At 44.7% G+C, this 144179-nt stretch overlaps 8 protein-coding genes across 10 annotated transcripts in view; 4 read left to right on the top strand and 4 right to left on the bottom strand.

Annotated features, from left to right (window-relative positions):
* Positions 1 to 1024, top strand: part of DNAJC19 (DnaJ heat shock protein family (Hsp40) member C19) — a 9810-nt gene extending 8786 nt beyond the window's left edge. The window contains exon 6 of the mRNA XM_066584915.1: positions 771 to 1024. Coding sequence (XP_066441012.1) covers positions 771 to 841 — 71 coding nt within the window. The 3' untranslated portion in view covers positions 842 to 1024. The remainder of the gene's footprint in view (positions 1 to 770) is intronic.
* Positions 1025 to 6173: 5149 nt separating this feature from the next.
* Positions 6174 to 10374, bottom strand: LOC136586708 (E3 ubiquitin/ISG15 ligase TRIM25-like). Its single transcript, XM_066584879.1, has one exon. It carries the CDS (start codon positions 10225 to 10227, stop codon positions 8638 to 8640), a length of 1590 nt encoding a protein of 529 aa, XP_066440976.1. The 5' UTR covers positions 10228 to 10374; the 3' UTR covers positions 6174 to 8637.
* Positions 10375 to 16999: 6625 nt separating this feature from the next.
* Positions 17000 to 31672, top strand: SELENON (selenoprotein N). Of its 2 annotated transcripts, none has more exons than XM_066585546.1 (3): positions 17000 to 17063; positions 23693 to 29521; positions 30666 to 31672. In XM_066585546.1, exon 2 carries the CDS (start codon positions 23695 to 23697, stop codon positions 25384 to 25386), a length of 1692 nt encoding a protein of 563 aa, XP_066441643.1. In that variant the 5' UTR covers positions 17000 to 17063; positions 23693 to 23694; the 3' UTR covers positions 25387 to 29521; positions 30666 to 31672. The 2 variants fall into 2 exon arrangements, with proteins under 2 accessions (XP_066441643.1, XP_066441644.1); XM_066585547.1 differs by lacking the exon at positions 17000 to 17063 and adding an exon at positions 20966 to 20986.
* Positions 31673 to 39459: 7787 nt separating this feature from the next.
* On the bottom strand, positions 39460 to 56499 carry LOC136586815 (myb-related transcription factor, partner of profilin-like). Its single transcript, XM_066585051.1, has 7 exons — positions 56348 to 56499; positions 50022 to 50119; positions 49701 to 49769; positions 48330 to 48437; positions 45805 to 46464; positions 44547 to 44612; positions 39460 to 40739 (listed from the first exon to the last, which is right to left on the bottom strand). The coding sequence occupies exons 2-7, from the start codon at positions 50104 to 50106 to the stop codon at positions 39985 to 39987; spliced, it is 1743 nt and encodes a 580-aa protein (XP_066441148.1). The 5' UTR covers positions 50107 to 50119; positions 56348 to 56499; the 3' UTR covers positions 39460 to 39984.
* Positions 56500 to 65673: 9174 nt separating this feature from the next.
* Positions 65674 to 77081, top strand: LOC136586474 (thiosulfate sulfurtransferase-like). The gene is made up of 2 exons (XM_066584571.1): positions 65674 to 66269; positions 76679 to 77081. The coding sequence occupies exons 1-2, from the start codon at positions 65693 to 65695 to the stop codon at positions 76972 to 76974; spliced, it is 873 nt and encodes a 290-aa protein (XP_066440668.1). The 5' UTR covers positions 65674 to 65692; the 3' UTR covers positions 76975 to 77081.
* A 6509-nt stretch (positions 77082 to 83590) lies between these two features.
* Positions 83591 to 92918, bottom strand: RPS10 (ribosomal protein S10). Its single transcript, XM_066585272.1, has 6 exons — positions 92777 to 92918; positions 90530 to 90679; positions 90227 to 90398; positions 84870 to 84947; positions 84704 to 84759; positions 83591 to 83682 (listed from the first exon to the last, which is right to left on the bottom strand). The coding sequence occupies exons 2-6, from the start codon at positions 90677 to 90679 to the stop codon at positions 83638 to 83640; spliced, it is 501 nt and encodes a 166-aa protein (XP_066441369.1). The 5' UTR covers positions 92777 to 92918; the 3' UTR covers positions 83591 to 83637.
* Positions 92905 to 126026, top strand: CCDC13 (coiled-coil domain containing 13). 2 transcript variants are annotated; one of them, XM_066585268.1, is made up of 15 exons: positions 92905 to 93014; positions 97667 to 97879; positions 100928 to 101076; positions 103660 to 103802; positions 104685 to 104756; positions 107066 to 107182; positions 107680 to 107784; positions 109085 to 109249; positions 109411 to 109587; positions 113817 to 114023; positions 117388 to 117515; positions 120213 to 120296; positions 123192 to 123457; positions 124371 to 124473; positions 125713 to 126026. In XM_066585268.1, exons 1-15 carry the CDS (start codon positions 92959 to 92961, stop codon positions 125876 to 125878), a joined length of 2151 nt encoding a protein of 716 aa, XP_066441365.1. In that variant the 5' UTR covers positions 92905 to 92958; the 3' UTR covers positions 125879 to 126026. The 2 variants fall into 2 exon arrangements, with proteins under 2 accessions (XP_066441365.1, XP_066441366.1); XM_066585269.1 differs by lacking the exon at positions 92905 to 93014 and adding an exon at positions 97233 to 97290.
* Positions 126027 to 135886: 9860 nt separating this feature from the next.
* On the bottom strand, positions 135887 to 139864 carry RPS23 (ribosomal protein S23). Its single transcript, XM_066584671.1, has 4 exons — positions 139740 to 139864; positions 137726 to 137885; positions 137396 to 137516; positions 135887 to 136076 (listed from the first exon to the last, which is right to left on the bottom strand). The coding sequence occupies exons 1-4, from the start codon at positions 139741 to 139743 to the stop codon at positions 135930 to 135932; spliced, it is 432 nt and encodes a 143-aa protein (XP_066440768.1). The 5' UTR covers positions 139744 to 139864; the 3' UTR covers positions 135887 to 135929.
* Between the last annotated feature and the right edge of the window lie 4315 nt (positions 139865 to 144179).

Genomic DNA, 144179 nt, shown 5'->3' with positions numbered 1-144179 from the left:
GTGAATGGCCTTAAGGTTCCTGTAGGTATAGAGAACTTTCAGGGAGACGTTATGTTAAGCCATTTAAAAGCCACTGTTCTCTTAATGTAACACAACAAAGCCATTGGAAAGTAATTGAAAGTGTAAATAAACTGGCACAGAAAGTTCCCAGAACTCGTTCCGTCATGTTAAACTCTGCTGCATCTGTAAGCCACAGTGAGAAAGGGAAACTGGGAATTATGCAGAATTCAGTGCTGACATCACAGACCTGAGGGCTACCATTCTTTTATTTTGGGATCCTATGGTAACACTTCTCGTCTGTGCTTTGGCCTTGTACAGCTTTGTCACAGGGACATTGTGTGGATCCAAAACATCGTTCACAGCAGTCGTGATGTAGATACTAACTTGGATCTTCACAATATCCTTCTGACAGGAAGAGTTGTCATGAGGATACCGAAGCAGATAATGTTCTGCTCTGTTGTTTATCCTTCATCGTTCCCTTGCGTGTCTCTATCATCATGGGTCAAGAGGGGTGCTGTCTCCCTCCTTCCTCCCCCCCCCCCCCCCCCCCTACTGCACACTGATGAGGGGAAACACCCTGAAACAGCTGTCTGTGTATGGATTCTGGCTTGGTTTCCTATTCCCAATCATTGTTTGACAGACTTGTTAAAAAGTCGTACATTGATTTGCAGGAATGCTGCATCCTATAGGTGGCGCTGCAGAGGTTCCATCTTCCTTATTTGCATTCTATCATCATGGTTATGGATGTATCTTTCCTCTCCTTTCTACAGGCGGTTCTCCGTACATCGCGGCCAAGATTAATGAAGCAAAAGATTTGCTGGACGGTCAAGTGAAGAAATAGACCTGAGCGACGAGACGACACTGGACTGTCTATAATTCACCCGAAAGGAAATCGTCCAACATTTCTGAGGACGTTATTGTCAATAAAGCTATAAATGGTGATCGGGGGAGGGGGGGCACAGATTTTCTGCCTCTTTTTTTTTTTTTTTGACTGATAACAGAGAATAAAGAGAGATTGTATACACCTGTCCTGCACTGGGTCTCCTCCAAGCCTCAGATGGCTGATCACAGGTACCAATAGTAGTCCTCTCCTAAGCTAAATGGCTGATAAAAGAGAACGATAGATTGTGAATTCGATTCTCCCTAGCCTAATATGGCTGATAACAGGGGATAATAGATGATATTTATCTGTCCTGCAGTCAGCCTTCCTCAATTCTCATTACAGGACACAGTAGACCTTTCTTGTTGGAACTAGCTGATAACAGAGAACAATAAACAGCATCTTCCTTGGTCATGCAGCCTCCCGAGATCCAATGGAAGCAGTATTGCCAGCCATGTCTTGTGTGTCCTCTGAAGTGTTGGCGAGAAGAAGGAAGATGTTCTTGAGGATTGAAGTGTGCTTGATGTGCGCCGAGCTGGGACTGCGCCATCGCATGAATTAAACATCTTGTCTGGAAGATATTGATTCTTACTCCGCTCACATCCTGCTGACCAAACACTTCTCTGCCCGGGGAGCGGCGGCGCAGTCAGGCGCCGTTATCCGTCACTAGAAATAAGCTGCTTGCCTTTGAAAGTTCCGGGAATTCCTGCGGGGTTTAGAGTCGAACACAGAGCCGAGCGTAATCCGCTTACAGCCAGCCTGACCCCATCAATCGCTGCTGAGGCCTTTACACGGAACGGTTAGCGCTAAAAAAAATGTTCAAACGAGCGACAATGAGTGATAATCGTTCGGTGTAAACGCAGCCAGCGACAAATCGGTCACTTTTCGTTCATTTCAGGCAAGCATAAAAATCACCGCTGGCTCGTTCACTAATCGTTCGGCTTAAACAGCGCTCCTTCAGTCGTTCTCAGTCGCGGATGGTATAGAAGAACGATTTCTCGTTTTACCGAGCCGATGGTGTATCTACCTGTATAAACAGCCGGCGGGAGCGAACTCTAACAGCGGTCGCTGATCAAACCATAAATCGTTAGGTGTAAACGAATCCGTAGACTCCAGTCGCATCCAGAGCTGCATTTACAGTTTTGCTAGCTTCCTGTAGGCTCTTGTGCTACATTGTCTTGCATCTGAATGCTGCCCCCTGCTGGCCCAGTGTCTGTAGAGCTTGACCTGCAGTCAACGAGGTGTTCTGTTTACAAATCGCCATTTTCAAGATCTGTTTGTTGTCAGTGAATGGACACCAGAGGCCGAAAACCTCTAGCAGCTGCACCCGATGAGGCATCACTAATACACTGACAGAAGTTGTGCACCTGTGTGAGAATTTCTCCAATCACATTCAAAGCACCAGTCACCGGTTTAGCTTACTGTTAACCCTTTCCAATCCTCTGTCTAACGTGTAAAGACATTATGATTTAAGGCTGTACAGCTCCGATGTTGGAAGACGCCCGTCGGGGTTCTCTTACTGTATATTGCCAGCCTCTCTGCTGTCGGAGCCTATCCTACGTGTCACATCATGCAGTACTGGCTTTAGCCAGCAGATAGTGCAGTTGTATAACGGCAGAAAAAGAGTAAGCTCCCTAGGAAAACCAGGATACAAATTGGATTGGAAAGGGTTAAGGCTGCTTTACAGATGCTGCCCTCTGCTGGTACTGAGGAGGTGTGCGCTTTCCACCAAGACCTAATACGGTATCAAACTGCATTTCCCAAGATGCAATGCTACTGTTTCCCTGAAACTAAGACCTAGCATGATTTTTGAGGATGCTTGAACTAGAAGCCCTACTCCAAAAATAGGCCCTAGTTACCGGTAATAAAAGAAAGTCAATGTAAATAGTGTCCAGGCAGCTATACATGTAAAAAGTAATATCTTTAGGAGCAAAAATTAATATACGACCCTGTCTTATTTTGTGGGGACCGGTGTAGCAGAGTTCCTAAAGTGTCATTCATTCTGCAAACTGCTGGAGTTGCATCTGGCAGCACAATGCTCAGATGTTCCTTGTGGCAGCTCTGGATGTGACTGGAGCAGAGGACCTGCTGTAACTTCCTTCTTTCAATTAACCCTTCCCTGTAAAGCTGTTAAGTGCCCAAGGATAAAGTTGATCACCCATGGATGTCAAGCGCATAAGCCCGCAGACTATCGCTCCTCTGCTTTCACACGGGGGTGATAAGTCGTTTTGTGAATGGAGGTGGATCACTGCGGCCGGCCACCTCCATTCACTGCATACAGGCAGCCATTCATAGATGAACCACGGCCGGTTTACACGGCTGACAGTCACTTGTGTTTTAGCTGAGCGGTGCCCGGTCGGCGGCTGCTTCTACGCAGGACAGCTGCTGCTCAAATTCGCTGTTTCCAGCCATTATGCGGGTGCTAATCTTCCTGTGTAAAAGTGTCCTTACTGACTGTTTCCAGGAAGGGCCCATTCACACGGTCATCAATTGGGCTTTTTTTTTCTTAATGCGTGAAAAACGCAGCAAATACGGATGCAGTGGGGAAGTGAAGAAAGGGAATGCGCTCCCAAGATGCTGTGCTCCCACGATGCTGCGCTCCCAAAATGCTGCGCTCCCAAGATGCTGCGCTCCCACGATGCTGCGCTCCCACGATGCTGCGCTCCCAAGATGCACATGCAGTCACCCACATAAGCGGTTTCCTCACAGCGGCGCTGCCCGTCCTATCGGGACGCATCACCCATTGTTTTCAATGGGACGGTCACACATATCGCACGCCTGACGATGAGAACAATGGTAAAACCATTGCCGATCCCCCGGCGTGCGTGAAACAAGTCGGATTTAGGTGTTCGGCTTTATATAAACGAGCTTCATTTTTTTTATTGTAGCATTTCCAGGAACGGACAAAAAATACAAGATCTGCAGCCTCCAGACTTCCATATTTACAGGGGAAATGTCACAAATGCAAAAACACTCAGCCGTAATAATGTACGTAAACGGCGCGGACGCCGAGAACAGCCCCGCTCCTTTATACGTCTATCATACAGAAATGGCGCATCATCATTCTGGTGGTAGAAGGCTGCGCGGTGCATCATCTTCATTAGCTCTTGCGGTTAAAGGGCTCCGCCAGTGTTAGATGAGACAATAAGTTAATGAAAACTTCTGCTACTTTCTACGGGCTCGCTGGCATCAGCGCTTTGATTTCCGTTTTGGACAGATCCGTTTTTTAAAAATGGAACGGATAACAAAACGGAATTTAAATGGCAACCACGAATACGGTAGAGAGATCGCTGAAAAAACAGACCGTTTCTATCAGTTTGTTTCCGCGTGCCTACACTTACGTCTGTTTTTAACGGATCCGTTTTTGGGGTGGGGGGGTTTGTCTCTCACCTTCTGCGCATGCTCATATAAAAAACCGGAGGCGGTAAATGAACAGAAGTTCGGTTCCGTCACCCATTGACTATAATGTGAAAAAAAAAGGTTCCTTTTTGATTTCCGTTTTTTAAACGGAAAGAATAGCGCAGACCGCTGCGCTGCTGTTTCCGCAAATAAGACGAAAATCAAACTGAATTGAACTGAGCAGAAGCTCAGAAAATCGCCCCCAGATCACTGCGACGTAGGGCAGGCTCACACGAGCGTAATTTAACAGCGTATTACGCCGGCAATGTCTCCGCACGTGATACGCAGTGAATGGAGTCAATGAAAGTCCATTGATTGTCATCAATCCATTCGCACTTACGTATAAGCACTGCGTATAATACGTGCGTGACAAAGAAAGCAGCGGGTTCTATTTTACCGCTTATTACGTGCGATAGATCCCCTATGGGCGTGTAATACGCAACGTCGCTAACTGACAGAAGGGGAAATTTAAAAAAAAAAAAGACCGCATGAGATACGCTGCCATGCGCAGTGAAAAATGGCTGCCATATGCAGCGATATAGCGGTAAATGCTGCGTTATACAAAACGCTCGTGTGAGCTGCGGCCTGAAAACGGATGTTTTTTTTTCCACTTTGCAGTTCCACTGAAGGAAATGCAAAACGGAAATACAAAACCGTAGATGTGAACGCGCCCCGATACATTTTACTATTTTCTAGATCTCTGCTTGCTGAAAGTGAGTGGATACATATAGACTAGTTTCACACAGGCGATCGCGATTCTACCGCAAGAAATCATGGCAAAATTGCATGTTCGTTCCCGCGTTTTTTAGGCGTCAGCAATGCTCTTTTTTTTTTAGAATAATCTCACCTGGCATTGCTACCGCCCGCGATACAACCGCGCAATAAAAACACGATTTTTTATCGCAAAAGTCAATGGGACTTTCTAATGTTAAAATCGCATCACGGATTTAAAATTTAAAAAAATCGCACATCGCAGAAAGATAGAGCACGCCGCGATTTTTTTTGTTCTCTCAACATCACATCAGTGAAAACATCGCAGATGAGAAGGAAACCATTGAAAATCATTGGCTTCATAATCTGCCTTTTTACTGACTCTCCCATCAGGCGAAAATCACACAATTTTCTCGCCTGCGTGAAACAACCTTGAGGGCGAGCACCCACTGGCGTTTTTTTACCTGCGTTTTGCGTTTTGCGTTTTTCCTGCACAGGCATAGAGATAACATGTGTTCCTGTCCACTGGCGTTTTTTTTGCGTTGCGTTTGCGTTTTTAACATAGGAACTGTCAGTTGCACATGTGTCCTTATTTTTCTCCTAATGCACCCATGAAAAAGCCGCGAAAACGCCGCGGGAAACGCGGCGAAAACACCAGTGGGTGCTCGCCCTAAGAGTGCGTTTACACGGGCAATTATCGCGCACAATTTTTGTGCGTCGTCAGATGCCCAGATATCGCATGGGTAAAGAACCCGTTATCTGCAATGATGCATTTACATGGGCAAAATTGCAGCATGTCCTATTTTTCATCAATTTTGTTCAAGAATCGCCCATTCTTCCCTGTGGGAGGAGGAATAAAATTGCGTCATACATGCAAGCATGATGCGGTAAGCATTTTCTCCCATAGGGAATAATGGGCAGTTTTCACGTGCAGCAATGCGAGTAATATGCAATATTCTCGCAAAACGCATTTCACTGGCATACAAATTGCGGGCTTCTTAATGCAATATTGGTCCGAGTTTCTTTGACCGACATCGCTCGTGTAAGCGCATCCTAACCTAAAGAAAATTCACAGACCGCAAAATCTAATCTGGCTTAGGCCAAATGCCCACGGACGGGTTATCACTGCGGACACCCGCCGCGAATTCCGCAGCGATAACCCGTCCGTGGGCATTTGGCCTAAATCAAGACGGGTTATCGCTGCGGAATTCGTGGTCAGACACCCACCGCGAATTCCGCAGCAATGTCCGTCCACAGACATGCTGTGGTAAACGATTTCCCCCCTGCCCACGAGTGGAAATCAACTGCGATTTTCCGCTCGCAGGGGAGAATCGCAGCACGTTCTATTTTGTGCGGAAAATCGCACGGACGACTTCCATTGCAGTTAATGGATGGAGTCCGTCCTCTGATAATTCTGCTGTGAGCACTGCAAACATATCGCGGGAATCCACATCACACCCCAGCCACGGCGTGTCATGCGCTGCTAAGACTCTCGCGGCTTTTCTGGACAGGCGAGTATTGGGTCCCTGTGTAGCGCCGAGTCTGATTCAGCTGCCATATTTCGCAGTCGGATTCTGACCCTGCCGTGGGCATGAGGCCTTAATCCTGCTGAAAGCTGAGGGTTTGTTACAATGTATCCTGTGTAGACAATCCTCCGTGAGATAAACAGCCTGAGCTCCAGACTGATCCACATTACCTGCACTGATACATTGTAACAAACTGTTGGGACAGGAGAGAGCTGTTAGGTGGAGGTTCCCACCAATATCACCCGTAGCACGTTGTAACGTTTCGACAGCAGTAGCCCCGCATTGCACCCCCCTCCACTCACTTCAATAGTATCGCCAAAGATGGCCGAGCTTGGTAACAGTAAGCAGAGATCTTGAAAATTGTGAGGCATAGAAACACAAAGTATATCAGAAAGTTGCAGAATGTTACAATTTAGGTTTTGTTTAGATTTCTGTTCTTCTATCTAGACCGTCATAGCAAATCAGAAACCCTGCATTAAACAGATCTGGCCTACGGCGGAACCAACTGGCGCTGGATGGATCCCATTCACTGGAATTGGGTCCTTCCAGCTTCTGCTATGCAGCCCAGCATTCTCCCAGACTAAATGTCACAACATGCTGCGCTTTCGTCTGGGGGTTTTGGACAGATCTGCATCGCAGGTCCCTAACGGAGCCTTTGATGCAGATGTGAATGCAGCCTTACAATGAAAATCCCATTTAAAGGGGTTTTGTCATTAAAAAAAAATCTATACTTACCTATTCCTCCCCAGGCAGCCTTCTCACTGCATCTTCACCTCACTGATCTTCTGGCTTCTCCAGTCCCCCAGGTCACGTCCCCTCCAGACTGGAGGAGCCAGGAGAAGATTGGTGAGGAGCAGATGTGGTGAGAAGACTGACAGGGGAGGAATAGGTAAGTATTGATTTTTTTTTCTAATGACAAAACCCCTTTAAACTTCAATTCAAGTATATAGCAACTTTAACATGATCTTAGAGGAGCAACATAGTATGTTAGACCGAAAAAAGACATCCAGTGGAGCCTGTTACCCCCCAATGTTGATCCAGAGGAAGACCAAAAAACCCTAATGAGGTAGAGCACAAACATAGGGGAAAAAGTCCTTCCCGACTCCAATCTGACAATCAAAATAATCCCTGGAAATTATTTGTGGTCGCCTTACAGACCACAACAATCTAAAATCTGGTCATTCCAGACCTCCATCAATAGGACCGCCTGCACACGGCCGGGTCAGATTCCGCATGTGGGATCCCGCAGCGGAATCTGACCCTTTGCCCGGCCAGCGACCCCACATACCTGTCCGCAGTCTTCATAATCAGCGCTGCAGATGTGCCAGCCTGCGCACATGCGCATACTGATTATGACGCGGATCACACGAATTTTCCGCAATGATGATTGTGCAAGGACCATGGAGCGGACGGCTTCCATTGTCTTCAATGGAAGCCGTCCACACGGAAACTGCACAGAATCACAGCATGTTGTGATTTCTCCTCCGTGAGCGTAAAATCGCAATTGATTTCCGCTCGTGTGGAGGAAATCACCTTTTGCTATAGCATGCTATGGGTGGTATTTGCTGTGGAATCCGGAGGCGGCCACTCGCTGCAGATATTCCAGTGTAAATCCACCCGTATGCAGGCTGCCATGCCAGAGAGAAGAACGCCTACAACTTTGATGAGCACCAAGGGAGATAGAGGCTGCTGTGCATTGCATGCTGGAAACACTGCCTCAACATCTGCCTCAATGCAACCCAGCAGAACTTCATCTTCATAGGCTCTAGCAGGTGGATAACAACTCTTCTCCCGAGTCCCCATGGTCATGCCAGATCTCCTTCACTAGGGGGGATCTATCACATAACCACAAATACAAAAGATCAATTATTCCAATAGCAAAAATGACCCCTCTGTGCGCAAAGAGGTCGACAATGTATCAATATGTCCAAGATAAAAAGATAGCTACAAAGCTGGAGCCCAAAACGCGTTGCCCCTCATTGTACAGCACCACATGCAAACACCACAGCTCAGACTGATACATGATCCCCGATATTTGCATCATCTACTAGACACAGGTGATACACGGAGACCCATCAGCTCTTAGTCAATAGTTCTATCAGGAGTGAAGGAGTTAATGTCTCAGCTTCTGATACGGACCCAGGAATTATTATACACGCAGAACGCGGCGTGAAGAGGTTCTGTGAAGAGCGCAATGAATGTGTGTAGGTGCCTGATGGAGTCAGACACCTGATAGAAGGACAGACGGCCCGCCTCGTAGTCCAGGTAGATGCCGAGTCTTTTCACCGCTGTGTCTGGGAACAAAGGGTTAATCTTTGAGTCGTGTATGGCCGAGTGTGTTTTATCCGACATTCGCAGACACCAAGATTTTTTATTGTAACCAGTCACGGCCCGGTCTCCTTTTCTCTCAATACTTGGGTAGGCCAATCCCACCATCCAGTAGCCGGATTCGCTGGTCTCCACCTCCCAGTAATTTTGTCCAGACGTGAATATCTTGGTGCTTAATATGTGGTAATTCACAAACCTTTCTGGGGTCTTGGGTCGGCACTGCTTAGTCTCTGACCAGGAAGCCGTTTTCAAGTCCCGGGAGACTGCTACGTAGTCTCCGGCTGTGTTGACATCCAATAGTATAGTTGAGGCCACCTTCATGTTGAAACCTCGTTTGGCTTTCAGACCGCTTACGATGTCCGTTAAAGTGGTATGAAGTATCACTGAGATCAGACCTTCATCCAGATCACACACGGCCTGGACTTTTTTGTCGTCTCTCTTCCTGTCCTCATGTTCTCCATCCTCAACAACGTAACAGCTGGCAGCATCCGACTCCCGTCCTTGCAAGACGGTCAACGGGTCACTGATGTTGCACAGTTCTTCGATGCACTGCATCTTCTTGGTCAACTCATCCTTCTCCATCTCCAGTTGTTGGATGAGATCGGTCACATGAAGAGATACCTGCTCCTCTTGACTGGTGACCTCATTCAAGACCTTCTTCTCCAAAACCTCCAACTCTTCCCGAATCTCCTTGAACAAGAGGGTGACCCTCTCGGTTATAGCGGTCGCCTTCTCGTTCACTTTTTGCCGATGCTCCTGTAAACTTTGTACTCTCTTTTCGGTCTCCTCTCTCTTCGAAGTCAGTTTCTCCATCACAAGCCTCAGTTTCTCCTTCTTTTTCTTGGAAGCTTCGTAGAGAAGAGCCACTTGATGACCCCGATGTTCTCCGAAGGCACAACAGGACACACAGATGCATGCAGCATCCTGGGAACAGTAGTACTCCAGTAATTTCTTATGGATGGAACATTTTCTGTTTTCCAAAGAGGTCGTTGGCTCGGTCAGTGTGTGCTCCACCAGCTTGCTGTGCGCTCGTAGGTGGATATCACACAGGGAAGTCTCACATTGCAGACATGTCTTAACTGCGGGCACAGGACAATGCACACAATAGGTACAAAAGATCCCCGCTTGCTCCTGCAGCGGCTTGGAGGACAAGAAGCATTCCACTATATTGCATAGTTTCAGGTTCTTCTGCACTGCGGGACGGCTTGGATATTCGGCTCTGCATTCCGGACAGCTGTAGATTCCTGCTTCTTCCTGGGTATCCAGGACACGGTTGATGCAAACCTGGCAGAAGTTGTGGCCACAGTTCAGCATAGCGGGATCTGTATAAATGCTCAGGCAGATGGAGCAGTTCAGCTCCTCTTTAAGCTCAGTAGAAGCCATGTTTTAGGAGTCGCTTCAAGATAGAAAGCAGATGGGACTTTGCAGGTCTCCTCTTGACACTGTGCAGACCCCTTTGAAAGCTAGGAGTCCTCCAATGCTCCCCCCGGGCACATGTAAGCTGTACTGCAGAACACAACTAGACCTCATCTGACCACACTCCAGCAGTCGTGAGCCCCCAATAGCAACGCCTCTCTCACACTACATTGCCAGAAAGTGCAAAGTGAGCTCTGATTGGCCGGTGTGTTGGTAAGCAGAAGAAAACTCTGAGACAAGAAGGAAACTTCACTTATCTGAGACATTGGGGGCTTAAAGGGCCACTAACCCTAAACTCTACAACTTATAGCAGTGTTATATGATATGAGGCACACATATGATAGAAATGTCTCTGCAAGGAGGATTGCTGACTCACTCCATTAACGAATGCTAGTCAGTCTAAAGTGGCTGATCACAGGGAATAATAGAATAATCAAGCATCCTACAGATCTGTGAAAACAGAGAACAAAACATTATATTCTTCTGTCCTAAAGCCAAGCTCTTCCCAGCTTGAAATGGCCAATCACGTTGAATAATAGACATTCGGGCTAAATTTATGAAACTATGTAAAAAAAAAACTGTTATTTTTGGCCCATAAATATCCAATCACAGCACAGATTTCATTTCTTAACCTGCTGTGGCAAAATGAAAGCTGCGCTGTGATTGGTTGCAATAGGCAAAAGCATAGTTTTTCTTTCACAATTTCATATATCTGCTCTATGGTTCACACATCCTACTTTCAGCCTCCCCCTGTCCGAAAAAGGCTGATAACAGATAACAGTAGGTTGGATGACATGGGATAACAATCATCAGGATAGTCGCTCAATGTAAGCGATATTTGTAAACTCGGCCACGAACAGGGTGACAAGCGAGAATTTTTTTTACTAATCGCTTTGTTTTGGCTTATCTAAAAGTAGTCGCTGGTTGATTAATTATCGTCTGGTGTAAACAGCCAATCGGTATCTTGCAATGGCTAGCCAATAACAACTTTGTAGGGAGGTGTGCTAAATTGGGGTGAGACTTTTTTTTTACTTTTTACCCTCCCATTTAATACTCTTTGGTTTAAGAAAACACGTAAATACATAACGCGGCCTCTCATAGTAGCGAGTGGTCGTGCGCACATATTTATGTGCGGTTAGTGGACTCGGCAAGTGCGTGTTGGGGAGGAGTTGAGATTGCAAATACCCGCCTGACAAAGAACCTCACGAACTGTAACTAGTTGGCGAACGGTATTACGGCCCATGTAAATGCTCACAACAATTCGCGAAGCGCGTGAACAACAACCGCTCTGTGTAGAAGCGTACTAACAACAGGCGTTTCTACACGTTAGCGACTATTCAGACGACAGTTGTCCTGTGTGTAATGCCACCACGATACAATCATACTCTATTTGCACGTGTTTGTGCTTACGCAAAATTTGCATGCGCAATATGCAGAGAAGCCATGGATATCAATGTGTTCGTTCACATACATGTATTTCCAGCGCATTTTGGTTCTGCGAAATAACGCAGAATGCTCTATTTTCCTGCACGCCAAAAGTCCCCATAGAAGTCAATGGGAATGCGGAAATACGCACAAAATATGCTAGGAGATGGTCGAAATGCGGCGTAATTGCGCATAAAAAAAGAACACATCTGGAAGTCGTTAGACAATCCATTTTAATCTGTATTTTTTGTGGCCTCATGCATTGAAAAATTATAGTAAAATACGCCGATGTGCGCACAAACAAGCATTGTTCCTTTCGCTAAAACGCAGTGCTCACACACACGCAAATACGTGTACACCTAACGGAGAACAATAAATGATATTCACCTGCCCTACAGGCAACTTCTTTCCAGTTTGAAATAGCTGATAAAAGGGAGCAGCAGAGTGTAACCGAATATCCTACTCTTAGGCTACTTTGACCCGAGCATGAATCACACGCCAGTGTTATGCGTTGCGAGATGCACAAAACTTCCATGAATGACGCATCGCTGTAAGGAAAAAAATTGTTTTGTGTCCTATTTCTTCGTGTTCCCCGGAACGCATCGCCCGTTTATTTCAATGGCACCTTAAATACATCACAAAGCTCTCGCACGCCGTGCGATGTGAAATTTTGCGCAAGGGAATGGAATTTCACGGAAGCGATTAGAGGCGTTTTTGCCTGAAGAACGCAATAGTGCGCCTGTGTGAAGCCAACCTTATTGATGGATGATACCAGAGTGAAAAGATTGCGCTCACCTGTCGCACAGCCTCTTGCCAGTATTGGATGATAACAGTGAACAATAGCTTGTACTACAGTAATCATCTCTCCAGCCTCCAATAGGGTCCTTTTACATGGAGCAATTCGCCAATTCCACCAATCAATGAATGGGAGTTCATCTGCCTGCCCTTTACACATTAACCCTTTCCAATCCACTGTCTGACGTCTGAAGACATTATGATTTAAGGCTGTACAGCTTCGATGTTGGAAGACGTCCGTCGGTGTTTTCTTACTGTATATTGCCAGCCTCTCTGCTGTCGGAGCCTATCCAATGTGTCACCTCATGCAGTACTGGCTTTAGCCAGCATATAGCGCCATTGTATAACAGCAAAAAAAGAGTAAGCCCCCCTAGGAAAACCAGAATACAAATTGGATTGGAAAGGGTTAAGGGGTAAATGGTCATTCATATGCTTGCTTGTCCCCAGAGAGTTTCATCATTGTCAACAGCGCCTCCTTAGTTAGCATAGAGGAATGTGCCGCAGACAACAATGAAACTGTGTTCCACATAAAGGGTTCTTTCACACGACCGCTGCGATTTTCGGCCGCCCGAAACACGGCCGAAAATCTCATGAACAAGAGGCAGCCACGACCAAGTCACAGTCGCATCTGTTTTCTCACCCATTTAAACGGCCTGGGTGTGGCGTGTATATGCCACAGCCTAGAATACCATCGGCTGGAGGGAGAGAGTTCAGCTCAGCTATACTCCCTCCCCCTCTCCGCTCCTAGCCGCCTGCTGGCAAAGGTAGGGGGAGGGAGCTTAGCAGAGCTAGTGTGCTAAACTTCCTCCCCTCCCCAGCCTATGGGAGCTGCCAGCAAGGGGAGTGGGAGGAATTTTAGCAACGCGAGCCGCTGCTAAACTCCCACCCCCTCCCCGACGGCTCTCATAGGAGTTTGTGGGAACGGCACGCGTATTCCCACAAAAGATAGGACAAGACCTACCTATATGCTCCGTATGCGCTATTTTTCCAGCCGGCTGATTTTATGTACTGTAAAATTGCCCATCTGAACTAATGATTGGAATCCGATGGTTGTGATTTTCAGACGGTGTTTAATTGCGGCAAAATCGCCACAATAAAACGCTTGTGTGAAATTAGCCAAAAGAGGTAATCACATGACGAGCGAGCATTTGCTTGTTCATTGGGTGATTGGAGGCACATTGATAGGTGGATTATTGGCCAATCATTTATGCCAGATAATTGACCCCCATAAAAGGTCCGATAAGGGTACATGCACACAGACGGTATTCCTGTTCGATTTTCAGACCAAAACTAGGACAGACATCGCACTTCTAAGTAACTAAATTGCTGCATGTCCTATTTTTGTCCAATTCTCAGACGAAAGTAGGCTGTCCATATATGGCGTCCGGTACATCGGACAGCACAGAACAGAGCTCTATCTTGCACAGGGTACAACTACTACCCTGTTTCCCTGAAAATAAGACATACCCTAAAAATAAGACATGGCATGATTTGCCTGAATTTTTGAGGATGCAAAATGATTTTTTAGGCTTTTTGAGGATGCTTGAAATATAAGCCCTACTCCAAAGTTAAGCCCTGCTAACAGTTAATTAAAAAAGTCAATTTAAATAGTGTCCAGGCAGGTATACATGTAAAAAAGTTAAACCTTTTTGAACAAAAATTAATATAAGACACTGTCTTATTTTCGGGGAAACACGGTAACAGAATAAACTACCCTGCGCGCTGAAGGACGACCAGGGCAAGATGGAAATTCTTTATTGAGATGCAGGCAACGCGTTTCTGTCCCGGACCGAACACTTAGGGCTTATTCACACAAATGCATTTACGCTGCACATTGTGTGAGCAAAATTTGCATGCGCCATATGCAGTGAATGGAACCCTTCGTGGATTTTGTGTGCGTATTTCATTCGGGGGAAAAATACGCAGCATGTTTTATGTTCGTGCATATTGCGTGCAACAATAGCACCCATTAAACGTAATTGCTGTTAGGTTTGTGGGTTCTGTGGGTTTCCCAGAGCACGCTGCTGCAGGTGGGGTTGATTTGGCTGGCTGATGGTGTGGCTTTCTCCAGCCAGCCAATCACCACTGGCCTGCTGCACTTAAATACCAGCCCCTCTCACTCAGAGCTCTTTCACATGGGCATTGCGATTTTTGGTCATCACATCGTGGCCAAAATTTGCATGAATAAGAGAAAGCCACAACCAAGTCGCAGCTAAATCTTGAGTTTTCTCGCCCATCACGCGGTTGGGAATTCCGTCGGCAGCGGGGAGAGAGTTTAGCAATGCTAAACTCTCTCCCCCTCCCTTTGCCGGCTGATCGTTGCAATAGAAGCTCCCATAGAAGGCTGTAGGAGCTGCCAGCAAAGGGAGGGGGAGGGAGTTTAGCAGCACGAGCCGCTACTAAAGTTCCTCCCACTCCCCCTGCCGGCAGCTCCCATAGGCTTCTATGTAAGCTGCCGGCTGATCGCCAAAAGACCTATCTTTTCTAGCTGTGCATAAAAGCGGACAGCTGGAATCCACAGCGTATGTGCTATCTTTTCTGGCCAGCCGATTCTACGTGCCGGAAAATCGCACATCTGAACGAATGCATTGGAATCCAATACTTCAGGTGGTCGCAATTTTCAGCCATCGTTCTATCGCGGCACAATGGCCACGATAAAATGTGAATAAGGCCTCAGTCTGAAGTGTTTCTCCCACCTTCCCTGAGGACGGTCTGGACACCTGCAGTCCCCATTTGCATGTTATGTGGACCACTTCTTCCCTTCCCTTTGACAGGTTCGGCCTCCAAATATCCGATGTCATGAGTGTGTCAGATGGGTGATTCCTGACACTGTTCCATTTTGGTCAGTTCGGTGTATGACTCTCTTTTCTCTTAGTGTGAGGACACTTGGGTTAGCTATTGCTAAATATCAGCATGCATAAGTTCTGAGTATCTGTTGAGTTAAGATGTCTTGTTAGAGTAGGAATCCGCAGACAACGAGGACCCTTGTCGTTGGCTCATGAGCTTAAGTATCTTAGCCAAAATGCCAATACCTCGTACATACTTTAGCTATCCCATCTGCTTATGCGTGTTGGTATTCTAGGTAAGTGTTTTGGTGGTTGCCAGTCGTTGGATGTCTGCTCACAAGTCCCATTTGCAGTTCTGTTAGTTGTGATGTTCATTCCCCTAGCCCAATCTTTTTCTAGCCAGCCCTTATTTAAGTTGTGCTCGGGTAGGCCATTTTCCCCACAGCCTGCCCGAATGCAACAATTACCCATTGAAAGCAATAGTAGCATGCTTGTGTGTTTTTTGGCAGATACACAGGGCACACACGTGCAAAAAATACTGTAAAATATGCTGTTTCATGTCAAAACTGCCTTGCATCACTTCGGGGAAAAAGCGATCCTGACAGCCGCGGCGGAGGATCGCAGAGTTTCTCCCACTGCTTTTAACGGAAGACCTCATGATGCTGCCGCCGGCCTCACTGAGAACAATGGGGCTGCGATGCAAGAGCACGCAGAAAGATAGAACATGCTGCAATTTGTTTGGCGCCATACAGGAAAACATTGCTCAACTCGCGCGCTTTTCATGCCAGTGTGAAGGCAGCCTAAGTGTTTTCTTCACTCTGTTGTATTAATGGCCAGAAAAGGTGTCGGGCCGGCACAGAAACACATTTCCTGCATCAAAATAAAGAATTGTTCTCCATCCTTTGCTGGTCCTACTTCAGCGCGCCTGGTTTTCTTCTAAAACAAAATTTTCCTTTGTTGCTCCTAGCAACCAATCACAGAGCAGCTTTCATTTTACCTCAGCAGTATAAGAAATGAAAGCTGCGCTGTGATTGGTTGCTATTTCTTATACTGCTGAGGTAAAATGAAAGCTGCGCTGTGATTGGTTGCTATGGGCAACAAAGGCAGATTTTGTTTTAGACTGTGTGGTGTCGGGGCACTTTTCCATGGCCCACCCTATGGCGTCACCCTAGTGCCCAAATAATACTGCCATACAGAACCTAAATAGTACTTTTACCAGAGTTCCCAAATCCTGCAGCACATAACACCCCCACACACACTGCCCAAATATCACCATAGCGACCAGCTTCGATAACAAAGCCCTGACGGTGCCCAGATAGCTCTGCCATATAATATCTAAATACTTAACACTAGAAATCCCCTCATTTACTCTATCCCACCATTCCAGTACAGAGCGAGTTAATAAAAATCTGCAGAGCCCCCTCCCCTTCCCACAGGATGGATTCGCCCCCTCTCAGCCTCTACTCAAATTACACCAGCCACGAAAGCGTTAACCTGTCGGGACCGGCCCGTATAACGCAATCACACTGCTTGCCCCCGACCGTACCACTCTGCAGCTGAATAGGGGTGGAGACATAATGAAGTAATTTGTTATTTTCGTCCATATGGAGCGTCTGGAAAAACTGAGACATTACTATCTAGTGAGACTCTTCTTGTAGATGTAGTCTGCGTCGGACAAAGGATTTGGGAAAGGAAAATACCCGTAGGAAGGTTTTGGGTTCCCCCATTCCTGGAAGGAATAGTGGCGCCCTGTGTGCAGGCAGCAGAGCCTCTTCATTCTGGCTGGGAGTGTGGGAGGTAAGCAGCTGCTTGTAAGATCATCATTATCTGGACGTATTAAGTCTATTGATTAGTATTATCATTATATTTATCATTCTAATACACTGTAGGGGGCGCTCTGCTGACTCTTCCTTGCAAGTAGCCTGCATGGTGACCGCTACTTTAAGCACAGTGTTGGAATCAGGCTTCCTTTTTCTAATTCCTGTACCAGGTGCTGCGTTTCGCATCATGCAACCATTTCTTTACACCCCCTCCCTTGTGTTCAGGACTATCCCGGGTGCATAGGATTGTCATTGACCCCGGTGGCGCTCTATCGATGCGTTATAATAATGCTGTTATAGAGCGTGATTGAACTTGACTTTATTGGCTACGAGAAAGTTTGACAATTCTCGTTGCACGACCCGAGCCATAAACAATTCTTGTACTACCAGAGCAGTAAACACTATCACTTTTTTTTTACTGTATCAACCTATTCTGTTACATCGCTACATATTGTTACATTTGTATCAGCATGTTGATGTTGTTTGTGTTGGGCGCTGGCAGCATCTACTATAGGAATCCTCATGGATGTGAGGTTGGGTGAAGAGTTGCTTGCTAGTGTGTGTCTCATCCTGACCTTGGCCGCTCGTCATCTGCGAGTTCTTCCAGCGGCACGCTTAGGCTGGCGTTACACGTAGCGTAGACGCTGTGGAATATTCATAGTGGAATTTGCTGTGGAAGTTCTGCAGCATTTGCACCACACGCCGTGCGGAGGCGACTTCTATCATCTTCACGCGCGGCGGAAAATTTCTGCAGCGGTTATGCCAAACCATAACGAATTCTAAATCCGCACTTGGCTATTTATGCAGCAGGTTTCATGCAAGGGTTAAAATCTACAGCAGATCCGCCGCCATATCTGCACCATGTAGGTGCACCTTTGGCCCCTCTGGTTTTCCTGCTACGGGTTTTCCCGTCTTGGAAAGCCCACTGCAGATACAATCTGCGTGTAGTCGGCCGTATTCACACAACCGTACATGCGCAGCTATTGTAGCTGCGTCCAAAACTCGTGACCATCTGAAGCATTGGCTTCCAATGTATTCATACAGATGAGCGACTCGTGGGCACATAGAAAAATCGTGCCGGAAAGCATCGGCCACCGATTTTATATGCAGCGTCAGAAAATAGGTCTTGCCCTATCTTTGGCCGAGATACACTGGAGGCTCCCATAGACTTCTATGGGAGCTGGGGGAAAAAGGGGAGGGAGTTTAGCTGCGACCAGCGCTGGGAAAAGATGACGACTGCCTCTATTTAAGCATTAGTAGTCATTCCGAGGATTTCTGACAACCGAGGGATTTTTTTTACCATCATGCTGCAGCCCGCGTGAATGGCCGATAATATGCTAATTAAGATTGGGACTTGATTGCGGCTATTCTTTATTCATGCTTTTTTTTTTTGCATGTTTATTACACAGCGAATAGAACATGTGTAAATATCCAGGAAGCCTGCGTATTTATGCATGAAATCAACAGTGTATTTCAGCCTATGAATACGCTGCGTATTCACCGACCGAAATACGCATACGCCCATATGAATGCACCCTACATTTCCTAAAGGGATACTCCACTATATCTTCCCTACCCCTAGGTAAGGTTACGCTCTAACCTAAACTAGTAATCCTCATTATATGATGTCCTCCTGTCATATGAGTCGGGCAGCCAACCTTTGCTTTGAGTTGGCTCTTGCATGACTACTGAAGGGTATCCAGACTGTCCTCTTCCCTGTAGTAGCCGTAGTCGCAGACCATGTTGCATTGCACTGTTTGTTTTTTTTTATTGCGCCCCCTGTAGTCCATTTCATGGTAAAACTGGCTCCAACCTATCATGGCTTGGAAAGCTCTTTAACTAAATTCTAGTCCTTCTAGGGCATGTATGGTGCTCATATTTGGTATGTTTTATACTTGCCCATCTCCCCGTTCCCGCGTTGTCAACCAGCTTCCATAGAGAATAGTGTGTGCACACGCACAGCCTGCAGAGATGAGTTTCTTACATTTTTGGGGGCCACTCTGTCTTAGACCCTTTGTATCTTCCAATAGGTTTTTCCAAAAAAGGACCTAAACAACTCTTCCTGAAGCCGAGTCGGTTACTTGCTCTGGTCACTAGATGATTCTTGTTGGAAACGAGCCCTACCAGCTGTATTATCCAACATTCGGGGAACGTTTGGTCATCTTTATTACACATCCCCGATGCTTACTACTTGCAGTTGACACTTTGATCTGCAGTAGAGCATTTTTCACGCCTGGTCATCCCGCCTCTGTGGGAGATATCTGTCAATGAGATCACCCAATAGTAGTATCTGACGTCTGGGGACTCTTGGTTGAATGCTTATGTTTGATCTTTTTGGACTTTCTTGGAGATATCTCCCCCTGCCGTACTGATGTAACTGTGTTAATTGGGTAATCGATGCAGAATGCTGGGCAGTGATTCGTCTATGGTTAATGTGGCCAGGGATATTTTGGAAGATCCAATAAGTTTTGGTGGCATCTGGTGATGACTGGTTGTACTATGGTGGGCCACAGGCCTTAAGTAGGTTCTTTACTAGAGATGAGCGAGCGTACTCGGAAAAGCACTACTCGCTCGAGTAATTTGCTTTATCCGAGTATCGCTGTGCTCGTCCCTGAAGATTCGGGTGCCGCTGCGGCTGACAGGTGAGTCGCAGGGGAGAGCGGGCGGGAGAGAGGGAGAGAAAGATCTCCCCTAGGTTCCTCCCCGCTCTCCCCTGCAGCTCCCCGCTCCGTGCCGCCACCCGAATCTTCAGGGACGAGCACAGCGATACTCGGATAAAGCAAATTACTCGAGCGAGTAGTGCTTTTCCGAGTACGCTCGCTCATCTCTATTCTTTACTTTGGACAACCCCTCGGACCCCCAGTGATCATCTGTGATCTGTCTAAAGTCTTGGCAGTAAGGGTGATTTTATGCAGGACGACTGTCGGAGAATCAGCACCCAAAGGCCATCGTGATCTTGGCCGAAACGTCGCTGTAGAATGCCAGTCTTTTAACAATAAAGATTGGGAGGTTATTTTAACCCGACTCTGTATGCTTTCTGGATGAAGGATCCCATTTACTTGCTGCCTCTCCTGGTGGATGTTTGGAGAATCAGCACCCAATGACTGTCCCAGCAGTAACCGGAGGCGGTAAGTGCCAAGATCTCTCCCAGCCACCCATCTCCATTCACAATAAACAGTCATTCATAGATGAACTACTGTTTGTTTAAACCGGCCGACAGTCACTCAATTTTAGGTGACCTGATAACCGAGCGATTAGGACAAGAGAGCGAGTCTTGCTTACTAGCACTGTGAGGTCTCAGGTCTCTTGACCAACTTCTTGGGCAGCTGTCAGCCAGTGTAAAAGTACTCCAAGGGCTCGTTCACACAGGCATATGTCATTGATTTGCATTGGGTAATTCAAAACACGCGTGTGTAAAAAAAAAAAAAAACACAGCATGTCCTATTTTGTCCCTATCGTAGACCAAAACCACCAATTAAAGTGTATGCGATTACGGAAGTTATGGAGTTACATGCACGTTCACTCATGTTGATAGACAGTGGTTAAAATAAAAACAGTGACATCAAATTTGACTTTTTGCGTTGGTTTTTGCCTTGTTTGCACGTGTGAAAAAAATGCAGTGAATACACATGCAAATATGTATAAGCGCATATATGCGTAATAAATACACTGCATAAATGAGCCCTAAGTATTCCATTTTCCTGCAGTGCCCCCGCAGGAGAAACGAAGCATTACAGTGTGTCTATTCATACCAATTGAGGGATATCCACATCAAATTCTGCAGCATCTCCGTGTCCAAAACGGTGTCAAAATCCGCACCATTGGCAGCCTGTAGAGAGTGGGGTGGTGCTGGTCAGGTGATGCCACTTCCACTGCACTGACAGCTCAAAGACTTCAGAGGTGAGGGGAGCGCCGTCAAATTAAAATTTTGACTCCCTTTTCGATGCGGAAATGCTACAAAATTTGCCACCACTTAGAATCCATGAAAAGTTGAGTGACGGCCTCTATCGGCGCAGTAATGGCAGCCAGTAGGGGATTCACCCAGATAACTCTGAAAGAGAATACAAGGCCCCCTCGTTCTCGGGGGCTATAAGACCTCATAACCCCCTTAAGGCTTCACACAATACGACTCCGTGGCTTTAAATCTGATTCTGTCCTCAGCGCAGAGGCGTCCTGCATCCAGGGCCAGCGGAATGGAAATAAATGACGTCCGTTAGGCCCTGGAGCCCGTTATTGGCATTGATCGAGGGGAACACCCACAGGCTAAACCTGCACTTAGTTTGATTTTCATGGTTTTTGTGAAAAGCTGCAAATCTATTTCATTCCTACAGTACATGGAGTGATACAATAGACAACAATGTGAACAGATGTAGTGGAGCTGAGGCTGTCATGTTACACAAATCATGGGGGTGGTGAGATGTGTTCTGTGCAGTCAACTGATTCTGTTCTGACAGCTACCACTGTGTACAAAAGGAACAGCTTGGTGACAAGTTCAGCTCTGCTACATCTGTGTATAGACTCTGGGCTTTGTATATACAGGTTGCATGCTATATGCTGCCATTGTATGCCGTAGAACATTTCTATTTGGTGTGATAGAGGACAATTATAGCCCCGAGACATGAAAACTGCTGCCTGGTTATTTCAGGATCAGCTCATTCCATATCCCTGACGCAAGTAACTGTGACCCAACACCAAATGTATTATACTGCCATATCTGTATAATGTATATGGTCACAATCCTGTTATTATGAAGAATTAATCTACATACGGTGCTAAGGAAGACAATCTTTAGATATTTTTATCCATCAGGGCAGTGGTCTAGCACTTATATTCTTGTACATAGGGAAGCAGTACTATAGTAGTTATATTCTTGTACATAAGGGGGCAGTATTATAGTAGTTATATTCTTGTACATAGGGGGCAGTATTATAGTAGTTATATTCTTGTACATAGGGGGGCAGTATTATAGTAGTTATATTCTTGTACATAGGGGGCAGTATTATTGTAGTTATATTCTTGTACATAGGAGACGGTATTATAGTAGTTATATTCTTGTACATAGGGGGCAGTATTATAGTAGTTATATTCTTGTACATAGGAGGCGGTATTATAGTAGTTATATTCTTGTACATAGGAGGCAGTATTATAGTAGTTATATTCTTGCACATAGGAGCAGTGTTATAGTAGTTATATTCTTGTACATAGGGGACAGTATTATAGTAGTTATATTCTTGTACATAGGAGGCAGTATTATAGTAGTTATATTCTTGTACATAGGGGCAGTTATTATAGCAGTTATATTCTTGTACATAAGGGGGCAGTATTATAGTAGTTATATTCTTGTACATAAGGGGGCAGTATTATAGTAGTTATATTCTTGTACATAGGAGACGGTATTATAGTAGTTATATTCTTGTACATAGGGGGCAGTATTATAGTAGTTATATTCTTGTACATAGGGGCGGTATTCTAGTAGTCATATTCTTGTACATAGGGGCGGTATTCTAGTAGTCATATTCTTGTACATAGGGGCGGTATTCTAGTAGTCATATTCTTGTACATAGGGGGCGGTATTCTAGTAGTCATATTCTTGTACATAGGGGGCGGTATTATAGTAGTCATATTCTTGTACATAGGGGGCAGTATTATAGTAGTTATATTCTTGTACATAGGAGGCGGTATTATAGTAGTTATATTCTTGTACATAGGAGGCGGTATTATAGTAGTGATATTCTTGTACATAGGAGGCGGTATTATAGTAGTTATATTCTTGTACATAGGAGGCAGTATTATAGTAGTTATATTCTTGCACATAGGAGCAGTGTTATAGTAGTTATATTCTTGTACATAGGGGACAGTATTATAGTAGTTATATTCTTGTACATAGGAGGCAGTATTATAGTAGTTATATTCTTGTACATAGGGGCAGTTATTATAGCAGTTATATTCTTGTACATAAGGGGGCAGTATTATAGTAGTTATATTCTTGTACATAAGGGGGCAGTATTATAGTAGTTATATTCTTGTACATAGGAGACGGTATTATAGTAGTTATATTCTTGTACATAGGGGGCAGTATTATAGTAGTTATATTCTTGTACATAGGGGCGGTATTCTAGTAGTCATATTCTTGTACATAGGGGCGGTATTCTAGTAGTCATATTCTTGTACATAGGGGGCGGTATTCTAGTAGTCATATTCTTGTACATAGGGGGCGGTATTATAGTAGTCATATTCTTGTACATAGGGGGCGGTATTATAGTAGTCATATTTTTGTACATAGGGGGCGGTATTTTAGTAGTTGTATTCTTGTTACATAGGGGGCAGTATGATAGCTGTTATGTTCTTGTACATAGGGGGCAGTATGATAGCTGTTATGTTCTTGTACATGGGGGGGCAGTCATATGGTGGCTATAGTCTTGTACGTGGCGCGGCAGCCATATGGTGGCTATGTATAGTTATGTAATCAGTAGGATTGTAGTAAATATATTTTTAGCAGTAATTTCTAGTAAATAACATGGGGAAGTGGTCAGTTTGCTGTCATGAATACTAATAATTCCTGCTTAGTGATGATGATCTATAATTAAAGTTTCTCTTTATCTTCAGATATGACAGCTGATCTTCGCAAAAGGAAAAAAGACACTGAATTAAAGAATGCTGCACACCAAGAAACTGTGGACAAAGAGAAAGTCAAGAAAGAAAAAAGTTATTTTTGCTTAAAGTGCTTTAGGTGGACAATGATCCTTGCATTGCTCATGGTCACAGTGATTGGAGTTCGGTTATACCGTGATAATGAACTGGTGAAGCGCCAGGAGGCAGCTCTGCGGACTCTGGGTATTGAGGGTCTCCTTCTCTTCTCTTCACTTGATGCTGACCACGATATGTACATTAGTCCTGAAGAGTTCAGACCTATTGCCGAAAAATTTACAGGGATTACCCCGGCATTTGACTATGAAGAAGAGGACAGCTTGGATCCCAACGGGGAGACGTTAACTGTCACTGCACGGCTTCAACCTATGCTTATGGAGACCATGACTAAGAGTAAAGATGGGTTCCTAGGAATCACCAATAGTGCTCTTTCGGGATTAAGAAACTGGACAACACCAGCAGTGCCCAATACTGTGTTTTTTGCCCGTCAGTTCAAAGCCTTCCTCCCACCAAAAAATAAAGTTGATCTTGGAGATACTTGGTGGATTATTCCCAGTGAACTCAATATCTTCACTGGTTACTTACCTAATAATAGACTTTACCCTCCACCTCCAAAAGGGAAAGAAGTCCTCATCCACAAACTTTTATCTATGTTTCACCCTCGTCCATTCGTTAAGACCAGGTTTGCACCACAAGGTTCGGTGGCTTGTATCCGAGCAGTCAGTAACTTCTACTATGATATTGCGTTTCGGATCCATGCAGAGTTCCAGCTTAATGAGCCACCTAATTTCCCTTTTTGGTTTTCTCCTGGTCAGTTCACCGGCCATATTGTCCTCTCCAAGGATACTTCCCACGTTAGATACTTCAAGCTGTTTGTCCCAAATAATCGGACTCTAAATGTTGACATGGAATGGTTGTATGGAGCAAGTGAAAGCAGCAACATGGAGGTGGACATTGGATACCTGCCCCAGATGGAATTGGAGTCATTAGGTCCGTCCATCCCTTCAGTAATCTATGATGAAAGTGGAAATGTCATTGATAGTCAGAATTCTGATGGAGAACCCTTAGAGTTTGTATTTGAGGAGATAACCTGGGAGTCTGAGATAAGCTGGGAAGAGGCTGTCAAAAAACTTGAAGTTACCATGTACCCTTTTAAGAAGGTTTCATATTTTCCTTTCACTGAAGCATTTGATAGAGCGTATGTTGAAAAGAAACTTGTGCACTCAGTCTTACTTTGGGGTGCATTGGATGATCAGTCCTGCTGAGGTTCGGGGCGAACTCTCCGGGAGACTGTCCTGGAGAGTTTGCCCGTTCTTGCTTTGCTCAACGAGAGCTTCATCAGTAGTTGGTCACTGGTGAAAGAACTTGAGGAGCTTCAAAGCAACAAAGAAAATAATTCATATGCAACTTATGCTTCCCTCCACCTGGAAAAATATAACTTCCCTGTGGAGATGATGATCTGTCTTCCAAATGGAACCATCGTGCACCATATTAATGCTAATTACTTTCTTGATATCACTTCCGTGAAGCCAGAAGAAGTGGACTCTAGTCTGTTTAGTTTCTCTGATGGTTTAGAAGATGTTTCCACCTCCACATATGTCAAATTTTTGAAAGAAGGTTTGGAGAAAGCAAGACCATATTTAGACTCCTAAGTGTACCCTCCCAATATGTGTTTTGTTTTTTTTTGTTTTTGTTTTTGCGTTTTTGTAATTATTTTTTGGTTACATTGTCTTTTATTGTTAGGTCACAACCAATATATCGGTTTGATATTGCACTGAGTCTTACATCCAATTATAGTATTATACAAATATGTTCTTCTATTTCATGGGTATTACTCTACAGATGCAAAATTTACAGCTCCACGGCCGCATGTGATGTTTTGTGTGGGCACTTATGCCTATTTAAGGCCTAAGGAGGTCATGCATAAGTACTGTAAGTCAAGTGGTCCATTACAGAGGTATTTCTCCATGAGACAATTATGGCATATCCCGTGGATATGCCATAAATGTCTCACCTGCACCATAACGAGTATGTGTGCAGCCAACTACAGTTCATTCCCTGCCCAGATGTAGAGGCTGGTGGCCATCTCACCAGATGGGACAGGGGTTAGATCACCCCCATTCCTGACATAGGTGAGAATTGCATCTATCATACCTGTATGGCTTATCCAATTTATGGTATATTCTGTAGATATGCCACTAAAGTGATCCTCCGGTTTTGGGACAAAATTTTATCCCAGGATCGGAGAGGGACAGTAGTATGTTACCTACGTTTGTTCATCTCTGCCATATGTCTGATTTACCAGTTTCAGGTCCCATTTGAGGCTCTCCAAGATGGCCAACGCAATCTTCAGACTTCCTAATGCCCATAGTGCTTTGGTATCTCGCCCATTTTTAAGTCTGCTAGGTGGTTATTGGCTCACGGGAAAGGGTATATATTTTTTACAGCTATCTGATGCTGGTAGTAAATACCAGTGATTATACCATAATATGGAGTTAATATCTAGTCTGTACATTTTTTTAAAGTCTTTTGGGGTTTTTTCAACCCTCTGTGAACTATGCATCAACGAAAACGTAATTTATCATTCTGCTTCTGTGTTTTGTATGTGCTGATGTTTTTGTATCATACAGCAGTGAAGAAAGATAATTTTTGACCTTGTACTGGACATGCTGTGCTACATGACGGTTTAACCCCAAATTTACTATAAATGGGTTAGGCTTGAATTTTATTTTGTGCAGCTCCCATTCAGGGAGAAGAAATGTTTCTGTCTCTCTTGCTGTTTTTTTTTCCTACAAATTCTACAACATTTTATATTTTTGTAAGTGATGCCTGGAGGTGGGACAAGTGTTGTCCCATTATATGGTCGTAGTATGTGAGGTCTTTTAGTGACTGTGGTACATGGGTTAGGCGATGACAGAACTTGGAGGTAACTTCACCTATATTATAATGAATTGTGCTGGAGGTGTTGTAGAAGGTGTAGCAAAACCACTAGAAATATTTAGTTTTAAGCCATGTTATGTCCCGCCCATGAGGAGTTCATACAGTTTGTTTAACAGTTCAGGGGTGCCGCTGAATTTGGGATTCAAAAATAAGTAGTTCACTAACTTCTCACATGGAACCCATTGATTTTGAAAGATGATAACCCAATGTGATGGAAGGGATCCCAAGTTCCTCCCATTGCTTCAACATAGGAGAAGAGGCAGTGTAAAAGAGACACTCCCATTAATGGTCACCTCCCAGTTCTGTAACCATGTATGAGCAAGTCACCTGTGACTCTGTTAACCCCGCCATCTATGTACCATCACATCTTAATGTTAATCACGTGTTACAAGTGCATTGTGCGAATATATGGATATGGTTACTAAGTATTGCTATGCAGAGAGAGGATCTGTCCCAATGATAGGATGGGTCCAGAATTTTTTTTACACATATATATTTAGACAGTTTCACTATTTTTCTATTTCTTTATGCCAATTGTAACTATGTGTTTTAGAATTTTATGATTTTAGAACTTTTCAAATACACTGCTAATCCAGAAGGTTTAGGGGGTGTTCACACATCGCAGATTTGTTGCATAATTTCAGCTGTGGAATGCATACTGAAATTATACAGCAAAAGTACAGTACAGTGTAAGTGAATGAGGTTTTAACAAATCCCATTCAATCACAGAGCTCCAAATCCGCAGCAGATTCAAGTCATGCTGTGGATTTTCAAATTCTCTGTAGCTGTCATAGAAAAGCAGCAGATTTTTGGCAACATATTCCATTCATTGCAAGGCATTGAGTGAAATCTGCAGGGAAAATCTGGACCGAAATCCACATCCAAGTCATGCGCTAATTTTATTGCTGGCTTTGGTGTGGATTTAGTAAGGGAAAACTTCTGCGATGTCTGCACATTCCTTTTAGGGTACACCTAATTTAGATTTAATTGTAACTAAGAGAACTGGGCAGAATATTAGGGGGTGCTGAAAAGTTTTTGGCCTTCACCACAAACAATTGACATATAGAACTATGACATTTCAGTTATTCTTCATTGTCACTTCAGACTGCTGAGTGTCAACTTCTTCAACCCATCCAGATAGAATTCACTTTGTTGCGTGGTAAACCAGGCATCAGCTGCTGCAATTGTGTTAGAAAAAGAAATTTAGACAAATTTGGTTTCCTTAAGGTGTTCCTTCGAGTTAGTAAAACAGATGATGATGATCTCAAAGCCCAAGTCAGCCAGTTTGCTCTAGGTGATGGCTACTGTGTTGGATGAGGCATTGTCATGCAAGAACATGACACCTCGGATCAACTTTCGAAGTCTTTAAGACTTCAGTACTTCCTTCAGTTTGTCCAGAAGTGTTGTGAAATACAGTACACCGCTGTGATAGTAGACTTCTTTGAGAGGTAGTCCACAAGCAATATCCCATCTTTGTCCCTGAAGACAGACGCCATCGCCTTAGGTGACTTCTTCTGCACTCTTTTTTGGACACAGGAAACCACTGTGTCTCCATTCTTTTGACTTAGGGTCATATGTAAAAATTCACGTCTCATCCATCGTCACCAGTTGAGACAGGAAAGCCTCAGCATCCTGCCGAAAATGTTGCAGAATTCCCCATAAAACGTGTACTCAGACGCTTTTGATCCACTGACAAACATTTTGTGACCCACTTGCCAGACACCTTCCTCGTGTCCAGATGATCATGAATTATAGACCCAACTCTTTCTCTGTAAATGTTCAGAGCCTCGGCTGTCGTCTTAGCAGAAATTTGATGGTCTTCCAGAATCGTATTGTGGATGGCATCTATGGTTTCTGGACCGGCCACCAATAGGAGGTCTCCCAGAATAGTCTTTATTGCTGGTGTAAAAGTCGTCGGTTTTAAATTTGGCAACCCAATTTTTCACAGCAGAGTAGGAAGGGCACTCGTCACCTACATTTGCACCATGTCACAGTGAATGTTTTTAGCTGACATCCCTTTCAGAAACAGGAACTTCATCAGTGCTCTGCTCTCCTTCGCAGTGAAATCTGCCGTAGACGTTGTCTTCAAACCTTCATAGCATAAGAACGGCACATGAGATCAAGCCAAGATTTGTCCAAAGTCTTGCAAAGATTGAGCTTAGAAATTATATAACTTTCATTGACTTGAAAACAAATTTACAAAGTAACCTAGCATGCTAGGCTGGAAAAAGACAAATGTCCATCCAGTTCAGCCAGCCCCCCCCATCCCCCACCCACCTGTTGATCCAGAGGAAGACAAAAAAAACAGTGAAGCAAAAGCCAATTTACTCTCATTCGGAGGAAAAAAATTCCTTCCCAACTACATAATGGCAAATAAATGAAGATGGCAAAGCCAATGACTTATCGGCACCCCCTTGTTTACGGTGAAATCCTTTTTCATGTGGCATCTGATAGTCCAGAAATTCAGAGTGTAGAGAACTGACAATGCAGGTTATTTGACAATTTAGCACCTGCTGGGTCCATTTGATGCCAGTTTAAACTAATTTTTAAAAAATCCCAGGTGGTGATATCCATGTATGTATCACATATATTACAATTATGAAGACCGTATACAATATTTTGTGTTTTATTAAGTTTGGTTTTTTTTTTAGAATATATTTTTTTGAATAATTTTATCTATACACAACTTCTTTTTTGTGTTCAGGGGCGATAAAATATGTTATCAGCCAATTTATGTGGCGAAGAAGCTGAGTTTAATTGGAATCAATAGTTTGACTCAAATATCCGTACCACTTATGAAGTATATCTCTGCGGCGGAGAGCGCTGATGCTGATAATTGCCAATCAGGCCTTAGTCAGACGGGCGTTTTTTGCCGCGATTTGCGGATCGCATGACGGATGCGCATCCGCAAATCGCGTGACCGGTGCGCGCAAGTCGCCCGCAAATCGCCCGAAAATCTGCTCCTAGCCGCGTTTCATTAGAAACGGGCCGGAGCTGTCCAGCGCATTGCATTCAATGGAGACGGCAATACAGCCGTCTCCATTGAAAGCAATGCGCTGCGGGCGAGCCCGGGATGAATTGTCGGTAAGGGCTTAAATATATAAGCCCTTACCTGCAATCCATCCTAAAATGTGTTAAAATAAAAAAAAATTGCATTCTCACCTTCTGCCTGCAGCTCCGGGCAGCCGTCCTGCAGTGAGTGAAGGGGGTGTGAGTCAGACCTGCCCCCTGATTGGCTCAGCGCTGAGCCAATCAGAGGCATGCCTCACTCACACCCATTCATGAATTCATGAATGGATGTGAGTCAGACCTGCCCCTGATTGGCTCAGCGCTGAGAGGCAGCAGTCACTCACCCATTCATGAATTCATGAATGGGTGTGTGAGTGAAACCGGCCTCTGATTGGTCAGGCTGTGACCAATCAGAGCAGATCATTCAGCAGGCGGGGATTTTAAAGCCCCGCCGGCTGAATAGTGCCGAGAAGCAGTTCAGGAGAACTGACAGCGGCTGCGGCTGGACTCCGGCTGCAGCGGAAAGGTGAGTATACAATTTTTTTTTATTTTAGCATGAATTGCAGGGAAGGGTTTATATATTTAACCCCTTCCCGACAATTAACCCCGCGCACGCCGGCAGCCCATTGCTTTCAATGGAGCGGCTGTGTTGCCGCTCCATTGAATTCAATGGGCAAACATCGTTCTTCTCTGCCACAGCTGTTACAGCTGTGGCAGAGAAGAATGATTTGTCTTCTATATGTTCTCAATGGGGTCGGCGCTGCTGCCGCCGGCCCCATTGAGCGCATATACAGAAGCGAACAGGAATCGCAGATCGCAGATAGGTGCGATCTGCGATTTTTTGTTCTATAATTTTTCGGACGAGCGCATAAAAAGCGCTCATGTGTCCGATACCATTGCGAAGCAATGGTTTAAAAAAATCGCCGGACGCATGCGCATGCGCAAATCGCGGCAAAAAACGCCCGTCTGACTAAGCCCTAAGTCTGCATTTCCTTTTTCACTGTGTAAAATAAAATAGGAAATTTGGTTGTCGTGACCAACAGGGTCACATTATCTCCAAAATGGCTTTTGTTTATGAAGCCTATTATACAAAATCTTATTTAACACTTTTTCCCTCTAATGTTATCATACCCAACATAGAGGATCACTATTCACTTCGCCACTTTTTAGGACACACCAGAAATAATAATGGTGCCGAATATTTATGCAAATGCCTTGTTTTAAGGTGGACCCCCATGAGAAAAGCCATGAGTGACTCATCTCTGCCAATATAATGTATAGCCATGAACCGTTCCTTTTAATAAGGGGGTGGTCATATGCAAATTTACATAAGAGGTATTTTTGTCCTATTTTGGGTTTATTTAGCAGAAAGGGACTGAGACTTAAAATGTCTCACAATTTAGCATTACAGTAGTGGTAAACAAGGTTAAAGGAAGAAAGATTTCTCAAAGTCCATTTTATGTCTAGATATCTGTCCTTTTAAGAATACATAAAGGAAGTTGTATAAGATGAAACTATTAAAAGCACATAATACAGCTAATAAGAGGCCTCATTTCTTAAAAAAATAATGGTGTATGGGGGAGGGGCTGTACATAGCTGCCAATCAGTTCACAGATCATTAGACGCTGGAGAAAAATAAAACTCTGATTGGCTTGTAAGGATAGCTCCTCCCCTTTATACCTGCACTGGTTTTTATGCTCAAGGCCTAGTGTTTTTGTATGTTTTTATATTGCAGCAGACTGGATGGATTGTATGACATTTCCTGAAGCTTCTGTTCTTTTTGACGGTCTAATCCGAAAGTGACTCTGTTGCCGGGTTGGGCCTGAATACTGTTGACAGTCAGTATTTAGGAAATCAAAAATGATGTATCTTTTCTGCTAATTGTTTTTACATTTTTGTAATCTTTTTGTTTTCGGTTTCTTCTGATTTGAAGGTTTATTTTTTTATAACTTGCATTAATTAATAAAAATATTTGTGTTTTTCATGTCATTTTTTTATTTGTGTATTTCTGCCTATCCTATTCACATACATGTGCATAGAGAAGACAGAGCCCTTTAGCACAATTGATAACTAGGTCTCTTCTGTGTGTTGGTGGATACTTCACTTACCCCCCTCACCCTATTTGGGATGAAGAATGTGTAATCCTTGTTTACCCCACACCTGATTCTCATTGATTGGTGGAGGCCTCCACCATTCTCTGGTTCCTACTCTATTTGCCAATATTGAAGTGGGACAGCCCTGTTCAGGTTCCCGCCAACCATTATGAAAATCCTGAGTGGGGCCCACCTAGCTTTGGTGCCCCATGGTAGCTCTACAGGCTGCCTTTTGCTGAGACCATCTACTAAGGTAACCATTCCACGGATTTAACTCTTTTTATAGTAAAAGAACCGGAGTGATGTTCTCTTGTGAAGGCCTCTTCATACTGTTGCCCACGTCCTCTCCAGACCAACCTACGACTATCGCTACATTGCATTTTAATATTCAGTGTATGAGTCAAATAACTATGAATTTGTGACTTCATATCCAACTTCTCTTCTGTTTACTTCCCCGCATGCACTGTCTGGTTGTACCATAGATATTAAATTCTAGGTTGAATCCTCCCAAATTCGATAGGATCTGCAGACAGAAGTCCAATGTCTGTGACCAGTTTATGATCTTTGAAGGTTCTTTGCAATACTTTTCAGGTCACCAGCAGAAGAGCCGAGTTGACTTATAGACTTTAATTTCCATTCTCTTGGGAATTGGCCAAGTTCTTGGAACGGAACCTGTGCTCTTACTTTTTAACACAACCGGATTTCCATCGTTTCTTCCCTCCATTAAAATCTTGACCTTCTCATTTCTGTATAACTTATATGCATCTTTTATTATAAAGGTGACCCATGTATTGGTTGAGTGGTTGGATGATGATCATTACTTATATTTTGATCTATGGTTGCACGTATTAATGAATTATCATAAGTGCCTTCCATACTCAAGCTAAAAATATTGCCCATGGACGGAAAAAAACTTAGAGGTTTTCTCATTAAAGACATTTATTCCATCCCTAGGACACAGGAAAATGTCTGATCACTGGTGATCTATATACTGGTACTCCCAGCAATCCTAAAACAGGCCCACCCATGTGAATGGATCGGACCACCACTCCATTCACTTCTACGGGACAGGTGGAGATCGATGTATTCGGCAATCTCCCGCCATCCCATAAAAGTGAAAAAAAAAAAGTTTCCCCCAGAGGTCTTACATGACATCATAGGGGACATAGATAGTAAAAAAACATAATTACATACTTAAGTAAAACAAAATTACCGATTAAAACAACAATATATACATAAGAAAGAAAATAACCCAAAGCTGACGCCAACCAAAACCGTTGCTATATGCGCCCTCTAATCCAAAACCATACATATTATATATCGAAATGTCCGAAACAAAATTATGAACCCATTCCTATACTTTTTTAGTGTAACTATACTAATTTTAAAAAATTACTAGAAATCCTTTTTTTTTTTAGCTTTTTACCCCAATAAAATTAAAAAATGGAAAAAAGCCAGTGAAAAAGATATTAAAAAATAGCCCTATATGTCACGGGGGAAAAAACGAACGGAAAATAATTTTGATAAAAAAATTAGGGCACTAAGACCGCCACATGGGTAAAATCCCTAAAAAGTGTCTGGTCCTTTAAGGGGCCAAAACTGATGTAGAATTAAAATAGCTGCAAATAGTATATCGAAAAAAGATATAACCCTTCAATAAACAATAAATCCCTTTATTTGTTGAGACCAGAATATGCCTTTAACACGATCTCCCTTTTTTATTTTTAAACCAGTGACTGTATTAGGTTGCAACAGCCGGCCAGAAGTTAATGCAGGAGAGGGAGGGGGGAGCAGGATCCCTTCAGGTCCTGAAAGGGAGGGAGATGAACCTGCTACTCCTTTGTGTATCCATGCAGTTTACAGCCGGAGACCCTAATCCTGTGCACCTCCACCACGTTCCTATGTGTACTCAAGCATGCACCCCGCCTGACCCCCACTACCTACACCCTTGCCCCATAGTATGGGCTGGCTCTATGCTATGTACGCCCTTAGTTCTCAGCTGTCTACAGGAGGCTATATGTTTACATTGCATAGATAGTGCTCATTTCTGTATCATATCAGCTTTAGGGTTCTGTGATAAGAAATTTTGGGAGCCAGCCCTGTACCCCGACTCAGTACTTGTATCACATTGTTATTCGCTGCAAATGTAATTGGCGCCTTTGTATTAATAATAACACAAAACATGTTGCACACACTTGGTAATTGCAGTTTCTATTTCCTGGCTCTGATGCCAGTATGCAGAGAGTCGCTGGGCTATGGCGGAGGTGCCAGGCTCCACGCTGCACCCGTCCATAAATCTGAATTATTTTGCTATAAAATCTGAAGACTTCATTAGATAATAAGTGTCCCCTCTCCAGCGCCTTCTGTGACCTCAAATTCTGCTAATCTCTTTCGGCCGCTATTAAATAACGTTACAAGTGATTCTTCTACCATATTTCAGGATGGTTGTGGAGAAGCAGATTCTATTAGGCAATTAGATTATCGGCAGTACTTGAGGCCAGGGGTGTGCGCAGAAATCATAGCGCCAAAGTCACAATGATCCCCTCAGGGACATCTCCGCCAAATGTACGGCAGACTGAAAAGATCACTTTTACCTATTATTTCACAACCTCCCTATAATGATTGGGGACGAGGGTTTATAGTGGAGGACATGAAGCAAGAATGACTGACTCTTCACACACCTGCTATACATGATCGGAAACCAAATATTACAAAACTAAGGTCATTTTCACACGGGCGTATTTGTGCATGCAGAGAATAGAACCCATTGATTCTACAGGTGGTCTGTTCTTTAAATACATGTCCATTGTTCTGCCATGGGCTGCTGACTAATAATGCTAACAGCTCTGCCCGTGGAGAACACAAAATGCCCCTCTTATCAGGGAGGACAGCGTTTATCCTGAGCTGTACTCAGCGATGGACGAAGAATGCACGATGGGCACACGTTTACACGCAACGGCTATCGCTCAAAAGCCGTCATTTGGACGAATTTTGAGCGATAATCGTTGCGTGTAAATCAGCCTTAAGTCATCCTAGACAGATATTTGTCCAGCCTTTGTTTGAACACTACCATTGAAATAGAGTCATAGATGATCACTGGTCAACATGATGATCACTGGCCTCCCGGAAAACGGTCAGCATGTGATCAGCTAATTGTTAGGGACTGTAACACCCAAGTCACAGTCAAGATCTCAATTGAAAATTCGGGGGTTAGACTTTTATAACAAGACTGAGGGGGAAGAGAATAAGAAACGTAGTATAAGAGTGCGTTCACATGTAGAGGATTTTGGTGAAGATGCATACTAAAATCTACACCAGTCTGCTGTGAATCTGTGTCAATCTGCACCAATTCTGCTACGTAGGAAAGTACCATTAGGAAAAACTAAGCAAACGTGACAGGGACCTGTCCACACGAATGCAAGGCTATGACTGTTGCCAAAAGGGTGAATACTTTAGCAGCCTATACTTTAGTAGTAAAGCATTGTGTAGATCCAGTGCAGAATTTGTCTTCACTTTGATATTGAAGTCTTTTCTGTCAATCAATGTCAAAAATGCCAGATTGCACCCAGTGTGATTCAGTGTTGTCCAGGGCGGGAATACTTTAAGATGCACACGATTCTATAGAAAAGAGACAAGAGATCTGTATATCCAATGACCTGTGAAGTTTTGATGCTCAAATACTACATTTTTAAGGTCCTATTGGTTAAGATTTATTATTCAACCCGCTTTTTTTCCTTTTTTTAACATTGAGGTTGATACAGGGATCCATTATATAGTGCAAGTGCGCGGCCAGAGGACATAATCACTTTCACTTTTCGGGCTTCTGGGCGCTCACATTTCTTCCTATGTTTTGCACTTGCTGGCCCTCTATGTAAAATGGATCTGCAGCATACCAGTAAATGTATAATAGCTTTAATAATTATTGATCTGATTCCAGAATCGTTGGGCTGCCAGGAAAGGCATCTAGAGATAAAACTCAACCCCTTCCCCGCCATTCCCTCCTGAGTTGAACTGCTGACATGTCTTGTGATATTAGCATTTCCATTTGGTGACCTGATCATGTTCTGCATTGAACTCCCATCACCAACCAATTTCTGTTCCTGACCATTCTGCTGTGTAAAGTCTCTGAAGACCTTTTGCTGCCTTCTGTAACAGTTTGAGCATGCTTGTGGCTCCCTCACCACAGAAAACTACCTGCTGTGGTATGCTAGAATTGTGGGGACCCAGACCTGTCACTACTAAATGTTATTCCAGTTCTGGAAAAAAAGTGGTTTTACATGTTATGATGGTTTAATATCATTTTTCTCTTCTATGGTTTAATATCTTTTAATATCCTTTTATATATAGGCTGAAGTGATGTACATATTGGAGTTGGTGGCTGGAGGAGTCATAGAGCTTAGCTCAGAGGGATAGACTAGCCCTATAATTCAGCATTACCTAGTATCTATCCAGTGTATTAGTCTAGCCCACTGGTGGCAAACCTATGGCACATGTGCTAGAGGCGGCACACAGAGCCCTCCCGGCTGGCATGCGCGGCTGACAGCGGCTTACCGTGGTAGTGATTACTGGCTGGGGTGCCGCAGCTCCCCGGCCAGTAATCACGCAGCGGTGATCTCTGGCGTCAGTGTGCACCCGGGATCCTTCATCCCTGAGCTCTCTCCTTCATAGTTCTGCAGGAGAGGACAAGGGAGGAAACGTTCCGGGCTCACACACTACTGTCAGTGTGCAGCCAGGATCAGTGCGCTGACTACAAGGAGGAGGTAAGTAAATGGGTTGGGGGAAATACTACTGGGACTACTGAAGGGGTTAACATTACTACTGGTGCTACTGAGAGCGGTTTATATTACTATTGAGAGGGGTTAATAAACTGGGGCTGCTGAGGTTATTATTATTAGGGCTACTGTGGGGTTATTATTACTTGGGCTACTGAGGGAGTTAATATTACTACTGGGGCTACTGAGGCAGTTAATATTACTACTGGGGGTACTGTGGGGTTAATATTATGATTGAGGGCCACTGTGGGGGTCACTATTACTACTGAGGCCACTGTGGGGGGTCACTGTTACTACTGGGACTGATATAAGGGACACTATTACTACTGAGGCCACTGAGGGGGACACTATTAGTACTAAAGCCACTCTGCATGTGGCAGCATACCTCAAGCTGACTCAGGATATGTTTACACATGGTGGAAATGCTGCGGAATGTCCACAGCATAAATTTCTGTAGCAAATTCCGCATTAAAAAACCTGTCAAAATCTGCACTATTGCTATGGATTTTGACAAGAAATTAGTTGCGTACCTGCAGCTGATTTCATACTATGCAGCTCTCCCCTCACCACCTCCGAAGCCTTCGCACTGTCGGCGCTCCCCAGCGACTTGGTCAGGTGTGGTGTTGCTGGTCAGGTGAGGCAACTACAGGCCACTGAGAACCAGAAGCCGGGGAGCGCTGACAGTGGGAAGCCTAAGGAGGAAATGAGGGGGAGCGGCACATAGTATGAAATCAGCTGCAGGTACGCAACTGATTTCCAGTCAAAAACAGCACCAATGGTACTCCAGCTAGGAAAAAAAAAACAGGGTGTTCCTCCCTGTGTATTTGGAAACGGCCCTGTGATTTTTATAATGGAGGTAAAAATCATACGTCGCAATAAGCCCCGCCCCCTGACATATTGGCACTTTGCTATAAATAAGTGAATTTTGAGTGGCAGTTTGGGCACTCAGTCTCTAAAAGGTTCGCCATCACTGGTCTAGCTTCTCAGTTTGATGCTGCTGGGAGGAATCCAAAAGTTTGGTAAAGTTACTGTTCAGTTCCAGAAGCTTGAGAAAGGAGAGCACATAAGGTGTAGCAACAAATGCAGACAGCTGGTCAGGGGAGAAATCATTTCCATCCTTATTTCTGAGGAAGGAGCAAGGTGCCAGATAGAACCTTGTGGAAATTGTCCCAAGGCCCCAGTGAAAAACGTAAATAAGCATTATCGAACTTTGTTGTAGACAATGGTATCTCTAAGGTGACCAGATGTTTCCAGGGTTAAAGTGGGACAGAGGGGTGTGGTCAGGGGCGGGGCTTATCACAACATGTGATTTTACCTTAGTCGTTATAAAGTACAGGCCCGGTTCAAAAAAGACAGGGGGTAAATTCCGCAGCATTTCTGCATCCAAAAAACAATTAAAATACATACCATTGCTGCGGATTTTGACTGGAAATCAACCGCATATCCGCAGCCGATTTCATACTACTAGATTGACGCTACGCAAACGTAGAAAGGTTGGAAAAACAGTTGTAAACTTTTTTTGCCGTCCATAAGATTTTTCCTCTGCCAGTGATTTGTTGTTCGCTCATGTGAGCAGACATGTGGATGCTGCATGGGTTTGAATTGGTGCTGAATGCCGCAGATCGTCTGCGCGGAGACTATCGTGGATTACACAATCCAAAAATGGTCGTGTACAGATGGGCTCTTTGTCTATCTATCTCTGTCTGTCTCTTTCTCTCTGTTTTTCTGTGTCTCTCAATATATCTTTGTCTCTCCCTCCTGACTGCCTCTGTCTCTCCTCACTGCTTGCCATATGTGTGAGTCACTGTGTCTCTTCTCCCCTCATATTCAGCTTCACTCTTTGCCTATTCTCCCCCATGCAGCTACACTAACTGTCATCTGTCTCTCTCTCTCTCCCCCCCATTGCAGCTGCACTGATTGTCATCTCTCCACCCCCCTCCCCTTCCCGTTAAGCTTCTCATCTGTCTTTTTTTTTTAGAAAAATGTAGTTACTAGACAAAAAGTACAACAAAGCAAACACAGAATGCTCACCTACTGCGCCTTTATGTTCCAACACCCCATGCTCCCCCTTTTTGTTTCACTGCCCCCTTGAAAAGTAAAAACGCCCAACAGGGGGCAATAACGCCCAATTTGAGAACCACTGACCTAAAGCATTGGATTCCAATGCATTTGTACAGATGAGCGATTTTCCGGTGCGTAAAATCGGACAGCCAGAAAAGATACCGCACACGGTGTGCATTCCAGCCGGCCCCTTTTACACAACACCGGAGAAGATAGAACTTGTCCTATCTTTTGCTGAAATAAGTGGGCCATTCACATAGACTCCTATGGGAACCTATAATTCCCGTCAGAAAAGGGAAGGAGCTTAGCAGCGGCTGGCATTGCTAAAGTTCTTCCCCCTTCCTTTGTCAGCAGTTCCAATAGACTGGGGAGCGAGTTTAGCACGACTAGCTCTGCTAAACTCCTGTCTTGTCCCACCTCCTCCCCTTGCCAGCAACAGGCAAGGGGCGAAGAGGAAGTTTAGCAGAGCTGAACTCTCTCCCCTCGGCCAACGGTATTCCGGATTGCAGTGTATATACGTCGCAGCCCGGTAGTCTGAATGAGCAAAAAAACGGGAGATGCAGCCGCGACGTGGTCGCAACTGCCTCTCGTTCATGCAATTTTTGGCCACGATGCAAGCGGCCCAAAAATTGCAGCGCCCGTGTGAAAGAGGCCTTACTTATCATCACCATAGCATCTACAGCGTGAGTCACAAAAAAGTAGCCTGGCACCCCACTAGTATATAATAGTGAAGAGGAGTGCTGAGCTGCGCAAGTGGAGACAATGAAGAGCCAAGAAAGTGAAGAACAGCTTGACCATTAAAAGAAAATATCCTAATTTCCAGGAGGAAATGGACAATGAGGAGTCAGAATTAACACTGATAACCAATATATTTCTTACTTATTGACTTATTAGAATCTCAGGATAGCAATTTAGCACCAATGAATATACAAATATGAAAGAACCAGCATACATGAATGTTCATGGATCTCCAGTTGTGGACTCCCAATACTATGTTACTATCCTTTGGTAAATCTAACCTGCCTTTATTATTTTCAGTGTTTGCGGGGTTTTTTAGCTGTGCTCCATAACGTTATCACGGACTCCAGCCGAGCTACATGGTCTATTGGAGTTTGAGGTAGTCTGAAATTTCATCACATGATCAGGAAGTTGCTCTGTCCCACAAACTTTATACTGCAGCTCTGTCTGTTCTGATTGGCTGCCGAGCACAAGCAGAAGGGCGGAGTATAGAGGGTGAGCTGATAGCCATTATGGCAGGAGTAGAATGGTTATAAACTACTGTCCTCTAAATGTCCCAGTGATAGACTGAAGATATCAAGGAACTAACTGCCACATATAGACTAAGGGCAATGATCAGATATGCAAAACGGGTAGATCAATGTTTTTTTAGAGGCTGGGACTGGAAGGCTGGGGCTGGCCTTCGTCTTTGGCTGTTTGGGTTAAACTCCGATGCGGTGGAAGATGCAGATGCTGGTTCTGCAGAACCCGCTGGAGACGATGATGCACAGTCAAACATGGCAGCTGTCACTAGCATTGGGTTTGGGTTTGTTTGGGTTGCAGGGTGTTTGGGTGACGATACAGGAGATGAAGCAGGTGATGCCATAGGACTTATAGTCGGAGCTGGTCGTAGGGCGTTTATGGCTTGCACAATAGACCCGTAGAACTGTTTGGTATCACTGATATAGTTCTGGAACATGTGATTGAAGTGTGCTTGGTTCATGTGTATCTGCTGCACATGGGCATTTAACTCTCGCACCTCTGAAGCCAGACCCTCCAGCTGCAGCACTATTCTAGCATTTCCATCCACTACATTTTCTCGTAACTTGTGCAGTTCTACATTGTTGGCTTGTGTCAGATGCTGGAGGCTTTGGTTATGTTCTTCTTGAAGTTGCCAATGATGTTGGTCAGTGACTGATGTCTCGGGGCCATTTGTGATGTCTAAAGGGGAAGGTAAATTGCCCTCAGATGGCGGTTCAGCGACATTTATTGTCTCATTGGGAACAGGGACTGCCGGGGTACAAGGGGCTTCGTCTTCCGACCATTCACTGATCAGGTGGATGTCCAGCGGAGAGTTCGCCTCATCATAGTCAGAGACCGGCTCACACGACAGGGGTTCAATAATAAGAGCACCTGCAAGGGATGAGGACAGAATGTATTAAATCAATGAAAACTTAACTGAAAATGCAGAATTTACCCCGTTTAATTTGGTGTTTGATCATAGCCGATCCCAAGGGCCAAGTATCTGTTAGATTGGATCTGCAAATATGTAACTTCTCATCAGCATCAGCTGCTTTTTGTCTCCGCTCCATCAGGACACCGTTATGATCAATGACTCCAGCTCAGCTGCATTGCTTGTTGGGGTCTGCGGTGATCTGAACTCCACCCACTGTCCTATTATATCAGTTCATTATAAGGAATATAGCAACACTTCAGTACTGCACTATGTAGTAATTAGTCAAGGGAGGCCACATTTTAAGAACCCTTTCTTTGAAGCGGTGATCAATTCATTTTCATACTATGCAGTAGGTGGGTGAACCCAACTGCAGATATTTTATTCCCTGCAGCACCTCCACAGGTGAGCTGAGGCTTTGCACAGTCCTCATTGAAACCAGTGGGCTGTCCCTATAATGGACCTGCTGAGTTCTGCAAGTAGCTCTGGAGGCTCATTTGCATGCAAATGAAGCTGCTAAAGTGCTAATAGGCATAAGTCACCATTAGTACTTTATGCAAAACGATTGCTAATCTTTCAATCGCTTGAAAGATTATCTTTGTGTGTAAATTGGCCTTTAGCTCTAAATGTGGCAGTGAACTGTTTAACCCCCTTCCCACATCCCATCAGCACCCCCTGCAATGAGATTAGGAGGTGCTGATTGTCTAACATGGCAGTCCGAAGTCTAATGAAGGCCCTTAGGACTGCCATCCATAGATACCTATCAAGCCCTTACTGTGGTAGGATAGCATAGGCATTAATTAAAAAAAAAAAACTACAAGTCTCCTGAGAGACTTAAATAAATGTGTAAAAAAAATTTGATAAAAGTTTTAAGAGTAAAAAAAAACCCTTTCCTATTTTTTTCCCATAAAAATCTAAATTAAAAAAAACAAACACACATTTGGTATCGCTGTGTACGTCTGAACTTTTGAAATAGTCTGAACTTTTAAAATATCACAATATTTATCCCACGAAAGGCCATAAAAAAAAGCGTATGAAATGCTATAGTTTTTCTTATCTCAGCTCCCCCCAAGAATTGAATAAAAAGTAAACGAAAAGTTACGTTTCACAAAATAGCACTAATAAAAACTACAGCTCACCCCGCTAAAAAGACAAGCCCTCACACAGCCCAATCCACAAAAAAATAGTTCTAGTTTTCAAAATATGGTGATATAAAGCAATTTTTGTTTACAAAAAATTATTACATTTTTTAAAATTACAAAATGTATATTTTTTATCATTGTGTTTGTACTGATTATAGAGCAAGCTTCATACGTCTTTTTCACTGTACTGTGAAAAATGACACCCCATCCCCCTGAAAAAAAAATGACAATTGCATTTTTTAATTTCTCTTCACTTAAAACATGTTTAAAGTTTTTCCGTACATTGTATGGTACATTAAATAGTACCATTAAAAAATACAATTTGTCCTGAAAAAACAACATTGACATACGGTTATGTCAATGGAAACATAAAACAGTTATGGCTCCTAGAAGGCGGGGACTGAAAAAATGAAGATTTGACAACTCTCTGGGCCTGAAGGGGTTAAATACCGTATTTTCCGGACTATAAGGCGCACCGGATTATAAGGCGCACTTTCTATGAGCGCATTATAAGCAATCTTGTTTCATATATAAGGCGCACTGGATTATAAGGCCCAGCACATTAGTGCTGTGCAGGGGCCGGAGAGGCTTCTATCAAGCCTGATAGAAGCCTGTCCGGTCAGATCGCGGTTGCTAGGCAGCCAGGGGCCTTCTGAAAGGCCCTAGGGCTGTCTATGCAGAGCGCCTAGCAAGTCGTGCGCTAGATGGGCACTCTGCATAGACAGCCCTGGGGCCTTTCAGGAGGTCCCCGGCTGCCTAGCAACCGCACAGCGTCCCGCGATCTCATCGTGGGACGCTGTACGGGCCCCCTGAACATCGGTTGCAGGCTGTTCTTACAGCGGGCACCCGGCGGCAGCAGTTCTGATGAGCCGCGCCGCTCGTTAGAACTGTTAACACTTTAAATACCGCTGTCAGAGCGGTATTTAAAGTGTTAACAGTTCTGACAAGCGGCGCGGCTCGTCGGAACTGCTGCCGCCGGGTGCCCGCTGTAAGAACAGCCGGCACCCGACGTTGTATGGAGCAGGATCCACCCGCGATCCCCTCCATACTACTACTTGTTTGACTTGCGAACAAAACGGACTTGCGAACGGGCTCCCGGAACGGAACCTGTTCGCAAGTCGGGGAGCACCTGTACTGTAAAAACCCAAGTGAAGAATAAATTCATAGGCGCACGGGGGGGGGGGGGGAGGAGCATGGTGTGTGCTGTGGTATGCCGCCCACGATAGAGGTAAAGGATCCTGTATGAACCCCTTTCTTTACTGTCGGGTTCATATATAAGGCGCACCGGATTATAAGGCGCACTTTCTATTTCTGAGAAATTCTCAGCATTTTATGTGCGCCTTATAGTCCGGAAAATACGGTAGCTGTCCGTAATCAAGGAGTTGTGCCATGATTGCAAGTTATTACCTATTCATAGGGTAGGTCAGGAGATAACTTGGAGACCAATGGGGATCCAACCTCTGGGAACTTTTTTTAAATGAGGGCCTGGCATGAACGGCTGGCCTAAACCACATGCGATTCATCCAGTCACACAGTGCGCCTGCTACAGTGTCTTGTGGAGCCACAGTACATGAATCATCCTCCTATTGGCTCTGTCTCTACTTCTCTGATGTGCCACTGGTGGCCCATTGGAACCCCCTGAAACACAATCGCTTAATTTACAGGGGATATATTTATGTTATGCGCTTGGTTCTAGTACTGAATCTATGAACTGAGGTTGGTTCATACTGTATTTATCTTATGAGCTTGGTTCTGGTGCTGTATTTATGTTATGAGCTTGGTTCTGGCACAGTATTTATTCACTGAGCTATTTTGGTGTGGGTATGCTGCTATCTTGCTGCTTCCTGCTCAAGCAGCATAAAGGCAGATAGCATATCAATGCAATATACATAGTTTTTTTCTTATGATGGGGTGGTGCCAAAATAAACTCTGCACAGGGTTCCATCTAACCTTTGGCCATACTGAATTGTTGGCAGCAACAATTGCACATACATGCTGATGCTCTATTCACTTCAGTGGGGCCACCAGAAACAGTTAACAGCTTGAACTTGTCTTTCTTCGGGTGTCCCACTGATGTGCATGGAGTGTCAGCACGCATATGTAACCGCTGTCCACACTTCGAGATGCTGCGGGGCCCTGTTTTCAAGATTGGTGAAGGTTCGGGCACGTACAGGTGGGGATGACTTGCAATTGTGGCACAACTCCATTAAAAAAGGTTTCCATAACTTTAACTGTTGTTTAAATATTGAGCACTTTTATACTGCTTATTGGAGGGATTTCCGACGTCACTCTTGCTGACCAAATGAATGAAAGGGCTTTCACTGCTTAAGTGGTACAGCGCCATACATACAGTTGTGGCTGTACTTGGTACTGCAGCTGAGTCCCATTTGAATGTATAGGACTGTAATGCAGTGGCAGGCATATCCACAATCGGATGTATGGTGCTGTGCCTGTAGAAGCAATGAAGGCTCATTTACCTGGTCAACAAAAGTAACACTGAACCCCCTGTTTCCCCTTAATTCAAATACTGATGGTCTATCCTAAGTAGTCCCAGAAAACATGTTAAAGAATTAAGCAGATACCAGTGGAATAAAGTAAAAAATGTGTGCCACAAGAGGTTCTCACCGGAGGTCTCAATGGTAGGGGCCCAGGATGAGCATTGCTGAGGTGTTGATGATGGAGCAGTGGAATCTGAAAAGAATAAAGTCATTTAATTACTTCTGTAGTGACTACTATTGGAAAGGTTACATTGTGGCAAAGAGGACCTTGCTGTGAGCACTGGGGGAAGAGGGCACTGCTGTGACTATTAGGGAACTAATGTGAGGAGGAGCTATACTGAGGAAGGTGGGACTGCTGTTTGGGGAAGGCACTCTCCTGTGCCAGTAAGTGGAGATGCTTCATGTGCCATGATTGTGAAGCGCTTGCAAATGCTGTAAGGAGGTTCTGCCCCCCCCCCCCCCCCAGTGATGCAGCAGTGTGATACAGTTAGCACCAACCATGGAAAAATAAAAACGTTATGGGACTTTGAATGCAGCGATGTAAAAATAATAATAATTAAAAAAAGTTTTTTTATTGTGCAAAAGTGGAAAAAAAACTAAATTATATTTTTGCTATCGTCATAATCGTACCGACCCGCAGAAAAAAATGTATCATTTATTCTGTATGATTAACGCTGTAAAAAAAACAGTGGCAGAATTCATGTGTTTTCTCTAACTGCTCTCAAAAAATTTTTTTACAATACATTACATGCACCCAAAAATGGTACCAATGAAAACTTCAGTTATGGCTTTTGAAAAGTGGAGATGAAAGTCCCCAAAAAATAGTTGCGTCCTCATGGCCAAAATAGGTCTTGTCCTTAAAGGGATAACGAGGATTGTAAAGGAAATGTACCTGAATACCACATGGAATGTGTTCTAATTCTGTGTGATGCTTTATGCAGCGTTCAAGTACCCCTCCTACAGAGTATAATTATTTAACCATTGCTTTCATTCAGAAAAGTTGGTTTTCTAGAAAAAATCTTGTGTGGTGCAGATTGTTAAGGCAGCAGTATGCAGTCCTAAGCTCTCACTCACGACCTGAAGGTTGCAGGTTCAATCCCCTCGGTCGGTAAAAGAAGTACCCGGCTTGCTAATAAATTACCTGAATAAGTTGGGAATAAGTTGGCGCTATACAAATAACAAGTCCCTTTGCTTTGTCTACTATAGAAAGGGGGCTGTTGTAAGAATATGCAGCTCAATGTGAATAATCGGGGGAAGGAGGGCCTACTGGGAGAGGACATTCCATCTCTATGCTAAATCTAGTACTGAGTATCTAGTATGAACACGTTTACTTGTTATGCCCCTTGTCTCTTTACTTTTTGAACCCCCCTCATGGTTGCACTCACCGGATAGCTCCAGGCTGGAGGGTTTACAAGTGTCCAGTACACGTTGCGCTCCATTCATGGTCGTGGAAATGATCTTCTGCCTTAGTTTTTCTTCCCAGTTATTGAACTTGATCTGCTCTTGAGTTCCTCCCCATCCCATGGCCTGGTGTTCTAGAGCAGCCATCTTGAGTTTCACTGCTCTCTTGCAGTCCCCGTAGCGCTTCTTGCACACCTCAATAGTCCTGTAAGTCATTCCTATACTATTGACTCTGTTAACCACTTCCTGCCAGAGTCGTCTCTTCCTTGAGGCGCTCCCCTTCAATGAGGAGTACCCACAGAGCTCCTTGTAGTAGCAGAGCACGCCCTCTACCAGCACCTGGTTCTCTTCCTCACTGAACCGCTGCCCGCGCTGCCGCTCCTCCTCCATGTAAATTGCACAGTGTCTCTTCAACTTTCGGTCAAATTGCTGCCTGTCCTTGTAAACATGCTGGTGCCAACTACCCCTCTTCTTCCGTCCAAGGTTCCTCCCAATCGGCCTTGATAATCCAGTACACCCGGATCTGAGGGTCTCTCTCCCAAGCTCCCCGTAAGCCGCTTCCTCTGGTTTTGCAGGTGCTTTCTCCCTATTATATTGTTTACAGTTTTCTGTCTCCTGGTACACGGCTTCACCCTCCACGCCCGCTGTATATAGGGAAATGTCCATAGGAGATGTGCGGAAAATATAGAGGAAAAGCAAAGAAAGAAAAACACAAAAAAAAAACACTTTATCAGATTCAATAAATACAGCAAACCAATATAGCTGCCATTACTGCTCCCACGGGGCTGGTCACCCAACTTTCCAAATTCCAGAATGGTAAATATTCCAAACTTCTGTATACAAGGACTGGGAAATGTAAACAGAGCATTGCTGGGCCTCGGTGTGTAGACATTGTGCACTTTTTATTTTAAAAAATCCCGCCCCTAGAAGAAATTGTCATTTTGCTGCAAAACTCAGCATGCAGTTATATCTCAGACAGATATGCAAATGATGAGAGTTGTGGTGTGATTTGATGAATTAGCTTGCCACCTGGGGCCCTAAAAGTGGTGTCACCCAAACTAGAGATAATACAACAGGGTACTAGAGCCTCCATGCCCGCTGTATCACATCTTGTATCCAAGCTAGAAGCGGTACAACCGGGTACTAGAACCTCCATGCCCACTGTATCACATCTTGTATCCAAGCTAGAGGCGGTACAACAAGATACTAGAGCCTCCATCATCACCCGTATCACATCTTGTATCCAAGCTAGAGGCGGTACAACAGGGTACTAGAGCCTCCATGCCCGCTGTATCACATTTTGTATCCAAACTAGAGGCGGTACAATAGGGTACTAGAGCCTCCATGCTCACCCGTATCACATCTTGTATCCAAGCTAGAGGCGGTACAACAGGGTACTAGAGCCTCCATGCTGCTGTATCATATCTCGTATCCAGAATAGATACTATTAGAAGTGTATTTATTCTGGTCCCGCCTCTACATGGGCGCCAGTTATTCTCCTGCCTGAGGTGTTTGGTGAGGCAGCAGATTCCTGTCAGATAAGTACATTTGGTTATTTGTTCTATGTGGGGCTTATTCACTTCTATCTTATACTGTGTTTTATACACTGCAGTTTCCTTCTGCATTAAACATCTTTATCATCCCATCTAAGGACAGACTAGTCCCCTAGGTTTCTGATGTGGGGCCGTCCCTGTCGGGGCAGTTGCTCTGTTTCTAGTCAGCATCTGCCACACCAACGTTGGTTAAGGATAGCGTTCCCATGCCTGTATTTCTGTTAGCGTTATTTGCCCTATTTTGTGTTCTCCACATTTTGGTGATGTTATATATGTCTATTTTTGTCCATTGCAGACGAGAATTAAGTCTTGGTCTGATGTATTGGTAGCGTCCGTGGAGGGAGTCATTCTTGCATATTTCTGCTCCGTTAGAGGAACACGAAAATGTAAAGCCCTTTGAGTCACAAGACAGAAACAAACACCACTGAATGTACCCCAATGACTTTCGTGGGCAAAGTTCGGCTTTTGTTGGGCCTCCAGCATTTTCCAGGATAAGTCTTGGATCTTAACAGAAATCTGCCAAAGGGGCCAAGAGCAGAACCTCCAACACAGATGTGAACAAGCCCAGACGTAAGTAGAACTTCAGCATAAAGTTTTAACAACTTACAGTTTTCCAGCTCTCTGCTTGCTGTTATGAATGGTTTTCAGCCACTGCACAATATTAGGTTGGTATAGGGCTAGTATTTTGTCCTTGAAGCCATCAATATAGAAGTAGAACATGAGGGGCACGTACATACCGGTAGTCTATTAAGACCAATGGATGTAGTGTCAATACGACAGCTCCCTCTACTGTACCAGGCAAAGTATTTTAAGAGACTGTGTATCCAATAGTGAGGATGTGAAGGACTCGGACATTGTGTACTTCACGATGATACATTGCTCCAGCAGCAGCAGCTCTGGAGAGGACGGGAACCAGCATATAGTTATTGTCCAAGTGATGACGCCAGAGCACTCACCTGGACAGTAGAAAGAAGACTCCTCATTTTTCTCCTGGGGCTCAGTCTTCTCTGTCCTCCACACCTTCTCAGGCTTAATCTTCGGTTCCTCTGGAGGTGGCTTCTTCCCTGCAAGAAATAGGAGGCATAGGGAGGATTATAAAACAGATCAGTCCTTCTCCTCTATATTACAGATCAGTCCCTTTTCCTCTATATTACAGATCAGTCCCTTTATAATACAGGTCAGTCATTCTCCCTCTATATTACAGATTAGTCCTATTCCCTCTATATTACAGGTCAGTGTCTATATTATAAATCAGAACACACACACACCACTCTATATTACAGATCAGTCCCTCTCCCTCTATATTACAGATTAGTCCCTCCACCTCTATATATTACAAGTCAGTCCATCCACCTCTATATATTACAGGTCAGTCCATCCACCTCTATATAATATAGGTCAGTCCATCCACCTCTATATATTACAGGTCAGTCCATCCACCTCTATATATTACAGGTCAGTCCATCCACCTCTATATATTACAGGTCAGTCCATCCACCTCTATATGTTACAGGTCAGTCCATCCACCTCTATATAATATAGGTCAGTCCATCCACCTCTATATATTACAGGTCAGTCCCTCCACCTCTATATTACAGGTCAGTCCCTCCACCTCTATATTACAGGTCAGTCCCTCCACCTCTGTATTACAGAGCACTCCCTCCACCTCTGTATTACAGGTCAGTCCCTCCACCTCTGTATTACAGGTCAGTCCCTCCACCTCTGTATTACAGGTCAGTCCCTCCACCTCTATATTACAGGTCAGTCCCTCCACCTCTATATTACAGATCAGTCCCTCTCCCTCTATATTACAGGTCAGTCCATCCACCTCTATATATTACAGGTCAGTCCCTCCACCTCTGTATTACAGGTCAGTCCCTCCACCTCTGTATTACAGGTCAGTCCCTCCACCTCTATATTACAGGTCAGTCTCTCCACCTCTGTATTACAGGTCAGTCCCTCCACCTCTGTATTACATAGCACTCCCTCCACCTCTGTATATTACAGATCAGTCCCTCCACCTCTATATCCCAGATCAGTCCCTCCACCTCTATATCCCAGATTAGTCCCTCCACCTCCATATCACAGATCAGTCCCTCCACCTCCATATGACAGATCAGTCCCTCCACCTCTATATATTACAGGTCAGTCCCTCCACCTCTATATATTACAGGTCAGTCCCTCCACCTCTATATATCACAGATCAGTCCCTCCACCTCTATATATTACAGGTCAGTCCCTCCACCTCTATTTCAAAGATCAGTCCCTCCGCCCCTAAATATTACAGTTCAGTCCCTCACCTTCTACATTAGGGATCAGTCACTCACCTTCTCTATTAGTTGGTGGGTCGTCCTCTATCTTTATCTCAATCCTCTCTAGTACGACCTCTGGGAATCCTATAAGATGAGAACAGCGGTTGTAATGATTCCGGGTCTACAACAGATGTAGCAGAGCTGAATGTCATTTAAATGTTAGAAGCTGCTGTATTCATTGTGATAAGTGGGAGATCAGATAATAAGTTTACCTGAAGTCCTACGAGATACAACAGATCATATTCTGCGCTGTGCCGAATAACATCTGTATGCGTCTGAAGCTCGCACTACATGCAGAAACACAAACAGGAATTGGCGCTACATCCCGTGACTCACGTAACAGGTTGGGGTCCATGCTGATGAACGCCTGGGCTTCTCTGATGCTGTTGAGATACAGGTGCTTCGGCGATAACATCTGCATGATGGCTGCTTCCCTGAAACAGAGAATATACATCGTACCTACAATAATAAGTGGCCCTGAGAATCAGTTCTGCCCATAGGGGTAACCTTCAGGGGCCACAGAGAGAAGGAGCAGGTGTCACTATCACGCTCCCCCATGGGTAGAGTGATCACACCTTAATAGAAAGGCAGACAAAGAAATAAACCTGCAAGATTCCAGGGTCAGTCCTTCTGTCCTGTAGGCCCCTCCCCTATGATCAGTCAGAAGAGGCCCATGGGAAAAGGTATAAAGTACACCTCCTATGTTATGTACAGTTACAATCAAAAAATTATTCACCCCCATTGAAAATTTAGTTTATTCACCAAATTTACAAACTTTCAACTATTTGCAAAAAAGCTAGCCATCAGAAACTAGAGTTAATGGTGGAATAAGTCGCAGTACAGAGGAGGTCCTGAACACCCTGGCCTAAAAAGCAGAGCAGCGAGTGACCTACTAACCGAAATCAATAGATAGGGCGAAGGAGAAGACCTTCGACAGCCACAGTGCTAGGGGAAGACGAACAAGGAGGTATAGTGCAGTATTTTGGAGCTCCGGCTCAGCATTGCCGACCTCCTGTGGGATCCAAGATGGTGCCGCCTCCATGAATGGGAGCATTTGGGAGCACATTGAGCAGATCCACTGCAGACACCGGCAGCCGCGACAGGAGATCCTCTCAACACATAAACAGGGCTGATCGCGGGGAATGCGGAGGCCCTACATCAGGAGTCCCCAGTGGGAGATATGGAGGCGCAGATAAAGTCGTCTGATCGGGCGCTGAACAGACAGAAGGAGCAACGTGGTGAGTCAGATGAGCCCCTCCACACTCACATCTAACACAGAGAGGCACAGAGATCAGGAGGGACCCCATATTAGAAATCCCATAATAAATAAAATAAATCTTGTTATTTGTATAGCGCCATCTTATTCCACAGTGCTCTTGAGTAATTTTTATTTATTACTCCCCACCCCACCAAGCTGGGTACTCATTTTACTGACCTTGGAAGGATGGAAGGCTGAGTAAACCTTGAGCCGGCTACCTGAACCATACAGGTACAGGGGCAAGATAGGAGAGAGATGGGGGATAGAGAAGACTAAGGTCTCGGCGAACTGTTGTATGTGGACAGTTTGGAGGTTCCTGTAGGTGCGATAGTTGGGAGGGTCTGGGGAGATGCTAGGAAGCTTGATAAGGAAGGAGAGGAGGTTGTGATCAGGTTGATTGCTCAGTGTGGGCCTATATATGGGACATTATTATTGAGTGTGAGCCTATGTGGAGCACTATTACTAAGGAGGGCACTATGTGAGGCGTTATTACTCAGTAGGGGCCTATTGGGGCATTATTACTCACTGGGAACCTATATGAAGTACTATTACTGAATGAGGGCCTGTGTGGTACATTATAACTGAGTGGGTGCCTATATAGGGAATTATCACTAAGTGGCTTTCTGTGAGGATCATAATTGAGTGGGAGCCTATATGGAGCACTGTTACTGAGTTGGGGCCTGTGAGGGGCATCATTAATGGTCGGAGCCTGTGAGGGAGATTACTACTACTGAGTAGGGGCCCTTTTACTGTGTGTGGGACATGAAAAATGGCACTTAATAAGTGTTGCCTACAGGTAGTATAAAAAGGGGGATACTATTATTGTATGGGTCACCTCAGGTGGCATTACTACTATCTGGGGCACTATGGATAAGAAGATTATGTGGAAGTTTGTAAAACAAAACTGAGGAGTTAGAGATGACTGTGTGTCAAATTTTGCAGAGATAAGTTAGAAGTCATCATGGCGGTCTGGGCTGGATGAAGAAAAAGGGAAAGTGAACAACTCCAGCTAGAGGAGATGTCGCATGTCTCCACTGGATATAACTGTACTGTAATCATTTATACGTTCTGTAAAGTGTCTTTAAAGATCTACTATTTACTGCTATATGGTCGCGCTATGGGTGGGGGTGGTTGGGTTAAAATTGGTCTTTGTATAGTTTTTTTTTTAGTAACACTATGGTGGCATTATGTGGTCACAATCTGAGGGTATTATTGTCTCTCATATAGTGTTAATATTGCTAATATAGATTTTTGTAGTGGTCTTAATTCAGTGACAGTATGTTGGTATTAGTCACTATGTGGTGGTAATATGTGATCATGGTGTGACGGTATTATTTGGCCCTTATAGTGTTATTATTTGTAATGTTGACCTTGACATGGTGGTTTTGTTAAGTGTCAATATAGAGGTAAGTATACAGGCCATGAGCATTGCAGTGACATTGTGTGTGTGGTTTATTTTTAACCCATTAACAGGGCTAAATCCATGTGCGTATTAGTGGCAGAGTAGCCACAGATTTCTGCTGCATTTCTATAACAGATTAAATACGGAACATACCCTTAGGGTACATTCACACATCGCAGATTTTGGTGTGTTTCTGCAGCAAAAACTGCATCAAGACCTGTACCGTTGATGCAGATTTATATGCGGATCTACAGCAGATCCCTCTGAATTGAAGAGATGAATTCTGCTGTGGATCCATGTCAACAATCAGCAGCAAATCTGCTATATATAAACACTAGCTGATATACCCGGCTTCGCTCGAGTTAATTTGGTACTGGTGTTTATCTGGTGTTCACACGGAAAATCTTATGAAGTCGTGGTTACTTTAGAGATACCGGGAAAAAAATATGTTCACCATTTTGCATAGTTCTCTGCGTTACCCAGGAAACACCACGTGGAGGTAACCATGCGACGTTTCCTTCATATAAAATGACATCAGGAAGTGAGCGAATTAGATTTCATATGTAAAATTTGGACGCTAATTTTTTTGTGCATAGAATTGAATAATCGAGTTGGGACCCATTAGCTTTTCCTATTTATGACATAATCAATGCTCGTGCCAAATTTCACGTTTCTATGACACCGGAAAGTGAGAAAATTACATTCCGTACATAAAATATGGACGCTAATTCTTTTGCGCATAGAATTGAATAATCGAGTTGGGACCCATTAGCTTTTCCTATTTATGACATAATCAATGCTCCTGCCAAATTTCACGCTTCTATGACACCGGAAAGTGAGAAAATTACATTCCGTACATAAAATTTGGATGCTAATTCTTTTGCGCATAGAATTGAATAATTGAGTTGGGAGCCATTAGCTTTTCCTATTTATGACATAATCAATGCTCCTGCCAAATTTCGAATTTCTATGACACCGGGAAGTGAGAGAATTAGATTCCGTACGTAAAATTTGGACGCTAATTCTTTTGCGCATAGAATTGAATAATCGAGTTGGGACCCATTAGCTTTTCCTATTTATGACATATTCAATGCCCGTGCCAAATTTTAAGTTTCTATGACATTGGGAAGTGAGAGATTTAGATTATGTACGTTAAATTTCGACGCTAATTATTTTGCGCTAGAATTGAATAATCGAGTTGGGACCCAATTACTTTTCCTATTTTGGAGATAATCTATGCTTGTGCCAAAATTCATGTTTCTACGACATCGGGAAGTTGGAGAACTTTTGGCGAGTCAGTCAGTGAGTGAGTCAGTGAGCGCTTTCCTCTTTATATGTATAGATACCCCTAGGGGCAATCATACTGGTATTTTCACACATATGTTGGACTTGCTACGGACATGGGGGGCCCAAATTGTGTGAACAGCCCCGGGCGTATAGTCCACCTAATTCACCACTGAAGGTGCATACTAAACGCTGAAGGTCTTGCCCGAACTCCAAGATGTACAACTTTACTGACTTTGAGGCCTCCTTCACACGGGTGACAAAGTCAAGCAATTTTCACGCGTTGCAACAGTGCTACAAATCACATGTATGTGAAGCCCATACTTTCCTATGGGTTTTTTCCCATTTGCAAGGTTTTTGACATTGCGAGTCAAAAACCTTGTGGGTTTTGCGATATGCATGCGACTTGCGAGGTTTTGTAGTCTATGTTTCCCTATGGAGCCTTCCTCTCCATTGCATTGCATGAAAACGTGGTTTTCATGCAGTGAGATGAAACTTTGACAGTAGGAAATCCTACTGTCAAAGCCCTAAACTAAGCCCTAGCTACAGGAAAAATAAAAAAAAAATAATACGTTACCTAAGAGGCATTGTCATTCTCCGGCGCGGTCTACCCTGAAGCCCCACGGCACTTGCTTGAAGTCTTCTGCCAGGCCTTCATGGATTGGAGGATCAAAATCTCTGCCTCCAGGAAGGGATGGCTGTGATTGGTTGACGAGCTCCGTGGCTCAGCCAGTCAGAGCCAGCACTTGTTGAACCAATCACAGCCTTTAATGAATGAATGAATGAATAGCTGTGATTGGTTCGTCGAGAGCTGGCAATGATTGGCTGAGCCAGGGCGCTTGTGAACCAATAACAGCCAGCCCTTCCTGGAGGCTGTGATTTTGATCCTCCAATCCAGGAAGGGCTAACAGAAGACTGAAGACAAATACGGAGGTGAAGAGGAGACCCGTGACGGAGCTGACAGCACTTCTTACGTGATGTATTATTATTTTTTTTTTTTTTTTACTGCAGCTAGGGCTTATGTTCGGGGTAGGGTTCATATTTCAAGCCCAGCACCGCCACAAAAATCCTCGCAGGTGGTGCTATAAAGTCCTGTGATTTCATAGCGCTACAAAATCGTGGTACAGCAAAGTCAGACTCCTACTGTACACTGATGAAGGGCAAACACCCTGAAACAGCTGTCTGTACATGGAGTCTGGCTTTGCTTTTAATTCCCAGTCATTGTAACAAGGCTTGTATAAAAAGTCTAACTTTGATTTGAAGGAATGCTGCCTTTCAATGGGTGGCACTGTGGAGGATTTATTCCATCTCCCTTATTTGCAAAATCGTGGTATTGCCATGAGAAAAGGCAGCGATATCGTACGGACCACCGATGCGATATCGCTGCAATTTTCCCGCGGTGATATCGTGTCGTCCGTCTGAAGGAGCAGTTGGCTCCCATATGCTGAAATACCATGTAAATAAGCTACAGAAGTTCTGTGGAGCGATGAAACAAAACTAGAACTATGGATCAGCTGGGTGTCTGAAGGAGGAAGAGTAAAGTGTATACACAGAAGCATGGCGGTGGCTCGGTGGCGCTCTGGGGCTTCCTCTGGCACCTGCAGCATGTGAAGGGCAATATGGATTCAATCAGGAAATCCAAGGAGAAAACGTTGTGTCTTCTCTGAGGACGTTTGGGCATCACTGAGACTTCCGCAATGTCCATCAAGGCTTGGTTTTAGAAGAAGTCCTGGAAGCTTATGGAGGGGCATCACAGTCCCCTGACTTGAACACCATAGAAAATGGTGGAATGTGAAGACGTTGGTTGCAGCACACAAACCCAAGAATATGGAGGCCATTGTGAATGAGGAAGGGGCTAGGATTCCTCAGAAGCTGCTGTCTGGCTCTACATCACGTCTGCAGCAGGGCATAACAGCAAAAGGTGCTCTATAGCACCAAAGACACTTGTCATGAAGGGGTTAAATAATTCTGCAACTGCAGTAACCATTAAAAGTAGCAATCTGTGTTGAATGTTGAGAAACCACTTGTTCTGTTAGTTGTGTTGGGATATTTAAATTGTTCTTGTTTGATTATTTTCTTGCAAAGAGCTGAAAGTTTGTAAATTTGGGGAAAAAAATGATAATCTGCAACAGGGGAGAATAATTTTGATTGCAACTGTAGATGAGATAGATACATCGATCCAACTGCTCTGCAGAAATTCACAAATAAGGCAAAAAAAATTATATACCGGGTTTCCCCGAAAATAAGACAGTGTCTTATATTAATTTTTGTTCAAAAAGGTTTAACTTTTTTACATGTATAGCTGCCTGGACACTATTTAAATTGACTTTTTAAATTAACTGTTAGCAGGGCTTAATTTTAGAGTAGGGCTTATATTTCAAGCATCCTCAAAAAGCCTGAAAAATCATTTTGCATCGTCAAAAATTCTGGAAAATCATGCTATGTCTTATTTTCAGGGAAACAGGGTATATATGAAAAGAGCTCAAGCACAAACGAAACATTTGGAGTGATCACTTCCATTCTGCTATGTTCTACAGACCACACAGTTTGGAGCCACTATGGGGGGGTTACACCAATACACTCCCACAAAGGGTTAAAGTATCACTGAAGGGATAATGATAAAATATAACTTTTCATAATTGTAATTAAATATCAGGAACTGATCATAGCTGAAAGGGTTAATAACAGGGGGAGGGGGGTTGCAGTGGAATAGCTTACCTAGTGACAGGAGGGAGGTGGCTGCAGAGAATGTAGAAGGGCTTGCAGATGATGTGTAATGTGGCCCTTAGCTGACTCTTCTGGGGCCCCAATGCACTCGGTTCCCATGCAGACAAGCCTCCTCATCCAGGAACATAAATAGTCGGTTCTCTTCCTGCTGCTGCTGGTGACACAAAGGAAGCGCATAGAGGGGGAGGAGAAGAGGAGGGTGGGGGAGGAGGTCACTCGCAAGGATGCAGAAGCAAGACTGGCCTTTGGGTAAATGGTACCCTGTGCGGAATTTTTATTTTTTAGACCCACAATCATCATACGAAAAAAAAAAAGTTCTAAGGCCGGCTTCACACGGGCGCATGCATATTCCGCGCGAATGAGTGCCACGTATTTTCAGAACGAACGTTGCTTTTTTGCAGTCCATCGATGTATTTTACTGTACTTTTTGCGCTTGGAAATCGTGCGTAATTGCGCCTGAAAAAAATACCCAGTGATGTTCCAAGCCATTGAAATGGCTAATTAGTCCAATGAGTTTAAGATGTGTTCTTTTTCCTGCGCAATTGCACAGTGTTTCACGCAATCCCTGGCGTATTGCACGAGCATTTGCATATGCTACATGGGGACTTTTGGTGCGCAAATGCGCAGAAAAATAGGTAAAGCTGCTGTTTTTTTTGCGTGACCGAAATGAGAGCGAACCCATTGAAATTAATGGGTTCCATTCACTGCATATTGCGCGCAAATACTTTCCTGCAAACCCGGCTTAGATTACACTAATTCTGGGCACTAAGTGTGAATACACCCCTACAAAAAGCATGGGACGGCATAACACCCCATATAATGACTGGATGACACAATCATACTAGTAATAATAATCATCTTTATTTATAGGGTGAGGCAAAAGTCTGGCCACACCAGTATAATTGGTGTGATTAAGAGAAAATTGGCTGTTAAATGTGTGAATGTATAAGTTGGGGGGGAGGCTGCATTTTTTGGTGTATTAGGCCTTAGTCAGACGGGCGTTTTTTGCCGCGATTTGCGCATGCGCATGCGTCCGGCGATTTTATAAAACCATTGCTTTGCAATGGTATCGGACACATGAGCGCTTTTTATGCGCTCGTCCGATAAATTATAGAACAGAAATCGCAGATCGCACCTATCTGCGATCTGCGATTCCTGTTCTCTTCTCTATATGCGCTCAATGGGGCCGGCGGCAGCAGCGCCGACCCCATTGAGAACATATAGAAGACAAATCATTCTCCTCTGCCACAGCTGTAACAGCTGTGGCAGAGAAGAATGATGTTTGCCCATTGAATTCAATGGAGGCGGCAATACAGCCGACTCTATTGAAAGCAATGGGCTGCCGGCGAGCGCAGGAGGAATTGTCGGGAAAGGGTTAAATATATAAGCCCTTCCCTGCAATTCAAGTGGGTGTGAAGGGGGTGTGAGTCAGACCTGCCCCCTGATTGGCTCAGCGCTGAGCCAATCAGGGGGCAGGTCTGACTCACACCCCCTTCACACCCACTGCAGGCCGGCCGCGCGGAACTCCAACTGCCGGGAGCAGGTAAGTATATATATATTTTTTATTTTAACACATTTCTGGATGAATTGCAGGTAAGGGCTTATATATTTAAGCCCTTCCCGACAATTCATCCCACACTCGCCCGCAGCGCATTGCTTTCAATGGAGACGGCTGTATTACCGGCTCCATTGAATGCAATGCGCTGGACGGCTCCGGCCCGTTTCTAATGAAACGCGGCTAGGAGCAGATTTTCGGACGATTTTCGGGCACCGGTCACGCGATTTGCGGATGCGCATCCGTCATGCGATCCGCAAATCGCGCGAAAAAACGCCCGTCTGACTAAGGCCTTAAAATGTGTTCGGTGGCCATTTTGAAATCTGTCATATTGAATTCATCCCTGGTTTTTCAAATGTGAAGGAGGTCATGTGATATATCGGTCTTGACTAGAATTTACTTAGAAATGCACTGAAAGTGTCAGTTTTGCCCTATCTTTACTTGTTTAAGAGAAGACAAAGTTTCACATATTGCTTTACATGACGTCTTTGATGTGTACACCATTCTGACGTATGCACATAGTTAAACATCTAGTTTTTGTGAACGCGCTGAAGAACTGCAGGTGATACTTTTTCACAGTACTATGGGATTCGATGTTTCCTGTGGATCATATTGTGAATTTTTTCTGCATACACAAGGGACTTTCAATAGAGCCAGGGATAAAAGAGAGGGAACTAGATGCCTTTCTTTAGTGCTATGATGTTACAAAGACATTACGTCTGGTGACCATGGTGGCCATTTTATTGGACCTCTACACCCAATCCACGGGCCAGGTAATTGCACATCCAGCCATCTGCATACAGCCACAGCAAAAAGTGGAGGTGCGCCATTCTGTTGAAAGTAATGTGGGAACTCCCTGCTCCCATTGATCACAGATAAGAATACGGCATCCTGTAAGAGCTGGAGGTACTTCTCATCGTTAGGTGATCCATCAATGAAAAAAAATGACCTATGATACAATTAAAGATAGAGCAAAACTGAAACTTCAAGTGCGTTTCTGAGTAAATTTCAGCCAAGACTGATATATCACACGACCCCCTTCCCATTGCAAAATGTCAACATGGCGGATTTCAAAATGGCCGCCAAAAACATTTCCTCCACCAAAAAAATGCAGCCTTCCTCCCAATAAATACTTTCACACATTGCAAGTCAATTTTTTCTAATTATACCACTTAAAACAGGTGTGTCCAGACTTTTGCCTCACCCTGTATATAGTGCCAACATATTCTGCAGAGCTTTACAAATCAAAGGGTACATATGGAGACAAAATCAGACATTACTGTACATACAGTATAAAACTAATAACCAATTGGAACAGTAGGGGTGAGGACCCTGCCCACAAGAGCTTACACTCTATGAGATTGTGATTGCATAACATCACCATCCTACAACTGGATAACACCACCGGACCATGACTGTAAGACCACCATATCATGATTAAATAATACCACCATTCTGGAACTGGATAACTATACAATTACTAAGTAATGAAAACACGCTGAGAGTGAATAACACCACCATACTGATTATGAATAATAAATAATACACTATAGGAATACCAATACGATCACCAAGTGAATATTCCCACCACTGACTACAGTCATTATATTGTGGTCTGATAGCACACAGGCGGTCTGCAGCACGCCGCCACGCTGCAGAATGGACATGTTAAAATACTGATCAGATAGCTAAAGGCAGTGCAAACAGTTCAATCAATTGACTCATAGATGACGTCTTCTCTGCTGTTTGTTTCCCCATCTTTTTCATTTGGTCCAGACCACCATAACGACTTCTTCCAGCTATAATTCCTACCTCTGAAAAGTTTGACACAAGGACCTCTTTAGCTGCATGTGTCGTAGTAGGTGGTAAGCCACATAAAGTTCAGGATATGAGGTGGACACCAGACATACACATTAATGGCCATTAACACTTTATGCGAATATATCACTAAAGGCCCATTAGACTGAAAGTCCCCACACTCATCCCCTCACATACTAGCTCTCCTGCTGCTGCACGAGAGCTAGTATAACTGGCTCACAGTGGGGAGACTGGAGGAGATTTCTCTCCTCGCGCTCCCCCGCCCCACTCCATTGGCTTAACATAGCGGGCATTCAATACTGAATGGCTGTTATTTACACTGAGCGATCAGCTCATCATCCATCATTTATGCTGCATGAACAATGGACGATGAGTTGATTGCTGATTGCTCAGTGTAAATACAGAATGGCCGCTATGTTAAGTCAACGGAGAGCGGCGGGGGAGCGCAAGGAGAGAAATGTCCTCCAGCCTTCGCGCCCCACTGCTAGCTGCTCTGTGAGTGAGCCACCGCTACTAGCTCCCATGCTAGTGAGGACACACAGGGACGAGTGTCGGGCATCATTTGCCCGACATTCGTCCCATCCAAATGGACCTTAAATCTTTCAAACTTTCAGTCCTTTGAAAGATTATCTTTGCATGTAAAAACTCCTTTAGCCTCTGTGTAGCAGGCCTGCTTACTGTTTGTCTCTAGTGATTCATTTGAGTACACTTGGTTTTTATTTAGGTCTGTCCTCACCTACGACCTCTGATGACTCTGTACTGTGATAAAGGTGACAAAACTACCAATGTCCAATGGCGGTCAATGTGGTCTGTGTGACATAATTACAAATTCCACCGAAGGCACTCTGGCAGGTGTGGGAGCTTTCAGTCTCATGAGTAGCAGCAGACAATTGTCTGTGGCACTCTATAAACTTGCTGTATATCCTCACAGGACTAAAGCAGCACCAGCAGTCTCTTTGTCCTGCTGCTTTTCTATGCACAGATCACAATCACTAGATCAGGGTTCACTGTTTGATTCAGCGCCCTCTCATCTCTCCCACGGTCTGCTTTCTCTTGCACAGCAGCCATTCTCTCTCATTGTCCCTCTTCTCTAAGGCAGCTGCACCAAGTCCTCTGCCTCAGTCTTCACCTTGTGCCTCACACACAGATCCCGCACTAACTCTCTCCTTCCTGTTTCCACTCTCCATGTGCCATGTTACCTGCCCTGCCAATTAGTCAATTAAACATGCAAAATAGTCTTTTTCCTGCCATTTCCCATACTAGCCACTAGATGGCACCAATATATTACATTTATATAAACCATGGATTTGTTATATTATTCCATTCAGTTTCATTACTGCATAGACTGATTCCTCAGAATTAATAAAGTGCGAATAACCGCAAAATGCTAACAACGATCTGCTACCCCTCTACACATGCTTCTTTTCCAGTACATCTGTATCATCTTCACAAACCCCCTATCCTGTTACCCCTTTTACTTGTTTCATATTCTAGATTTGAAACGCTTCTTCCTGACGATATGTGGTGGCTTATGTCCTCTTCCCCACCCAAAGATTTGGCACCGCAACACCCGGAAATTGTGATGTATATCCTCTGCCTTCTTAAAATTGTGCCTTGTGACCTGTACCCTCTCCCTCCCTATAGATTGAGCTGTAGTCTGTGCCCTCCCCTCCAAGGATTGCCCCAGATGACCTGTGTTAATTCCCTTGAAAGATTATGCATGTGGCCTGTTTAAAAAATCCCTCTTTGTGCCCCACAATAACAGTACCCCTATTTGTGCCCTCACACATTAATAATATCCACTTTGCCCTTTGTGTTCCCAAAAAGTTATAGTGGTCCCGCTGTGTCTCCCACAAAGTAATAGTTATCTCTCTGTGCCCCTCCCAAGTCCTTCTGGGTGCCTGCCCCCTCCCCAAATGATGTTAGTCCCTCTGTACCCCTACCCCAGATAACAGTGATACCTCTGTGCCCCTGACCTCTTCCACAAGTAAGGGTGGTCCCTTTGTGACATACTTTGACCTTAGTTTTTGCATTTTTAACATTTTTTTTCCCTTTTATTCCTTTTGTTCCAACCCTCTCCCCATAGGACTTTCTAGGCTGTCCACTCATGGCCGCACTGACAGCACGCTATCTGGTATCTTATAGTTCTAATCACTTCTTCTGTAAACAGCAGGACACACAGAAGGCAGTATGTGTGTGTGTGTATATATATATATATATATATATATATATATATATATATATATATATATATATATATATTACACCCACACACAAGAGATGCCCAAGTTATGCCAGCATGGTCCATATCACAGGAGTTATATAACTTATACCAGCTGCACATATATTATTATATACAGAAGATATACGCACATTACACCAGCATGGTCCATATCATTATACATAGGATGTAAAGCTGATACCAGCTGTACATATAGAAATATATACAGAAGATGCCCAAGTTATACCAGCATGCTCCATATCACTATATACAGCATATGTATAACTTATAGCAGCTGTACATACATAACTATATACAGGAGATACCCAGGTTATACCAGCATGCTCTATATCACTCTATACCAGAAAACAAAGTTAACATATTTGTATTTTTATAAAAAGTATGCATTAATTGATTTTCTCTACAGTGGACCTTGAATCTTCTTATTAACAGGTTTCTTAAATTAATTATTAACAAATCAGTGTCTACATTATCAGAGTCACGCAGAGATAAACAATGTCAGTGCTGTGTGTCCTGTAATAAAGACTAATCCTCAGTAACTATAAAGAGTCCTTTCAGAAGGGACGATTGTTGCTCCTGTGCATTCAAAGAGAAGTGCTAATCCTTCAGTGAATGGAGGCGGAGCGGCTGGCGATCACTTCTGGCCGGCCTTCATTCATAGTAAACAGGCAGTTGTCATAGATGAACATGGGACGATCATTATGTGATTTTTACACCGGGCCCTTAGTTCTTGCAGTTCCTTTATTATATCTTATCTCATGAAAGCTGAATGGCAACAACATGGTCGTCTCTGCCACATCCCAGGGAACTTTTGTTATTTAAAAAAAAAAAAAAAAAGTACTTACCTATTCCTCCTCCTTCAGCCTTCTTACCGCATCTATTCCTCGCTGATCCTCTCCAGTCCCCTGGGTCACCTCACCTCCAGCCGGCCAGAACCTCTCCTTGTTATGGAGGGTCCATTCTCGGCATTCTCCCTCCAGCAGTTCAGTACAGGTTACGTCACTTGTGTTCACTGCCTAGGAAGGAATGCCGATCTATTGCTGAGACTGTGCATGCATGCTGTCTTACCGCTAGAGTTCCTATAATATTGCACATGCGCAGTCTCACCAATTGCTCGGCATTCCTTCCTAGGCAGTGAATGTTATGTCACTAATGACAGTCGTAGCGTACATTGCCCTGCAAGAAGAAGAATACCGGCAATGGTTGCTTCGTCACCGGAAGAAGAAGAATCCGTCCAGCTGGAGGTGACCCGGGGGACTGCAGGAGACAGAAGATCGGCGAGAAGATGCAGTAAGAAGACTGACGGGGGAGGAATAGGTTAGCATTGAATCTGTCTGGTTGTGCAGTGATCTGTCATAAGTATATAGCACTACAAAAACGGACTCGTGAGAACCCTTTGGAAGGTGTAATGGTGGCCATATCTGACTTTCCAACCATGAACAGTAATGTATATGGCCCTAGTAGTTGATCAGATCATGTAGTTTAGAATTTGATCACTAGATGGCAGAAACCTCAGAATTTTGTCAACTTTGTGTTGATGTTACAGCCAGTTTAGCACTGGAGATCAGAAGACATTCGATCTGTAAGTTGATAATTAAAAAATGAAATTATTGTGAATGTGACCCTGACATTCTGACAGATGTGCGTCACTCACCTATCTATGTGTCATCCTACTGGGAAAGCCTCATGAAGATGGTTGTTCCATACAAAATGCTGGAATCACTATATAGGTCATTGTATAGGGGGCATTGCTGCACTCATACTGCTGGATTCTGTCAGTCATTGTATTTGGCAGCTAATGAGTTAACTCCCGCTAAGACGTTATAAACAATAAGTTTCACAATAATGCCTCATTGAGGTGGAGATTGTCACAGGACAAGATCCAAGAAGTTTGACAGCAACCTGTGCCAGGAAGGTTTGTCTGCAGTCCCTGGCACAGACCCAGCTGCCAAAGAGGCTCATGCTACTTTCACATATAGGCAGGTGTAGTGGCCCAGAGTTAGCAGGGCCCCTCTATAATGCTATATGTCTGTCTCCTATGGGTTCTTTCAGATGAGCGATTTTTTTTTGACATGCTGAAGATTTTTCTCTGTCAAAAGATAGGACATGTCCTATCTTTTGATGGCACAGCGCCGGCGGCTCCCATAGACTCCTTTGGGAGATGGCAGACTGGGAGGGTGGGGGTGGCACACTTACTAATAGCAGCCGCGACGTGCGCGTGGCCGCTATTCGTTCACCCGGTTTACCATTCAAGATAGCTGCGCTGTTTTAGCACGGCTATCTGAGCGTTAAAACGACGCTCGTGTTAAAAAGCCCAAAGGGTGGCTTTACACAGGACAACCATTGTCCGAATAGTCGCTCAATAGAGAAAACGTAAGTGATAGTTGTTCTGTGCAAACGGGGCCACCAATTGGGTGATGAGTGAGAAGTCGTTTACTAGTCGCTTTGTTTCAGCTCACCTAAAAATAGTCATTGATTAATTATCGTCTGGTGTAAATAGGTAATTGTTGTCTTTCAACGACCAGCCAACAACTTTGCAGGGAGGTGTGTGCTTGTTCAGCATGCGCCTCCCACTGAATGCTGATTGGTTCCCACCTCTTTTTTTGAACATTTTGCCCTCCCACTTAATGCTCATTGGTTCCCGAAAACACATTAATATGTGTGAGTGAACATCAACTGAACAGTCTCTGCTGGAGATCGGAAGAACACTGTGTGCTACAGTCGCCTGGGGGTTTCGGTCTACTTTTGGTGTCCACCTGAAGACCGCTCACACTTATTTATGTGCATTAAGTAGACTCTGCAATTAATGAGCATGCATTGAATAGGGGCGGAAATTTCTAAATACATTCCTGTTAAAGAACATCACGCCCCCTAACTAGCTGAACAATATTTTGACCCATGTACATGTGCCCAACAATTTGTACAGCAATTGCAAAATTGAACCAAAAGTGAACAACTGCTCTGTGTAAAAGCGTAAGGGGCTACTGGACTGATTTTCGTATTGCACCATTGATCCTGTTTTTTGGCATTTTTACCTATTTTGTACAGAGGACTAGTTAGCGACAAGGTATTCAAAGGTAAAGCTTGAATTGCCCAACAATTACTGCCATGTTCCAATTTTTCATTTCTATTCCTGTGTTTATAATTAAATATTGTAAGCTTTGGTTACTCCATCTGCTACATTGTATCCTGGTCCTGCTTCGCACCACTACCTTCTGTGGCAAAAGCACGCAAACAGTTGTCCATACACTTTAGCGACTATTCTAAGTGACTATTCAGACGATAGTCACCCAGTGCAAAGCCACCTTAATAGGTCTTTCAGGGGAAAAGATTGTGGGGGAACATAAAAAGTTGATATAAATGACAATATGAGAATAAAGTACAATCTATGGAGGATGCTAGCCTTAAAGTGAAGCGGTAGTAGCCCCAAGAGGTCCACTTGGGTGGTTCCGCCGGGCCAGAGGTATGGCTCATACTCTGTGACTGTCGTAAGGCGAGTTATTAGTAATATTGTTCTGATTAGAGGTTAGTAAACCCAAGGAATCCAAAGGTGAAAGATATCTCAGCTCCTGTTTGCCATCTCCACAGCTGTTAAGTTTGCAAGGAAATCATTAACAGCAGAACCTGGACAAAACCCAAGATGTTGGCTAAGATCTTCCTCTCCGCCTCTTCTCCTTAGAGTAAAACCTGAGGGCAGGTGAATTCACACTTTGCAGCAGCCATGGTGAGCCGAGCATTGGTCTCTGCCAGGTGGCTCTCAGGAGCCCTCAAAGCCAAGAGAGCCCCTGCCCTACGAGTGCTGGACACAACCTGGTACTCACCTGGAGGTAAAGATGCCAGGAAGGAGTTTGCAGAAAGGCACATACCAGAAGCCTCCTTCTTTGACCTGGAACAATGCAAAAACCAACAATCACCCTATGAGATGATGCTGCCCAGTGAGTCCAAGTTTGCCAAGTATGCGGGTGAATTGGGCATCTGCAATGACAGCCATGTAGTGGTCTATGATTCCAACAACTCAGGTATGCTCTTCGCCCCAAGGCTTTGGTGGATGTTTCGTGTTTTTGGACACAATAACGTGTCGGTGCTGGATGGGGGTCTTGTTAATTGGATGAAGCAAGGGCTCCCAGTGACATCTGAGATGGCACACGTGACGCCGGAGACATTACAAGTGACATTGAACCGCTCTTTGCTCAAGAGCTTCGAAGACATTCAAGAGAACATCTCCAGCAAGAGGTTCCAGCTGGTGGACGCCAGATCAGAAGCAAGATTCCGTGGTCCAGAGCCGAAGGCCGGAGAAGGTGAGGGCTGGGGTGGGGTGGGGGGTATTACCGAGCTGGGGGTGACTGAGTAAGATTAGGTTCACTTGTGCAAAGGGGTAAAATAATGAGGGTTTGCCTGCCGTCCTATGTAAAATCACAGATAACAACAAATAGAACTCATTTTTGATATACTTGACAAACTAAGTGCTATTTATACAAGACCAAGTCAGATATGCTGCATTTAAAAAGGTCTCCTGAACATTGTTTCATGCACCCGAAGTGGATTCAAGAGGAATGGGAAATATAAAGGAATGACTGTAGCACATACAGCTTGACAAACTCCTCTCTACTGCACCTGCCAAATCCAGCTCTACTATGTATCACAAACTCCTCTCTACTGCACCTGCCAACAGCAGCTCTGCTATATAGCACAAAGTCAGGTATGTGCATCTAACAAAGTCACCTCCCTTTGAGGGCTTACTCACATAAATGAGATTATCGCGAAAGTTTTGTGAATAGGACTTTCTTATGTTAATGCATCGCACGAAAATCGCAAGTTAGTGCTTTGCGATGTAATAAAAAGGAGGCTTCATAGGTAAACATGGGAGATTTAAAAAAACGCAAAATGCACCCGTATCTCAATGACCATCGCAACTTTAGGGTTGGACTGTGGAAGATAGACACCGGACTAGGTAAATGTTTGAGTATTAGGCGCAACCCGGGAACATATAAAAGTACACCCCAGTGTATCCACCTAACGTCTCCAGCATATTTACACATTTCGAGGCTGCCAAGCCCCTTCCTCAGCATCTGTACTGCGTATAGTATATTATGTGGAGGTGGTACAAAGTACAAGGCAGCTGGAACAAGGTACCTGGATGCTCTAAGGTATAGAGAAATAAAGCATAAAAACAATGAATAGCAGGAACATAATAAAATATCTAGCAGAAATACTAAATAGACGTCCATTGTAAAGATATGATCCGTGCGCTTTATTCACTGTCTGGTTAGAAATAGCTCAGAGTTAACTCCTAAAAACAGAACAACAACAAAAAAACAATGTTTTATTCAAATTACACTAAAAGGAAATGCATAAAAATCTATATACACCTAAACTGATACATAAGTAAGCTAATAACAATAAAAGGGTTAATAATATGCACATATGTGGGAAGATATATATGGGTTTGTACAATAGCATCATTATGAGGTCTCATTGAAAATAGTGCGGGGGGGTGGAGAGGGGGTGGAGAGGAGGCGGGAGCTCAGTGCACTGCTCCCGGCTCTTCCAGCCTCCTCCCCCTGCAGAGAGAGACGCCGTATATCGGCCGTCGGGAATACCCGGCCGATATACGGTTGTCTGAATAAGCCCTTACTTTTATATGTTCCCGAGTTGCACCTAATATTTAACCTTTTTACTTAAAAAAATGTATGAATGAGTAAAAAAAGTTAAGATAGTAAAAAAAAATACTTTCCCCGTATTCATAATAAAAATCAAAATTGCCCCCCCCCCAAACATATTGGGTATCCTGGCATCTGTAAAAGTCCAATCTATCAAAGTAACGCATTATTTACCCCCGCACAGTGAACATTAGTCATAAAACAAAAGAGAGAATCAGCAGACCAGCGCTCCAAACTATAGGATTCCCTCAAGGAGGTGGCTAAACGATAATATAAGCGTCAGTGAAAAAGAAGGGGACTTACCTGGTGTGGAACACCCGTCAGAGGACAGGCGTCCACACAGTCAGTCCGGAAAAGCTTGATAAAATATCCAGAAGGGCAAGATCCCTTGTCCATAGGGAGAGCGTCCGGGGAAGGGCCCGCAGGTGGGAAAACCTTGGTCAAGAACACAATGGACAAAGTAGAAAAGAGCCCCATGCTTCTATACACTTAGGATGGTGTGGATAGTACGAGTCTAGTGAGAAGTATGACCTACTTTGTTGAGGAGCCCTACATACAGGACTCCTCTATATCTGGGATTGTCCTTAATGAGCCAGACTGAGTCCTGGGAGATTTCAACTTTTTATTGGTGGAGAGACAAACGTGTGCAGACACAGGTAACAATAGTGGGGAAACCAATGGGGTACAACGCGTCTCAGAGAAAAAGTGTAATAAAAAATGATCAAAAACACGCATTAACTCCAAAATGGTACCAATAGAAACCACAAAAAATGAGCTCTTGCGCAACCAAGTCGATGGAAAAACAAAAACGTTATGGTGGTTGGAAAATGGCGGCAGAAAATATTTATTTTTTTGCCAAAGATATTATTAGTATTTTTTTTAAGTACATCAAAAATAAAACTACATATAATATATATAATATTAACAATAGGTTTAGAATATGGACATACGTGGGAAGATATTCATAATGTGCACAATTGGGGCATAATGATGTATTTGAGAAAGAATCGGGAATGTAAATATGGAGGAAAATTTAGAGAAAAATGCTGCTCAATTTCTACATTTTCCTCCACATTTATGTCACATATTTTGTCAAAAATGACCTGATAACTGTATTCTGTGGGTCAGTACGATTACTGCGATACTAAATTTATATAGTTTTATCTTTGCTGTACTACTTAAAAAAAACAAAAAACTAATGATTTGTTTGGGAAAAAAAATTCTGCTCCATCTTCTGACCGCCATTCTCAATCAATATATTGGTATGATGGTTTGTTTTTTTGTGGGACATCCTGCAGTTTCTATTGGTACCATTTTGAAGTTCATGTGCCTTTTTGATCGTTTTTCATGACTTTTTTTTCTTAGAGACGGGATGAGACCAAAAAAGCGCAATTTTGTCCTTGTGGTTTTTTTTTCCTGAAGTCATTTATTGTGCGGGATAAATAATGTGTTACTTTGATAGATCAGACTTTTACAGACTTGGTGATACAAAATATTTTTTTTTAATTATAAATATTGGAAAATGGTTGTTTGTTTAAAAAAAAAAAAAAATGAAAAGTGCAGGTTGCATACATTCAGGTTGAAGACCTGAAAGGGTAAAAAAAAAAATGGACACGCAGTTCCTTCATAATATTGACATTCTAAACAGTTGTTAATGTAGAGTCACAAGCCGGCTTCTATTCTTGAAGCATAAAAGAGGTCAATGCTTGCCTGTAAAAATATTACTCTGTATATAAGGCAAACGGAGAATAAAGCAGAAAGCAAGAATAAAACTTATGAACTTTTTATCAAGACAGTCATATTAAAATCTCTATCAAGGCCTAAGTCACACGGGCGTTTTTTCACGCGATTTGCGCATCGCATGACGGATGCGCATGCGCAAATCGCGTGACCGGCGCCGAAAAATCGGCCCAAAAATCGCCCGAAAATCTGCTCCTAGCCGCGTTTCATTAGAAACGGGCCGGAGCTGTCCAGCGCATTGCATTCAATGGAGACGGCAATACAGCGGCTCCATTATATGCAAGCGCTGCGGGCGAGTGTGGGATGAATTGTCGGGAAGGGGTTAAATATATAACCCCTTGCCTGCAATGCATCCTGAAAAGTGAAAAAATAAAAAAAAGGATGTACTCACCTGCTCCCGGCAGCTGGAGATCCCGGCGGCCGGCCTGCAGTGGGTGTGAAGGGGGTGTGACTCAGGCTTGACCCTGATTGGCTCAGCGCTGAGCCAATCAGAAGCAAGTCTCAGTCACACCCATTCATGAATTCATGAATGGCTGTGACTGAGATCAGCCTCTGATTGGCTCAGGCTGAGCCAATCAGGGGCAAGCCTGAGTCACACCCCCTTCACACCCACTGCAGGACCGCCGCGGGGATCTCAGGCTGCCGGGAGCAGGTGAGTACATCCTTTTTTTTATTTTTTCACTTTTCAGGATGCATTGCAGGAAAGGGGTTATATATTTAACCCCTTCCCGACAATTAACCCTGCGCACGCCGGCAGCCCATTGCTTTCAATGGAGCGGCTGTATTGCCGCTCCATTGAATTCAATGGGCAAACATCGTTCTTCTCTGCCACAGCTGTTCCAGCTGTGGCAGAGAAGAATGATTTATCTTCTATATGTTCTCATTGGGGTCGGCGCTGCTGCCGCCGGCCCCATTGAGCGCATATAGAGAAGAGAACAGGAATCGCAGATCGCAGATAGGTGCGATCTGCGATTTCTGTTCTCTAATTTATCGGACGAGCGCATAAAAAGCGCTCATGTGTCCGATACCATTGCAAAGCAATGGTTTTAAAAAATCGCCGGAAGCATGCGCATGCGCAAATCGCGGCAATAAACGCCCGTGTGACTGAGCCCTCACTGTTGTGTGAAGTAATAGGTAACTATCGTGTTTTCCGTATATGCTGAGGTAGCTGCTTTTTTTTTTTTTTTAATTGTTGGAGGGACTAGAACTTCCCAATTAGTCAACTCCATCTTAGCCTATTATCGTGGTCCCAAGATATGCCATCATTCTTACCCAAGACCACATCACTATCTGTGAAGGTGGGACTTGCGATATGGAAGATACTAATATTCACCCATTCTTACCCTCTCTCTCTACTTGAATAACTTTCTCCTTTCTCAGACTTATTCATGAAGATACAGTACTCCACGGCTGTGATTTATGGTGTGGGTTGACCTAGGGAATTGTAAGGTGTGGGGATTTATGATGTAGTAAATACACAAGGTGTTGGCCCTGCTCAGAGGCTGATATTATTTAACCCTTTCCAATCCACTGTCTGACCTATGAAGACATTATGATTTAAGGCTTTACAGCTCTGATGTTGGTCTACCATCGGGGTTCTCTTACTATTGCCAGCCTCTATGCTGTCGGAGCCTATCCAATGTGTCACCTCATGCAGTACTGGCTTTTACCCAGCAGATAGTGCCGTTGTATAACGGCTGAAAAAGAGTAAGCCCCCTAGGAAAACCAGGATACAAATTGGAGTGGAAAGGGTTAAAGCCATGTACTCATAGCAGGGTTTCCAGATATTTAGATGTGTTTTGTACCATTTTCCCAATTCGCGATTTCTTCATAACTGTGAGGCTTTTTCTGCCCATTAGAACAAGGAAGGGGGCTTAGTTTTACGCCACATCAGGGGGGTCAGGAGTTTAGCAGCAGAAATCAAGAAAGCTGGGACGTTTTTGCTAGTGGAACGTAGACAAGTGGAGGGTTTTTATAAGAGGATATTTACTGGGGATTACTCATATTTTGTTAATATGCTCTACTATTTGTGACCAATAAGGTGTGACCAGATGTGAAGTAGAAAGCCTCCACCCAGGTCACATCGCCAGTTTCGACCTAGCTAGGCTTGCAGGTGTCTTATACCATCTTGTCAAGAGTTTGAAAGGGTTTTCCTGGATACAAACACATGTACTGAACTCGTGGGAGCTAGTAAGTATTTTGACTGTGTCCTCTCTGGAGAAGTTGGACTTCAAGTCCCTCTCCCACTTCCTTAAACACCATGGTTTGGTAGAAGTGGAGCTTAGTAGTAAGCCTTTATAAAGCTTTGAGGTGAGTTATCTCGGGAGGGATGGAAGAGAGGTTTAGGTTTCGAAACAGAGTGGATCTCGAAGTTTGTTTTTGTACAGAGTCTGAAACTTTTCTGTAGATTGAAAGATCTCTGGTCTCTCCAAAAAAAGTGAGCAGGCCTTTTTTTGTATGGGAGTATCTAATTGGTCAGGGGTGTCCAGTTTAATTTCCCTAATAATGTTATAAACGGTCGATGATTTTAAATTGTTTCAAATTTTAGGAACTTAAGGGTTTATTGGCTAAAATTGAGGGAATTAGTAAGGCCGGAGTCATGGGGGATAGGTTACATGAGTTTGGTATTGCCTTGTGAATTCCTTGCAGAGTTTCAGTTGTGGTAAAAGTGATGGGGTTAAGGAAGTGTTTATAATTTAACCGGGGAATTGAGGCAGAGCCAATGGTGGAGTTCGGGCGACTTTTCTATGTTAATTGTCAGGACATATATTGAGCGGGCTACTAACGATGGCCACCTGGCGAGGTGGTTAGCTTGGTAATAATGGTGATGATTGTAAGGCCAAAGCCTCCTTGTGGTTTTTTTTTTTGATTAAATAGGAGTAAACTATTCTCAGCCTGCAGTAGTTCCAAATGAACTGTATAAAGAAGGTTTTAAGTCTTTTTGTTTTTTTTAAGAAATGGTTGCGGATCACTATTGGCATAGTATAAATTGTGTATAGGATGAATGGTGAGATACATGTGGAAATCAAGTTCTTCTGTCCCATCCGCGAAAGGAAAGGCAAATTTAAGTCTTGCAATTGATTCTGCGTTTTCATCAAAAGTGGTGTGAAATTAAGTCTGTATAACATGGATGGGTCCGGTGTTAGTGTGACACCCAGATATTTAATACCAGAAGTGGGCCATGTAAAGGGAGATTGTCTTTTTTATGGATGGAATCAAGTCATTAGGAATCGAGATATTTAAAGCTTCAGATTTCTCATAGTTTATTTTGAAGTTGGAAAATTTCTGAAGAATTCAAAAATCTCTAGGATTGCTAAGAGTGCTTTTTGGGAGTTTGTTGCAAGTATTAAGAGAGCATCAGCCAAGGCTGCTGTGGTGTGTGTGTGAACTGTTTGACTTTTAAGCCAATTATGTCAGGGCATTGTCTTATTTTTTTGGAGAAGTGTTTCCATCACTAGAACAAATGTGGTGAGAGAAAGTGGGGAAACCTTGTCTGATGCCGATTTTTGTCGTAAAGCGTTTCAATGAAGTGCCATTGGCTTGCACTTTGGCTGTGGGTTGTGAATATAGGGAGGAGATGGCTGAGATAAAGTTGCATTGGGAAACCAAATTTATGTAGGGCATCTCTCATGTAGCTCCAGTTAATTCTATCGAAGGCTTTTTCAGCGTCTGTGCCAAGTAGGACAAGAGGGCGAATCTTGTTGAGTCTGGCATAGTCTATTGCATGTATGATGCAGGATGTGTTGAACTTCCTTTACCTGTTTGGGACGACCCCCACTTGGTCAGAGTGTACAAGTTTTGTGAGTAAGGGTGAGATTCTGTGTGCTATAAGTTTTACCTACAGTTTAAGGTTGGTGTTCAGTAGGGAGATTGGTCTAGAATTACTGCATAATTCTGGGTTTTTGCCTTCTTGGGGAATTATGGAGATGAATGCCTCTAAAGATTGTTTGGGAAGGGATGTGCCCACTAATAGGGAGTTACAAATGGTGGGAGGAGGATTCTGGAGAATTTTTTTATAATAATTTATGGGAAATCCACGGGACCTCAGACTTTCCTATTGGGAATTGATGAGAGGCCCTTTAAGATCTCTGGAACTGTGAATGGTTGGAGTAATTGCGCTTTGTCCGCTTCTGTAAGTTTCAGGAGGGTTAATGAGTCCAGGAAATGAGTGTTGGAGGGAAGGGTTGCAAGTGGGGGGATCAGGGTGTGGGGTATTTGTTAAATTATACAAGGTTTCATGGTAATTTTGGAATTCTTTGGCCATCTCTGAGGGAAAAAAATATGATAAAAATCTCAGCACTTAAAAGTTCAACTTGATTGTTAATCCTTAATAATGACAGAGATAGTGACAGCACACAGCAGCACCTACGTGTTTCCAGTAGAACCTCTCTTGACTGCTCACAGGGACTTGAATTTGCAACCGTTTGATCGCTCATACAGTATAATGCATGCTACTATGGAGATTGCAAGAACAAAAAGAACCAGGAAGTGCAAAGTAGTGAAAAACGTGAATGAAAATTGCGAACATGCTTTAAAAAACAGTAAAAAAGAAAACGCAAGGAAAATGGTCAGTTTTTCACTGACCAATATTGCACTTGGCCGTGTAAATATGGCTTCAGGGCTTCTTCACACGGGCATATGAACAACTATGCTCGCGGCTATGGAGCATAGTTGCACATGAACCAGGGTTGTGGGTTTTTTTTTTTCCGGACCATTCAAATTCTCAAATATAGCGCATGAGTTTGGGAAAAAAAATGAAAACGCAGGGAGATAAATCCTGCCCTATTTTCTCTGGCCTAGTATTAATGGGCGAGAATACAGCTAGTGAAAATGAAATCAATGGTTTCATTTTGTCCTCTTATGTGGCCGTGATAAAAGCTCTACATAAGCAGAAAAAAAGGTCACTACACACAAGTTGCCTCTGAGAGCTTTTTTGTATAGGCCAAAGGGGGAACCACTTTTAGGGCTTCAGGTGACAAGACTGTTCATGTTATCGCACCACAACTATCATTTGCATATCTGCCTGAGATGTAACTGCATGCTGGGTTTTGCAGCAAAACGACAACTTCTTCTAGGGGTTGTAAAGTGACCCAAGCAGGAGGCCTGCCGCCATGGGGAAGACCACGTAGAAACCAAGATAGATGTCATGGGTGGCTCTTTGATCTCTTCCGCCAGTGGTGCCAGGTTGGCCTAGCTCAGCCACTCGCAGTACATAAAGGTAGCAGTAAAAAAAATATGAATATCACGTGACGCCAGTACCTCTTCAAGGCTGCTTTTCCCACAGTGTGAAATAAAAGGTCACAGTCCAATAATGACTTTTGCAGAAAAACAACCACAGGTGCCCGGTTGTACTCTACTCATAACTTTGCAGCTTTGATTCTTCATAAAGTAATAAATTGTGCAGAAACAACAATCTTCTGTACAGATTCTCTCTTCCCTTCCCCACCTTCTCTGTTACACTCTTACTAGGAGACACTCTTTCCTCCGAACTTTGAACGTCTACATAAACTGATAGACCGTCCGTGGGGTATGCACTCCCGACTCATCAGCATACAGTCTAGTTTCTTATTTTGCTCTCAGGCTTCTTAAGTTGCTTTTCTTCTCTTTCCATAGTAGGAGAACCGTTACTCCACGCTACCAGGGACAAAGATGGCAGCACAGTACCACTTCCACAATTATGTGTTATATATATGGACACTGCCAATACCACTTCTCTTCTGTATGAGATGTATATATGGACACAGTACCACTTCTGTAGTTGTTTGTAGGGTATTATGTTCAGTAACTGTTGTAATCCTGTAATTATCCATGATCGCACAGTACTACATCTATTGATCTGCACTTCTCAGTACCTACCTGTATAGACAAGGCCCTTAGCATTTCCTTAGCTCTGTATGCTCAGCGTGTTCTATTTCTACACCTATAGAGGACTGCACAGTACAACTTCTACAAGATGACAAAAGTATTGGGACCCCCACCAATCCTGTGCTAGCAGGTGAAGGGGATATGGGAATCGAATGTGTGAGAATTAGGTAAAAAGTAGAGTATCACACAGGCATCCCAGGACAGATCATCAAAACGTCACAAGACGTAGAGCTGACAGACCTTCAACTGGTGGAATGTCACCTGAGTAACAAATCAGTACTGGCCATCACAGCACTTGTAAAGTCCACTGTTGTCAATAGAAACTATCCGGGGTGTGTGTAGTGCAGTCACGTTCAGGTAGATCTCGTAAACTGACAGAATGTGGACAACACATACCATCTGCTGAAACCCTCGCTCAGAGGTCTCCCTGGCCATTGTAACATCCATTAGCACCAAACTCATCCATAGGAACTGAATGTGAAGGGTTACCACGGACGAGCGGCTGCACACAAGCCCAACATCACAGCAGTGAATGCACATAGCTGCTTGCGATGGTGCTTGGAATGTCGCTCTTGGGCAGTAAATGAGTGGAAGCAAGTGTTGTGGACTGATGAATCACAGTACGCCAACTTCTGATCAGATGGCTGCACTTGGGTATGGTAGTTTAGTCTTGAGCGGTTTGTACAACACTGTATCGTCCCAACAGTGAAGTTTGGAGTTGCTTCTGTTATGGTGTGGGGGTGTTTCTGCTAGGAAGGACTAGGCCATTGGTTATAGTGAAGTCCATCATCAGCACCAATGAATACAGAGACATTCTGAACAATGAGGCATGGACTACTCTGTAGCAATACTATGGCACAGTACCGTGTCTCTACCAACATGACCGAGCACCATGTCATAACAGCACACAGGGCTGAGTCTTGGTTTGCGGAGCAGAAGGTCTACAAACTTCATTGACCAGCGCAAAGTCTGGATCTCAAGACCATTGAGCATGTTTAGGACAAACTAGAATACCATATCCTTGTAAGTCCATCAACCCCAAACACTTTCTGAAGCTCTCCTCAAGAAATGGAGGCAAATCCCTCCATACATCAATCAAACTTTGTAGAAAGCAGTCTAGAAGGGTTATTGCAATAATTGCGGGCCAAGGGGGCCCAACATGACATTTGATTTTTATTCACATTTTTCAATACATCACCTTCTATGTATCCCAATAGTTTTGTCAACAGTGTATTGATCTGTACTTTTCAGTACCTTTCTTCCATAATTTATGGTACTGTACCACTCCCCTAGTTTTGTATGTTATTTGTCTGTACCTATACATGACAGCACAAGACAACTTCTTTAAATCCTCTAATCAATTAGCCATAAGTAGTTGAATAAATGATTGTGGGTGGAGTTATCACAGCATGGGAGGAGTCCTAATCTCTTGTACCTTTCAGACATTGAGCCCGGCCACATCCCTGGATCAGTGAATCTTCCTTTCTCCAACTTTCTGACAAAGGATGGCTATGAAAAACCAGAGCATGAGATCCGGCAACTGTTTGAGAAGCAAGGGATTGACCTAATGAAGCCCATGACCGCTACCTGCCGCCGTGGAGTCACTGCCTGCCATCTGGCTCTGGCCTCCTTCCTGCTAGGCAAAGAGGATGTGTCCATCTACGATGGGGCTTGGTCAGAATGGTTCCACCGCGCAAAGCCTGAGCAGAAGGTCTTTGAGAAGAGAAACAGGGCGTAAAGGAAAAAAGGGGCCGCTGCACTGGACATGATTGGACAATATGGCAGCCTATCCAATGGGAAAGATGTGTGAAGACTGTCATTTAATAAATGTTTTTGTAAAGGTGACTGCATCAAGTTTTTTGTGGTTGGCTCTTGTAAGGGGGGACAGACACACAGACAGACCATCAACACAGGTAAACTAAAAAAAATAAGTTTGTTATTCAACTACAAACCATACCTGCAAAAAAAACCCAAAACTTCAAAACCTTCTTGCGCCACATGCGAATGTCCGCGGTCGGACCCAGACCATCTCTTCTGGCCACAGGTTTAGCATAAACCCACCCACCTGAAGATCATGTATTGCTTTTGTGACCAGTTTTGTCATTCCCGTCTGCGCGTTCCAGTCCGTGAAATTCCAGTGCACTCGTGAAAGTTCAAACGCACTGTGAATGCTGTGGCAGCTGAGGAGGTCATGGTAGGGATTATGCTAAAACCTACATCTTGGAGAAACTGTCTGGGACCGACCCCGAGACTGTACTGCGAAGATCTGCATGAGGCGTGTAAGCGTTTTAAAGACTTTTTTGCAGGTATAGTTTGAAACTGAACAATAAACTTATTTTTGAAAAGAAGAAGGCAGCGAGGAAGCACTAAAAAGCTATAAGGGGGAAAAAGCAGCAAAGGTGGAGAAACAGAGACTTACAGCCAAAAAGAATAAAAATAACCCTAAACTGTACATCAGTTATATAAATAGTAAACAGATTAATACTGACAGTGTTGGCCCTTTTAAAAAATATGGGAACAATTGTAGAGGTTGATGAGAAGAAAGCAAGTCTATTTGGCTTCAAATGGCTCAATGCACATATGCGATGTTTTAACGCTTGCGATGCAGTGGTAAAGCAAAATTGCGGCGTGTCCATTCTTTTTACGATCGCGCAGTGCCAGCCCCATTGAATTCAATGGGAGATGCTCGTAATCCTCTGCCACTGCTGTAACAACAGACTTCCCGTGGCGAGGACTTTCGAGGGGTGGGCTTGAAATATAAGGCCACATTTCTCCCCCCTTCCCAGAAAATAATCCATGAACTGTAGAGAAGAAATTACAAAATATTAATACACTACCTTGGAAGCGCAGTCAACTCTGGTGTGTCTTACAGCAGGTCCAACACTTTTCTTCTCTTTCTCTTCTCGACGGGGATTTAAAAATCTCCGCCCCTTGAAAGCGCTGCCGCTGATTGGCTGAGCGCTGTGACCAATCGCAGGCAGCGCTCAGCTGTCCTTTAATGACGGCTGGGCGCTGCCTCTGATTGGTCACAGCACTCAGCCAATCAGAAGCAGCGCTTCCAGGAGTCAGGGTTTTTTAAATCCCCGGCCAGAAGAGTGTTGGACTTGCTAGAAGACGTGCCAGAGATGACTGCGCTTCCAAGGTGATGTATTAATTTTTTTTCTACAGTTCAGATTATTTTCAGGGAGAGGGCTTATATTTCAAGCTCCACCAAAAATCCTCGCCACGGGGAGTCCTCTGCCACTGCTGTCACAGCAGTGGCAGAGGGTAGTGAGCATCTCCCAATGATTTCAATGGGCTGGCGCTGCTGCTGCCGCCAGCCTTATTGGAAACAATTGCAGAAGATCACTATCTCCTGCCGTGGCTGTGACATCCACAGCAGGAGATTCCTTCAGCCCTGCTGGGATAGGAGGCCGTTTCCCTGCCGAAACGCCTCGCATCTAGGGCTTCAGAAGGATAGTCTAGCGATATCGGGGTGTCAATCACATCCCGATATCGCTCTCACCAGTGTGCAGGGGCCCTCAAAAAGATTAAAATAGACAAATCACCAGGTCCTGATGGCATACACCTCCGAGTACTAAGGGAATTAAGTAATGTGATAGACCATTTTTTTTCCTTATATTTAAGGACTCTATAGTGACGGGGTCTATTCCACTGCATTGGCACATCACCAATGTGGTGCCAATATTCAAGAAGGGGGTCAAAAATTGAACCTGGAAACTACAGGGCGTTAAATTTTATTTCTATAGTGGGTAAAATGTTTGAAGTTTTTTCAAGAGATGCCATCCTGGAGTACCTCAACTGTATAACTTCGTATCAACATGGGTTTATGAGAGATCGCTCCTGTCAAACCAATCTGATCAGCTTCTACGAGGAGGTAAGTTCTAGACTGGACCCGGGAGAGTCACTGGATCTTGTGTATCTGGACTTTTCCAAAGTGTGTGTTACTGTGCCACATAAAAGGTTGCAAATAAGGAAGATGGAACAATACCTCTGGCATCGCCAACTATTGGATGGCAGCATTCCTGCAAATCAATGTACGACTTTTTAAGAAGTCTGTAAAACAATGATTGGGAATAGAAAACCAAGCCAGAATTCATACACAGACAGCTGTTTCGGGGTGTTTGCTGCTAATCAGTGTGCAGTAAGTTTCTGGCTTGGCTGGTGAAAGGCTTGTAACATGGGTCAAGAGGGGTGTTCCCAAGAGGTAAAACCCCTCTTGACCTGCATAAAAGGTTGGTATAGAAATTGAGAATGCTTGGTCTGGGTGACAATGTGTATAAGTGAATAAGTAACTGGCTACAAAACCCAGAAAGGTTATCAAAATTTGGGTTTAGCTTAGAAAAAAAAGTCGGCTGAGGGGCGACCTAATAACTATGTATACATATATCAGGGGACAATACAGAGATCTCTCCCATCATCTATTTATACCCAGGACTGTGACAAGGGGGTGTCCTCTGCATCTAGAGGATAAAAAAAATTTCTACACAGACATAGGTTTCTTGCTCTTATGAGTTGTATATGTTACGGAATTCCAAAGAATCCTCGAACTCGATCCAATTAAGCCACGTTTTCTGAAACTTATCTTGTGTACCTTTTACTGAAGCTGTCCAATCCTCCATCTCCATTATCTCTCTAACCATTCTAAACCACATCTTAATTGAGGGCGGCACATTCTGCCACCATAGCCTAGTAATACATGCTCTTGCTGCGTTTACCAGATGGCGCACCATGACTTTTTTTATGTGGACACACGTCGTTGACATGCAGCAGGAACAGCACGGGTGATTTGGGTAGAATGAAGCTTGTGAATTTGGAGGTAATCCGCCATACTTCGGCCAAGAAACTGGCCAACATTGGGCATTCCATCCAGTAGTCTGTTTAGTAGGGTTAAAACCACTGACAAGTTCCCTTTAAAAACTGGCCGATATACATGCTGCCCTGGATGTCCATGCGCTAGAATCCAAGCAAATGAGCCTAATAGAAGATCTCCAGACAAAAACTATTGATGGCATACCCTCCGGATAAGTCATCACTAGTTAATCACCTGAAACCCACCACTCATGATCACCAGTGCAGCAAGTCAGATGTACATCATAGGGGGAAGGGGTAACTGCAGAAGTGCCCTAGCTGGCTTCACATCCATTGAAATCAGTGAGAGCTGAAGCCAGCTATTAAACCTCCACCTCTGGCACCAGGGACAGGTGCGAAAGTGTAATAGCGGTTATTAGTTTATCAACGTAACATAGAATGCAAGGCTGAAAAAAAGATACATGTCCATCCAGTTCCATCTATTAACCCTCAATGTTGATCCACCCCCCCACCCCCACCCCCCAAGGTAGAAGCACATTTTTAAGGGAAAAAAAATTTCATCCAGACTTGAAATATCTTATAGTGGGACCTGATCTCCCATCAACTCCTCTCTTGTTCCTTCTTCACTGAGGTGTCCGAGAGGAGTTGACAACGGCACGGTATTGAAGATACACAGGACACCGTGCCCCATGATGTGAACAGAGCAGGAGAGCTGTGATGAAAGAGAGAATAGACTCCAGGAAGGATGGGGTTCCATATAGTTGCTTAAAAAGCTTACCCATTGGTTACTGGAAAAGCAGTTTCACCATATTCAGCGCCCCCACCCCACCCTCCATTGAGTACTGGAAAAACAGTTACCATATTTAGCCCCCCCATTGGGTACTGGAAAAGCAGTTTCACCATATTCAGACCCCCTTATAGTGAGCCCAGTACACACCTGGGTTTTGCCAACTGCTGGCACTAGTCCTACTGCAACATCATTATCGGTTTAGCAGTGGGTCAGCGATAGTCTGGGGAGGCATATACTTGGAGGGTCACACAAACTCCACGTGATAGTCAGCAAACCCCTGCAGCTGTTTGGTACTGTGATGACATCCTTAGAACCATTGAGCCTGCCTCATCTGGGCAGAGTGTATAGGTCTATCCTGGATGGCATTGATAAGCTCATGTTCTTCAGAGTCGAATCCAATTGAGAACCTCTAGAACATTGTGTGTGAGTGCATTCACTGCTGCAACTGTACAGGCGCTCATTGATGTCGTCGGGCATACAATCATGTGAAGGCCACACTCACTACTGAGTCACATTCGATGCAGTGATGAAATCCACACATTCTTTGGGCGATTTGGAATCCGATCCTCAAGGGGTAGAAGAGTTTTGTTTCCATTGAACGTTGATCTACCATTTTCTTCTCAACAAATTGGACAATTTGTATCAGTAAAGACCTTCAACTTGGAGGTTTTCATTCATTGAGATCCAATGTGTGGCCTAAAAGGGGTATTCCAGGCTTTTACAACTGATGACTAGGTCAGCACTTGTTGGCAGGTGGGAATCTGCCACTCAAAATCCCAGTTGAGCGATCAACCCCATTGGCAGTGGGATGTTATTGGTGATCAGGGCAAGACGTGTCACAGTAGCTTCACTCCCACTGAAATCATTAAGAGTGCTGTACCCCTATTACAGTTCCTGCTCTTCAATACTTGCACACACCCTTTCATATATAAAGAACAGCAATATGAAGAACAGCATATAGCAGTACTGAGCAGTGTAGATTAGATTTCAGTAGCTGTATTAGTAGCAGTCATGGCTATATGACTCTCCCTCGTCCAGGCTGTTGCAGGCAGCATTAGATGATACCACCAGCACCATCTCTTCTCCATTTTGGTCTTTCACTAGAGACAACGTTAACAGACTTTACTTGATAACAGGCAGTGGATGGTGAATTATAAGGGAGTCCCCTGTGCGGCCAATACACCAGTGATTTTTCACAGTCCTGAGGTTTGACTTTATAACACTGCCTGTCAGATCACGGTGGGATATAACACTATGGCATTACATCATACCGCAGGACAATCAAACCACCAAGTTCTTGTCCCCTCTGGGGACTAAGAAAAAATAAAAAAGTAAGGTTTTTTTTGTTTATATAAAAAAAAAAAAAAAGCCTGCGCTATTGGTACGGATTTTGATGCGGATGGCAGCCGATTTCACCCCTTCAACTGAAAGGGTGAAATCGGTTGTAGATCTGCATGGGAAAAACAAAACAAAAAAAAAAAAAAACACAAGACACACCAATGGCATGCATCTCGACTTTGTGGTTGATACAGATTTGCTGGAAAAAATCTTCACCATTTTCCACCTTATGTACCCTAATAGCAATGTTACTATTGCATAGATACACCATTTCTGCCCAAATCTTTCGACATCTTCCCTAGAGCCGTTTCTCTCAACTCCAGTCTTCAAAATACAATCCAACAGGTCATGATCAGAGGATGCCCTATAGAGAGCACACCTGGAGCCATTTGTGAGTGCAATACTAAGGCCGGCTTCACATGAGCGAGAAAGTCACGCGAGATTAACAAGTCTCAGACGAATATGAACCCCATTCTTTTGGATGTGATCACACACGAGCGATTTTTTTTCCCCACATCACAATGCAGGAAACAAATCACGGCAGGTCCTATCTTTGGGCGTACCCTCGCATCTCCTGTTTTGAGTGGGGCCGGTGGCAGCATTGCTCCACGTCCGAGTTGCGATGTGAGGTTCCCAATTGAAAAGAACGGGAGAAACTCAGTTATCGCTACTTCCTTGAAGTGATGCGAGGCGGTTTTTGAGATAGACACCTCGCATCTGCAGGAAAATTGCATGTTGGCAGGCACGAAATTGGAATGTGTTCCATGGCTCGATATCACGCTCTCCCTTGTGAAGTTAGCCCAAGTCTGCTCTCACACATGCGCTCACAAAACCACGAGGTTTTCGACACATGCTACAGTTTCGTTCACCCCATCATTATGGTGCGTTAACAAGCGCAAAAAAAGGGGGGGCAAAAATAAAGCGGACAGTTGTAGTCTGCGAGGGAATTATTGGAATCAGTAGAGGCATTTAACCGCGATTAGCGCAGTGTTTGAATTGCCACACTGATCAGCGTAAAGAGCGGGCTGTGTGAATGGCCAAAAGCAATTCTAAAAGCATGACCTGTTGGGGATACTGGAGCCGAGAAACACCGACAGTCTAAGCACTCACCCGTACACACCCTTTCCAGTTACAGATCTGCATAGTGCGGAACAGTTTCAGGTGCCATAAACGCTGTAACCCCTTTGCTACGAGTCCCACCAGCTAATGTTCACATCAAAGGGATTTAGAGCAAGTTGCCCATTTAAATGGATGCAGCCATCCCGTTGGAGCAAATGACCGCAGAATCCATATTAAATGCACAGCACTATTTTCCAAGGTTGTCATTCAAACGGCTGTATATTACTAACGCCAAACACACTAAATACTCAATGCTGCAACTAAGACAGAGTAAATAAAGGGCCAGAAAGCGCCATTATGTCACAAAAAAAAGGTTTTATTGACAAAGCAAAGAGACCCGCATCACTGTGGAGGTTGCTGTCCACGACCGCGTCCGAAGCCTCCTCTCTGCAAAACAAGAAAGAAAGGATACAAACGGATCGTCAAAGGGGTAAATGTGCTTCAGGTCACATATCGCATCTTCTAAAGCCAGGCTCAATCATCATCGGCTCCGCTCAAATTTATACTGTGGGCTCAGTTGCAAACTGACAAATGTAATGAGCGCCAATGACATTTGTTATACGGAGGGATCTGGCACCACACAGGCTTCCATTATAAATGGCAGCCATGCTGCAGATGTGAACACTGCACCATTTATTGACAGGGACACCTGCTTTTAAGGCAGAGACTAAGTTTTACAACAATTCATACGAACAGCAATATAAATAATTTTGTAATCAAACCTGAACAGAAAGTAATGACTGTCAAAATCTATTATTGAGGTTTAGGCTTTACCCTTGCTAAATAAGATAGGTGCACACTGAGTTTACCGAATCCGTTCAACGCATACATCAATCAGATGCGATAAGAACCGATGGGTAAAAGTAGATCACACAGGATCCCGTTGTGCGGTTATGTCCACATGGTACATATCACTGCTGCAGGAAGTCCAATTGATGAGGGTGAAAAATCGCACTGCAGATAGTCTCATGTGGATGACATTTGTTAAAATGTCATCGACTTTGCTGGCACTGCAAAACGCTGTGGACTTTCAAGCGTGATAGTCTGCTGCTGAAAATCAGCAATGTATTTGCAACATCGCAATAAACCTTATGTTATAGCATACTTTACTCTTCTAGGTCATCTTTTTGGCGATATATCTCCCTATACCAGCCCAAGGGAGGCCGAGAGTCCGGTAATATAACCCTATTGACACATTTAGCGTCAGGAGCCTTCTGAATATAGACGCTAGAAGTACAGCAAAAAAAGCAGTGCTGATGCAGCCTAGATACAAGTGGACCCGTACTTAACATGACCGGCGCATTGTGATAACTACAACGTTGTAAGTAGTTAAGTCATCATAATGCATTAACCGGCTCGTTAACATTTTTTTCATCTGTAGTTAGAGGAGGTTAAAAATAAAACTTACAAACTGAAATTCTGTAGCGGCTCCAGCCCCGGCCTCCGCCTTCTTGTCTGCACCAGCTGCCAAGAGAAAGGGGGGAAAATAAAATTAGGAGTTTAACTAGCAAATTGTGTGCATTGAACAGGATTTTCTTCATTTGCACTTAAAAAAAACAAAAAAAAACCCTTACGTGGAGCAGCACTGCGTCTGTATGTGTCTCTGTCTGTCTCTCCACGGGACAAGCGGGCAGGACGTTCGCCCTCCAAACCTAGGATAAAAGCAAAGAATTATTTGTATGGACAAAACACAACAATTGCCGGACACTAAGTAAAAGACTGGATCACATGTATGATGACTGAATATGCACAGAGATGATCAGGAACGACCAACAGGCTCTTTATTTGTTGTTGGGGCTGGTAAAAGGAACTTTGAAAAGGGTGTGATGGAAGTTACAAAGGTAATATTCAGAGTGGCTTTCTCAAGGGCAGCAGGAGCGGATCAATGGTGCCCCTTACATTCATCACACCCCGTAACAGCTACAATAGGGGGTTGATAACTTACAATGGGGTCCATCAAGTTTCTGGCATTAACTGCAACGCTACGGCTGCAGACCGTGGTTATTGCAGTCAAAGAACATTAAAGGAGATGTCTCGAGGAAGCAGTGAATTTTTTTTTTTGCCCAGTCCCCCTAATTAAGCATACATAACTAAGCCCCCCTGTAAATGACTTTTCTAGCTGGTTTGTACTTACCGTTCCAACAACTTATAAAAGTTTCCCCAAGATGGCCCCGGCTCTTTTCCCTTCGCTTGCTGCAGCCCGACGTGCGCGCTCCCGAGACGCTGCCAGCTGTGTCTCCATGGCAACCAGACGCCCCGCAGCCGCCGACCAGTCACCCACCGCCAGGCAGCAGGTAACCGGCGCTACGCTCCCGGCTCCCCAGCGCCAGACCCCGACAACAGCGCTGTGGCCCCGGAGCCCAGCGCTGTGGCCCCGGAGCCCAGCGCTGTGGCCCCGGAGCCTTCACCTGTTAGTCAAGATCACCCCCCGACCCATCACTTACCTGGGCGGCTTCTCGGGGCTGCTGGGCTTCTCCGCTGGGCAGCTCCAGTTTCTGCACCTTCCTCTAACAGAGGAAGGTACAGAATGGCCGCTCCCGAGCAGTGACAGCTCATCTGCGCATGCGCAGAAGAGCTGCAGCGGGGAGCACACTGAAGCGGCTCGTGCTGAAAGGAGAAGAACGGACTGCGCAAGCGCGTCTAAAAAAAGCAAGCTGCCAGCGAATTTAGACGGAACCATGGAGACGAGGACGCTAGCAACGGAGCAGGTAAGTGAATAACTTCTGTATGGCTCATATTTAATGCACGATGTATATTACAAAGTGCATTAATATGGCCATATGGAAGTGTATAACCCCACTTGGTTTCGCGAGACCACCCCTTTAATGAGGAGAAAACAAGCAATGCATTTTCTGGCCTCGTCACACTTTTGTTGTATTGGCTGTTCTAGTATTTTTGACAAGAATTATGCTGTCTGGAGTTGCGAGACGCCCCCGTTAAAGTGAAACAGATGCCACGTTGTCTTCAGGAATGCAATTTTTAAAATTTTTTCCCCAATTTTAACCTTATTTTGTTCTGTCTATAGACTTAAGCCAATTTTAAAGCGTTTTCCATGACTTGAGACAAATGGTTTATATAGGTAACCAGCGCCTCATGCAACAGATTAAGGCCAGACTCTCACAATTGTATCTTGCAGCATGTAGGCTCCGAAATATACGTGTGCAGTGCGTAGTCAGTACATGAGGACATTGTATAATGGCTGAGTGCTGCTCATCGCCATGTGTTATATAGGCGTATGTGCTCGCGTAATACGCGCCAAGATGGGACATTCTACAAGTCGTGAGCAGCAACATGACCTCCTATGGCAGTTTGGTACAGCATAATCTGCGGGCAAGACCTGCGCACAGAATACGCTGTACTGACACGCTCGTGTGAGCCAGGCCCAAGTCTGGAACCCTGGTAGGTTCACATCATTGCTGGAAGCCAGAACAGACGTGTGGAGGACCAGATATGCATCATCGCAGAATCACCAGGGGATTTCTAAGTGGAGTAAATAAGACCATGCAGATACTCCAGCCATGTGCGTTCACACTAAACTGCTGCCCTCAAATTTTGGTAAAATAGATACTGAAGTGTCTGATGGGTTTTTTTTTGCTAAGGAATCAAAGTCCATCAGCCCGCCTTACAGCTCCGCACAGGGATGTTCTAAGGCTCTGGACAAATTTAGTCCAGGCTTCTTCACCTTAGGCCTCTTTCACATGGCCGTAGGAGTTTTCATGTGCGTCTGCCAGCACCGTAAAAACACGTGAACGGGCGCACAAGTCTAATGTTTGTGCACCCGTTCAGATGGCACAGGCCCTGGCACATATGCGCCGAGGCCGCAAGGCCATTGCCTTGCCTTCCCTCCGGCTGTTTGGAATGGGGGTGGGTGGGACAGGGGCAGAGCTAAGCACCCTCCCGCACCCAACAATTGGAGGGGGTAAAGCTCATCTCTGCCCCCTCGCATTGCAAACAAACAGTCAGAGGGGAGGAGAGAAGAGGTAGGGAGTTTAGCAGTCATGCTACTAAACTCCCTCCTTCCTCCCTTCTATTTTGGATTTGGGCGCTCATCACCCTTCCACACAGGATGAGAATCAAACAGTTCTGGTTTGCCCAAGAGAACAAGTTAGTGATGTCATCACCAGCTCTGTTGCGCTAAGGCAGCGAGTTTGGACTGCATAATACTCATTCGGCGTGTCACATTCCTACGTGATGATCAGCGTTTAAACGGCACGAGCCGGCGCAATTTTTATGCCAGCTAAAAACTGAACGAATGAGAAGCAAATAACTCTCGTCCACCTTCAGCCGTCGGCTGCGCTTACACTGAACGATTATTGTTCAGCTTTACTTGTGTAGATTGAACAATTAATCATTCAGACGCAGTGTAAGTGAGGATTTATTCTCTTTGGCCTTTTTGACTGTTCCTGTGATTGGGTACATCCCAAGTGCTGGTATGGATTTTCTTTCCCTTACAAGCTGTGATTTTTAAATCAGGACCAATTGGATCTCTGGGACAAGAGCAGTGCGCTCTCATGTTTGGGTGACCACCTGGGCAATTGACAAGAGTCAGTGATGTTTAATGCTTCCAGAGATGGTGATGCGAAGGAGTGACGTCCGGCGATCCCGCCCCTTCTTTTATTAAACAAGCCTACATATTTTCCGGCCAGAGCTCGGCCCTGGAGGTAATATTGGATCTCTACAGGATGGACAGAACGTCACACCAATCCCATGTTTATAGAACGTGTAATTGACATTCCAAGTTATTTCTGGAACAACTTTTGTAAATCATTTTATGATCTCACAGATCCTTCATAGGAGCCGATCCTCGCTGCAGGTACAATAAAATGATGGCAAAACCAAACATTACAAGATTTTGTCACCATTAGTGACCGTGGCTAGTTTATAAACAATACTGGAAGTCGGTAGTCAAACCCTAGGAAGTTTAGACAATTTCCCCTAAAATAAAAGCTTACGGCTACATCCATCACAGCAAGCTTTCTGCAGCGGAAAATCCACTGCAGATTTCACTCCCTTATTTAAACAGATGAAATCTGCACCAAAAAGCAGCAACATAAACCAACACACTGGATACAAAAGCTGCACGTGGATGAGATTTCTTGAAAATTGGCACTGCTGCTGCAAAATGCTATCAGTTTGCCAAGCATTTTACAGTACAGGCAACATGGGTGAGAATACAAGAAATCTGCGTGCAGCGAAAAAAACCCAAAAACAACACACACCACAGAAGACTGCAGATTTTACCTGTTCAAATGAGAGGATGAAACAATCAAAGCCTGTGTGTAACACGATCAGGATCTGACCGATCTGCACTAAACTCCACTGTGGAAATTCTGCTACATGTGGACGTAGCCATAGACTACCTATGGCGCTCGTGAAAGTTGCACATTTTGCACCTGTCAAATTCTGATCCTCACACATAGTAGTTCCCAATTGTTTCAATGGAAAACCGTATATCACATGGCATACGAAAGCCAAGCAATGCATTAAAACGCCCACTGAAATAAATGGTTGATGCATTGGAGGAACGCAAAGAGATAGGACATGCCACAATTCCCCCCGCACCGCTATGTAGGAAAACATGGCTCTTGTAGATGACTTCAAAAGAATAGGCTTCATATTCACACGGGATTTGTGCGTCTTAAAGCACAAACCTCATGCGAGATTCACGGTCGTGTGAAAGCAGCCTTAGATTAATGCTGCGATTCTGAAGAACAGACTACACACTTATATGCTATAGCGTGCAATTAGGATTTTGTCAACTCCTATGTGTGAATGGTAACTATTCACTGACATTTTCTAGCCTATCCTAGTGAGAGGGGGAAGAAAGAAAAAAAAAAAAAAAATTCCAAACAAAACAAAACAAAAAAACTACGTGCCATGACCCTACAACCCATAGAATAGACCATCAATACGAGATTGGTGGTAGAGCTAACCGTTGGACCCCTAACAATCAGCTGAATGAAGGCAACGCTCCACATTGCCTTCAGGTAGTTGATCATAAAAATCCTGGAAACCCCTTTAATGGCGCATTAAACACAATACCATAAGATAGTTCGAATAAAGCAGCAAGGTTATCCACAGACTAACCTTTTAACCAGCTTCTAACATGTAAAGTCAGAAGTTTTGATTGTTGTGGGGTCGGGGTGCAGAGATCCCCCACAAAAAGATCAGGCAGAAGTGGCTTTCTGAGCGCTGCGCCTGTTCAGAGGTGTCCGGTACCGATCAAAGTCTATACACCGCTCGCAATGACCACAGGATGGGCACAGCGTTTAGCTGAGTGCTTCTGCCTGTTCGTTTTAGAGATTGCTCAGCACCCACACCTCCACCAATGAAAACTTCCGATAGGTCACTATGATATATTAGAGATTCGTAGAAAAAGTCAGTTATATTTTAAGAAGGTAACTAGTTTCCAACTGGAGAGGAAGCAAGCTCAAATCCCCACGGACTTTTGGTTCCCAACCCAAAGTAAGCAGACTAGGGGGAGAGATGCCAGTTCTTCTCACCACCACAATACTATGTTATGCCCAATGCAGGGCTTATTGGGGACACCAATGACATACGGAATCCTTGTGTTGCGTACCCCCATTTATAATGCAGTACTATTAGTTTTAGGCTGAGTACATTACTGTATTTCAGCCCCATGCTTGTCTGCATTAAGAAAACTCAACCCGGTGTGACGACGGTCTCTTGACCTGAGCTCAGAGCAGCACTATAATACTCCGAGTTTGCGCCAGGAGATGCAGTCAGGCCGGAACGCAGTTCCATTTTACGGATGCAAACAGAGCTGGAATACGGTAACATGCTCCTGGCCTTACATGGAGTTCCCCTCTAATAGCTCCTCTAGACATCACATTTGCTCCACTATATGAAAATGAGAGGTTACCATGTAACTGGCAGCAGAAAGCCATGAGAGCCGGTGTAATTCACTCACCTTTAGGTCGGGGTCTGCCAGTCTCGGGACGACTCCTCCTTAGAGTAGCAGGAACGATCTCTGGTGGCAGGTGCAAGAAATCCCGTAGATACTGGATGCCTTCATTTGTCAGGTACCAGTAGAAGTGACGCCAGGCAAACTGCTCCTTGACGTACCCACGTGACTTCAGAGACTGCGGGAGAGAAACAAGAATCACTGAACTGCGCCGGGACACTTGCGCACACGATGTTTTCACCGTTAATTGGATAAGCATTTACATTTAAAACAACCAATTCCCGTCCGCTAGTCCTAGGATGGCTATACCTGCATGGCCTTCATAACATGGAGGTTGGGCACATTCTTGTCAGCAAGTTCTGGATGCTTTGGCATATGTACATCTTTCTTGGCCACCATAACTCCCTCCTTAAAAAGGAGCTCGTAGATGGCAATGCGGTCTTTCTTGGGCATCAACATCTAGAAGGGGAGAACAGGAAGAAAAGTGATTGATAATGTGGATACCAGACGGCGTTCCATTGGTTACTCAGCTGCACATGATTATAAGGTAAAAACATCCACTATAGTAAATAAGCCAACACTCTGATCCGCTGGGCAACAGGTGAAAAAAAATGGCGCATTACATACAATATTGTGCTTGGAACACACAAATAACCCGTCGAGTCAATGTCCCAGATACATAACAGATTTGTCACAGATCCTTCAAAGACGCCGCCTGAATCTAGTGGTCATCTGAAACCTCACACGGATACTTCAGCGCCATCATCCCAGTATTTTACAAGTTTCCAGGATCTCTCACTAATCCCTTAATATATTAACGGCGGGCGGCATCAGTAGCGAGTCTCCAGCTAGCACTTTTGGGGTCACGGCATGAACGCCCCTGTAATCTAGCAGGAGCTTATTGGGTTCTCAGCCTCAGAGAAGTTATAACCTCTTCTGTCCCCTCCTGTGAAGTCTACGTAGTGCTTAGTGACCTCCATCTAGTGATTAGAGGGGTGATACGGCCTCTATTGGACCCGACGATCACAGGGAGCCCCGCCGGCACTCAGCAAACCCAGATCAGCTCTGCCAGTGACTGTCAGGATAGAGGGGTTTCCTCCCACAGATGAGCCAGTTGGAGGGAAATATAAACTAGATATGGACTATAAACTAGATATGGTAAAGGGTTGCCCCACGAAAACAAGTTATCCGCTATTCAGAGAACAGAGGCGAACTTGCTGGTCGCTGGGGGTCTGACTGCTGGAGCCCCCACCAATGCCGACAGCAGGACACCCTGAACCCTTGTTCTCAGCATCACTGGGGGCTTCAATGGTCAGACCACCAGATTATCCCTTATATTGTAAGTAGGGAATAACTTGTTTACATGAGAGCGGCCCCGTTAATCATTATAACACGTGGAGAACCCGAAACGTCTTTTAGGACTTCATGTGTGTGTGTGTGTGTGTGTGTGTGTACTCCCATGTCCGGCTCCGACTATCCCTGTGACTAGAGCGCTGGCTGAGCACGCACCATCGGCGCTCCATTCATTTCAACGGAAATCCCCGAGCGGCGGTCCATCAAGTATCTGGGCTGCTCCAATGACAGTGAATGCAGCGCTGGTACGTTTCGCCGCTCTCACAGCCCGCTTCGCACCGTGGCGTTTGAGTTGCCGCGATACAGCGCCGCCATTGGTTTAATTAGATCTTTACATACCAGCGCTCGGATGTGACACTTAACGCCACAATGTTGGAGCGCTGTCCGCTTTATTGTCACGCCCCTGATCACCCCGAACGATGGGCGCTTTAATAACCGCTGGCAAGCGCTGTAACCTGCGGTCGAGAACGCAGCGGTGTCAGATGCAGCACTGTCTGAAGGCCTGTGTGAGCGGCCTTACATGACCGGCACGCCATTCAGGGTCCTATCAGCACATGGGGGTGCAGTGACCCAACAGTGAGGCCAGCGGAGACGGGACCCCCAACCTCAGGGGTCCTAGCAGCGAGACTGATCAGCACGTTATCCCCCATCCAGTCGATAGGAACTTACCGTTTCGGTACAACCCCTTAAGCCCCCCATGTTTAATCCTACATAGGCAGATACTTGGGAACATCATATGCAAGACCAAAAGACCCCCAGAATACAGTGCAGCCCCCCCCCCCCCCCATGTTGATCCAGAGGAAGGCAAAAAAGCCTAATGAGATAGAAAACAGATTTTCCTAATTTTAGCCCCCCAGTACTTCCCTCTACACCTCCAGTACAAGCAGCAGGGGCGGCAGTCAGTCTGGGGGCTGCAGCCGTTACATGAACAACCGTTACATGAAGGGTTAATAGCCTCACCTATCGTACAAGCCCCCCCCCCCCCCCCCCCCCCCCGCCGGCCTCACTCGCCATTACCCCAGCAGGCCGCAATCCTCCCCCTACACCATCACTACTACCAGCTTATTACAAGCCGCCGCTCGGAGATACCCGGCCGGCCCCGTCCTCCAGGCGGCGCTGCACACAACCGACTACATACAAATACCGTGCAGCACCGGATGGCCGGCAACCACGACGGATTCCCCGGCGCCGGTAGCCGCTCACCTCTGCAGTTGTCTCGGAGGCCTGAGCAGGAAAGGAAAGAGCATGCGCAGAGCGGGCGTACTTCCCTCAGCAGGCAGGACCCAAGAAGAGGTGTCCACGGCGGTGCCTGACAAGGATTGGTGACGTCACAGCACGCCGCCTCTGGGACGGCGCGGTCTGATGACGTCGATAGCGCTGTTTCCATGGAGCTGGTTACCCTGGTAACGCGTCCTCTTCCTTCTGAGGCCGGTGAAAACGGGTGAGTGGTCTGAGGACCGGACGCATATCCTGTGTAGTGTGCCTGTGGGTAATAAAGGCAGAGCTGCTGGTACTTGTAGTCCCACCACACAGGTGCAGAGGAGACAGCTTTTACCAAATTCCTTTATGTTAGGGACCCTCCGCAGCGGCACATTCATATACAATTCACGTATGCGAGAAACGTACATGAAAAAAACGTGTAAAACCGCCTGCACATGCTTACATTTTATAATCGTATGCGCGGTATATATTTTGATCTGTTGGTTTTTTTATATGAAAAGCGAATACGGTTTTTACTATAATGTATTTTTTTAAATAAAGTTTAGTAGTTCAACAGTTTTTTTTCCACGTGATCCCAAAAAACGTCTAGTTAAGCGTATAGAGGTATATAGCCGTACATTTCCATACGTCCCGTGACTGCGGTGTTAAAGAAATCACATATGTTTTCATACATTTCTTTGCAGGACGGGAAAGCGTAGTAGGTTACGCTAAAACGCTCATCTAACAAGCCCCATTGAACTGAATGGAGTTTTAGCGCAGCGTTTTTAGCGGGCGTTAAAAATACCCACTAAGTGCTGTAGATGTAGAAAACCGCCTGCGTGAGAGAGGCCTCCGGCCGGTGTCACACAGTCGAGAAAATCGTGCGAGGTTTGTGCCTTACGAGTCGCACGAATGTGAAATGCATTCTTTTGACTGGGCTCATACACATGAGCGGGATGTCCTATCGTCGGGCGCGCCCCTTACGGCGCCCATTGTTTTCAATGGGGCTGGCAAAGCATTGCCTCACATCCACAGGGACATCACATGTTGGCGAGCGCGATATCACGCAGAGTTTCGCGGCCCGATATCGCACTCGGAAATTAGCCTTATAATGTGATTTTAGCTCCGTTTTTCCAGCTGACAGGTATGAATAAGCTGACGACTGGCCGTTACCGGTCTTATATAATGGCGCTCTCCTCCACTTACATGCCAGCCTCCAATGCCTCCTCTATTGTACACCGGCTAGTGATGGCCCAGTGATGGGGCACCAGCCTCAGACACCCCGCATATCGGGACACTGGCTGCTGATGCCTTTATAAAACTGTATGAGTTTGGGGGCTACTCTTGACCTGCTATAGTCAGGGGCTCCCGCCCCCAAAAATATTGTGTATATTCCATAAGTCAACTTTTATAACACGGCGGCCTTAGATATAGCCGCTCAGCTCTAGTATTCTTCGAAGTAATGCAGTCACCATATAATAGTTCGATACCTGCTGTACACAGTGATAGTGATTACAGTGCTGTTACCTCCTTTGATCACAGGTGACGTCTCCTCTATTTCACAATGTCCATTTTTGGATTTATTATATATCTGGGTCAAAACTGCCAGAAAGGCTTCTTCCAGCCAATAAACCTCTCAGTGAGCTCCTCATAGTACTGGTGGCCCCCACTTAGTAACAGTACTCCCCTCTGTGGCCCCCACTTAGTAACAGTGCTCCCACCTGTGGCCCCCACTTAGTAACAGTGCTCCTCTCTGTGGCCCCCACTTAGTAACAGTGCTTCCCATGTGTAGCCCCCACTTAATAACAGTGCTTCCCGTGTATGGCCCCGCTTAGCAACAGTGCTTCCTGTGTGTGGCCCCCACTTTGCAACAGTGCTTCCTGTGTGTGGCCCTCACTTAGCAACAGTGCTTCCCGTGTGTGGCCCCCACTAAGCAACAGTGCTTCCTGTGTGTGGCCCCCACTTAGTAACAGTGCTTCCCGTGTGTGGCCCCCACTAAACAACAGTGCTTCCTCTGTATGGCCCCCACTTAGTAACAGTGCTTCCTGTGTGTGGCCCCCACTTAGTAACAATGCATCCTGTGTGTGGCCCCCACTTCGTACCAGTTCTTCCCATGTGTGGCCCCCACTTAGTAATAGCGCTGTGCTCTGTGGTCTCCACAAGTATGGCTTCTCCCTGTGGCCTACACTTAGGGGTTATTCACATGAACACATTTGTGCAGTGTATTTGCACACTTTGCACGCACAATACGCAGTGAATAGAACCCATTCTCTTTATTACTCTCTGCCAGGACTTCTCTCTACAAAGCATAAACTGTAAAGCTGACTCCTCCCCCTGGCTCCTGCTCTTGCTGTATCGGGAGGAGGTGCCAACCAGCCAGCCGGCACCAGACTCCAGGTGTATCTACCGGCCAGGTGGCAAACCTCTATACAATGTATACCATCTATTTCCTATACAGTACTGGAAGGATATAGATGTGCTATATGCTCCATTAGAAGCCTATTGTTCACATACCCCTTTCTAGAACCCCATAATAGTGCCCCCATAACAATCACACAACCCCATAATTATCAATTTCCCCCATAATAACCACAGTGCCCCCAAAATAAAAAGTGCCCCATTACAACCACAGTACTCCCATAACAGCCATACTACCCCTGTAAAAATCAAGTACTCTCATGGGGCCTCATTCACATTAGTGTGTGTGTTTTCACGCTGGCCGCACACGCCGCAAAAATTGTCATAATGAAGAATAGCCGTGGTCGAGCCCCAAGCTTAATTAGCGTTTACTCGTCCATTCACACGGGCGCATTGCGTGAAAAAAATGCTGCAGCGCGGAATTCTGTCAGTCAGCAGAATGCCTTCTATTAGCTTAGATGGAGACAGCGGTCTTCTTCTTTGAGCGCCAGACGCAGGTAAAGTGTCCCCTCCATCTTTTTCGACTCTCATGTGAAGGGATACATTGGGATCTAATGCTTCACATGGTCCCTATTTTCGGCCAACGTTTTACTGTGGCTTCTGTGAATCGGGCCTGACAGTCACATTGTCATCATACCAAAGTGCCCCATAGTACTGACAACAACAGTGCCCCCTTAATAAAGTGCTCCATAACAACCAAAGTACCCCCATAACAGTGACAACCACAGTGCACTTATAATAATCAAGTGCCCCATTACAACCACAGTGCCCCATAATAGTAACACTACTATCATACTCACCAAAGTGCCCCGTAACAGTAGCAACCACTGTACCCCATAATAATCAAGTGCCCCTGTAACAACTACAGTATCCCCATAACAGCCACACTAGCCCCATAATAAACACGTGCTCGATTACGAGTGTCCGCAGAACAGCCATACTACCCCTGTACAACTCATGTACCCTTATGACAGTCATGCTGCCATCAAACCAAAGTGTCCCAGAAGAGGGACAGCCACAGAACCACCATGATAATCAAAAGTCCCCATAACAGTGACAGCTACAGTGCCCCCATAATAATTAAGTGCTCCCATAATAACTACAGTGCCCCCATAATAATTAAGTGCTCCCATAATAACTACAGTGCCCCCATAATAGCCACAATGCCCCCTAATAAGTGTCTTAGTATTAGTCACACTGCCATCACAACAGCCAAGGTGCCTCCTTAACAGTGATGACCACAGTGCCTCCGTAATAATCAAGTGCCCTCATAGTAGCCACACTGCCCCCGTAACAGTGTTTTCTGCATGTGGACATTAGCTCTGTTGTGGGTGCATGTCTCCAGTAATCTATCCCTCCAGCAGGTAGCCACATCACATATTTCGCAGACAGCGCCCCTGGCGCACTCACAGATGTTTAGTCGGGCCTCAGGCTGACTCCACAGCGTGATTTTTGCGCTATTTTTGCCTGTTGTGATAGTAAAAAAGCAGAATATGAAGCCAATGATTTACAGTGGCTACATTCCCATCTGCGATGTTTTCACTGATGCGATGTGGAGGGGATGAACAATCATGGCGGGATCTATCTTTTTGCGATGTGCGATTTTTTAAATCTCCCATGTATTCCTATGAAGACTTCTTTTTATCGCAGCACAACGCCACAAACGTACGTTGTGATACGATTTACATAGTCACATTGACTTTTGCGACAAACAATCGCGCGATTTACTTGCGAGCGGCAGCGATGCAAGATTATTCTCCCAAAAAGCATCGCTGACGCTCACAAATCAGTGAATGAAGATCGATTTTGCCGCGATTTTCTCACGACAAAATCGCAATCGCCTTTGTAGGGTCAGCCTTATTCTTCTCATGTGAATTGTCATGTTTCTTCTTCGTGACTCAGTGGTGGATTATTGATCCCTCCAACTGCAGACAATGTGGACAGTCAGGGGTAAGCCAAGCGTGATTTGGGCCTCTTATCAGCCGCTGTAGTCATATGCTGGCCTGCAGACAATAGACACATGTTCACACCACCAGAAAGTGGCAGCGTGACCTTCTTGCCCGTTCTCCAGCCTGCAGTTTATGGAAGAGCCCGCAGAGGTAGAGTCATGTGCAGGGTCACCTCACCAATGGGAATGGAGGACGGGGTCAAACTACCGCTGTCAGACATATTACTTCTCATGGATTTCCCGCTCCCTCAGAGGGTCTTCCCCTCTATGTCCATGGGGTCTTCCCCTCTGTGTCTGTGGGGTCTTCCACTCTGTGTCCCTGGGGTCTTTCCTCCTGTGTATCTGTGGTCTTTCCTTCTGTGTCCCTGGGGTCTTGCCCTCAATGTCCCTGGGGTCTCCCCCTTTGTGTCCCTGGGGTCTTCCCTTCTGTGTCCCTGGGGTCTCCCCCTCTGTGTCCCTGGGGTCTTCCCTCCTGTATATCTGGAGACTATGGATGTAAATAGTGATTCTTTTCTCTCTCCCTCCAGGGTCATTATGGAGTCAGATGCCGCAGTGAACGAAAACCTGCGGCTGCAGTTCAAGGTGCTACAGGAGCAGCAGCAGAAGCGCCTGCAGAGACTGATGGAGCGCAAGAAGGAGAAGAACAACGAGGACAACAAGACTTCCAATGTGTTTGGTGTGCAGGACCGGCTGAACCTGCTGCAGACTGACGCTGAGTCCTCCAGTGAGCTGGGAAAAAGGTGGGGAAATCTGAGGCTACATGCACACGGGCGAGCGCAATATTGGGCAGAGGGACTCAGCCTGATATCATACTTGCCAATGTGCGTTTTTCACGTCGATTGCAAAACGCATCGCATTGCTTCTATGAAATTGCGATCCTTACATACATGTTTCACGCGTGTGAAAGGATCGCAAGTTTTCTTGCGAGTGCCATACGATGTCTTTCAAGGTCTCATTGAAAACAATGGGCAAAATGTTCTGATGTCCAAAAAAGGAACATGCTGCAATCTTATTTCCTCACAGTGACACTGAGGAAAAATTACTAGTGTGAAGGAATACATTTAAAAGGATGGATTTCAGATTCGTGCGAGTTTTGTGCAAATCTCATTGCACAAAACGTTTGCAAGATTATCATTTGTGTGAATGCGCCCTGAGAAAGAGGCCTCGTAAGCTGCAGACCAGATATAGCCTGACTCCTATATACTGAGGTATGACAGCTGAAGTGATGGGCCAAAATTAGAGCCTTGTGTGGCACAGAGTGTAAGTTCTTGCTTACAACCTGAAGATTGCAAGTTCAATCCCTGCATGATTCAGGTTGACTGAGCCTTCCATCCTTCTGAGGTTGGTAAAATGAGAACCCAGCTTGGTGGAGGGTAATAAGTAATAATTACCTGAAAGTGCTGTGGAATAAGTTGGTGCTATACAAATGCCAAGATTTATTTAAATTACTTACTATTGTGTAGTCAGTGCATGTCAGTGAATAGATCTGGCATTACTGTACCACTACAACTAACTGCTATCTAGCTTAGCCCTTAGTCTGCATGCACACCTTGTTTGGTGTGGGCTCAGCAGCTATGCCAAATAGGGTCCTTATAGTGTCCTGCAACTGCATGGCATACACCCGAGCTCCAAATTGGGAGATGACCCCAGTACATACAGTTAGCCGGCCACACACTGTCCTGAGCCTTACCCTGCAGAAAGGGTGTCTGTCTACCAGGAGAACATGCCTATTCAAAGTATTAGAAAAGTCAACAACCAAACAGGTAGCATAACTGGGCCACATTTTACAATTACAATGCTTATTTAAAGCTTATCGACACCTTTGATATGGAAAAAAAAAGTTTATACATGTTACTGGTTACCTTGAGTAAAATAAAATTACACTAAGTTCCAGGCTCTAGTATTCTATTCTTCATTAGTTTTCAGAACCCTTAGTATAGAGTTTGCAACCTGCTCCTGGTTTCAGGATTTTGTCCTGTGGGTAGGTCCTTTTTAGTAATACATGCTGAATGTGAAATGTGTCTACCGGATGCTGCTGCCTTCACTAGCTCTCATATATTAGCACAGCTTCATTCCTGGACCCTTTTTCCCTTCTACAGCTCAAGAGGGATTTCTTCTCATTCGTGCTGATAGACGCTGATGATCAGGAGTGTGTGATTCCCCCTCCCCATGCAGAGTTTGAAATGGGTGCTGTGCTGCTATTTCTAAGGCTTAGGCCTCTTTCACACGAGTGACAGCGATATCACCGCAAGAAAATCAAAGCGATATCGCATCTGAGTTATGTGCAATATTGCAGCATTTTCTCGAAATCTTTTCCTGGAGTCAGAGCGGCTGGGTGTGGTTTAGGGCAGTGGTCCCTAACCTTTTTGGCACCAGGGACCGGCTTCAAGCAAGAACATTTTTACAAGGCCCCGCAGGGTTGGGCGGGACATGGGCGGGGCTTTGGCTATATGGGGCGGGGTTATGAAGGGGGTTAGAGTTTAGTGCATGCTTATTCAATTATGACATTTAGAATGTCCTGGCAGTACACACACATAGGGCAGTATAATATATCCCCCCCCCCCCCCCGCCTGGCAGCACACACATAGGGCAGTATATAATCTATTTCTCCCCCTTCCCCAGCACACACATAGGGCAGCATATAATTTATCCCCCCCCAGCACACACATAGGGCAGCATATAATTTATCTCCCCCCCAGTAATTAGCAGCCCCCCCCCAGTAATTAGCAGCCCCTCCCCCCGTAATAAGTAGCCCCACCCCCAGTAATAAGCAGCCCCCACCCCCAGTAATAAGCAGCCTCCTACCAGTAATAGGCACCCCCCCCAGTAATACGCAGCCCCCACCCCTCAGTAATACGCAGCCCCCCCAGTAATAAGCAGCCCCCCCCAGTAGTAAGCAGCCCCCCAGTAGTAAGCAGCCCCCCAGTTGTAAGCAGCACCCTAGTAGTAAGCAGCCCCCCCAGTTGTAAGCAGCCCCCCCAGTAGTAAGCAGCCCCCCCAGTAATAAGCAGCCCCCCCAGTAGTAAGCAGCCCCCCCAGCTGTAAGCAGCCCCCGCAGTTGTAAGCAGTTCCCCCCAGTAGTAAGCAGCCCCCCCCCAGTAACAGGCAGCCCCCCCCAGTAATAAGCAGCCCCCCCAGTAACAGGCAGCCCCACCCAGTAATAGGCAGCCCCCCAGTAGTAAGCAGCCCCCCCCAGTAACAGGCAGACCCCCAGTAGTAAGCATCCCCCCCCCCAGTAACAGGCAGCCCCCACCCCTCAGTAATAACCAGCCCCCCCAACCCATATACTTACCTCCTTCCTGCTGTCAGCGTCGCTCCCTCTCTGCTTGCCCAGACGTCAGTGTGCAGCGCGGCACGCTTCCTCCCCGAGTCCTCTTCTGCGGAACTAATGAGCAGGGGACTCGGGGAGGAGGATCCTGGCTGCACACTGACATCAGTGTGCACCGGGACCAGCGCGATTACCAGCGGGGAGCTGCGGCGCCCCCGCTGGTAATCGCCTCAGTGGTCAGCGGCGTCGGCACGCCGCGGGCCACATAGCACAACGCAGCGGGCCGGGTGTTTAGAAGAAATGTTCCAGCGGTACCGTGGACCGGCGCTAACCACCCAACGGCCCGGCCCCGGTCCGCGGCCCGGTGGTTGGAGACCCCTGGTTTAGGGCCTTTAGACCCTTGTGTTGCTCTCCAGCGCCCTCTATCTTTTCACCAGTATGAACTTGATTGCCACTAGAGACACCAAATTGTGCGATACTATCTATATGAGCTGACTACCAAACCTTTCTTATATTACAGGCTCCTGGAAGATGAGAACGAGCAGCTACAAGGTCAGATCCGGGAGCTGCAGGATGAGAATGGGCGACTCTACAAACTGCTCAAAGAGAAAGAGTTTGAGATTAAACATCTAAGAAAGAAAGTAGAAGACAGCAAGATAGCGCTGGCAGGTGACTTCTCCCCAACCGTTAGTTTATCAGGCTGTAGAGGCAGGAAGTGCTCCTGGTGTGTTAAAACTACAAGATTCATGTTTAGTTTGAAATGTACCTCAGTCGTCAACACATTTTTTAAAATACACCGGGTTCTCTTTACCCCCTCATTTGGTGCTTTTTCCACCCTGTGTCATGTTTTCAGGTTCTGAATTTCTGGTGGTTTTCCCCATTTTTCTGTTGTCCTATTGCTTGCAATTCACTTTCAGACCGGTTGTCAGGGATCAAACTCAAAACCTCCTGTATTCCTGCCAGCACCTCTCCCTATTGAGCTATCCAGCTTTTGGGCAGTTTCCCAGCATACTTTAGCCTTGTTCCCGTATCCAGCTATCCAGTCTCTTTTCTGGCTCCGCCCTGTCTCTGATTAGATTTGCTATATAAACCTGACCCTGATCCCTCCTTCCTTGCATGATTATTCTGCTCCACAGCATTGATTGCTCAAGCTCCACTTCTGCCTGCGCCTCTGCTATTGTGACAAGACCTCCCGATACTGACTTCTCTCTTCCCATCTGACTACATTACCCACTTCATCCATCTGTACTGAAAACCAGGACCTGCCGTTGCTGTCCCCTTACTTCCCCTCTAACTATGTTACCCACCTCATCCATCTGTACTGCAAACTAAGACCTTCCTTTGCTGACACCTGGCTCGTCCCTGACTACTCTCCAGACCTATGGCTACTACACCTGAGGCTCCAACTCAGTGCCTGAAACCGCTACACAGATAGTTCACTGTCCTGTACCTCCTTTCCCTCACTTTCTGTGCTGCATTGCTCTGTCTCTGGTCCAATCAGCAGGGAGGCAGTATCTAAATGCCCACCCCTCTGCTTTCTCAGGACGACTCAGGCACTTCGAGACATCCTGGCCAGATGCTTAGTAAACTCAAAGTAATGTATACACACACAGGCTGTAACAGCTGCTGAGGCAGAGATTGTGAAGATTGCAGATCTGTCAGCCTGTGGGAGCAGGGCGCAGTCTGTGAAGTTCTAAACTATCTTTTATATTACCATTCACAGCTCCTCCGCTACATCCTAACCTTCCAATAACTACAGAAGCTCAGTACCTAGCAAAAGGCAGTGGACTGCAGAGGGGCTGGAAGGAAGACCCCTAGTGGGAGCCAGTTAAAACTTGATTTACAGTAGCAGAACCAAAGTTTTAAATTTTTTAATGAAAGTATATCACAAGATTGATAAGACACACACAGCACATGAACATAAGTTGTCTGAAGTTAGCGCTCCTTTAACGTCTTAAGCGTGTGGCCTATTTTGGGCTTAAAAACGTAACACATTTTTGGGATTTTCATGTCCACTTTTCAAAAACCATAACTTTTTTATTTTTCCGTCAACATGGCCGCTTGTTTTGTGCGTGGCAAGCTGTATTTTTATTGATACTATATTTTGGGTAAATATAATGTATTTCATAAACTTTTATTACATTTTTTTGGAGGGTAGGGAGAAAAAAAACATCAAAATTCTGCCATTGTTTTTTAACAGCATTAATCATGCAGCATAAATTACATGATAAAATCTTTCTACATGTTGGTATAATTATGGCAATACCAAAGTTATATTTTTTTAGTTTTTTCCACTTGCACAAAATAAAACTCCTTTTTTTTAGAAATTATTATTTTCTTTTGCATCGCTGCATTCAAAGTCCTATAACCTTTTTATTTTTTCATCAAGGGAGTTCTTGTTTTTTGCATGACATGTTGTTTTAGAAGTACTATTTTGGGGTACATATGTTTTTGATCACTTATTGCATTTTTTTGGTAGTTAAAATGCAAAAAATCAGCATTTTGGCTTTTTTTAAGTTTTCTTGTAGTGCAGGTTAAATAGTGTGTTCAAATTATTGTACAGGTTATTATGGATGCGGCAATATCAAACGTGTGTTTTTGTAAAAAGAGGGGAAAGTGGGCAAAATCTATTTTTTTTTAACTACCATTTTTTTAGCCTCTTTAAAATTTTTTAAACTACCATTTTTTTAGCCTTTTTAAATTTTTTTAACTACCATTTTTTAATTTTTTTTTTTCTTTAAACTACCATTTTTTTAGCCTTTTTTTTTTTTTAAACATTTTTCATGTCCCTGTAGGGGACTTGAATCCATGATCGTATTATCACTATGGTAATATATTGCAGTACATCTGTACTGCATTGTATTATCACTATTGCTAGCGATCATATGCCATGGCAACCCTTCGGCTCTCGACATTACCATTAGCTTGGCCGCTGATCCCTTCCCCATGCTAAACCACCTAAAATATCAGGTTTTGACCTTTAGCCTACTGTAGACCTCCATAAATATTAACCTGTAACCATGCTAGAGCAGCACAGATACCACTATTCCATTTACCACCCAGGTCCATCAATTATATTAGGTTTAACCTATAAAGCTCTCCAGAGCACCAGGGATATTACCAACATTATCACTAACCCCTAAACATTGCTTTGTAAAAAAAAAAAAGTAAATTTACATGTAGAAAGTTGGCAAAATAAGTAGTTGCCCCTATGAGCCAGGCTGTAATACACCTTTGCATCTTTGAGTGCAGGGACAACGGGCCTGGCTGGAGATGTTGCTGCCACGAAAATTGTAGAATTGTCCAAAAAGAACCGGGAGCTGACTGTTGAAATGGAGAGCGAGAAAAGCAAAGTGAGACAACTGAGCAACAAAGTGAAAGAACTGGAGAGAGAGGTAACAACATGACATTTTTCCAAAAATGGAAAAAAATGACTCACACAAAGGACAGAAGTCATAGACCAATCAAAATAAATTAAGTAGAGACCATGGGAGGCACAATATGCATTTGGTGTGACCTGCAATAGGCAACAAATCAAAGAGTATATCCACCATTGTAACCAATCATTTATCACTGAATGTGTCCTACTGTTGTGTGTGTACAGCTAGTATGCAGACCTATGAATCTCCATGGTTATGGATCGTGAACAAACCTCGGATTGTATTATCCTACAGTCATACGTTACTGCACTTCTACCTCATCTTAAGCCCCATTTACACTGAAAGATGATTGCTCAAAAATTTCTCAAATGACAGTTTGAGTGACAGTTTTGAGTCATCATATTTGCATAAACTCTTAAGAAGCTAATTGGCTACTTAAGAGTTGAATGAAGGTGGATTGGGACACCTCTGACAGCTCTGAGAACAGCAGCTGCTTTGTATATGCAAATAGATGCTTTGTTCTGGGAGCTTTCAGCTGGTATCCCTCTAAGAACTCAGTGTGCGGCACTGATAAGGCTCATTGCAGATTGTTAGCTTGCTAAAAATCAGCGATGAACGAATAGTGCATGATGGCCGCGCGTTTAGACACAATCGTTATCACTCAAAAGATGGCTTTTGAGCTAATTTTGAGCGATAATCGTTGCGTCTAAATGGACCTTTATACGGTCTGTGGGTTATCAAGAAGGGAGGGGGGGTCAAAGGGAGCAGCGTACCACATGACTATAAGATCTGATTTGTATTGAAACCCACAAAATGAGAAATTTGATGAGGCACCGGCTGAAGGAAGATGAGCACATACGGTGAATTTCACTTAAGATTTGTGAATTTGTTTTACAGCTTCAGAACTCAAATCCTGCAGAAAATTCTACAAATATGCTGAAGGCCACCCGCTCTGCAGACGGAACTCCGGTGAGTTTACAACTAAGGATCCTTTTAGACAAGCTGAATTATTTAAATGAGCCAGTGACGTCACCGCTAGCTCATTCGCTCTGGAAGCCTGTTTATACGGGCAGATACATCGTTGGTTCGTTCAAACGAGAATCGTTCAGTTGTTCACACTTTCTGTATAAGTGACTGAGAGGGACTGGATGAGCGCTGTTTAAACCGAATGATAAGCGAATGAGCCAACGATGGTCTCTATGCCTGTGTAAAATGAACAACCAGCAAAAAGTGAACGATTCTCGTTCGTCATTCAGTCGTTGACTCAGGTTTAGACTGAAGATTATCATTCATTTTTGCTCATGTGAACAATTTTTTTGAACAGGAAGGCTGGGAGTCACACAGGACCGAAATACCATGGAAATCTCACGGAATAACTGCACCGAAAAACCGTGAGATTTCCATGGGATAAGCGCAGCTTCAAAACTTTCAGCCCTCCACATAAGTGTCAAAAATGTGTTTCTAGAGAGCTTATACTCCTTTGGCATTACTCAGACATTTCTGCTATTGATTTGAAAATCTGTGGTGTTCTCAGCACCCAAACAACAGCGTCCCCCGAATGCTGGCCTTAAGGCCCATTTACAAGCACCTATTATCGCTCAAAATTCATTAAAGTGACAGCAGATGAGCGATAATCGTTACTTGTAAATGCTGCCATCGTGCACTTTTCGTCTGTGTGATGATTTTAAGGTAAACCTAAAATCCATGGTTCAGCAGCAGATAAAGTATCTCTCAACAGACCACATGCTGTGTTCTCCACGGGAGCCAGAGATTACATTGCATTCTGTCTGCAGCCCCGACTAGAACAATGCAGCTGCCCGCACAGCTGGGCGTGTGACACGCTGGGCTCTGCAAACAGCTCTCAGAGGCACTTTTACATGCAAATAAAGATGATAAAGTATTTGCCAATTAGTGTCCATTAACACTTTAGGCAAAAAGATCACTAAAACTTTCAATCTTTCAATTGTTTGAAAGATTCTTTGCGTGTAAATGGGCCTTTGCACATAAGAATGTTTGTGGGACAAACAAAGCAATCCACTGTGCAGGTTTATTTTAATGGGGAGAGAGTATGCTCACACACCCATCTGGTAGCAGTTTATCTTTCTCAGGAGCAATGGGTCAGGTGTGTTGAAATCCAAGATGCTTTACCTTTTTTTACCCTGACATTGGCCATAATTTTCTACACACTAGATTGTCAGTGAATGCCATTAAACACCATTTCATTTCTTCTAAGCTAAATAGGATGAGCAGTCTGTTCACCGACTAATTTCTTAATATATATTTATTTATAAAAGTCTTAGTTTTTTTGTTATACAGGGCTCAGAGCCCTCTGTATTAAAAACAGATTGAAAACTAAACTTGCTGGTTTCCTGCAGTCACCACTAGGGGGAGCTCATTGTATACAGATTATACATTGAAATCAATAATAACATAGTATACAGTTAGCTTCCACTAGCGGCCGCGGAGGTCTCCTGTATGCCATACCCTTCAGTTTATACCTATAAAGGTTAGGACTTAAATATATTTTTAGGGTATGGTCACACGTATGGAAATGTTGTGAATTTTCCACAACTGAACTGGCTGCAGAATATCAGCAGAATTTTACAGTAGAAGCTGTGTGGTTGAGATTTTAAGACAATAACAGAGATAACAAGATGGATAACAGGAAGCGAGGGGGGTGTGCTGCGTCATGCTGCCCACAGAAATCTATAGAGGGTGAGGAGGGAGAGAGAAGTAGAAACTCGCAGACGTCACTGCTACTAATTGTACGTGATTTACAGCTATTGAAATCACATCTACACTGCTCAGTACTTCTGTATTGTCCTCCCTGATGATTGTGCTCTATGTATATGTGTGCTGCAGAGAGTTAGGCAGCAGAATCTGTAGTTTATTCCATATGCGGTACATACAAGACATCATAACAGCAGTCTCCACCCACTAATTCAGAAAGAAGTGAGAATTAGATATACAGCCCAGAGAGGGGAAAACTGGTGATAAATGCAGGGTACACATAATAATAATCTTTATTTGTATAGCGCCAACATATTCCGCAGCGCTTAAGTCATATAATGGTCAGAAATAGTGTTATTCCTCATCTATACACACGGCTTACTCTGAAAAGTCAGGTACGCTTTAGGTTTACGAGTTTGTTAAGAGGAGCGCAGAATTTGGAGCTGTGGCTGAACTAGAAAAAGAAGCGCTGACTTACGTAAAGATAAATGGGGGATAGAAAATGAAAGCTACATATACTGTAACTTTACGCCTTTATATGTCCGCAGGCAGACAACTCTGAGATAAAAGCCGTACAGGAGAAGCTGACAGCTGCCAACCTCAAGCTGACTGAATATCGTAACCAAATCCAGACCACAAGGCAGGAGCTGAAGATGGCTCACAAGGTAGGACGCCTGAGAGTAAAGACGTGTTACGTAACTTAAAGGGATCTTTCTGGGACTTAGATATTGATGATCTATCCTTAGACTAGGTCATCAATATCAGATTGAAAGGAAAAGGCATCTCCTGGCACTCTGTCAGTGACCTGTTTGAAGAGGCCTTGGCATTTGGGTGAGCGCTGCGGTTTCTCCACTTTCTACCAGGCACAGTGCCACAAATTTCATAGGGGCGGTTCTTGGTATTACAACTCGCTCCCATTCACTGGAATGGAACTAACCTACACAAATGCTGTGTGACCCATAAGCATGATATCTCAGGCCTAGGAAGAGGCCACAATGCTTATGCAACCTCTTCAAATAGCTGATCAGTTGGTCCCCTCCACTGATTTGATAATAATCACCTATCCTAGGGATACCTTATCAGTGTTTCAGTCCTGCAAAAAATGCTTTACTGTGTATACTTGAGCAGAATAAAAGATTTATATTATCACATGGATCTACAGGTATTAGCCACCGAGGTCGGTGAGGATGTGAACATTTCTCAGCTACTCTCCTCAGCAGGCGGTTGGAGGGGGCGAGCACAACAGATACTTGCATTACAAGGAAGGGTGAGTAGAATTTGGGAGATGTGTGCAAGTAATTTGAGGAAATTGTAGGTGAACTGCCACCTACTGACTGTAACGTACACTGCAGCCTTTATAAGAAACCACTGTGTTGGTAGACTAATATTCTCTGTAAGTACAGTATGGCTCAGTCTAAAAACCACATGGGTTGTTCTTCTGAAGGCCGCTAGTGCATTTCTTTACGCCATGCATATACTATATCATAGACTCAGAGTGTATGTCCACCTAATCACAAATTGCATAAAAAGAATCACTTTCTAGACACATTGCATTATACATCAACCAGATATTAAAACCACTAAGAGGAGAAGTGAGTGATACTGATTATGTAGAGACAATGGCGCTTGTTGGGAGTGAGATGATGTAGTAGACAGCAAGAGATCAGTCAGTTCTTGAAGCTAAAGTGTTGGAAGCAGAACAATGGGCAAAGGTAAGGATCTGAGCGACCGACAAGTCAAAATTGTGGTTTGTAGAAGACTGAGTCAGAGTATCTCCAGAACGGCAGGTCTTGTGGGGTGTTGCTGGTTGTAGTCATTCATACCTACCCAAAATGATCCAATGAAGGGACACTGTTGAACCTGCAAAAGGGTCATCAGCACCCAAGACTCTAGGTAGTGAAGAGTAGCCGATCTGGTCCAATCCGACAGAAGAACCGCTGTAGGATTGAATGGTGTCAGATCACATAGGGCATCGCAGCATGTTGTGTATGGGGCAGTGTAGCTGTAGACTGGTCAAAGTGCCCATGCTGCCCAAAGAACCTACAATGGGAACATAAGCATCAGAACTGGACAATGCACTAGAGCAATAGAAAAAGGCAACCTGGTCTGATGAATTACGTTTTCTTTTGCATCATGTGAACGGCCGGGTGCGTGTGCATCCCTTACCTGGAGAAGAGATATACCAGGATGCACTATGGGAAGAAAACAAGGTGGAGGAGGCAGTATGGTGCTCTTTGCAATGTTCTGCTGGAAATCTTGAGTTTTGACATTTATTTAGCTTATAAGGTCCTATACAGACTATGACCGATGGATGATGACAATCTCTGTACAGTGCTGTAGAATATGGTGTTGCTATATATAAGAGTACAATAAATGCTATGAGAACCAGTCAGCAATCTTGTCAACATACATCCCCGTAACATCTTGTGTGAGCTCCTATAATGCAGGGGAACAGTTACTTGTACGCGCATCAGCAGAATACTGAGATTTGTATTAATGTGACACAATATAACACATTTCAGTGAGTCCATCACTCTTTAGTAGCCACGTTCTTTGTTCCCCTCCAGGTACGGGAGCTGGAGAGTCAGCTGGGACAACTGAGGAGTCCTGTCTCTGAGCTCAGCCTAGAAGAGGAAATGCTGGGTATTTCTGTACCAAAGAGACTCGCAGCTCAAGAAAAGAACTTATTTAGGATTCGCAATCTGGAGAAAGAAAGGAAAGAAACCTTAGAGGTGAATAATCTGCCATGTATGGCTGCACTTTCTCATCACTTTTGCAAAAATGATTGCCTCGACAATGCAGAAGATCACAGTGGCCATATTGCAATATCGCAGTGCAAGTAGCCTATCTTAAGACATTCTGTTGACTTAATTTATACTCTGTGTAATCCTAGAGGCTGACAGCAGAACATGACGCTCTTAAGAAAGAACACGAGGAATTGAAAAAGAAGTTTGATGGCTCAAAAGCCAGGAACAAATCTTTGTCTAATGAGCTGAAGACCCTGAAGATGCAGCTGGTGATGCTGCTGGAGAAGGGAAAACACGACGACGAGCTGATCGATGCCTTGTTGGTAACGACCTGTTCACAGTCCTCACATTACAACTGCTATTTACTTGCGTTCATACTGTCCAATTGCACTCTTATTACGCAATACCACATGACTTAATTTACCTGATGATCAGGGAATAATCTGATCCATTGTAACAGGGTTCCTCAGTATTTCTAAAAGTAGTCCCTAGTCAGCACTCATTGTGGTTCATGACTCATAGTAGCAGGGCCAACTTAAAAAGGGTTGCTTAGTTGTGTGTGATATTTTAAAAATGTCTGCAAGTGTGTTAAAAAAATAAAAGTAGCCATGCTCACCTGCTTGTTTCCCCAGCGATCCAGCATTGCAGTTCCTCTCATCCTCCTGGTCTTTGTTTGCTAACGGCTACCACTTGACCACTGTAGCCCATTCAGAGACAGCAGTGGTCAAATGACGGTCCCCTGGCATCATAATCACAGCTCAGATGGTGAGAGCCATGATGTCAGGAGAATGGCACATGACCGCTGCAACCTCCAATTGGCTACAGCGGTTGGGTCATAGCTGTTTGTGAACAAAGATCGGAAGGACTGTGGGAGCTGCAATGCTGGGGGAACAAACGAGCAAGCCTGAGTGCTGTTATTGTGTTAAAAAAATTTGTAGCCATTTAAAAAAAAAAATCATCTACACTTGAACAACCTCTTTAATCATGTTCTTGGAGGATAGCTTACAGTTTAAGATGCAGCTGTTACTTGGTGCGTTCATACAGAGTGGATTTGTTGTGGATATTCCACAGCAGAAAAATCCACACTAAAGTCCAAGATTTTTTTTGTTGCAGAAAACCCGTGTGAACGCACCTTTAGGTGAACTCACATGTAGCGAATTTGGTGTGGATTTTTCACAACGGGAAAATATGCACCAAAATCCATGTGAAATTCTGTAACAATGCTACGGATTGTTGCTACGAGGTGTTTGTGAATCCACTGTGTTGTCCTACCGAGTGAAACCACCCAGCAGGATAGACAGCTGACACCGAGGCGAAGACTGTGCCCAGGCTGGAACTCTGTACAAAGGACAAGAACAGACCTGACCCTGAACTCGGATAGGCTAAAAAATCCCTTAGCTGGAGATATCCCTGAAGGTGGAAAGATCCAGGCCACCTTTCCTATCCCTGACTCCTAGCCTACCCTACCTACCTGGTGAGGATGGGAATTCAGATTCAGTTGCATCGAGCTGAGCATATATACAGGAGTAAGGATTAGCGTAAGGTGAGGGCAGGAGGCAGTCTTATACAGAGACAACAGACACAGGGAATAGACAGCAAACAAGAAACTAGCAGCAAAACACACGGAAAGCTGGATTCACGCTAAGACACAGTATAATCTAGCTAAGCATACACAGTGAACTGGATCCAGACAGGATGATGAGGATGATGAGGATGATGAGGATGATGGCAGCAGCAGCAGCAGCTCGCATGCAGTCATACAAGGAAATGCACAACAACACCAAGCATTCTGTGAAAGGTCTGTGGAGGTTAAATAGGAGGATAATTACAAATCACCACCAGCTGGATGGAGGAGCACGATAGTAACCCTGTGGATGCTGGAAGAAACAGAAGCAGACTCAGGAGGCAGGACGACGCCTCCGTCTGCTAGACCTAACAATTATGATGTGAATTTGCAGCAAACTTCTTCCTATCAAACTGGTGAAGTCTGCTGCAGATCCGCATCAAAATCTACCATGTATTGATGCACCCGTAAGGGTTTTTTTCAGAGCTTAAAAATCCTCTTTTCAAATTTCTAACTAATAGAGATAGTTTATTGATTGCAATAGACTTTAAAATCATGTATTCTAATCTGTGAATGGTAAGTCACCCATTGTGATTTCCCTCTCTTGGCTTTAGGGTCAACATGATTATCTTCCGGGATGTTCAATCACAAACAGACAACAGGCTATATTGTACATTCTGAACCATTTAAGTTATTTCATATGTTTAATCCTGTAAATTAAACATGTTACGTAAAATTGCACTATTTTTCAGGCTCATAAACGCACCACACTGTAGAACACATCAAAGTTTATACTGCAGAAAATAAAGGCAATCTCCCTCCTTTTCCTGCTGCTCTAGGGTAATTTCCCTTTTCTTGTTAATCTAGAATAGAAGAATAGTTAATATTTAATTTCCTGTGGTCTAGAATAGAAGAAAGGTTAATAGTTTATTCCCTGGTGGTCTAGGGTAGCAGACGTAATAAACAGCTTGTAGTCTAGATTAGAAAAGTGATTTGTATTTTGTTTCTTGGTGGTCTAGGATAGAAGAGGTGTTAATAGTTTATTTCCTGGTGGTGTACAGTAATTACTCCTTTGGTAGTGTATGGTAGAGAAGTGGTTAATATATTTTCTGGTGGTCCAAGGATAAAGTAGCAGTTAATACCTGGTGGTCTAGGGTAGAAGAGTGGTTTAAATTTTATTCCCTGATTGTCTAAGGTAGAAGAGAATTATAAAGCTCGGTTCTCTAGGTTAGAATAAGGTTAATATTGTATACCCTGGGGATCTATGATGGAAGAGAGGTTTAATACCTGGTGGTCTAGGGTAAAAGAGTGTCAGCAATCACATGTGGATCTGCCTTTCCACTGAATTGTCTTAGGGTTAGATCTGAAGGCAGCACTTGGGGTATTCACCCTTTACCTCTCCAAGTGGGATCTAGTCTTTGCTGCAGGGACCCCAAGCCATTACCCGTTGCAATAGTCTCAATAAAGTGGTGGCTGAAGCTTTAATTGACCAAAATACAGTGCAGCAGGGTGTGAACAGAGACGTAACTGTAAGACAAGCCTAGGTCAGGGCAGCAGCGTAAACTTCAGTCCAATAGTCAGGCAATGAGTCAAGGCTCGTAGTACAGGTTTAGATGCAATAGACAGTCTGGATCAGGGCAGGCAGCAAGCAGAAAGTGTAATCCAGTAGACGTAGCCGAGGTCAGAAATGGATAGTTCAGAGTAGTCAGAAAACACACCCAAAGTCAGGACATCGAAGAAATTTACACCAAACACACTAGAGTAGGCTTATACAACCGGAGAACCAAATTGCTTAGACAGTCCCCTTATAGGTAGGGTGCCTAATATAGCCAGACCTTGTAGAAGATTACTTAGGGACACATTTGCAGAGTGCACACCGGCCTTTTGAGAAAGGAGCGGGATCATGCCGTATGAGCAGAGATTGGGAGATGAAGAGGACATGGCATCTGTTGAGTCATAAAGGCCACCAGCAGGAACCCTAGAAGCAGCTGCGACAGGAGGAGGGCAATGTGCTGTGACGAAGAGGTGTAAATGGTTTAGTCCCTGGTGGTCTAGGCTAGCAAAAAGAACTTTTAGCTTTTCAGTTCATTTTATAGTAAAAAAAAAATGGTAAAGTGCTCAGAAATTAAATGCAAACATCACATACACAGCATGGAGAACATATCAGTCAGCTGCTGCAAAGACAAGTAAAGTTTTGGGGTGCATTAAAAGAGGTATAGGGGTGAGGGACAAGAACATTATCTTTTGTCAGGCCCCACATGGAATACTGTATACAGTTCTGGACTCTGGTGCTCAGAAAAGATGTTACAGTGCTGGAGGGGGTCCAAAGAAGGGTAACTAACGGAATAAGAGGACTGGAATACCCAGAGAGACTATTAAAATTGGGATTATTCACCCTGTAAAAAATGGTGTTAAGGAGCGACCAAATAACTATGTATAAATACATTAGAGGACAATACAAGGATCTCTCCCATGATCCTTTTATACCCAGGACTGCGTCGGTAACAAGAGGGCATCCTCTGCGTCTAGAGGAAAGAAGGTTTCATCACCAACACAGAAGGGGGTTCTTTACTGTAAGAGCAGTGAGACTGTGGAACTCTCTGCCTGAGGACGTGGTGATGTCAAAATCCATAGAGGAGTTTAAGACAGTACTAGACGTCTTTTTAGAGCGCTACGACATTACAGGATATAGACATTAAATAACCAGAAGGGTAGTTGATCTGAGTATCTTCCGACTGCTGACTTTCGAGTCAGGAAGGAACTTTTCATTAATGTTGATCCAGGGAGGAAGGAATTTTTTTCCCCCCAAACAGGATACATTGGTTTCTGCCTCATTTGTTTTGTTTTTTTTTGCCTTTCTCTGGATCAACTGGGGGTGAACTGGATGGACATTTGTATTTTTTCAGCCTAGTATACTATGTTACCATATTGGGACTTGTACAGATAATGGTGTATTGCAGACGTGTTGTAATAAGCATGTCCTTCCAGAGCCAGCAGAAGAACTTGCAGGAGATTTTAAGCCGGCTCAGTCAGCAGGAACAACAGCAGAAAGATTCCCAGCAAACCCTGAGCCTACAGCTGAACAGTGAGAACCAAAACCAGAACTCCCTGGTCACCCAGCTGAAGCAGATGGTCACCGAGAGAGAGGCAAAGGTGCTAGAGCTGGAGGAGAAGTTGCGACAGCTGACGATGAAGGTAAGCCATCCTGCTCCTTGTCCGTCAGTCCAGTAATAATCTCTGGATATACAAAGGGGTACTGCAAGATTTTAAAACTAAAAGGCCTGCTTTTTTTCCCCAGAAACAGCACCACTTTTGTCAGTGGACTATTCTAAGTATTGCAGCTCAGCCCCATTCAAATGAATAAGGCTGGGCTACTAACAACATCCAATAAGTCATATCACATGCTGTGTACAGAATGCCACCAGTTGGGACCTAGTTGTAGTAGGAAATGTATAGTTACTTAGTATTATTAACCCCTTAAAGAGACTCTGCCAGCTACTTTTAGCACTATAAGCTAGTTTCACAGATACCGGTAGCCTACCATCAAGGCTACACGGCTAGACCTCATGTCTTTGTTATTTTGGTATCTTATCTTTTCTATCATTAATTATACAAGACTTTAGACAGGGATTTTCCAGTGTTGCGGCTATGCTAGGAGTTGGAGTGTAGAACCAGACAATTTCCTAAAGATTTCTTGCTCCTCTATCGCTCTATAGCGGTTTCTCTGCACGCAAATTGCCTGTTGGGACAGTATATCAGGGTCCTTTATCTTAGGTGCTTTTATACAGCAGTCCCCACTTCGTCAACTAAGGCACTATACCAGCTTTCATAGGAGGAAATAGCTGCATATTTTCCTTTGTTGTTTCTCTGACTATTCTTTTGGGTCAGGCTATTGAGTAATCTCATTATTCAGTATGTTCTTTACTCGTATTGGTTCTTGATGAGCCGATACATAATCGGCGAAATGCGTTGAACCACGAACTACGAATTCAGTATCGCCAAATGAACTTTGAATTAACTTTCACCCAATCGTGACTTATAATATCACTCCAGGGGGACAAAAATTGGTTTCCTCCTGCATGTTTGTTTAAAAACTCTTTCTAAAGTCCTCTTATCATAAATATTTTTTGGGGGGTATTAAAGGGGGCGCATTATTTTCCTTATTATAGGGGATACTTTAGGATTCTGAAACACAGTACCCCCTTTCTCTCCCCACCTCTTCTGTGCTTACCTTGTATCAGTGTCACATTTTTACGTGACAGTTTATGTTGTATGTCTGTTGTGAGCCCTATTTTTAATCGAATGAATACAAATTTTTAATTTTAATCACGTCCACTCTGTGAAGAATAGCACTATAAGCTAAGCTTATGGGCTGAAAATAGCTAACCCGTCAGTCAGGGAATGTAGTTTTCATACTCCCCTTCTCCGTCGTTCCCCCGTTGTGAGTGCTAAGTATTCGGCCCATTTAAATTTAAAATGGGTGGACTACTTAGCAGCACCGCTCAATGCATGGAGCTCTGCTCTCAGTGCTCACACCAGGGATACGATGGGGTAGGCGAATATAAAACTTGCATCCCTGGATCCAGCGGGTCAACTACTTTCAGCGCATAAGCTTCGCTCATTAGGATAAAAGTAGCTGACAGAGTCTCTTTAAGCCTTTATGACACATGTTTGATAGGGTGCAGGGGAATAGAGTGGGTTCGGGAGCCAAACCTGCTTCATGCTTGGCAGGTGGAATCTGTATAAAACTGCTGATGCCCCCCTTCAAAGGCTGTAATCAGAGATATCGCCAAGCGCAGCCGTTTATCCACTTAGACGCTGCAGTCAATTTTGACTTCGGCATCTTAGTCTTTAGCTGAAGGGGTCTCCCTCGGTCAATCCATTGCCTTCACCTTTCCAGCGCGGTTGTGGGGTTCCTAAGGTTTGCCATGACAGTCTGGGGCCTAGTGAAGGCTCCTAGACTGATGTGCATGGACTATTTGATGCATACTGTACATTAGTATGAATATTAGTCTAAAGGCCCATTTAAAACACAATGATTATCACTCAAAATTTGCTCAAAAGCCATCTTTTGAGCAATAATCATTGCGTGTAAATGTGCCCATCTTTCACTTTTCTGCGGAACGATGGATTTCAGTTCGGCATGAAATCCATCATTCAGTAAAACAGCTGATAAGATGGACCGCCTGCTGTGTTCTGCCCGGGGAGCGCTGATAACAGCAGATTATATTGTCTCATCTGTCAGCCCCACAGCAGAACAAGGGGGATTTATTCAGGGAACGGACCACCCGCTGTTCTCTGAATACAGCTCCTGACGGCTCACATGGTACTAATTGGTATTAATAGGCATTAGTACCAAGTAGTAGTTTATGCAAAAATGATCGCTGAAAAGCCATCTTTTGAGTGACCGTCTTTGTGTCTAAATGCACCTTAAGACATTACATGCTGATCTGACTAGCCAGCACTACTCATGGGGGCAGCACTGGTTAATGAAAGCAGGCGTGGTGTCTTATACTAATGATGGATACTAAAGCACAGTGTGGCCATCTTTGTTTCTCCAGGACCTGAGGGCCGCTTTAAGCCCTGCAGAAGTGTTGCAGTATATTGTACAAGCGATCAATGTTCATGTTTCCTAGTTGGACTTAAACAAATAATGAGCAGAAAGTTAAATTCCAATTTTTTGCATTAAAAAAATCTATAAAATAAACATAATTGGTTTCACCGCATCAATAAGAGTCTGATCTATTAAAGTCGCACATTACCCGCATCACAGCGAATGCCGTGAAAATAAATTCACAATACCAGAATTGAGCTTCTCACCGAATAAATTGCTCATGTTATTTTCACTGCACCATGACAATAAAACCAAAACAGTGATGTAGTTGCTTTATTTTTCTATTTGACGCCATTAAAGCATTTTTCAAAGTTTTTCAATACATTATACGGTACATTAAATGGTAACATTAACCCCTTAGTGACCAAGCCTGTTTGCACCTTAGTGACAGAGCCATGGGGGATAGAGAGAGAGATATCCCCCCCCCCCCCTTTCCTCCCCGCTCTCTCCCCCGCCGCCCCCCGCATCTTTTGGCACGAGTGGGCATGTACTCGAAAATGGCAATACTCGCTCGAGTAATTTGCCTTAGCGAGTACGCTTGCTTATCTCTAGTCCCTAAGGATTAAAGCCCACTTAGCTAGGAAGTAAAAAGGCAATGGAGCCGTCACTAAGGGGTTTAAAACTACAACTCAGCACTCAAAAAACAAGTTCTGATAAAGCTATGTCAAGGAAGAAATGGTAAAAAGTTAAAGCACTTGAAAGGCCGGTTGCCAAAAACAAAAACCTGAAAAACAGCAAGTATTTACGGCGTTAAAAGTGTAAAGAAAGGGAAAAGGGGTGCTGTGAAAATACAGCATGGATACCCAAAGATCTGTTACAGGGCAGCCAAGTGTCCAAGTTGATTTGGCAACTATTGGAAGTACTAAAGTAAAATGTAAGCAGGTAGATGTGAGCGGTTGTTGCAAAATACTGTTTTATATACAATGTAATGATTTGTATTGACAGAGTCCCCCTGAGAAGCAAGTGAGAAGTAGAAGTTCAGACACCAAAAATGCAGCAGAGAGTATGAGACCTGAGAGATGGGCTCCGGTGCGGTCACTGTCAGACAGCAGAGACTCCCTCAACTCAGCCAGGTAGTACATACAGTAACAACCCATAGAATGATCACTGAACTAATGATGCTCATTACTAGGTTTAATTCTCTATACATAGGGCATATTCATCATTGCATTCCGAGCTTGCTCAGAGCATGGCATACAGCCAGCCAAGATTGGGAGGGATAGAGCTGCCCAGTACTACTGGTTTTAAGGTTTTCCATGCTTTGAGCATGTTCAGAGTGCAATGATGAATATGCCCATAGATAGATCTACTAGAAGCACACATCATCTGTTGTGTGTTGCCATCCTGTGATGCAGTGCTCCATAGAAATGCATACAGGGACCAGTGTGTCCACTATATGGCAGCCGCACAGATCAGATGACAATGCAGCACAGTATCAGACTGGTCCACCAGACTACCAGAAGATCATCCAGTGGCCCAAGAAGCCCTAAATGTTCAGCATGAGACAACTGCATTTGAAGAGGTGTTTAGTTGAAAAAAATCACTAATTATACATTAGGAATCCTTGCCAATGAGTTCTAGCCTTAAAGTGACCATCCAGGCCTGGACAAAACAAAATTTGTCTGGACTATACATACGTATTCATTAGAGATGAGCGAGTATACTCGCTAAGGCACATTACTCGAGCGAGTAGTGCCTTAGCCGAGTATCTCCCCGCTCGTCTCTAATGATTCAGGGGGGGGTGGGGCGGGAGTGGCGGGGGAGAGCAGGGAGGAACGGAGGGGAGATCTCTCTCTTTCCCTCTCTCCCCCCCGCTTCCCGCCGCAACTCACCTGTCACCCGCGCCGGCCCCCGAATCTTTAGAGACGAGCGGGGAGATACTCAGCTAAGGTACTACTCGCTCATCTCTAGTATTCATCATTAGGCTAGGTGCACACTTGTGTAGTAGAAAGAAGAGTCTGTGTTACGTCCCCAATAAACAGACGTTTTGCTATCCGGGTGCAGTTCCGTGTGGCCTCCATTTTTGGTTTGTGTGTCTGTTTTTTTTTTTAACTCCAGATGCCACTTTTCTTTTCATGTCAACCCCCCCCCCCCCCCCCCCCTTAGACTTCTGGTGCACAGCATTCATCAGGTAGTCTGAAAACCAACGCGGCATCTTTGTATGTCCAGGACTGGAGGGTCTCTTTAACGAGATAAAGAACAGGAATATTTGGGTTGAGGTTAGGCTGCATCCAGTTGCTGCCCTGAACATCATGGATGTAATAAGACTGCAGCCTAGAGGTTGGAGGATACTTAGTCACTTATAAAGCCATCAGTGAAAAATGATTTATGTATAAAACCATCTTTTCTCCTAATCTACATTGAGAACACTAAGTAGCAAGTGTTACTATTATTATAAAGGTGCTTTTACGCGGAACGATTATCGTTCAGATTCCTACAATCCAGAAGGAATGTGAACGATTATCGTTCAGTGCATGCAGAAAACTGAATGACGATCGTTCCGTGTAAACAGGCAGTCAATCATCGATGAACGACTGACTGCCTGTTACTGTGATTGGATGTGGATGGACCGGAATGATCCCCGGCCCGCTCCGCTTCCATGTAGTCAATAATGCTTATTCCTGTACCCGACAGATCGTCCTGTGTAAAAACACCTTAAAGTTGAATAGTTAACGTCTATCCATTGCTCCTGTGTCATACTATACAAAAACCAGTACTGAGTATTCATGTAGTTCCTATAGATGTCGCTGTGGTTAATTAGTGGTTCAGCCAGAGGCTAATGCAAATCCTCATTCAGTAGTTTAAAAAAATAAATAAATCAGCGCTAAGGCTAACTTCACACAGGCGAGAACGATATGGGAACGTGAATCCCGCCCCCATATCGCTCTCACCATCCATGTGGAATCCCAGAGGTTGCAAGGCATTTTCATGTAAAAACAGCTTTGCATCACTTTGGGGGTGCAGGGACCCTGTGGCAAAGCTGACAGCCGCCGCGGAGGTTCCCGGAGTTTCTCCCATTGCTTTCAATGGGAAACTTCGCATCGCCTCGACTTTGTACATGATGCGATGATGCCGCTGGCCCCATTGAAAACAATTGACACTGCGATGCGAGAGTACGCAGCCAGATAGAACATCAGGTGACCAAGCTCTCAGATGGGTCCTAACATTAATACCAGGTGGATATCTTAACCTGGGAAAGCTGAGTTCCTACCTCTCAAAATGCTCCTCTCTTGGGACTAAGCCTACAAATAAAACCAGGGAGGGTAGGATAACATATAGATGTTCCAATAGGACCCATCTGAGAGCTTGGTCACCTGGATGTTGGTAGATGAGCCAATGTAATTTGATCAAATTATATACTAAGAACCTTGCATTATTTAATGTGGTTAGATGATAGGTATGTATACCTCTGATAGTAAATTTATTTTGCGTGCTGTTGCCAATTTTGGTTTCTGCTTCTACTGTGTGTTGCAGCCATGGTTTAACGTGCACCTATACATTTCTATTGGGATATATTTCCAATGGTTAGTACTGACCCCCTTTTTTCCCTTTTTGGCCAGATAGAACATGCCGCGATTTGTTTCCTGCATCATATCGCGGTGCCATGCAGGGAGACATCGCTTGTGTGTTGACTCCATTCAAAAGAATCTTGTGCGATTTTTAGCGCCCACAAGAAGGCGGCCTGAAAGAAACTGTGCTGTTCTATTTTGTATGAAATGTTCTATATGTGATGTTTCTTATATCTCCTCTCACTCTATCCTACAAACTAGAACGGTATCGAAGCTAGGACATGAACTAGTAGAAACAGCGCCAGTCTCTTCCCCTGTTGTCGGCACAGGATCCTCACTTCGCAGGTAGAGTACTGACGGGGTCATTTACTTCAGCTCATTGCATCACACCGACAGAGCCTGGAATAAAATAAGACTGATAGAGTTGGAAGGGACCTCCAGGGTCATCGGGTCCAACCCCCTGCTCAGTGCAGGATTCACTAATCATCCCAGACAGATATTTGTCCAGCCTTTGTTTGTACACTTCCATTGACTGAGAACTCACCACCTCCCACTGTAACCTGTTCCACTCATTGATCACCCTCACTCTCTAATATCTAATTTGTGTCTCCTCCCTTTCAGTTTCATCCCATTGCTTCTAGTCTTTCCTTGTGCAAATGAGAATAAGGTTGATCCCTCTGCACTGACAGCCCTTCAGATATTTGTAGACCGCTATTAAGTCTCCTCTCAGCCTTCTTTTTTGCAAGCTAAACATTCCCAGATCCTTTAACCGTTCCTCATTGGACATGATTTGACGACCGCTCACCATCTTGGTAACCCTTCTCTGAACTTGTTCCAGTTTGTCTATGTCTTATTTAAAGTTGGTTGCCCAGAACTGGACACAGTATTCCAGATGAGGTCTAACTAAGGAAGAGTAGATGTTATGGTACTAGTGGGGTGCTTAGGTACGCACGGCGCGGGACTCCCTGATCTACACCCACGCCACTGTCCCTTCCTGGAGATAGCCCTGATGGTGGACACGTCCAGGCTACCAACTCTGGCCCTACGCTTACTAGGGGGACAGACAGGGACCGCAGTACTTATGCAAGAGACTACTAACCACTAGCACCGACAGGAAAGGCAGAAGACAAGAAACAATACAAACAGAACAGAGGCAGATAGTAAGGCCTGACAGAAGCAAGATAAAAGCAGAGGCGGACTGGAAAGCCTTGGCTGATAACAGTGAGGTAGACTAGCTAGCAGACTTAGGGAATGGCACAAAGTACTGGGACTAGATTACCAGCAGGTCAGAGTAGCTGGACTACTCAGCAGACACTGAAAACTAAACAATAAAAGCAAGGTCTAGCGGACAAGGTGAAAGAAGCAGAATACAAACAGAGGGCACAGAAGAACTGGACAACAGAACAATAATCGGCGACTCCCAGACAGCTTGAGCTGGATCTTATAGGGAGGCGGGAGGAGCCAATAGGTAGATAGACCTGTCAATCACCAGCACACAACTCATACACATAGCAGGGTAATTAACCTGGCTGGAAGGCACAGGAGATGTTAACCCTGGCTCGTCTGGACAGAACAAGGTGTGCTGGCAAAATTATCCATGACCTGACAGGCGTAACAGTAGAGGGGGATAATTACCTCACGTGATCTAGACTCTGTGCTTCTCTTAATACATCCCAGAATTGTGTTTGCCTTTTTGGCTGCTGCATCACTTTGTTGACTCATGTTCAGTCTATGATCTATTAGTATACCCAAGTCTTTTTCACATGTGCTGCTGCTTAGCCCAATTCCTCCCATTCTGTATGTGCTTTTTTCATTGCCCAGATGTAAGACTTTGCATTTCTCCTTGTTAAATACCATTCTGTTAGTCGCCGCCTTCTGTTCAAGCTTTTCTAGATCTTTTTGAATACTCTCCCTCTCTTCCCTAGTGTTAACTATCTCTCCTAGCTTTGTGTCATCAGCAAATTTGATCAGGTTCCCATCAATTCCCTCCTCCAGATCATTCATAAAAATGTTGAACAGCACTGGGCCTAGGACAACCCAATTATGATGCCTTACCAGGCATTACTAATACACCTATGATGCCATGTAAAGCATAACAAATACACCCATTTTAATATGCCAGGCATTAGCAGTGTGCCTGTGGTTAAATGCCAGGCCTTGCTAATACACTGGTGATGAAAGAGAAGGCATGACAAGTACAAATTTAACTTTCAAGACACTGCTAGTACGCTTGTGATATGTAAAGCATTTCTACTACAACCATGTTGACATGCAGGACGTTACTAATGAACGAATGATGACATGGCAGACATTGCTGGTACATCTATGTTGACATGTAAGACGTTACTAATACATCTAACGTTGACATTATTAGTGAAATTGAGTTGATGTGTAAAGTATTACTAATACACCAAAATTAAAATGCACAAATTTAATAGTATACCTTAATAAACCAGACATTACTAGTACACATGATGACATTGCATGCATTACTAGTACACACGATAAAATTGCAGGCATTACTAGAACACACAATGACATTGCAGGAGTTACTAGTGCACACGATGACGTTGCAAACATTACTAGTGCACACAATGACATTGCAGGCATTACTAGTGCACACGATGACGTTGCAAACATTACTAGTGCACACAATGACATTGCAGGCATTACTAGTACACACAATGACATTGCAGGCATTACTAGAACACACAGTGACATTGCAGGCATTACTAGTACGCACGATGACATTGCAGGCATTACTAGAACACACAGTGACATTGCAGGCATTACTAGTACGCACGATGGCATTGCAGGCATTACTTGTACACACTATGACATTGCAGGCATTACTACTACGCACTATGGCATTGCAGGCATTACTTGTACACACTATGACATTGCAGGCATTACTAGTATGCACAATGGCATTGCAGGCATTACTTGTACACATGATGACATTGCAGGCATTACTTGAACACATGATGACATTGCAGGCATTACTTGAACACATGATGACATTGCAGGCATTACTAGTACGCACGATGACATTGCAGGCGTTACTAGTACGCACGATGACATTGCAGGCATTATTAGTACACAAGATGACATTGTAGGCATTACTAGAACACATGATGACATTGCAGGTATTACTAGAACACACGATGACATTGCAGGCATTAATAGAACACATGATGACATGCTAGGCTGTAACTGTATTATTGCTCTCTGGTGTGACAGCTCACAGCAGCAGGTTTGGCAGACACAGGCTGCAGAGTTCAGAGTGCTGTGCCAGGCCGCAGAGGTGGAGAGAGACCGCCTGGTGGAGTTTGTGTCCGTCCTGCAGAAGAGGGTGGAGGAAAGCAACACAAAGGTGCTGGAGGCAGAGAAGAAGCTTCAGGATGAGAGGAAACGCTCTGTCCTCCTGGAACAGCAGCTGGAGAAGCTAAAAATGGAGGCAGGAAAGAACAGACCACCGCAAAAGCTGAATGCTTGCAGCAAGAATGGTACGTTCACTACATGTGTGCAGAAAAATCAGCACTTTATAGTGATTTCAGAGGTCACTTGTGTAGCCGGCTATGATGAATACAAATAACTTTTGATGAGGACCCTTACTTAGACTCCAGTGGTTAATACAGGTGCAATATGCCCATCTGAGGAAGCCGTAATTCAAAGTCTACCTTATACTCCCATCACAGCTGCTCTACTGTCTTCCTGATGCGCCTGATGGTTCAGTGGTGTTAGTGCAAATAAATCTATTTACTTTACGATATGCTTCAGTTAGAAGATAGCCAAGAATGGGAAATAACTTTCACCACAGCAACACTTCACGTGATCAAAAGTTATCTGTTCATTGATTGACAGGCAGCAGTTTTTATAGAGGCACGTGCTTCGATTACAATAATTAAAATATAAACACAAATATGAATATGCTAGATAAAGAATTTAACATCTGAAATTCCAAACAAACGCAGCGCAGGCGCAGTAGAATCATACATTATTAGCTTCTCAGAACACAAAAGTACAGTAATGGTAACCAATAAGTTGTTTAGAGAGGAATATTTTGGAACATTTGAGAACATCGAGGAACATGTCATCTCGACATGGGTGCCAGGCTAGAGGCCTTTTCATTACCTTCTGGTAGCTCCGTCCCCAGCTTTTTACTCAAGGCTTTTTGAACAATTATTTAAAATCTGTAGTTTCTTATTTTAAAGAAAAAATGACAATGTATGAAGGATCATAAAAGATGGCTACCACATACAAATGGAGTCATGTTCATTTCACTAACAGTGGCTTTACGTTCCATTCTATATCTTCTCTCTCTAGTCTAGAGGATCACTATAAACCTTCATGTTAGAAATGCAGCTAGCATAAAGTGGATGGAGAGTGCCCCAATAATGCCATGTTTTTTCTCCGCAGGTCAGTCTCTCAGCAACTCAAGATACTTCCTGAATGTCAATGAAATGAGAGAAATCTCTTCCAACTTCCCACTGGAGACTCAGATAGAGGAGCTCAGCACAAAGTAAGGCAGTCACTGTGAATAGCACCCCACAAGAGGGGCCCTCCATGATGTCCATATGTCTTAATAAGGATGCTTTCACACCTGCGCTTGGAATTCCACTTTCCTCCTCCGTTTGGGAAACAGGAAAGGGGAATCCCCGAAACCGAACGGTTCCGTCTGTGGATGGAACCAAATAGCGCCGGGCGTGCCCCATTGACTATAATGGTTCCGCCCGCTTTCCATTCAACTGCTTGGTTTTGAGACGGAAGAGAAAGCGCTGCATGCAGCGCTTTTTCTTCCGCTATTTGCAGCCGCATCTGTAACAGAACCTCCGTCCGGAGCTTCCGACGCAGATGCGAAACCACTTTAAGACAACCACTTGGCTACCTCTATTAGCCAGGAGGTGAGCACTTACCAAGAGCATCTAACCCTTGGAATACGGCCTATTCATTTCAGTACACATTGCATAACCCTTCATAAATGGCTTCTGGAGATTCTGAGCTGCACTCAGCTTTTTCTGTAGCCCTCTCCATTCCAGTCTACGGGGAGCGTTGTGAATTGGCAAATAGTGAGAGACCCGAATATGTGGATTTGCCTTAAATACTCTAATGAGAAAAATCTGGAAATCCACATATTGTCGCCATGTGGAGTAAATTCTTGTAATACTGTATTCAACTGTTTAAGACTATTTGGAAATAACAACTAATATAAACATAATTACAGCTACCATAGACTGTTACCAAATTTTCCCAGACTTCGAAATGGCCCGTTTTGCACTGATAACATATTATTTGACATTTTGGAATCTGTGTAAAATGAGTGCCAGTAAGTGGGGAAGCTGTAATGGTGGCCATATCAGTTGTCACCCAGCTTTTCCAACATAGCTATGACTAAGGAAGAGTTGAAAATCATCTCTAGGTATTGTATTGAAGGGATAGACCCAACTTAAATTGACAGCATGTTGCTCGAATATACATAACTTTTTGATCAGTGGGGTCTGTCCTCTTCGGCCCCCACCTAATCTAGAGAATGAAGGGAACATAGCCCGATGTTGGGCTGCATCCTCTTCTAAGTCTTCCCTGCGCCACGACCACCTGGCTGTACAGAGGATGGCAGCCGGCTCTATTTCCTTGAATGGGGCCAGACTGCAGTTCCCTGCACACCAGGTTGGCCTCTGTGATCTATGGAGGTCCCAGAAGTTCTCCCTAGTGATATATCATCTATTTATAGGAAAACTCCTTTAACACATCTGTATTTCAGGCTCGACTTTCAAGTAGGTGAAAATGAGGCATTGAAAACGGCTCTGAAGAGCGCGCTGAAGACCAAGGAGGACGACCTGCGACATTACCACGACATGATCTCCCAGGTGAAGCAGATATTCCTCCAGGCCCTGCGGCAGCACAAGCAGAAGCGAGATGCCCTCTAGTGACACATAAAGTTACAACCTGCAACAGTTTAGATACGGATGTCCAGAACTTGTGTGGTTCCCCAAAGGACCTTTCATGATGAACCTAACAAGTCAGATTATATATATGTACATAAATAAGCACTTTCCATATAAACTAGACACTGGATGTGTGTGACATCATTGACTGTCCCCCTCTAACCATCCACTAAAGGGGTTTGGTAATCAGTGACTGTCTTCAGTGTACTGTTCTACATGCGTCTGGAAAGATACTTTCTCCTCAAACGTAATAGAATGGGACACTGACCAGGAAGGTGGCACTTAACCCTTTGCAATCCAATTTTGGATTTAGGGTTTCCTAGGGGGCTTTCTCTTTCTGCCATTATACAATGGCACCATCTGCTGGCTAGAGCCAGTACTGCGGTATGGAACTTGCCGGAGAGGCCCCCCGACAACAGAGCAGCCAGTAATATACAGTAAGAATACTCTGCCGGACGATTTCTGACATCGGAGCTGTACGTGCTTCAATCAGAATGTCTTCAGACGTCAGACAGTGGATTGGAAAGGGTTAATGCATGTGGGATGGTGTTAGTTTTCTACTATTTAAGACCCTGACCTGTCTATGGCATCATCAATGTGTAATATGTGGCAGCCAGAAAGCGCAGAAAAAATATCAGATTAATATACATTACATAGCAGGATTGATGAATCAGCCCAAACCTGCACTAATGCCTTGGAGAATCGCATAACTGACAGTTCCATCACATACTTCTGTTTCTTGTAAAGGGAATGATTCTGGTAATAGATCTAACACTGTAGAAGACATTTTTTTTTAAAAGCGGTATCTCCTATTTAGATTTTTGAAAACAGGGAGTTGCTAATGATGCAGAAAAGGAAACTAAATCAGATTTCCCATTAGCCAGTCAGCAGACCGTGTTTGTGCCGACAGAGTACAGGCTGCCATCGCCAGCACCAGGCAATGACTCTCCGTCAGGCTTACTACTGGAACGCTCCTGCAGTCTTTTAGGCTGCCTACACGTGGGCGAGCGCGATATCGGACCGTGAAACTCAGCCCGACATTGTGCTCATGAATGTGCGCTGTCCCTGCGGATGTGAGGTGTTTTTCAGGCAAAAGCGCCTTGCGCCTTGAAGTTCCTATCCTCTCACGCGAGTTTTACGCACGATAGAGGAACAGAAGTGTTTCCCATTGATTTCAATAGGAAACCTCACAGCGCACTACTTGCGAGAGCCATGCGAGGCATTAAAACTCCACTGAAATCAATGGCGATGCGTTCCAAGGAACATGAAAGGTAGGACGTGCCACGATTTTTTCCCGCATCAGGGTGCAGGAAACAAGAGAAAAAAGTCGCTCATGTACATTACTTCATTCAAAGGAATGGGGTTCATATTCGTGTGAGATTTGTGCATCTCGCAACGCACAAATCAGGCGCAGTTTTCTTGGATGTGTGAAAGCGGCCTTAGTGGCTTGCTGTTACAGTAGTTCTCGCATACATTTGTCTAGCTTCTCGAGGTGTGAACTGACACATCAATACCAAATCCTGAAATTGTGTCGTGATTTAGGCCTCATGCACACGGATCATTCAGGATTCCTGGCTGCAACTCCAATAGGACATGCAGCAATTTTTCAAACTCGGACCATCTGAGTGAAAAAAATCGCTCATGTGCACGAATTAGAGATGAGTGAGCGTACTCGGTTCGGGTGTTTTTGCACTTGAGCACTGCTTTTTCCGAGTAACTGACTACTCGGACGAAAAGATTCGGGGGGCGGCGTGGTGGAGCGGGGGGTAGCAATGGGGAACAGGGGGGAGCTCTCTCTCTCCCCCTCTACTCCCCTCTGCAACCCCCCGCTCACCCCCGGCGCCCCCCGAATCTTTTCGTCCGAGTAGTCAGTTATTTTGAAAAAGCGGTGCTCGAGTGCAAAAACACCCGAACCGAGTACGTTCGCTTATCTCTAGCAGGAACCCATTCAAATGAATGCATCCCTTTCCCAATGTGGGTTCTCTCCATATCGCTGTCGGACGGAACTTGTGGAGGAATATTGCCCTTTGTATGTGCCTTTAAGGGCAGCGAATATAATCCCAGTAAATGGCAATTATATGTATTGCTGGTACTCTGCACTGCCAAAGCTTATTTGTTGCATAGAAGGAAACGGATGTCAGTGTTTTCAGTCTTCATGTTATTTTTTTTTTTTAAAACAAAATAGACAAAAATTTCTAAAAAATGTATAAAGAAAATTGTTCTGCAGTTATAATGAAAGGGGAACTCCAGACATTAATATATCATGCTACACTGATGTCCCTCAAAACAGACCATGATGACCAGGCTTGAAATGGAAATGGCTATGCCCCTTATTTTTTTATTTTGGTATATATCCCATGATGCATCATTTCTAGTGAAAAGAGAAAAACAGGCATCATAAGTGAATTGGAGCATTCAGTCAGAGGGGAGAGTAAACTCTCACACCTGTTCACCCCCCAGGATGTCCGAGGTAGCTGTTTATCAGGAATGGAGGATGGAGCCTTCCTATATCCATATAAAAGGAACTCGTTTCTGGAGAATGGAAAGTATAATTCCCCTTCCTCAGGGGTGACTTTACAACGGTTATATGTTCACTCTTGAAGGAGGAGAATTGTATTTTCCACTCCCCGAAACGTGTTCAGAGTTTCTTTATATGGATCTAGGAAGGCTCAATCCTCCACTACTGATTAACAGGTATTGTGGACGTCCTGAGGGTGAAGGGGTGTGAGAGTTTACTCTCCCCTCTCTGGTTGAGCGCTCCCATTTCTTCACTTTATGGAAGTTTCACTGCTGCCTATTATTGAATACTGCCCCCAGAGGTTTGTTCCTGAGCTCCATCTGCTTTTCTTCACCCTGTACCTTAGGACGTCTAGTGGAGCAATGGTCTGCCACCTGAGACTGTACTGGGACTTGTTCCGCACAGGTTGCTTCTGTAGGGGTCAGTTGACTGGGAGCCCCCCACAGGATGTTGTGATCAGGTCACAGAATAATTATAAAGCTGATAAAGTTGTAAAAAAAAGAAACAAGTTGGCGGAGTGCAACCTATAGTCCTACGGTGTTGATCCAGATAAAGGCAAAAACTCCATAAGGCCGACATTAACTAAAATGGAATTAGGTAAAAGAATTCTTGCATCAGCATTACTACCTTGATCAACAGTCCATCTCCAGTATTGTGTTGACTAAGGATATTTTTACATGGGCCATCAGTTGCCTAAGTAGTCACTCAATGGGCAACTGTCGTCCTATGAAAACACAGGGCTCAACAAGGTAAGTGAGTGAGAATCACTCACTTGTCAGAGTCGCTTTGTTTTCAGCTGAGCTAAGAACCAAGTAACTATCGGCCCATTTAAATAAGCAGTGATTCATCTATGAACAACTACCTGTTTACTCTGAATGGAGGCGGGCAGCTGGTAGAGATCATTGCTGCTGTGCAGAAGCACATAATTATCATTGGGAGCGCCCAACGGTCTTCCAGTGTAAAAGTACCCTGAGACTATCAGTAACCATGTTTTCATATTACCGATCGGGCTAGTATATTTGGCCTTGTCCCTTTGTCTCCCGCCCATCCTGACCTCTGTCTGCCCGTTGTTGTACGTACGCTGTCTGCCAGGACCCTTGCTCTGCCTGTCCAGGACTTCACTTGGGTACTGCAGCCCGCTGTTATCTGTTTAGGTTCACTGTTACTAATGAGAGCTTCTCCTGGGGTAGCAACCTGGGGTTCTCGATCCACACACCCTTGTGGAACTTCAGGCTGTATTCACACGGGCGAGTGTGATTTTGGTCAATGAAAAAATTGACCATTTCTCATGTGTTTTCCATGTTACTTTATTGCGATTTTGACGTGCATTTTTATCATGCATCTTTCTCTGTACTTCCTGGTTATTTCATGTGGTCCCCATAGTAACCTGCTTTAAAAATGCATTGCACTCTTGGAGAATCGAACAAAAATAGGAAATACAGCAATTTTCTAACTCAGACTATCTGTCCAAGGGGAAGAAGGAAAACAATGCTTGTGCAGAATCACCCATCCAAATGAATAGGTTCTTTCCTGTGCATGTTCTGTCCATCTCGGACTAGGACAGAACTTGGATGGGAAAATCAGCCTTGTGAATACACTCTTGTGGTGGGAAACTCATAACCGCTGATGGTATGTTCGCACAGCGGGTTTTTGTTATGGGTCTGATGCAGAATCCACACCAATTCCACATCCCATTAATTTCAATGTTATAGTCTATATGGCACAAACTTTTTCAAATATGCATCTGGAAAAAAAAAAGTAGTTACATGTAACTTAAAAGAGGATACTGGCTTGTTTGTGTGTTGGAAATCCAAATGCAGATTTGCAGCAAAAAATTCACAGTTCAGATTTCTTCTGCAGTTTTTAGAGGCGGAAAAATCTGCATCAGATTTTTCCATGTGAGCATACCCTTGGACTCTTCTCCCTGGTGTAGCTCCAAGCCAAATTTGACAGTGACCCAGTGGCTCACTTCTCCTACAGACCTTGTTACAGTTGATTGGTGACCAAGAGCTAGGTACTGCTGTTTGGGATGTCTTGGTGCAAGGGCTACCAGGGACCAGGATTATAGAGAAGTCTGCTCATAGCTTCTTGACCAGACATGAACGTCCATTTACTTGGTTGCTTCATTCATCGCTCACGTCCAGCATGATATGATACAGTCCCTGAAACAGAGATTACTTACCAGTTATCTGTTCTCCGTGAGCACCTGTGAGAGACCATCTCCCATCCGGAGCGGAAACAGAAACCTCCCAGAACACTTTAAAAGGCAGGACTGAGGGTGGACACCCACTTGATATATGATGAAAGAGAGTGAAAGCGCATGATAATGAAACCAATGATTTTCAATGGTTTCATTCTCATTTGCAATGTTTTAAATGCAATCTCACACCGCAAAGAAGAATGGGCGATATCGGCCATTTTTTTTTTTTTAAATGAGGCTAGCGGCAGCAGTGCTGGCCCCATTGGAAACATAGGGAGAGCGTAGCGCTCCCCTGACACAGCTGCTTCTGAATGACAGCTGAGTGCTGCCTCTGATTGGGTGAGCACTCAGCCAATCAGAGGGAGCGCTTTCTGAAGGCAGGGATTTTTCACTCCCTGGCCTCCAGAACAGAGAAGACGACTGCCGGGACTGGAGAGAAGGGCCAGACGGCTCTTCTAGGTGAGTTATTTTTTTTTTTTTACAGCTTGCTATGATTCTCAGGGAAGGGCTTATATTTCAAGCCCTTCCCCAAAAATCATTGTTGCAAACCCACTGCTTTCAATGGGGCAGCAGCAGTGTCGGCCTCATTGAAAGCAGTGGGTAAGCATCATGGACTTCTGCCACAGCTGTGACAAGAGGATTCCTTCATCCCCGCAGGAGTGGAGGAATCCCTGCCACAGCTGTGTCAGGGGAGCGCAACGTTCTCCCTCTGTTATCAATGGGGCTAGCGCTGCTGCTGCTGGCCCCATTGAAAACAATGGGCGATATTGCCCATTCTTCCTTGCAATGCGAGATTACAGTGAAAACATCGGAAATGAAAATGAGACCATTAAAAATCATTGGTTTCATTATCATGTGTTTTCACTCACTCTCGCATCGCAAAGCTATCGTATAGCAAGTGGGTGTCCACCTTAAAGGAGATTCATCAGCTACAATTTTATCAAAATCAGACACAAGGCTTTAGTATGAGCAGTAGGGAGTTTTGCTTGTTTTATTATAGGAACTATAACCTTGTAAGTTAACAGCCCGATCATATTTTTCATCAAGCCATGTTTCAGTTATTCCTAATATATCATAGTTTTCTTCAGACATACTCGCTTCAAGCTCACCCACATTACTGATCAGACTTCTTACATTTGTTGCCATACATTTGATACAGTAGTGGTTATTTGTATTTACTATGCTACTTATGGCCCCATCAGCTTTCAGTTCTAACTCTACTAACCCCTCCCACACAAGCAATCAAACCATTGCAAGTTCATGTTTCCTATGGGGCCTTAAAAAAAAAAAAAAAGGGGGTTTGTTACCATAAAATCCCTTTCTCGTCACGTTCATTGGGGGACGCGGCAAGACCTTGGGTATAGCTGCTGCCACTAGGTGGTGACACTAAGGAAAGAAAAAGTTAGTTCCTCCTACCAGCTATACCCCCTCCTGCAGGCACTGAACTAAATAAGTTTGTACGTAAGCAGGAGAGAGCAGACTAACACCTGAAGTCGAGCCATACAGACTAGAAGTAGAATGATAGTTCTAGGAAAAGAGTCAGGGCGGCTAAAGAAGCGCCTTAGATAAGCGTTTCTCTTCCAGTAAGGAAGCAATTGTTGATGGTCTAGAAACCGCTTGCAATTTTCTGAAGGCGAGAGACTCGATCCCTACAGGAGCTAGGGAACAGGTAAGATAAGTCAAGTAGAAAGTACTGCGTGCTTTGTAGTCGCCAAGGGAGGGCAAACTACTGACCTGAGAGAACCTGATGCCTGGTCTAGACTGGGCTGTCGTCATAACACTGGCCCTCCATCTGCCTGCTGTTGGATGCAAAGGCTAAGAGGGCTACAACACAGGATTAACCTCAGCACAGCATGGTGCAAGTGGCATATAGCAGAGGATGAAGTATGGAGGTCTGATGACTGAAAAACAAAAAGGAACCAAGATGAGAATTCGGAGGCAGGATACTTGTGGAAACTGCCCGGAACACAAAGAACAGGAGTGCTCTGGAGGGCAGAAGAACAAGGTTCACGATGCTACTAGTGGTGGTGCTATGGCCCATCTAGTTGGAATAGCTCCTAGAAGAATGGGGGATGTGCAACTTCATTTATTATATGGGGCACTGTCACGCACCACGCTGCAAGCGTTAGTACTGTACGGATGAAAATCCAACACCGTACTTTTAAAGAAACGAAATACGGGGAATGCACCTGTTATGCGTACCCCTGCCATGTACTAGCTCTAGACATTACCATTGCATATATGACCGTGATGCCAGTCCCTGAAAGGTCATAGAAATGGCGTCTATCAGCAGGATATTTAAACCTAAGGAGGGGAGTAAATGGGCCATCTCACACTACAATGCACTGCATGAAGACAGAGTAGCTATAATCCATCAAGCGTTCTAGATTTCAGATTGTCCACCGGGCAGTTAGTCAGTTTACCCTCTTCTATGTGCAGAGATAAGACATCAAAAACTGTCACATTCCTCAGCTCAGTGGACTGATTTAGTGTCAGTCTCTCTGCTCAGACTGTCTTGTTTTTTTTTGTCTCAAATGTGTGTGAACATTTAGTTCAAGAGGGGAGAAAGCAAGTCGCCAGCAGCACAAATTGTATATCCCTCCAGGGGTTGGGCATAGATTATGCAGTAGCCAAAGAGACCGGTGATTGAATCTTAATCACCAAAAATACATGCAGCCATAAGAAAGACTTCGGCAGCATCCAGGGTGCAAATTGATATCCAAAGTTTTATTCCCCCATCACAGAAAAACAGGCAACGTTTCGGCCATGTTGGCCTTTGTCAAGCTCAATCATAGTGGTGCACAATCACATATAAATAGTATCACAGTAAAGCAATTAACAAATCAAAACCCTCCACCCAATTTGCATCCCCTCCTAGTCACAGATGTCCATTTGCATATAATCTCAGGTGCCAGCGATTTAATATATATAAAAATACTTCTGTGCATGGTTTTACAATCTATTTGTAGCAGGATAACAACTGGTTAAACTATACATTTATTGAGGATATAATGATAGCGTATGTATGTGATATTTGCATAATGCAGAAGGAACGTAATGCCTCCCCTGAAAGTGCAGGATCCCAGATGCATTTATTCACTGACTAAACTGTGCAGTCTGTTCAGAAATGCTGGTTTTTTATGCCGGCTGAGCCGCAGCATAGCGGTATATGTTTATTGGGATCATGTGGGCGTCACCCATGACATAGTGGATGACGTTGCAATGGGACAACGCGATACCGGCGATCTTCTCACACATGCGTAGTAGAGGAAAGCAGACGCCGACAGTACACACTCATGTGATCACCATGGAGATGACAGCCTCGAGGAGGAGGGAGATGCTGGCACCTGAGATTATATGCAAATCAACATCTGTGACTAGGAGGGGTTGCAAATTGGGTGGAGGGTTTTGATTTGTTAATTGCTTTACTGTGATACTATTTATATGTGATTGTGCACCACTATGATTGAGCTTGACAAAGGCCAACATGGCCGAAACGTTGCCTGTTTTTCTGTGATGGGGGAATAAAACTTTGGATATCAATTTGCACCCTGGATGCTGCCGAAGTCTTCCTTATTAGTTCAAGAGGGGTGTGTTCCCCTCTAGAGATGAGCGAACGTACTCGTTTCGAGTAATTACTCGATCGAGCACCGCGATTTTCGAGTACGTCCATACTCGGGTGAAAAGATTCGGGGGGTGCCCTCTCTCCCCCACTCACCCACGGTGCCCCCCGAATCTTTTCGCCCGAGTACGAAAGTACTCGAAAATCGCGGCGCTCGGGCAAAAAAGGGGCATGGCCGAGTAGGTTCACTCATCTCTATTCCCCTCCCCTCTGCATCTGTATGTTCTAATTATGTGCCATCCAAACTAGTTTCATTCATTAGCCTGAGGAAGGAGATATGCCGAAAGCTTGCTGCATCATGTATTTGTTAGCCATTAAGAGGTATCATATCTACAGGATTACTTGGTTTCTCTTACTGAGAACAATCACACTTTACTCTGGCTAGCACTGTACCAAACCTTTTTTTCATATTGTTCAGCTTATTACTCCTAAGGAAGAGGGCGATATGGTGGAAGAGTAGATATAATTCAGTAATCATGCTGAATACTGAGACCCACCATCCTACCATTACTCCTATAGAAGAGTGTAATGAGAATAAGGATAACTGTCATGACTGACTAGGCTTGTGCAATACAGAGACAGAGCGTCGCACCGCTTACTATCACTCCAAGACAGGGCTAACATGGTGCATGATGGTAGACATTGATCACTCCTACCAAATACTGGGACTCGCTGTCCTACCATTACTCCTGTAAAAAAGGGGGTACTGAGACAGGACTGTTGTCTTGACAAGCCTGCACCGATGATACTGGTAGTCGTAAGGCTTACAGTTACTCCTCCTATGGAACACTGACAGTGATGCATGTTTATCCTTGGCCGTTTTCAGCCCTGTGTTGCCCATTGAAGTGAATGGGCAGCAGTTTCAGCGCTGCCGAACACAGCACAACTTGGCAACATGTTTTTGGCAGCGTTAAATGCCCTAGCTACACTACCTGAGGCGGGGGGAATCCATACTCACCTAGCAGGTGCTGTTGGTGTCCCCACCGGTGTTCTCTGTAGTTCCAGGCCGGCTGCTGGGCACTTCTCAAGCTGGCAAAGCTTCTATTGCTAGCGACGGGGATTGAAATACCTGCCACCTCCCAATGAGAGATTGCTCTGATTGCCTGAGTGACAGCCAGCTTATCTAATCACAGCCAGGACTGGATGCACCAATCACAGCCATTCAATGGAGGCGGGGTCTTCGAACTTTGTCACTAGCAAAAGATCCTCTGCCGGCTTGACAAATGCCCGGCAGCCGGCCTGAAACTATGGAGAACACCAGTGGGGACCCCGACGGCACCGGCTAAGAGTATGGAATTTTTTTTTTTCCCTGCATCCTTGGCCACGTTCTCAGCTGTGCTGAAAATGCAGCCAAACACATGCCAGCGCTGCTGAAACAGCCGTGAATGCAGTGCCTGTGTGAGGGAGGCCTTAGGCTCTAACCAGATTTCTTTTACATCCCAGGATTCCACCAGAATCCCCCAAAACAGCAGACGAACTGCAGGATGGAACCACAGACTCCACTGAACATGTTCACGTTCCAATCGGCATTTCTGCCAGCCAGAATAGTGTAGCTGACTGTATGCAGAGCCCTGGCAATATAACACAAGGGCCATAAACACAGCAAGTAATCAGACAGCAGCTGTCGTAAACCAGTGAAGACCACCAGAATTTGTGAAATTTGTTTATTGAACAAGGGGAGGGCAGAACATGTTTAAGATCTTGGTCTCTCCTTCTTGCCTTTGTACAAAGCCAACAGAGATACATTGGCTACTTTTACAACCTTGAACCGGACACCAGGAATGTCACCGACGGCGTGACCAGCCCGACCGAATCCAGCAACCAAAACTTCATCGTTTTCCTAAGACAAAGAAAGGTAAAAGTGTTAAGTGTCAAACTGGATACTAGTGTTACATTAGACAGGGGGCCTTGTAGTCAGGAACCAAGGCAGAATCCATCATAGTGCTGGTAATGTGGGACAAGGGGCATGATCACCCAACAGTGCTGGACTGTCCTACTGCTCAGTAAGCTGTATACTATAACCTATACTCCAGTATGCTCACATGGAATAGAAATACTGCAGTTTAACTGACTTTTGGGAGATCTATTAAGTTGTAATACAACAAGCACATTTACTAATATGGTCTTCGTTAAAAAGCAACACAATGGGGCACTGTCCAATCCATCAGTTAAAAGAATAGTGTCACCAGATTCATGTTGCCCGAGCCATGACCGGCATGAACCCAGGACAGGTATACCCATCACTTGCGTGTAGGCTTATTCAGAAACGCTGCAGCATTTCAGAACACACACAAATATAAAACTTGGAACGGAGCTCCGGGTCACAGAGATGGGCTGCATCAGCTTGTTCCCTGCAGCAAACAAGGAGTGACAGCTCTCTGGCTATACACAAGACAGGAAGCGCTCTTAATCTAAATGATCCAGACAGGGAAGAGGATGGCACAGCCGCCTCTGCGACTAGGAGCTGCGTTCGAGTCAAACTGTAAAGTGTGTTCATTCTGAAACACCAAAGCATCCCAGAACACCACATACACGAGGGCAGTGGGGGCATACCTGCCCTGCGTTTGTTACCCACAGCTAGCAAGATACAGATGACAGGTTTCCTTTAAAGGGACTTTTCCCAGCATGTTGATTGCTTATATTTAGGCCTCATGCCCACGGCCGGGTCGGATTCCACCTGTGAAATATTGCAGCGGAATCAGCCCGCACCCCTCAGAGACCCTGTACTCACCTCTCCGGCGCTGGGCAGTGACACAGATGCTCGCGTCACTGTCAGTGCCCACTGCGCAGGACGGACGGCTTCCATTGACTACAATGGAAGCCGTCAGCACGTTTTCCCACACAGAACATGCTGAGATTCTTCCCTGTGAGCAGACCAGCAGTCATATGTGTGTCCCCATTCATTTCAATGGGACTACCAAAAATAGCCGAGTGCTTCTCAGAATCTATATGGGTTCCATTTGTTAGACCCCATAAATCAGCAGCGCATCCCCCATCCTGTGTGGATACTGTTTATAAGCCATTATTCATATCACACGAGGTCACACTGCAATAGCTCCTGATAAAGCAGGTTGTTCTTGTTTGTTCCGAGGGGGATAAATGGAAAACCTATGACTATATAGCTGAACAGGCCAACATGCCGCCCCCAATCATAATCACCTCAATAAAGTTCAAGCAGCCGTCATTGGGTACGAAGGCGGTGATCTTCTTGCCGTTCTTGATCAGCTGCACTCGGACACATTTCCTGATGGCAGAGTTTGGCTGTTTAGCCTCAACACCACTGAAAAAGAAGATCGGCCATGAATAAAACCCCAGACCCTGCAGTACATAGTCTGTCAGTGTAAGTACCACACCCCCACATTGGGACTGCAGACACGTTATTACCCATCAGGACACAAAGTGCAAAATATGTGTAGTCGTAGCAGAAAGGTTTCCCCCGTATGAAGTCATGCCTTTCTGCACACGAGGTCTTTGGACCCCCAAACTTACACTTTTTCCAGGACAATTCCTTTGGCGTGGGAAGCGCCTCCAAAAGGGTTGGCCTTGAGAGCGGTCCCCAAGTGGGCCTTCTTGTACTGCTTGTCGTGCCACTTCTGCTCACGGCGGTGGTTGCGCAGCTTTCTTGCTGTACGAAGACCACGGCACTTGCCTGGGGAACAAGAAGACAACAAAGGTCTATTAGAAGAGGCAAGTAATATCTGAGACATCATCCGTTTCAAGACTTAAGGAAGACGGGCACAAAGGGATCAAACACCAAGGCGCACGCATCAATGGTGTGACAGGGACTATAGTCAAGGAAGCCGATGCCACAACGGTCAGCAGTGATGGGACTCATTAGCCCCACCGCTGACAGCGCAGTCACAAGTTCATGATGAGCCGCGATGACAACTGCAGAACAAACTCCTTCTCACTATTACTGATGGAGGCGACGCTACATATTATACTGGTGTCCCTCGTATCAGGGAACCATAAACAGAGGTACGTGGTTCTAGGTGACAGCTGAGGCGGGGTGCAGTTTTTGTACTTACCGGGCTCCCCGATCCTGTGCCGTCACCCCAGACAGTCAGCGCTCCGTCTATCAGTATGGCTCTGTTCATTCAGTGTGCACAGACTGACAAGAGCGCCGACCTCCTGGGGGTGACGGAATGGGAAGCCCAAAGAGTGTAAGAGCCACACACCAGGACTCTGCTTATAAGCACCATAAATTAGGGCCCTTTTAAACAGAGTGATTATCGTTCTGATTCTTGCTGGATCATGCGAATTCGCGGCCCCATTGAAAACAATGGGAGATGATCGCGACCCTCTGCCACGGCAGGGGATTCCTTCATCCCCGCGGGGAGTCCCCTCATTACTGAAGACTGTGACAGTGCTGTCAGTGTTCACTGATGAGCGAACTCCCCAAAACGAAGATTTTCAGGGAGGGGAGGGGGTTTTGAAATATAAGTCCTACCCTGAAAATAATCCCTAGCTGCAGGGAGAAAAAAAAAAAACAAAAAAAAACACATCACCTTAGAAGTGCTGTCATCTCCGACCCGTCTTCTTGAAGGTTCCCGGCACTCCTCAGCATCTCTTCTGGCCAGGGTTTGAAAAATTCCCGCCTCCAGAAAGCGCTGCCTCCAATTGGCTGAGCACTGTGACCAATCAGAGGCAGCGCTCAGCCATTCATTTGAATTGACAGCTCAACGTTAACTCTGATTGGTCAGTGCTCAACCAATCCAAGGTAGCGCTGCTGCAGCCAATCCCCATGCATGTGCGTGTAATACACACCAAGATAGCGCCTGATTTTTTTTAGCGCACATGAGGAATGCTCACAGGGAAAAAACCCGCTGATGTGAGCGGCCCAAAAGAAATCGGCCATCGGCATCACGTGCAACGACAATACATACGATGGCAGCCTGAGGCTGGGATCACATGAGCGTATCTCGCACCGTGCAGCCTGTGAGATATACAGGCGCACTGACATTAGTCTGCGGGCCACCATCACCATGTACTATCTGGGTAGGAATATGCGCAAGACGCACCAAGAACGAACATGCTGCTATAACATACACAATTCATGTGAAACGCAACATGGCCACCTATGTAATATCATTACAGCGCCAATCCACACGCGCAGTAACTAAACGCTGGTATAGGGCAGCCATTAGTCACATATCGCACTCCCTGGAGCACATTATAAGGAACTCTATAAATAAGGTGTTCGGCCCAGATGTCACAAGTGGATGCCCACCAAACACTGCCCCCCCCCCCCCCTCTCTATATACTACACGAGGGGTGTGATAAGCGGCGGCAGGGCGCACTATATTACATGGCGGACGGGTACAGGACCATCATGGCGCCGCCGCCTCATGGTGTCTTCACTCTCTACATTCACATTCCTCCAAGCCCCGGCGGCGCTACTGTCATCCCGCGAGGAGATACACCTGCTCCCCGGGTGTCCGGCGTCCACGGCCTGCGCTCTACCCGCCGGGGTAACCGCTCCACGCCGCAGCGCCTCACTCACCCATCTTGCCTGTCCCAGGGCCGACTGCGGAAAGATCGTCTCCCAGCAGCCACCGAGAGACCCAGCAGCTGCGAGGACCCCAGCAAGCCTGCCCTAGGTGGTGCCTGACCCGGAAATACTGAGGTTGTGCCCCACTTTTCTTGTGAGGGGAAGCTTGGATGCGCCTTATCTGTCAGGATATCTTTAATATCATATACAGACGGCTGCGGAGGGGTTTCCTATTAAAATATCGGGACTTTATTTTTACATCTTACAGGCGATAGGTGGCTAATGGTTTAAGCAAACTACATATCCCATGATGCTTGGCGTGTAAAGCGGCCTACAGCTGGCCCCGCCCACAGGATGGCCTGTAGAGCCTGCAGAGGGGTGTATAACATGGGGCTTGCAGTACAGACTGCCTTGTAGATAGAAGTACTTCAATCATGTATCCCTGCAGAATCAGACACATTAGTTTGAAATTGTCCTCTGGGCCCGTTCACACGGCGTATATTCTGTTCGTATTGCATCCGTATGTTTTACGGAGGCGAGGCGGACAGCGTGCAGCGCCATTGCTGGATTCTGATAAGCCGTTTTTTCCTGGACCGATTGTTCGCATTAAAAAAAAAAAAATACAGTCCTGTGTCAGTATTTACGTACGGAAATTACCCGTTAACCCCTCAGTGACCGCCCTATTTAGTGCCTTAACCAAGCGATTTATATCACTGCAGTGTTGGCGCCATAAAGGCTCCTCCCCACGAGCGCAGGCGTAGGAACGCTCGTGATGGCGTGACATATACGCGCTGTGAAGGGAGCGCAAATCAGTGCTTTTTACTGTACTTTTCTGCCCATTCACATGGACGCGGGACACACACCATGATTGACCAGGCTGTGCCGTCTAATTAGCACTCGGTGTTATCGATTTCCCCGTGTAATCACGTAGTTCAGTGCACAATTTTACAGGGGTCAGAATTTGCGCACCGCCATGGACTCTGATGGGGCTTTTGGTGTGCAAATGCACAGAAAAATAGAGCATGTTGCGTTTTTTTTTCTCACGCAAGCGAAACATGCGCAAAAAAAGTTCTCTGAAAATGAACCGTGAATTGAAATCAATGGGTTTTATTTGCTGCGTATTGCACACGCAAAAAATTCCAGTGCAAATACGCCTGTGTGAATAAACCCAACTCGCTGACAGTCGTATCAGGGTTTGTTTTTCGTGGGATGTGTTGTATATTTTAATGGCCGCACTCTGGGGTCCTTACAGTTTTTTTGGGGGGGAAGATGGAAAAAACATCCGGAAACTCCACCATTTGGTAAAAATAACACAACAAGGCCGGATTCGCACGACTGTATTTACGCGCAGTGAATAGAACCCATCTATTTCACTGGATTAGTTCACAAGCGTGTCTTTTGCGGGCGCAATTCCATCGTGCAAAAACATATACAGCATCTTCTATATAGAACATATGAAACTAATTAGGCTAAACAGCCATTTCAGTGTACGGGATCGTGGCTGCTTGTTTTTTTGCGCGCGCAAAAAGTACAGTAAAAAACGCAGTTGCGTGCGCCAGAATGCAGTGCACATGCGCGGGCACTCGTGTGAATCCAGCCTAACTTTCTTTTTTGGATCAGCACAATCGCTGCAATACCAAGTTTATACGGTTTTTTAATTATTTTTGCGCAAAGAAAACACTTTTTTAACAAATACAATTGACTCCGCATTGATGCGTTTTAAGGCCGGACTCTCATGAACAGGCCAGATTCCGCATGTGGAAATCCACAGTGGAAGACCTGCGTCCACCACGGTAACGAATTGCGCACGGACGCCTTCGGTCGGCGATGTGTGTGATTTCCCTCTCTCTTTGTCCATGCGGAATCCATGTTAAAATAGAGCATACTGTATTTTTTCTTCCGCTCACGGAGTACACAATCCGTATCTGCGAGTATGAAGGAAAATTCGAAAATACATGCCTTTCAAAGCCCGCGTTTTAACGCGGATCGTTCATACAGACAGCGAATGCAGAATCCGCAATTCAAATCTGGTCATGTGAGAGCGGCTCAAGACCCATAAGGCCCAATGTCCACGAACGGACCGGGCGGGAGATCCGCAGCTCCAGAAGCCCATAGGGATGCATTAGCATCTGCAAGGCAAATAAATGCACGCGGATATTTTTTTTTTTCCCCAGCGTGCGGGTCGACATCTCAGCATGCTCCACTTTCCTGCAGATCTTCCGCACGTACAGCTCCCGTTGACCTCAATAGAAGCCGTCCGTATCCACGGCACACCGCAGCTGTTTTTGTGCTGTGCCGCGGATCTGCGGGAGAGCAGGAGATTAAAAGAAAAGAAGTGTGCACGGCGCATGCACGCTGTTGGTGAGTCGAGCACATCTGCCAGGCAGAAGAAAGAAGACCCGGCCGCGACGGATGGGAGACCCGCAGCGTCCGGACATGTGAGTATGCTGTCATTTTTGGCCTCATGGCTGCGGGCACGGGTGGAAATTGCTCCAGTATTCCACCGTGCATGCCCATGGACATGAGGCCTTATATTGTTATTTTTCTGGCAGCAGCTCTGTGAGTGCAACACCCCACAGGGGTGACCCTTGCACCTGGCTAACGTGAAGAGCTGGGAAGGTTAAGTGCTGACGTGTCACGGCGGCACTTACCAGGCTCTGGTCCCGGAGGGATGACATGCAGCCAAGGCCAGAACAGGATCGCAGGCCAGCTTTGAAACCACTAGGATAGGGAATGCCAATAAACAGGATGGGGCCAGTTGTACTTATCACTCGTGACGCCAACGTTCCCACACACCGGTATGCTACGCGGAGGAGAAATGAACACATAGACTTGTGTATAGTACCTCGAGTCCCAAGGAACGGTTAGAGCCCGGTATAACTTTTACTGACTATAACTTGTATAGCAGGTGTGAGGGGTTAATTCACGTTTATGCCTTTAAATTGATAAGTGTATTTCACAGAATACTTATGTGTTTATAATTTGCGTCTTCTTCTGCTAAAGGTTTAAGCTTATACGTGTAAGGGCCGACGCTTTAACAATAGACTACAGAGACTCCATTTTGTATCTCTTTGCTTGTTTTGCTTTAATACATGTATCTGTATTAATTTCAACTTTTACCTAGAAAGATGTTAGATCCCAATTAATGACCTTGAATATGTTCACATATGTCTTATCAGCTTCCTTTCTCTCATGCCTTCTTTCCCTTGAGAAAGCTCACTCCCTTCTAGTAAGAAGCGTCCAGGAATATTTTGTTTTGATACAGTTGTCACCGGACATTGATGTATTGCTCATGTAGGAGACTTCTTTGAAAGATGTGTATTGCTAATTAAAATCTGCAGATGTTATGTAGCCTTGGGCATGCCTGGGGCATGCGCAGTAATCAAATCAATACGTCAGCAAACCTTTTCTATATCATCTGTAATTCTTTGAATAAACTTCACTTCTTCTTTGGCTAACCACATACCCGTGTGGTCATCCATTTAAGTTGTCTTTGAGTACTCAAACCTGAAAATAATTGGGAGGCAGACAGCATCAGCCGAACGGTCTGCTTAAAGACCCCCCACATTACTTGGCGCATCCAACCTGGGGCAGAATTTAACTCCTTACCTGCAGCCGATATCTGACAACCCTGCCTGCCGACCACCTGGACCAGAGGCCACGGGACCCCAGATCTACAAAACACCGGTGTAAGGTAAACTCTTGACTTACCACTCGAGATCTGAGTTCCCCTGTCTTCAAAAGTCACGTGTCGACAGAACGGTTTGTTGCTGCATGTTTATAGGATACTTCTGCCTGTTATTTACGGTGTTCTTGGTAACTGTGCTAGACGGAAGAACCCACATGTGTATATTGCCATGCTGTCTGCTGCAAGCATTGAACTGATAGCTTTTTGTTGTACTTTAACTGCCGCACTCATTTTCCTAGCTGTAATTTGTTATAAGATTACAAAAGCCGCGTATAGAGGTGAGCCGTGGTCTCCTCTCTCCATAAAAAGGTCTTCTAACAAGTGAACATACGTGTCCTGCCAGCTGCGTACCTGGCAGAAGGGACTGTCCTGATCTACCCGAAGGACTGAGGTAGAAACAGCGGACATCAAGTCCATAGTAAACATTCGTGTCCTGCCAGCCGCGACCTGGCAGAAGGGACTAAAAGGTCATTGCGACCGCCAGATTTACCCACTACTCCGTGATTGTGGTAAATCAAAAATGGCAAGTCCAATTATTAGTATGGGGTCCGGACAGTCTAAGACTTTCTTGACCCCTATTGAGATAATTAGGGAGAGAGAGGGGGAGGATATTTATAAGCAAGCCCGTAAAGTCTACAAGCTGATAGGGCTTAAAAGAGCAGGAACTTTTAACTATGAGTTCTGGCGGCAGTACGGAACAAAACACATGAAAGCTATCAAAGACGCCGGTCTAGATAAAGGAATAGAGGCCATAATCAAATACA

The sequence above is a fragment of the Eleutherodactylus coqui genome, chromosome 12 (genome assembly GCF_035609145.1).
Source record: "Eleutherodactylus coqui strain aEleCoq1 chromosome 12, aEleCoq1.hap1, whole genome shotgun sequence".
NCBI classification, from domain to species: Eukaryota; Metazoa; Chordata; class Amphibia; order Anura; family Eleutherodactylidae; genus Eleutherodactylus; species Eleutherodactylus coqui.
Note: the sequence above shows the minus strand (reverse complement) of the source record. Positions and strands in the feature narration are given on the sequence as shown.

Coding starts and splice junctions, on each gene's coding strand:
- LOC136586708 (XM_066584879.1), bottom strand. CDS start 10,227: ATGGCTTCTACTGAGCTTAAAGAGGAGCTGAACTGCTCCATCTGCCTG.
- LOC136586815 (XM_066585051.1), bottom strand. CDS start 50,106: ATGCAGATGTTATCGCCGAAGCACCTGTATCTCAACAGCATCAGAGAA. Junction 48,438..49,700: donor CCCACCAACTAATAGAGAAG/GTGAGTGACTGA, acceptor TATTTCTTGCAG/GGAAGAAGCCACCTCCAGAG. Junction 40,740..44,546: donor CCCTACCATTGAGACCTCCG/GTGAGAACCTCT, acceptor CATCCCTTGCAG/GTGCTCTTATTATTGAACCC.
- LOC136586474 (XM_066584571.1), top strand. CDS start 65,693: ATGGTGAGCCGAGCATTGGTCTCTGCCAGGTGGCTCTCAGGAGCCCTC. Junction 66,270..76,678: donor AGAGCCGAAGGCCGGAGAAG/GTGAGGGCTGGG, acceptor TGTACCTTTCAG/ACATTGAGCCCGGCCACATC.
- RPS10 (XM_066585272.1), bottom strand. CDS start 90,679: ATGTTGATGCCCAAGAAAGACCGCATTGCCATCTACGAGCTCCTTTTT. Junction 90,399..90,529: donor ATGTTATGAAGGCCATGCAG/GTATAGCCATCC, acceptor TCTCTCCCGCAG/TCTCTGAAGTCACGTGGGTA. Junction 84,760..84,869: donor CAGACGCAGTGCTGCTCCAC/GTAAGGGTTTTT, acceptor TTCTCTTGGCAG/CTGGTGCAGACAAGAAGGCG.
- CCDC13 (XM_066585268.1), top strand. CDS start 92,959: ATGGAGCTGGTTACCCTGGTAACGCGTCCTCTTCCTTCTGAGGCCGGT. Junction 117,516..120,212: donor GACTCCCTCAACTCAGCCAG/GTAGTACATACA, acceptor CCTACAAACTAG/AACGGTATCGAAGCTAGGAC. Junction 123,458..124,370: donor GAATGCTTGCAGCAAGAATG/GTACGTTCACTA, acceptor TTTTCTCCGCAG/GTCAGTCTCTCAGCAACTCA.
- RPS23 (XM_066584671.1), bottom strand. Junction 137,517..137,725: donor GGAATTGTCCTGGAAAAAGT/GTAAGTTTGGGG, acceptor CTTCTTTTTCAG/TGGTGTTGAGGCTAAACAGC. Junction 136,077..137,395: donor GCTGCTTGAACTTTATTGAG/GTGATTATGATT, acceptor TCTTTGTCTTAG/GAAAACGATGAAGTTTTGGT.